Source organism: Plectrocnemia conspersa, unplaced genomic scaffold (genome assembly GCF_051122295.1).
Source record: "Plectrocnemia conspersa isolate PC_06_02 unplaced genomic scaffold, ASM5112229v1 ptg000010l, whole genome shotgun sequence".
NCBI lineage: Eukaryota > Metazoa > Arthropoda > Insecta > Trichoptera > Polycentropodidae > Plectrocnemia > Plectrocnemia conspersa.
This window is the reverse complement of record NW_028277174.1, coordinates 6,729,173-6,873,351: the sequence shown is the minus strand read 5'-3', so window position 1 is coordinate 6,873,351 and position 144,179 is coordinate 6,729,173. Positions and strand designations below refer to the sequence as shown.

Sequence of the window (144,179 nt, the reverse complement as noted above, 5' to 3'; positions counted from 1 at the left end):
AAATGTTCGATTTGCTTATTCAATTATATCATCACTATTTAACAAAAAAAATGAGAAACTGGTTCAGTTAAAGAACAAAAAAAAGAAGAGTTTGTAAAAAAATATTACGATATAGCTAAGTATTTAAGAGTTCCTAAACTTAATAATTAGAAATAGATTCGGTCTATACGATCGACTGTAAATACGAAGACACCGAATTAAAATGAGGTTAAAAGGTTGTGTGTAAAAGGAACAGTTGAAAGCTTAAACGCGTTTTATATCGTTCTACTATTTGCAAGGAAGAATTATAAAAAGATTTAGCACTGATATTAAAACGCGATTTGGAAACACGCTGGAGCATAAGAATAGAAGCTGTCACAGTTTATTCATCGAGGACACGTTATTCGAACTTTTAGAAAATTTGTCAAAATATCCAGATAATACGTTTGAAACTAGAAGCGATGAAACACAATTGCTATTTAATATTTTGAACTATACTTTAATTTTTTACATTTTTAAAAATATTTTTGGGTATTTTGTCCCAGCGCCTTTTTTTAGGAGTGTTATGAGAGTTCTCACTTAAGTAATATGACGCTAAGTATTTGTTCAATCTGGTAAAGGGCGTTGTTAACAATCAAACTATTCTCAAGAAAGATCAGATTTGTGTATCGAAACGTTTAAGAGAATCTTTGATGCCCATTAGGACCTCACGGACCACTAAACTCAAAATGTTGAATCCCACGGACCGCAATAATGATTTTTTTATCATTTAAGTGATCATCTAAATTCATATTTAGAATGGTACTTGTTTTTTGTGAGGGAGACTTAGTGCTCGCCCACTTATTTATCACTTAGTTACGACGATGCACTAGATTTTTAGAACAAGTTGCAACCTGTCATCTGAACAGGTTTGAGATGGCCGTTAAAAATAATAAATAAACAAGATGTTGGTCTGAATCTTCAACCTTTTCACTGAAGCTAAATTTTTTTAATATGTGAGGAGGTACCTATTCATGCCATATTTAACAAAATATTATGGTGCAATAAATTTTAGTGATTTACAGCCTTAAATTATACTAAAAAAACATATTATTGCACCTTTAGGTCCCCAATGAGTACTGGCGATTTTATTGACGACTTCTATAGAAGTCATCAGTGATTAAAGGATTAATTGACGCGCAATCCAATGAAGCGAAAATTCAAAATTAAAAGAAGCAAATTTCAAGTATATTCAAATTACTCCGCGGATCACCACAATTTTTTCAAGGACCATCAGTAGTCCGCGGACAACTGGTTGGTGACCATTGTAGTAGAGCCATGACGTCCACACTACCCGACTAGCCTATGACTATTAGGAAAATCTGTTAATTTACGGTGCTTTTAATTTAATTTAGCTAAATAAATGTCTATATTTATATTGGTATTGTTTAAGAAACAATATTTATCATTCATGTTTGTTAAAAATAAAATATTAGTGACTTACTTTGTATACCATTGTTATAAATACCATATATAAAGCTTTGATATATTATATTTATATTTTTATATTATTATTATAAGTGATTAAGTACCATGGTAACTTTTTATTAACTTCTGTGTCTAATTTGGGTATTAGAATGAATATTTTCGTACAAATTCTCTTACATTTCTTTAGCAAACGCACAAAGCAACAATTGAAACATCGAAAATCGCGTAAAGACGGCATAAAAAAGGCAAGCTTCTACACACATACACCCACGTAAACCTCCCCTTTTAGCGTACAATAAAAAAATGCGAAAAACGTTTATAGGAAAGAAAGTGTTGTACAAAGAGAGAGAGATATGCGCCGTGATATAAAATATGAATTTGATTCAACTTTCTTATAATACGCGTTTACTATAACAGTATCATACGGTGGAGAAATCGTGCTAAACTCGCCTCTCCGTCTCTTTCTTTCTCTATATCCTTATTCAGTGCTTCTCTTAGTTTACCCCACCACCCGCCTCCCACGGACAGTGGGTGGTTATTATTTTTTTATGGCAACCCCCGGAGCTGCGGCACGACGCCGAATGAATCTGATGGTTTCACAAAATCCACGCTTCCATCTACGCCTTTGAACGTGCCGTTTGAACTACGGCTTTAATCTGTTTCTATTTATTGCTGACTTAACAATAAAAAAATGTATCAATTCAATTAAAATTCTGGTGCCAAATCCAATGCGGTTTAAAGGTGTCAAGATTATCTCATAATTTAAAAATGAATCGTTTGTAATCAAGATATATTCAGATTAGATGGATTAAACTTAACTTGTAGGATGAGAAGTGAATATGCGAGTTTTTTGGGTTTAAGAGTTTCGATTGATGATCGTATGTAACTCGATCGTTTTGCGAGGTATTAGTTAAGTCCTGATCAGGACTTAAAAACAAGACGACGACAAATACGAGACTTGTTAATGACACGCATTAGCACGCGAAAACGTGTCAAGGGTGGTTGCGGTGAGCTTTCTAATGTTTCAACGGCGATAATCTCTCGCTACCGGACAATAAATTGATATGGCTTCGCTAACATGTGCGTACTATATAATTGCGTTTTCGACACCTGAAATGGCAGTAGTTAAATTTTTGACGGTCACGCGATCTAGTAACTTTAGAATGACAGTTGTACGCGTTCGAACTTAGATATATCATTACCGGTAAAGGATTCTAGAAATTAAAGTGCTTTACAATGTAGCTTTATTCATAGATACTCTGCTTAATTTTTATAAAAATAAATATAAACCTTCTTAGATCATCCAAGTGTAGGTATGATTTATTATGTAATTGTAAATGTTTATATGATTGACTAGTACCTGTATATTTGAATTGCATAATGACAGCCATAACGCAGACTTCTAACAGGCGTCAAAAGACATTCTGGATCTCAAAACTTGAATTCCTCAAAAATATATTGTTGATTCAGTAATTTTAGTGTATTTTCTTTTTAATTTATTTGCCTATATTTATATTGTTATTTACAAACTATCTACAATTGCTAAAATTACCGAGTTAAATCATCTGAGCAACCGTTGTGTGATATTTTTTTAATAATAATCCATGACAAATGGAATTGAACAACGTTTGCAATTCAATTTAACTTCACTAGAATGGCAAATACCTTTTGAACTCTGAGTATATTACATTCCGGTGTGTATATGTGGAACTAAATCATTCTACGTTTTTCCCATTATATTTTCCATTGTCGTAAATAAAAAGACGGAAAAATTCTCCATTCGTTTTCCGTTGTGCATTGCATTCGGCTCTATTAAACCTTAACTTATTTAAAAATCTAGAACACGTACCATAATACTCATAGGTATTATTATTAAGCTTACATCATTAACCTTATATATTGTCATTTTGGTTGACCTTTGCGTCGATTCACTTCCCCGCTGTATATAATATAATGTAACCATTGACAAATATTATGTCTATATAGGAAGATAAATTAATTTAGCATGACTTTGGGCAAAATTGTCTGATATGCACCTCCTCATTATTGCTTAATATCGCACAATCACTTGCAATAATATTGAAAAATGCTATAAGGGGGACTAGAGAGCTTATAATGTGGCTTTCAAAATCACACACAAAGAGGGTAACGTTTAAAGATACATATATAAAAATACGCAGTGTCATCATATGATATGTGCTTACTTCAAATGTTAAGGGTTTGAATGCAGCTTTCTGCAAATTTATATAATGTATTATGCATCTCTTTAGATATATGTGGACAAGCATATTTGGCTTAAAAATATTAAGAAAAATTTATTGTATTAAAAAAATGCCTTAAAATATTTGAGGATATTTCAGACGAAGCCTCCATCGCTCAGCAGAACTTTAATGATATGGAATTAAATAGCTTAAGACCGCAATATTTTTAAGTGAATATAGTCACGAAAATATGTCGATAAAAAAGTCATAATATTTCGTTGAAGGCATCAATATAATACATCAAATGCATTTTTTGTATCAAAGAAATAGTAGAGTGGTTGTAGGGAGACATTAGAGTACTCGTACATTAAATAAAATCGTGGCACGTGTACATTTCTAAAGAGGAATAAAAAATGTAGATCAAAAAATGAAACTACGCTCAAGCGATCAAAGCGCTGGACTACCGACAGCTCCCCTTTCAGTACGCATAAGTACTCGAGTAAATTTCAATTTGTGTGATGCTACATAAACTTATTTATATTTTGTATATATATAATAGTATGTAGATATATATATTATATTAAAACATTCTTTCAATCACGAACTTATCTTTTAATTAAACATTAGCGCATCGCGGCGAACGAGAGCAAAAAAGCGGCTCTCTCAGGACTCCCAAAGCTAATGTAAAATATGTTAACGAGGAGGTGAGAGATCGGCAGATAACCGAGACCGTTCTGTCGGCGAGGTCCAAGGTCCCGGTGAGGTCAAAAATGGACCAAAACGACTGTAATTAAAACTGTCACGGGACAAAGGCTCGGCTATGCGGGGCATTCAATTAATTCCGACAGGATTATATTCGGAGAACGGATTTCGTATGGGAAACGACACTGTTTCTACGAATTAAAAACTTGACACAGGACCGAGAAAATAAAAAAAGGCTTCCACGCCCGAGCCAGGTCGTAAATCATAAAGCTGTGTAAATGATTGTATCTGAATGGAAAAAATATTGAAATTATTATACTTGAACGTAAGCGTAACGCGCTGTAATGACACATGCCCTATGAGTATAACTACCAGTGATTTCCAAACGTATGATTTTAATCAATGTCAGCGGCTATAAAGCTGTCTCTATAAAATTTATTTATATAAAACTCGAGAGTCCTTCGAGAGGAGGACGTCGATAAACGCGTTTTATTCTTAAGCGATTGCAAATCTGTGGCATTTTTATTTCTATTATTTTTAGGGTCGTCAAACAGTAGTACGATCAGTACAAACTCTTAAATCTGAAATGTGTCTATGTATGCTAAAGTTCACAATTTACACAGTTAAGCAAAAAATATTAACGTTTTGTAGGAAAATATTTGCGAATTATGAACTGACTAAATTTTAGAGACTAAAATCTAAATGTTATGTATTTATTTAATATTGCTAAGATTTGTAGTATACTTTTTTCTTAGCAATATTCTAGTAAATATAATATTAACTAAAGATGTTTAAATTCTACAACAAGTAAAACATTACAGATTTTAACTGATTATGTAATATTCTGAGAAAATGAAAATAGTTATATTTATTCATATTTTAATGATTGTCTGATATTTTTAGTTTATTTCGATTATGATCTATCTTAAATAAGTCTGCATTTTTATTAGAATAATAATTAATAAATAATAAATTTTCTAATAATTAAGAATGTTAGTTTATGTTAGTTGTACGTATTATATATTTTCTAAATTAAAAGTGTTAAATAAAATTTTAAATCTAATAAAAATATAATTTATGTTGAAGAATTAAATTACTGCAGCAATCATTTTAACTCATTTTAAAAAACAATTTACAAAATGAGCCAAACAAATAAAATATTTTTTTAATAAATTGTGTATCTGGGCTACTTTAAAATGCTACTTTAAAATCATCGATTCCTAATTCAACATAAACAAAGTAAATAAAAAATGTGTCTTTACTCCAATTTTAAAACTGTGCTTTAAGAGTATTTTTTAAGATTTTCCACATGAAATTCATGGTTTAAATAGAATATTGAATATTTAATTAGAATATACCTCTTAAATACAATATTTGAACTTTTATTACTATTTTTTATAATATATATAATTTTATATAAATATTTTTTATTATATAAATACTAGGCTACGTCCAACAAATCTTTTCATTAAAATGAATTGTATTCATCCTGTTATTACAAATTTATTACAATACTTGTCTATGTACAATATTTTTTGTATATAGACAAGTATTGTAAATAATACTTTGCCATATAAAATTCATAAATAAAGCAAATAATAATTATGCACTAGTATTTTTATGTGCTTTTTAGCATAAAATTGAAATATTTCTCTAGAATTTGTGAATATAATTAAATCCCAATTTTTTGAATATTAAAACTATACCATACTTAAATATTTTAATACCATAACAATAAGGTTTGCATTTTTAGCCTAACTGTGAAAAATAAATATATAAAATAGCAACAAAGATATCTAAAACAGACTCTTTGGAAGTAGCCTGAATATTTCTCAAGAAAATAAAACATCTTGACTTGTATTTTAGTAGTACTATTTCTCAAGAACTTTAAAAATGTAATATACCTATTTTTTAAAATATTGAAATTATACTGTCTAAGTATTTTAATATTATCAATCAATTTTGATTGGAATTATTTAGTTAATTGCAGAAAATTTATATTTATAATACAAAAATGAATCTGAACGACTTTTTAGAATTAGCCAGAATAATTATCATTTCATGTAAGATAAATATTGTTTTGAACAAATTACATCTTGTGTAAAAAAACATTTCTTTTGCAGGTTTATTTATTCATCTATAACAGAAAGCTAAAAATATTGAAAATTCAGAGATGTACTAATAAATTACACGCTTTACTAAAAAATTTGATGTATTCTAACGAAAAAAAATAGGGATTCCTTATCTATAATTTAATACACATTTTTTTAAAAACTTGCAAAATTTATTATTTATGAAAAAAAATATAATTAAAAAAACGTATTTAAAACAGTAGTTTTTGTAGTATATTTTATTTTTAAAAACATTTTTTTATTGTTTTTAAAATATTTACGATAAATAAAATAGGCATTAAATTATAAAGAAATGATAAACACTAATCTGGACCATTTTTAAAAGCCCTTATCTTTATTTTCTAACACGATAGTGCAGTGGTGATCAACTAAAAAGCCTGGGTTCAAATCCCATATTAATCCGAGCGTTTCTTAATTTATATCGTATCTAGGAGATCGAAATTAGTGCTTATTATATATTTATTATTCAGGTTGGGTTTTCCTAGATTTACGTGATATCGTGGACGAATGCCGTAATAAATATTTATAATAAAATTATGCAAAATGATTGATTCTAATAAGAGTTGAAATTAAAAAATATATATGTCACTGATTAACAGACTGATTTCAATCTGATGTCACACTACTTAATTAATAATTGATTGTGTTTACACCATTGTAATACATTGGGCTAATGCCTGTCATGTTACAACCGTAGATTTTCAAAAAATAAATTTCATTTAATGGAAAATGTGAGCAAATTTTAATTTGTAGATAGTAGCTTTAAGTTTAAGTTATGTATTAAAAAAATATTTTAAGAATACTATAAAAATATACGAAAGAGCTGTAATAAAATATTACTATTTATGATTAAAAAGTTAGCAGCAATACGGCTTTTATAGCTTTCGCTGGTGCTTTGAGCTTGTCCTGTCGTCTATATACATACTTTGTTATAATGGTCGGAGGCATGACGAAAAAACGTGATTGAAAAACCTTCTCGGATGATTTACGGCGACAACAATGCATTTCCAGAGTCCCTTTTATTCCACCCTGCGGAGTCAAAGGGCTGACCAGCCAACTTCGAAGGGAACAAAGGCCAACCGAAGACGCGACACCATTAAATTATAAATGGAAAACGACAATAAAAAGAAATCTGCAAACACGCGAGTGTATGAGTAGATACCCATGACCGCCTGAGAGGAAATCGATCAAAAAATTACAGGATTATTCAATAAGCAAAAGCAATAATCTCAAAAAAATTATATATATTTTTTAGATTTTAATTTTATATGCATAGCTTCGATTCAGATTATAATCATACCATAGAAGCTTCCGATAGATGCTTATCTAAATTTAATAATTGTAAATCCAACAACTTTAAGATCATACATCGACGTTTATGAAAAGATACGCGAGTACGAAATAAAACAATGTCATCGTCGGTAAACACAACGACCGGCAAGGGCGGCACGTAATCTCCGCACAATAAAATAAAATATAAACGCAATAAAAGTGCAACGAATGATAATCATGTATATAAGATGTATAATAACTATGATAGTCACGGTCGTACGAGAGCGAGATGGATTTATTCCTGTTTGTGAATTGTGAGAGATGCACCAGTTGCATATGGATGGATAATGGTTATATATGCTTTTTTTAATTTCTTGTATTCGTTTTTCTCTTCAATCAAAGATTTCAGATTGCACGAAGTTGCCGATGTAACTATAATATCTGAGGTATTTAAAGTGAGGATCGAGGTCAGATAATTATTATTTTCATCGAAAGCTCTATTAAAAAACATATTAGATACTACCAAAAATTCTCGCCATTCTTGTATTGATTAAACCAATTAAGCTTTGGATTGATTTTTAACGCAAATCATTATTTTTCCAATTAAGTATTATTCAACTCAAGAGTTTTTGCTGTTAAATTTTATACTGATCATTGGTTTTAATTTATTGTAAAAACTGAATTTAAATATATATTTATATACATAATAAAACGAAGCAAAAAGACTAGCTTTCTTTCATAACCATATATTATAATTATAAAATAAATAAAACAAGTCAATAGGAAGCAATAAACTGTTTTGTATGAGTCTTGAATGACACATATTACAGTAGCATCGAGCATTCATAACTAACTACAGATAAAAGTATAGATCACTGAAGACTTTCAGTGTACTCAAAATGGCCAGATGCAAGAAAATTAATCATAATGTCTTTATTAAAGTTAATTTTCTTGAATATATTCACATCTAAAATAAAATCATAATCTATACCTTTTATAAATATTTATATTATAATACAAGCAGCATTATTTTCGATTCAATAACATTATCTACTCAGAATTCGTAATCGGACAATCTATTTTCGTCTTCTGGGCTAATGCTATGTTAACAAGATGCAGTCGCGTTTATACCAGAGCGACAGAATTTCGTCAAGACAATAGCCCGCGATGATATTTTTCACAGGTGACGGCGAATCAACACAAATCAACAGTTTTTTTTCGTCCAAGGTTCTGCAGTTGGAGGCCCCTGGTGGCGGTGGTGGTGGCGGCGTTTTTACGCGACTCTCGAGGACATTATGTAAAATATGAAGGCGACAGATGAGGCTGCTGCTCCTCTCTGTCCCTCTTCGTCGGCGAGAGGGACAGAGCAGGGCCAGTGATTAATGTGACATCTCGTCCGGCCGCCATTATTGCCGCGCTCAGACAATGCACACCGCTACCACCACAAAACGAAAATTGCATACGATCAAAAGGGACCCGCAAAATCTGCGAGCCCTGGACCAATGATGCCCCCCAACGGGACCAGACGATTATTAATTAAGTCCCGATGACGATTTCTAACTCAGCTTAAGGCTGAGACAAAAGCCTCTAGTGCAGATTGCAGGACCGAATTTTCCATTTAAGGACATCATTCAAGATTTTTTTAAAGTATAAAGACAGAATCAATTCGTTAAATATATAGTTGACAGCAGTATATCTAAGCTATCTGCAATTTTAAAGACGATCAGTATATATAGTAATAAAATGTAACCTTAACCCTACAAAATTTGCATCTTAACATTTAAATAGCAGCAAATAAAATATGAATTATTTTCGCGTGAAAGTTCTTATGATGTTTATAAAATAAATAATGTTAAATTAATCTATATTACATATTAATCAAAATAAATTAAAATTTTGCCACAAGAAGATAGTCACTCTGCGTTTCGGTGTTGTTTTAGAAAAATAATATTTTGCCAAAATATTAAGTAAATACTTAGAAAAAATAATATTTTAGAGTAATAATCGACTTTTGTATAAGCAGAAGGACACAATTTTTTTTACAAATACATATGCACCATAAAATTAAATATTACTGTTTTTAGATATAAATGAAAATAGTAATTTAAAAAATATACGTTAATGTTCTTAAAAATATTTATTTTTATTTTTTATGTAAATAATAATACATTGTATCGTAAAATCGTGATTTTTAATTATACAATTGATGGGAAATCAGAATATGTAATAGATGCTTACTAATTGCTTATCTAACATTTATTTTTATTTTTTATATACATATAAGATATAAATATAATATACTTTTATACCTAAGATGTACGACCTAGTTCGATTTTAATTAATAATCATATATATTTTTTTATACAAATAAGATATTCTCTACGAGCGCAAAAAGTTCATTAATCGGAGCCCAAAAAGTTCATTATATGTTTGACCTAGCTCGATTTTAAATATTCTTCAGCGAGATTAGAAAAATCTAAGTAAACCAAATATGTGATGATTGGTCAAAATCATAATTATATAATAATCATTAACTCAGATCTTCTAGACACGATAGAAAATGAAAAACATTAAGGTCCATATGGGACTCGAACTCGGGTCTTTCAGCGACTTATACCACTTTATCGTGCTGGTTATTGTAAGGTGGTATTTTTAATATGTAGTATAAAAAAAACAGTAAAAAGTATTATATCTAATTTATTTATCATACATAAATATATGTATTAATAAGAAAAAGCAAACAATGATTAAAATATTCTAGCACTATTTAAGGATATTTATAACACTATTGAACGAAAATATAAATTAATCATCTACACTTTGTCTTAAAATAATTTTATATTGTTAATTTGCTCTTATGATTGTGATACATACGCTATGAAAATTTTCCAATTAGAGCAACAATTTTGCTATTAAAAAATACACAGGATAAATTAATTTTATTGAACCACACAGTTTTTACTAGTATTTTTAACCTAATATTAAAAACATTATCTGGAAATGTCAATCAAACATCGTTTCTTTGTTACATCTACGGATTTATCAATTCGTTTACTATCTTTAAAATGTGATGGCTTATTAAAATAAACAATTTCATAGGATATTGATTTAACTATATTTTTTATAGTTAGGTTGAGAGTATACTATATACATATAATATATCGATATTTATGAGAGACGCATGTTTGCATTAGTTTCCACCTTTTAAACAAATGTTTATGTAAACAACGCCTGTAGAGCAAACAACGGCGATAAGATTTTTGGGTTAATACGAATTTTGCTTAAAAAAATATACCCATTCGTATCTATTATACCTATACGTGGCCGAGTTGATATTAGATACGGTCAGGTATAATTGTGACCGACCTATGTAAATAGCAACGGGAATTTCGAACCTTTTATGCAATATTTAGATGGATGTTAAATTATTTCGTGTTTGCTTGCGTAGGATGAAAATTTGCAACAAAAAATATATTATATTTACAAAACAAATTTATACCTTGAATATACATTTGTGTGAGTGTGAATTAATATAAAAATTGTTTTGTAATTAGAAAACTTTTGTCATATCATGTGTGGAGCGTATAATAGAGAAAATGGAGTTTCTCCGTCGCAATGAAAATTGTAAAAGTTTGATCGTTAGCGCAAATACTTTCTTGTGTGTTTCGTTCGCGTTTATTGCTGATCAAACTTAGGGATAGTTCTTCTTCGACGCCATATCGATGGAAGTAGTCCATTGATTGATAAAAAATTGATTCGAGCCGAGTCTAACGTTTCGGATGCAATAACAACGAGATACATGAAAAGTTAAACTCTCAAAGGCACACCCGAATTAGCCGCTCTAGTTGGCTCCCAAAGCGCAACACTTTCGTCAGGATTTTTTTCCGATCTTCGTGCAAAATACAAACAGTCGGTTAGTTAAACCCAATCATGGGAGTAGTAGAGCAAAAAGGGGATCCTGATTACTCGATCCACCTCTCTCACCTCTCTAACAAGTGTGCCTAGTCCAAGGGCAAGATAGCTAGCTGCCGAGATAGAGAGAAAGAGAGCGACTCTTTGATCAATAAATAGGCTGATGGCACAAAGAAACGGCTGTGCGCTAAATTTGAATTTCCTCGCAGAGAGAAAAGAGAGGGTCCCCAGCAATCGGTACAGAATTTGTTAGGCAAATATTTCTCAGATTGGTGCGCGATCGAGTGGGTGCCTCTTTCATCTCTCGCAAATTGGAAACCGAAATGTATTTTTTACTCTGTCGTCGCGAAATTATCCTTATTCGATGCGCGAGGTGCGCGAAATGATTGAAAGAAGAGATGGGGGGTGAAAAAAGAAGGAATTTTCGCCTTTGCTGCGAGGCGACAAATCGCCGACGATTTGCGCTACAAAAAGGAAATCTCGCACATAAATCCGAAACGGCGACGAAGACATAACACGACATATTGTGCGAAAATGTGAATATGAATTTTGACACATGAGCGAGAGCGGCTTGAGCATTTGTTATGCCACCTCAATATAAGACGACTGTAAGAATTTTTTTATTAATAATATGTTCCTACTCCTAGTTTTTACCTAAATATTAAAAACAAAATTACAGTTGGTACAGTATTAAATACTATATGAATATTGGAATTACAATAAATACTGAAAGCCACAAACCCATGTTATATTGTATATGCCATTAAATTTATCTATTTCATTTAATATTACTTATTTATTTGTAATATATAAAGATGAGATTGCCATTTTTGATTTATAAAATACAGTTACCAATAATCATAAAATTAATAATTTACTTTCAAATTATCGATATTTCTGCATTTACTTAGTGAATATAGATTTTTTATAACGTACTGTATTGATAATTTTTCATAATTTTAAAATATGTATTATACATGTATTGATATTATTAATTAACCATAGTTTTTCTAAAGTTTAATGAATAGATACCAATAGCTTATCTATGAACCTCTGTAATATTATTTTATTTTTAAACTAAACATCCATAGTTTTACTGAGCGATCAATTGAACTTCAAAATTTTATATATATATCAAATATAAATTTAAGAGTAATATTACTTTAAAAATGGCACCTCTTTGTTCATTTAAAAATATAAAAAATTCATGCTGTGTGACTAATATATTATATATCTAAGCATTTTCTCTGCTTTTCTGTGGAAAATGTTAGTTTAATTACAATTGCAGCTCTTTATGAAAAATAGTATGTGAGAATATATTCAAAATAATCACGTTTATTGTTCAAAATATGCAAAATAATTACGTCATTATTGTCGCAGTGCCACGTCCGCGTTAATGTAATATGGAGCAAATCTTCGCGAGATGAGTTCGAGAGATATTAGGATTCTGAGCGTCGCCTTAATGCCCCAATATAATTTGGATTCCTCGGGCAGTTACAAGCCGTAACCCGGGGCGTATGTGTTACTGAGTGGCTTATAACTCTCTCGCTGCAATGTTAACTGCCCAATAAAATCGTCGGTTATGAGTCGTTTAACCGCCGCCAAATGACATTCCTCGGAAGCCTCCGAGAGAGGAGATCTGCTCACGGCCGCGGAGTGATTCCGGCCATCACATCAACAATTGACACCAGATGCAGAAAAACTCGACGACGACAAGAACTTCATCTTGGGGGATATTATTGGCGGGCGAAAATATGCGATGCCCTGACGGATTCTTGATAAATTGCTTTTTGAAATCGTCAGAATTTTATTACCGGTTTTTACGCACTTGCGTGGTACGTATGACGCGTGCAAAAAATATTTAACAGGGAGTGTGTAATGGAAAAATACAATAAAACCCATAAACAGGTATTGAGGCAATTTTAAAGAATTTTGCAGTAAAGCAAAACATATACAATTCAGTATTTGAATCAATGATATCTCAGTTCATTTAAGTTCATATCGCGATTCGTTTCTTATTTTTCTGTATGATTATGATTCTTGAATCTACATTAAACAGCATAAAAAATAGTTACTAATAGCAAGAAAATGACTCTTCAAAATGTTTTTATAACGTTATTATCTCACGATAAAATAACTAACTGCAAAAAATTTTCGTGACCACATATAAAGTAGCAAAGAAAAATCAATTCGGAAAATATGTTAAAATGGGTCGTATTCTTCATTCTAAAAATGCTTCTATGTACATTGCTTTTCCTACAAGTAAAGAAATAGAGAAAACTGTGGTTAAAGCAATTGTTCAATTGATAATTGATGAATCAACCACAATAAGCAAAAAAACTGTTCTCGTGTTGGAATGAATTCACCTATAATTTTTTTCTTTGATTTAGTACAAGTAGCAGAAGAATGAGGATTACAGAAGATTATTTAAGAAAATATTTGGTTCCTCTGACGTGTAATGACGCTGCTGTGATGTTAGGTTGTAAAAGTGGAGTGAATAAATTGCTTTTAGAACGTTTTTTTTTATTATTAAAGTTTGGTATTGTGCTAATCACAGACTAGAATTATCAGTAGGTGATGCTGTCAAGATAATATAGACTTTGCATCATACATATATCATGCTTCAGCAAAAAATAGTAGAGATTTGAATTTATGTGCAGAATTACTTGGGGCTGAGTTACTGAAAATTGAAAGAATTTTAAGTACCCGATTGGTGTCATCTAATTTTCGTACAGTTTTGGATGTGTGATTTTAAAGAAGCAGAGATATTTATTGTATTTAAGATGGTTTAATAAGAAAAATCAAATTCACAGATTTTTTGCACCTAGGATTAATGTCTGACGCTTTCTAAGAATCAACTGAATTAATTTTGGACCTACAGGACCGCAAAATGGACATGTACAAAGAAAATAATAAAATATGAAGTCGGACGAGAATTTAATAAAATATATAGTATAACTATTCCAAATAGATGTGGTCAGTTTTCGCAGAAGAGACAGCATATGAAGAATACTAATACTGTTTCTGTACAAAAGGCATCTCAAAGAGCTTCAGATATATTTATTGAAATTGAAATCAACAAATTCGATTCTTTTAACAATTTTCAATTCCTGCACGCTTCAATCGTCCCCAAGGTAACACACGTCTGAAACTTTACTGCAGAAAATGCGACTTAAAAATACCTGCATACAGCCGATGTTTCGACGCCAAACGCGGGCGCCTTTTTCGCGTTTTGCATATACGGGTTTTCCATTTTGTGTACAAATCTCATTGCTGCCGTGAGATGGTCCGCCTTATCACTCCTCGTCCAAACGTTGTTATGTAACTATGCGCTTTCAAGAGCATCCCCGAGACGGGCTTTGAATTGAAATTGCACAGGCTTATGGAAAATTCTATCCCCACTGGCCGGAGACGAAGGTAGATGGGGATGCTGGAGGAGGGAATTACGTTAAGAAGTAAAAGATATTGTGCAGAATGCGCCCGGGGCTATGTGCAAACATGCCTTAATGTATATGCGCCTTTTTGGTAAATTTATACATTCTTTGTTCAGTCTGACGTGTATTCGCTCATACGTGATCTGTGTACAGATGGAAATGTATACTTCCATCCATATGAAATAATTAAATTAATAGCATTATAGTTACTTCCATAAAGTAAAATACTGTTATAACTTCAATTTTTATCGTGTTTTCTGAATTTTAATAATAGTTTATAATTAGATGCTAAAACTATTTGTAGAGCATGTATGTATATAAAAATTTTAGATCTGATACCTTTGAAGAAAACAAATTGAAAGATATGTATGCATATAATATATATATGAGTTAAAAATATATTTTAATTTCCTTAGATGGTTGAAGATGCTTTACTTGGACCGGTTGAATGCAAATAAGCTGCATGCAAAAATCTTGTTAGCATATGTATGAAATTTCGTTTGACTCTTCACGTGAAATTCATTTCAGAAATGCTAACAAGCACCAGAGACGTATTGTTGAATTTTCTTCGAACGCAGACTTAAGAGTGGAATTCGTTATTTTTATTTTATTGCAAATATAAATATTTATATGACGTGCTTGGATCGTCTCAAGGATTTCTGCGATCATTGCATTTTCTTTAAAAGTAAGATTTTCATAACATCTAGTTTCGTTATAATACATAAGCGCCATGTATAAAGGAATTTTCCGAGATTTTCCGAGAGGTGTTTAACTTGCTCCCCTCTCGCTTCGTGGGCGTTTCCCGGGCGTTAATGCTTTTAATTGGCGTATAATTTGCGTCAAGTGTTAATTGGCGCCTCACTCTGGCCAATCCAAACGGGAAATCTTTTATCCCTGGACGTGGGCGTGTCCGGAGGCTGTGGCGCATGCGCGCCACCGCGACGCTCTAATCACGCTAACGAGCCGACGCCTTTAAACGGACCTAATGCCGACACCCTCGCACGGGGGTGCTGCACAAATACATACACACATATACACAACTTATACGTAAACGTATACGTGAAAGAAATTTATACGTAATAAGGAAATCTTATAAGAAACCAGATCATATAAAATTATTTGTATGTTTTATATATATATTTTAAAATAAATATTTTAACTGCTAATGTTTTATTTATATTATTTTAACTGATAATTTAGAATATATGTATATATAAAACAATTTGATGTTGGACATTTTTGTCAAATTATTAATTATTGAATTTTATAGTTAGCAGTTAAACTAATAAATTGCTGCGTTGCAATATGATAGAAAAGTAGTATAAGTCACTGACTATTGACCTAAAAGACCTGGCTTCAAATTACTTATGTGTCTATTTATTGTGTCTGCAAGATCGGAATAGTAATTATTATATACATTAAATTATGTTTACCTAGATTTTCCTAATTTCATAAATGAATATCGAGAACATTAAATAAAATCAAGCTAAGATATACATGTTAGGTATTGAAAATTTTATAATAGTGAGCTACTTTAATTCATATAGTATCATATATATTATATGCAATAAAATACAATAATAACAAAAATTTTGTAGAGCAGTAGAGCTTTTATATATTCTAATATCAAACGTCTTTTTTCACTTTTCAACCGAAATTGCTAGTAAATTATATTGCTCAAAATAGTGATTTTGATTTGTATGACTATAGAGTAATCTAATCATAAACAAAAAGAGCTTTTGAAAATTTTTCCTATATAATGAAAACATTGCAGAGACAGAAAAAAAGTTTTCATCATTTTTAATAAAAATGATTTCTGCTAAAAAAATATTTATATAGTTTGAAAGATTGCATGATTTTTAATCAGTGACTTTTAGCGATTAATCATTAGTTATATTTGTAATTAAACGCTAGTATGTAATAAGGAAAAATATGCTAAACTATTAAAATAATATTGGCTTCATTAGAGTGGACAAAATAAAATATTTTGTAGTATATCGTAAATTATTATAACAATAATTAAAATTTTAATCCTTAAAATAAAGAGTTGTTAATCAGATAATATTGATATAATTATTAAGAGATCTGATTTTAATATCAAATGTAGTGTTTGTAAATTATTTGCTTAGTTATATTTTAACGGAATATGATAATATTTAATACATAAAAAAAAACAATAAAATAAATACGTTTCCAATGATGATCATCTAATAACCACAACTAGTGCTTAATTGGTCTTTTAAAAATATGCTAACTAATAAATAATTTAACCCTTAAAGTGCTGAATTATTTCTCATAAAAAGTCACGTATCTAGTCTATTTTACAGTAAAAAATAAATATAAAGATTTAATTATGTATATTAATTTTATGCTTTATTTTATTTTATACTGTATAATTTATTAAATACGTGTTTTTTATGGAATTATTAGTTCAACACTCATTCATTATTTTTTATTGAACGTGGGATAAATCCGAATTTCACACTTAAGAGCCATGCACTTTGATATATTGATTTTTCTCATTTTGATTAAAGTGTGTAATTTTGGATATATATTTTTATACTAAAAATAAATAGTAGGTATAACGTTTTCTCATACAGCTGATATTTGCTAACAAATTAAATAGATTGAATATTGTAAATAATATGATTCTGCATCTATTGATAATAGAATACCAAAATTAATATTCATGAATCTATTCCTCGCAACATTGATTAAGTCCTATCCGAGCCCAAATTGGCCGTATTTAATATAATATCTGGCAATATTTTTAGACACCTCTCGAAGATACGCTGGTAAATTGGCAGCGGGTGGGTGGAGGCGCAAAAGGGAAAAAATAAATAAGACATATCCGAGGTCCGTGTTCCCCCTGCCACCCGTGACTAAACGCGGCCCGTGCTATATCGCGGTAATTTTTCTTCAGCTCCTTAGTATTCAAGACACAAAGTTATCCGCGAAGGGGTTCCAGCTATTTCCACCCCCCTCATCCGTCGGCCATATTGCCGCCGCCTCATCTCAAAAAAGGCTCGCCTCGGGGGTGGGTGGGTCATATGGGGCGGGGGTGGAAAACCAACCCGATGTCAATGATTGAACGTCAAGTCACCCGGGAATAAATTTTACTGCCTTATTTTCTGTATTCCGCCAAGGTAGAGTCGCATACGTGACGCTTGGGAATCGAATGGAAAATGTACGGGCGTCGTATATGCATGTGACGTCTGGTGACGCCGTGTGATTATGTATTAAGCTTTATTTCCACACGCCACCAGAGTGGACGGAATTTTTTCTGCACATCTGGAATCGGTGATGCGAATGATTAGAAATGATAATCGAAAGCGAATCGATCATTTAGAATAATTTACAAGGACACCTGAATTTAGAAACAGGTAAATTTGTAATCCGTGTAATAAATAAAATATGTTATAAATTGCTCCTAAATATTTTAATTCATATTTTCAATGCTCCAAATTAAAGTTTGAAATAATATGTTTTTTAGTACAATTAGTTATTTTTTTATAAATAAAAATGTAAGTATATAACTATTGTACTTTTCCTTTTTAAAAACTAATAAAAAATACTAAATAAAAGCTCATTTTAATCCTAATGTAAGACACATTTTTCTATAGTCAATCATATTTTAATTTTTTATCTACTATTTTAGAATAGTACAGATATAAAACATGTTATGTATAGTATATTGAAATAATTTATTAAAGTTTTACATTATTCTTAACCTTTTAAAATATAATTCGCATAATAAAACACTAAACGCATCTCAAAACAGTAAATTTGATCCGATTTCGAGGGTTGACTAAATCGCGTCGGGGCTGAAGCGACGCCCGCGTCGTTTTGTAAATAATTTCCTATACCGAGAATCAAATGACCCTGAATGCGGAGATAAGAAAAGCCTAAAAAGACAGACGACGCCAGATAAAAAGCGGGGGTGAAAAAAAATAACAGCCGCGGGCTAGGGGGTTGCGCCGAATCAAACGGTTCGAGATATAATCCTTAATGGCGGATGCGAACACCCATTATGGCAACGCCGCCGAACAATAAACACAATGAGAGACGCCAGACGCGATAAAACTTTGCACAAATTGTTGTTTATAATTTCTACGTTTCACAATATGTGCTTATTTCATATATAAAATATATTTTAGTATTAAATGATCAACAATCATTTTTAAAGGGAATATAATACACCTAGTTATAGATTTACTTTAACAAAATCTAACAGACTTTTTTATAAATATTATTTGTAATTATCGTATTACAACTTATTAAGATTTATAAACAATGATTTTTATTATATATTTGCCCAAATAATCATGCCAAAACCAGTTTGATGCAGTCGTTCATTAGCCTCAGAAGATTTAAAAATTCAATACATACACTTGTGTAAGGCTATAAGCCAATTTAGTATGTAGTTCAAGCACAAATATGGTTTTAATGAATCTTTTTTACACTGTAAAAGGTAATATTTTGTCATCGATTTTTGCCAAGTAAGGAAAAATTATAATAGGAAATATTCTGACTGATTCAATATTATACACGTGCATTAGATACATCGATGGTCTTAAACGTAAAGTGGATACTTTTGAGTGAGAATGATTTAATAATGCCAAGTTACTCTCACCATTTTGAGTCATATGTTATAAAACCATCATATACAGAATATAAAATAACACATAAGATAGATTTTTTTTGTCTAAAAATGTGTAAAACTAATTTAATTTATTTTTTTAGTAATGTTATATACCTATTTTTTCGCGTTTAAAAACAATATAGCTAAGAAATTTAATCGAGTTTTGTATATCTTACTGTATTCAGTTTCAGTGAAATTAAATCCGAATACATCTTCACTAGTAGATTTCTATTAGCGAAAATTAACATATTGGCGCTAATGAAATTATATGCTTCTCTAAAATAGTTGCAAAATGTTTAAACCTAACTTGATATAATACAAGTTTTTAAAAATATTCTTAAAAATAGCTAGTGAAAATATAGCTCCCTGTAACATATAGTATGTAAGGTTAGGTTTTCAGAAAAGCTTGATGTAATCGTACTAGCAAATGTTTATGTTTATGTAGTTTTTTTATACTTAGCGTAATTTTAGAGTCGGTTTCAACTTTTTTACGTATTAAAAAATAGCTAAAAATATTTTAATAGTTTCTTAATTATAAAAACAGTATAAAAAAATATTTTTAATAATCGAAGTAACTATTGTATATATTTTTTAAAAAGGCAACGCAACGAATGTTTTATATTTAATTTTTTTACTACTATTAAAAATACCCTATTATTTTTGGAAAATATCTAAATAGCTAAAATATTTTTTTTATTATTTTGATGACAGTTTTTTTGGTTTTCAAAAATAATTTAACTGTGTTTTGAATTTATTAATAAATTATTGGTAAAAGCAAGAGTTCTTTTATACTAGAATCATAATCCTAATAAGAATTATAAAATTTATTCTTATAAAATAGACATATGAACTTTGTCATGTATACCATAATATTTTAGCTTCGTAAAATTTAACCATAATTTAAAAATTACTATGAATACTATAGGAATAGTTACATAAATATTAAAATGTCAAATAGTATAATAAAATAAGGCCTAATATATGTTAATTAATTTTCTGCCATATTTGAAGAAACTGCAAATTAAAATAAATAAAATATGGACTTTTTCGTTATATGAAAATGTTTAAATATGCATTTCTTATACTTTTCGTGGACCTGATAAAAGACAAAATGTACGATGATGAACTGATTAAAAGAAAATGAGATGAAAAATAATAGATCTTACTACTACTTATTTTTAATGAAATAAACCACAGAGATTTTTAATGCATAAAAGTAATAATAATTAATCAACTATTATTTTATTATTTATCGTAAGCATAAATAAATAAAAATTTACTATAAAAATCATCAAATTTACACTAATTGCTTTTTAATATTTCATGTCTATTTTTTTATAAAATACAACAATATTGAATATGCATTAAATTCATATTTTTTATCAGCAATAAATTGATTACTTTTGTTTAATCAACAATGCGTACGATACAAAAAAGTATTTTATCTTTTAAAAATAAAATCATTTTTTTAACACTAGTCTGTCCTTCGTTTTTAATTCATATGAATAAGCCTCTCATAATCAGCTCATTTATCCATCGCACTACTTCAGTCCAGTGTACCTCAAATGAGGTTGATTTATTACCTACGACAGTTTTAAAATCGCCACCGGGTGTGTTTCCTTATTCATAATTCGCGAAGGACATGTCCCAGAGCGGACGTCCTGGGACATCCCGGCGTCACGTGGTGGGTCGCCGTAGCTTCGACGGTGTTGTTATTTGCGTCACGTAGAGGCCAGGTCTACGCCGTAGAACCGACCGACCGCCCGCCCCTAATTCCGTCAGGTAGCGGCGGTGGGCGGACACGAAATTATGCGACGAATACGTAAAGGGCGGCCCTGCGCCCGCCGTAATTTATACTGACTGATGTCTCCTTTGACCGACTGCCTGTGGGCAACATCTTGCGGATCAAAAGATCGTTTGCCTACGAAAAAACAAAACGCTCCCCGGGGAGGTACTACGGTGTGGTTTGTGCTACGGTGTGCGTTTGCTTCGTATGGAAATTTATAGTGGACATTGGGAGAAGAGACGAGGAATAAGTTAAACATTAATTGGGGGGTCACGTTTAACGTATTGCGTCACTGAAAGACTTTAATAATTCATTTTTGATGAATTTGCTTTGTGATAAACTAAACAGTTTATTTAATTTTTTTACTGCAGAGCTTATATGCAACTGAATAAAAAATGTAATGCATATAAAATTCGAAAAAAAAATTATATAACACACAAGTAGTTGCAGTAGCCCCCGTAAAGTGAAAAAACAGGCTCTCAATATTCTACAAAATTTAAATAGATTATACTTGTGTTGAATTATGTATTGTTTATAAATATTTGACGCAATAATAAAAGTATTCTAACCGTTTTAATATATTATACTATATTGTGTTTTGGGTTTTACATGAGGAAATATTTACAGAAATGTATGTTACCATATTGTAATTTAAAATTAAGATTTTAATCCAATTGTTCTAGTAAATGATAATAACGAAAAAATTGTATGATACGTATAAATAATTTTTAAAAACTTATATATGAAGATCCAATAAATTTTATAGAAAAAATATTAGTACTGAAGTGAAATTAAATTTTAAAATCATTTTATAAGCTGTTAATTCTATGTTATATAAAATTAAATACAATTTTAAACAGAACAATTAGCTTAAATATTTTTTATATAAATTTTAATAGTTAGACATCATAAAATGAGACATTAACTATGCATATGACAGATCAAAAGGCTATATTAAACATATTTTTAATGGATTGAGTCACTTTGCATACTGCTAGATATACTATGTATGCTTTTTAACGAATATATAATTTAAAGAACTTTATTTTAATTTATTATTTTGAGATAACTATTTAAATATCGATTTATTACATAATTACAAATTATAAAAAAACCTTTGCATATAAACAAACAAATTGGATGATATATTTGTAAAAGACAATATTTTGGATTTCATTAATCAATTGGTTAAGCAGCGGTCTACAATTAGTTTTACGTCAAATTATAAAAATAACACGAGCCTATACACTATATTTTGAAATTAATTTAAAACTTACGCAAACGTACCTTTTTTATTATTTATCGTAATTTTACTAACAAAAACCGAAATATAATCCCATATTAACGCTTAAAAATCTACTAAAAATATTTTAAACTTAAAATAAGTTAAAGCGGTTATTTCATTTTAGTTATTTATTGTAAATTTTCCTGCGTTACATTTTAAGCGTTTCAACTGTATAAGCAAAAGCAACGACTACTAAGTAAGTGGTGTGACACCAAACTGTAATCAAATTCTGTAAATTAATGGCATATTTTATTTTTATGGACTATTATTATAGTTTACAAGCGATAAATGTCACTATTTATGATCTATTTATCCGTGGGATTAGGAAAATCTGTGATGATCGATTAAAATTATGATAATATACAACACTAATTCAGATATTTTATATATATAAGAAACTGAAAAACACTACTGTTTATATGGATTTAGAATCCGGGTTTTTCAGTTATTACTTGTGAATCATTACTACTGTTTTTTTTAATATTTAATATTAGTCAGTCTCAAGAAATAATAATATTAAATCAATCATTCTTTATCGTTACGTTTATAATTACACTAAAATTATATTTAGGTTAGAGTATTAGAATATATGTTTTTTCTAAACGTAAAGCCTCCATCTTTAATGTTGTATGATATTAACGTACAAGGGTGGCTGCGAAGGGGATGAAGGATATCTGAGAGACTGTCACGGACCGTCGATCGTATGAATTTTTAAACGTGACTTTTCCGAGGGTGGCGATGTACGAACAAGAATAGAAGAAACGTCATTACGATACAATCTACGTGGAATTTTATCTAATATTAAAATAATAAAAATAAGCCCCTTTTCCGATAACATTTAAATAATATCCGTCGCGTCAATGAATTATCATAGCATTTGCGTCGCGACACTCTGGAAATGTATGAAAAATTATTCGAATTTGACATTTGAAATTCCGATTCGGACAATCGGAAATCCTTGGGGAGGATGAGGAAATGGCGGCGCATTACTGCGAATCCGCCCCTGCGCTGTGTGCCCAATATGGCCGCATTAGGAGCCATGAAGGATCATTTCGAAGAACGGCCGCCATCCGTCACGTATCGATCTTCTCTTTCTATTCGTTGGTTTTCAAGCAAGCGTCATTTTGTGACGAATTGGTAACGTGGAACAGTTTAACTTGAAAAATAATATTATATCTATTGTAAGATAAAGAAAAATACATAAATGTTTGATATGTATGAGCAAAAAATGTATGGTTACTTATATTTTGAGATTTGAGTATATATGTATTTTATGTCAACTGAAATAGTTTTAATGGATGCCTTGCTTTAGCCTTTTATTTATGTCATTGTTGATGATTATTAGTAATAGTTTTTAAGATGATTTCATGGTCATGTATGTATGCATACCGAAATATACCATGCTTATTTTAAATAAGAACGGTATTTCAACACAATGGCTGTCCAGTGTCAGCTTATTTGGGCGCAAGGAAAATTTCTGAATATTTTTAGACTGCATTACCGCGGATGTGCAATTCAGATTTTCATTTGCTTTGCTGATTGACAGATGATGAGAGTCCATCCGACTCGCTTGTTTCTGTTTTGCATTGTCAATGGTCCGAGGATGCAGCAGCAGCGGCTCTGATATCGACAGATGTGCATCTGCATTATTTAAATTCGGTTACTCTCCGGTCCATATGTAAAAAAGGAGATTTCATTCCTTTTGCAACCGAGTCACCTCTTGCGTCGAGGTTATAAAGGTACAAAGACAACACTGATTAAGTATACTTTAAATAAAGTTTGAACTGCACTCTATGATCCTTGAGAATTTAGTTACTAAGTTTGTATTTGAACTGAAGCCTAATAATAATTTATTAGGTTGAACTTCTATATTTAAATAAAGGGACGAAGATAGCAATTCTTCGCAAAATTTATTCCTCACTCAAACGAAGATTGTAATTATCTAATTTTCGGGCTGGAAATTGACCATGGTGAGAAGGCAGGGCCGGATTGCGAAATTGGGCCCGCGGGTTTCGAAACTTTGACCCAAATCAGCGGCGCCCCTATTCCAGATACATAATTCATCATGGCGTCGGTGTAGAAGAGGAACGTTTGACTTTTCTCCGCCGTCTGGCCCCGTCTCGGTTTTGAAATTATTTTTCGCTATTTACATATTCGGGATGAGCGTCATTTGAATAACTCAATGTCACTCTGGGAAGGCGTCACATTTTAAAGTTTGATTGCGCTATTAAAGCGCAGAATGTCTGCCGGGTTTTGGTAGAAAACAAATAAAAATATTATCATTTTTAATATGTAACTTATGGCAGAAAAGGGGTTGAAACAATTAATTTGCTATCTATATTTAGATTCATCATTGAACACCAGTAGGTTTTTGCCTATGCAAATGATATAAGTATACTGTTTTCGATCTGGTTTGATTCTAAAAATCAGATCGACTTATTTTATTGTTAGTGATATAAACGCAATATAATATATAATTCTGCGCCATTTTCCCATCATAGTAATACACAGCCTCATAAATTATCATAATTTGCTCTTATATTATTATTCGTTATCGAGAAATGGAGGTCCGCTTAGAATAAGTTGGAGGACAACTTCGTATCGATTTCAATTAGCGTAACTGCCGTTGCGTAACGATTCGTTGTCGCCATTGCCAGCATACATCCAGAAAATGCTAATCGGCTTCCTTCCAGAACAATCGGTGGATGTTTTGATTTATTCGTTTTGCGGCCAACAAGCGGTATCCGTTTGGTATGCAGAAATTAGACGGGGTTTCGGCGTAGTTTGCCGTCAAATGACAGCCGAAAGACAGAACTCGGTCACTGCGTGGCAATGCTTCGTTAGCATATCGTTTATGTGTATATGTATGAAAAACAGGAGAGTCGGATGGGTACGTTTGATGTTCTTTTGTGTGTTTTCAACAGGTAGATGAAGACAATGAGTTTGACGGAATAATCGATTCGGATGCTTTTAGGATGTGGTCGGATTACAAGCGATTGCAAACTGAACAATACATGCTATATTACTTTTATATATTAATAAGAACAATCAATACTTAAAATCGTCAATAGTCGTTAGCCCAATGCGTTACAACGCATACACACAATCAACATCTACAAGTAGTGAGACACGAGAGACAGATCAGACATTTATTTTAATAATTATTAACTATCTCATGATATTCTTTCGTGAGATTAAGAAAATTTAATCTATGATGATAGATCGGAATTATAATAATTTAATAATCAATTATTATGTTCTCCGAGACATATGGGATACGAAACAAGTCATCGACTACATTTTATTATTTATATTTCTAATACGGCAGCAACAATGCTATGGTTTGTGATGTAAAATATTTATATGATAATTTTTCTATCTATGTTATATAAATTAAAATATTTCTTACATTAGAAAAGACGCAAATCATATCATAAGATATATAGCTATATTTAAGTTTTTATGTGTCGAGACAATCCGGAAAATCCCGGCTTTTATGCCGTCTTGTGTTTTGGGACTTATAAAAAAAAATTAACCATTCACTTTCTGATTTTTTACTGAAAAAGTTTTCTGAAATTCACACAACTGTATCGCTAGACATATTTAAGAACTTAATAAAAAATAAATAAGCAGCTCATTGGTTAAATACATTTTTTACAAAAGACCTATTGAAAAAAATGCTACGGAATCGGATACTGAAATTATTAATGAAGAGAATACTAATTACAATTTTATTATTATGTTGTTGACAATCGAAGAATAATTAAATAAATAATTAAAACGCTACCTTAATATTTCTACGGTAAAAAACAATAAATATAGTCCAAGAAATAAATTTAAGATTCTTAGACCAGCCAAAGAAGCAGCTTAAAATTTTATATTTTATATAAATCATTGCTCACGACTATGCCAACATCAACGGAAATCAAGCGAATATCATCAACGACAATAAAATTCACTATAAAATTGAAAAAAAATCACTATGAAAAATTCAAGTTTTCATTCATTTTTCAAAAAATAAAAAATGAGATTTTACTATGAAAAAAAATCAGATTCATCCCAAAATACTTTTGACTCACTAATAGTTAAAAAAAAAGTTAGCAAAAATTGGGTATTCTATTTTTTATGTATGTATTTTATATAACTGAAATTATGTTTTTTGTAGTTGTTATAAATTAAATAAATATTTTTAGCGCTAAGCAAACAAAACTATCGATTACCGAAAATTCCCGGTACTTAATTTTTTTGTAACTTTAGAATCACTACTAAATAGCAAAATTAAATATTTATCTTAGGAGCACTTTGATTCGATTCACTGAGCTTATAAAGAAATGTAAATGTCATCAGACATTGCTATAGGACTTTTTCTTTATTTTATTTAATTATCGAGCGATTAAAATACTTAAAAAAAATAGCTAGTCACTTCAAATAATAAGGGCGTCACATTTTTAAATTCTTACAAAATATTTTTCGAGAATTAGCAAATCTTTTTATTTAACATTTATAATACATTAATTAAATTATGACATAATGAAATATTTTAGTCTTTGATAAAAAAAATATAAATTTCGAGACCATTTGGCAAACCTTATTCTTCCATATATTTCGATACTAAAATACGCAATAAATATATATAAAAATAAATCAATAGATTAATAGATCTCATGGTATTTATCTGCGAGATTTGAAAAATCTAGGAAAACCCAATTTACGATAATCGATCAGAAATATAATATAATTATATAATAATCACTAATTTTGTTCTCTAGGACACGATACAAATTAAAAAACACTAATGTCGATGTATTATATGTTTTCTAAATCATATTTTTTCTAGATCCAGTTTTTAGTATAATATATATCTAAAATTTAAATAAGTTTTATTTTAATATTTTTATATCATATATAATTATATTACTTACGTTGTATTTATATCTATAACATATATAAACATACATACACATAATTCTATTTTTAATTTGTCAATTTTAATTGTTTTAGTAATATATTTCTTAAAAATTCTGGAGAAATACAGTGTTAAATTTATTTTTTAAAAGAAGCAAGGATTAGAAGAATTTCAAAGAAATCCTACCAACAATATAAATAATACACTATATCTAAAAATAAATAATTTCTTAGTCGTAAAATATAAGATCTGCACTTTTGTATTTTTTTGCGTTTTAGGAACATTGAAAAATATCCTTAATATTTTTATAGAATACTTCGAGTAATTAAATAAAACAAATAACTCTCACTGAAAGCTTTACGTAGCATCAGTTAATAGCTTTAGCACTATTGTATATTGTGATTAAATAACAAGCTTTTATATAAAGTTCCATGGGTTGTCACAAAATTCCATTTTTTTAAACTTCAGAATTTTATCCTGCTACTCTGTTTATAAATACAAAAAAAATGTATTTTTAATATGTTTAACTGTAACGACTTATAGAAACTATAGAATTTTATTAGGGGAGGATCTTGCCGCAAACCGCGATAAAAGTCTGCTCTAGCACAACATGCAGTCCAAGTTAATATATGCGTAGACATTGTATAATTTTACAATCTTGACATGCGTCGTCTAATAAACATTCGCCGTCGGAGCCATTGTCGTCGTCAGCGGCGATGATCAGAGGCGATTAACAGAATTCGCCATAAACACCATAAGACGCCGAACGGCGGCGGACGGCGCGAATACTAAAAGCCTCATTTGCTGCCAACCGTGGGATAATCGCGCGTGTGCGTTTGCTACCGGAGCTAATTATCCAAAATTCGGGCCTGAAATTGGCCGAGCTGCTAAAAAGACAGCGCCGGATCGGAAATTTGACGAAAGGTTCTCGAGAACTTGACCTAAAACGAGGGGCGAGTGTAAAAACCTTCTATATAATCCAACAAAAGTGAAACATGACTATATTCTAAATATCATAGTTGTAATTTATCGAATCATCATCGCAATTAAGCACCAATCGAAAACAAACAGTCCAATTGTGCCATGTTCCGTTATCGTCTCTCTCCTCAAGAGCTCAAATTATCCCGTCGCTGAGGCCAGAGGTGGCAAAATCCGTTTCCAGGTGAGGGATGGGGTCTCGTGGGAACTCAAACGAGACTTAATGAGTGGCCAGTTGCCTGTGTTCAATCCAAATTAAGCCCGCATTCTCCACACAAGGAAAATTACACGCGGTTTGCGGTAATTATCTTTCAATTTTAATACGCTCGCACGCTCGCTGCGTATATACGTAAAAGCTCTCGCACGCTCGGAGAAGAAAGCTCAATCCTCTTAATCCCTTTAATGATGCGAGATTATATTATAATTTGATTTTATGGGGATGTAAGAACATATTAGTTTTTAAATAATTAATAAAAGTCAAAATAAAACTATTATTGCCAAAAAGCTTTCCTTTTAAAATCCATGATTATTTGTATCAATTTCGTGATCGATTAACAAAGTCATATTGCTTTTTATAATTTTAATCTTTACCTAAGATATTATTTAAACATTGCCCGTTCCGTTGCAAAAACGAATTTATTTTTAATATTTTTTTATTAAAATTGCATTCAAAATGAATCTATAAAAGCAGAATGATTTTAAAGATATTTTTAATAAATAAATAAAATTATTTTAGTAATGCTGCTATATTTTTAATACAATCTTCCGTTGCAACTGGAAGCTGAAGTAGCTCATTATTATAACAAATTCATACCCTATATAATAAAATATGTACTAGCTCGATTAAATGTATTAATCATAACAATCATCAGTGAGATTAGAAAAATCTAGGAAAACATAATCTGCTATAATCGATTGAAATTATAAATATAAAATAATCACTAATTCCGATCTTCTAAGCATAATAAAAATTAAAAAGCTCTAAAACTCACATGGGATTTAAACCCAAGTGTTTTGGGTTTTAGTCATTGATTATACATACAATTGGTATATCGTGTTGATCAATAACTCAATGTATTACAAGGACCGAAACACGAAAGTGAAGGCAAAATCTGTTCAAATGGGATTCGAACCCAGGTCTTTCGGGTTTTAGTTATCAATATTAATCTCAGTTTTAGTCGTGCGTTACAATGGGGCAAACACAATCAGCATCTCCTTGTAAATTGTGAGATAGAGCGAAAGTCAGTTTTATTTATTTTATCAAATAAAAACTAATATTAAATATTACAATCAATCAATTTTACTGTACATTACCTATTTTAAGCTCTATTATATATAAATTTCTCATCCATTAAACTGGAAAAACCGAATCGGAGATAATCGATCGGAATTATATTTATATACAAATCACTAATTCTAACTTACCAGATTCCATAGTTCATATAAGATTTACCGAGTTATACCACGAATCTATGGTTTTGAAACCTAAATACCATTTTTTTTATGTACGTTTCTTGTTTTTTTTACAGTGTAGTCTCTTAAGCTTATTGAAAACAAAAGAGCAGGAACAGGTCCTTATTGTATTATTAAGATAAAAGGGATGAAGAGAAAGTCTCACAAAATACTGAGAATGTTATTCAAAAAAATAGTTGTCTTAACACTGTAGAAGCATTAATATTGTCAACGTAAATATTTAGACTTTTTTATCGGCACTTTTTGTATGATTTTTTTGTATTATATTATCTTTCAATTTTTTAATTCATTAACTGCAATAAAATATATAGAATAGGACTCTAAATACATAAATAGTTACAAATCTGTTCTGTTGGCAAATTTAAAATCAAGCTATAGTATCTATATTTCAATAGAATAGTGGTACATATTATTAAGTAATAAAACAACTGTAAAATTGTTTTATTTTAAGGCTGTAACATTAAGATTTCACTGAAATACTATATAATTATTGAAGAAATTATTTTTATATGTATTCTAAAACAATTCGCATTCAGTAACGAAACAGATTGATGTACCTGGTACTCTCGATTATCCGCCCTTAAGTAAATTTTGAATTTTTCGAATGAGAATGTGTCTTTTATGTCATGCTAGGAAAAGAATAAAACTAGACCATTAAAAGAAGACTGAAATAAAAATTATCCCTATTGATTATTATAACCAAAAATAAGCATGAATTGACAAAGAGATTTTTGAAGAGTTTAAAACTAAATGGGTTCTAACAGTAAAGATTATTTTAAAAAGTAAAAGCTTACGATAGAAAACCGTTGTTAATAAATATCGCTTCATTTTATTCAAATTAAAATTGCATATTTTACCGCATAATGTTACAAATTTAATTAAACCCATGTTATATTATCAATGAACCGGCTTAACTGAGTTAGTATTTTTTAAACTCTTGCTAAAGAATAAAATGGCAAAAAAAACTATTTCTAGCAAAAATGACGATATTGGATGCCATGCATGGAATAACACAATCTTGGTCCAAAGTAAATCCAGTAACACTTGTTTGATCGTGAAGAAAGATTCTTCTTAACGTGGAAATATATTGATTGGATTCCAAAGAGACGGAGGCAAGTGATTAATCTGAAATACGTAGATTAATAACAGAAAAAAGGCGATCGAAAAAACATTGAAAAGTATTTGATCGCGATTCAAATGATCTGGGTTTTTAATCCTTGAATGATGCGGATATCGATAATATTGTTACTCAAACAAGTAAAGAAGATAATAACAATTACATTGGTCACAAGATGAAACTGACTTGTTGATGTTGAAATTTTACTGAACTACATATATAGCCCTTAAAAATTGACATAAAATATTTAAAAATTATTGAGAGATTTTCAAAAGCAATCCATATTTTTTTAATAAATAAAAAATTAAAATCTGTATTGTAAATATATTATATATATTTTAAAATAAAATAAAAAATATTAGTTTCTCACTACGACATAGATTATGATATTTTGAAACGAATCATCTATACAGTATGATCGAGAAAAACAGAGAATCTCTGCAGTTTTATTGTAGCATACGAAACGAACGTTAATTTTAGGACATACCGAGAAAATCTGAAATATTAATTATTCTCAGAGCGTTTATCCGTAATTATACGACTCGCGTCGATCCGCCATAATTATTGAAGGCGAGCCGCGACTCGCGAATCGTGTGAACATAAATCATTCCTACAATTACGAGGCATCGATCACACAGAAAACACAAGAAAGGTCGTGGATTTCGCAACGGTTTTAATTGATACGCAACTCCTGAGGTCTGATGGCTAAATTACCCCCCGAAGTTCGTCAGTTGAAGAGGTCAAAAAAAATCCGGCTCATAAAGTATTTTTGCAGGTAACAAAGTAGAACATGACTCGTCGTCTACCTGAGAAATAATTAAACCCCCGTTTCTTTATCTAGGCTCACTGTCATTCGATCTCTTTACAAACTGTTGCACTTTCGAAGAGCTAACGAACGAAAAAAACATCCCTCTAAATTGTGAAAGTTATTGGATCGCGTACGTGGGAAAAGAAACAATACCTGTAATATTTTTGTACACTGTTGCCACGTTGACTTGAACTAATTTTGAAGGACGTTTGCCTGTGTTATATTTGAAAAGGAAATAAATGTATATACATATATATTTATTGTACAACTTAATCCATTCTAATCCCTTATATAAATTTCAGTTTTAAATGTCATAGTATTTCTAAAAGATATTTATATATTATGTTAGCAAAAAAGCTCAACCAAGAAGAAATAATTTATAGTTTTTGGTTTAATATTTATATAAAATACCATATTTATAACTAAAATATACTATATGATTAAATGGATTTTTAATATTAATTTTTTGAGATCAAATAATATAAAATAAATTGATCTGAATCATGGATTTTTTTTAGAGAAGAGCTTTTGGTATAATTTAATGTTTTTATACAATAAAAAACCGTCTATTGTATGAGTTTTTTCTTAGACGTGTCCGTGTGTTACAAATTTAATTTCTCTACAATTCTACATCAATAGAGCTTCCCTACATAAATTAAAATCTCCTCCAGCGCGGATCAATTGTTCAGTATTCTAGGCTCATCAAAGCGTGCTTCGTCCACATTTCATTTTATATATCTGCTTCTCGATCCGAAAGCGGTGCGTTACCGAAAAAAAAGCAACAATTACAAAAGAGGGTGTAGCAAGAGGAAGCTCACATTCCAGGTGTCTTTGGGATTGAAAGAATCATATCAATTCTTATTAACGAGGGTCCCCGAAATGAAAGGACCCAATAACTTCAGACGTGACAAAAAAATATATTACAACATGCGCTCTTTTCATAGAATAAACAATAAAATCCGGCATCCGTGGGACGATATAATCGATTACCTGAGATTGTGAATTACGACCGTGAAAAATAGTATATAAATAGTGAGCGCCGAATGGGTTACCATGCAATTAAAACGTTTTGTTTTAATCGTCGATTCGAATGCGGATAACACGTTGACAACCGGCAATTTGCATTCGAAAATTAAACACGCCACGCGTATTAGACAATTAAATGTTTACAGAGCGATTATTCTACGGTAATTATCGCGTTGATGCGTCACGACATGTTATTATATTTATATTTGTATAAAATATTGTAAATTATTAAAAACAATATGAAGACAAAGTCGCTCTGTGAGATTATAAAGATTAATAATTAATATAAAATACGAATACCTAGTGAGTCAGGCACTTAAATGTAGCCTGACATTAATGTTTGATATATTAGCTATTTGTATTTTTGTTAAATTTTATTAAGCGATTTTCCATATTATACTTTTAGACACTAAAGCAGCTGTTTTCTTATTATATAAATATATGTTTATATATAAGGATTTATATTTATAAAAATGCTGTTTATTTATTTAAATGAAGGTCTTAACTTTTAAAATATATAACTTAATAGTGAGTGGTACAATTAAAAACAGTCCAAAGTATTAGTTAGATATACTAATTAGCTGTTAACGGAAATTAAAAAACGAAGAAATTTATATAGTACTATTAAATATTTTTTATAAAATTTGTATCAATGTTGTATTGATTTTATAGATTTTTTTTAACAATACGAATATTTAATTATTAAATTTAAAATTAAATTAAATATAAAAAAGTAAAATAAAATTTATGGTTACTAAATATCTATATATATAGTTTAATAATTATAAACTAAGGTTAGGTACCTTATATTATACAATTAGTATAGAAACTGGGTTATAGAAACTGGGTAAAATTTAAAAAATTATGTTGTTTTTATTTTTATTTCGATATAAAAAAACAGCATTTATTATGAATTCGCAATTTGAGAATTGTCAGATTTTCTTTTTTTTTTTTAAATATGAGAATTTTATTTCAAGAATTTTTTAAACTAATTTTTGTTTAAGAATTAAAACTATTTATAAAAATAATTTTTCGAAAATATGATTATCTAAAATATGTATCATATACTCACAATTTGAAAAAAATTTTCTTTAAAAGAAAATATTATTTCAAAGTATTATATATTTAAATTGTTCTACTAATAAAAATTGAAATTATTTGATAAAATAATTTGCCAAAAAAATAAGTATCAAAAATATGTAAAATTAAAATAAAATGGCAAATTCCTTACTTGAGAATATAATAAAGATTATATTAATTTTATAGTTTTTTGCGGAACATTTCGTATGGCGTACTTAAAAGTAGCCTACTTAAAATGGCTAGAAATAGTAGTTAGAGATTTTTATCAACTTTTCTAGTCTATCTATTGTCATAATTGTAACTTAAGGTTAGGTACTTAATAATATAAAATTAGTATATCACTTGTAAAAACTATAAATGAAATAATAATATTTTTATTTAGATATAAACATTTTTTTTTTTATTAATTATCATAAATTCAATAATTTAAAAAAATATTACTATTCACGGTAAATTTAAATTATTTTTTTAGTAAAAATTAAAAAAAAAAAAAATAAGAAAATAAATAAAAAAAATATTACATAAAACATATCAAATTAATATAAAAGGTGAGAAAATAATTAGAGAAAATTTGCTATTATATATTTATAACTAAGCAATACGATTACTTATTAAATGGCGCACTCAAAAGTAGCCTTAAATGATAGTTTGATACATGTATTTTGAATTATGCATAAAGTTATGTAACGGTTTTTATCGAATTCTCTATAAATACAGTAAGAAATATTTATTTAAATACATATATTTTAGTTTCATAATATTTTTAAATTGGATTATCGGTTGTAAAAACTATATATAAAATTATTAAAATATATTTTTTAATTTTATATATAAAAAATATCATTTATTATAATTAATCATAAATTCATAATTTCAAAATTTTCAGACTTTCCTTTTTTAAAAAAAATATAAGAATTGTATTTTACGGTATATTTAAACTAATTTTTATTTAGGAATTAAAATTATTTAATAAAATAATTTGTTGAAAAATATGATTATATATAATATGTAAAATTAAAAAAGTAATGAGGCGAACCCCTTTATTGAAAATATAATCGAATTTATATTGATTTTATGCGATTACTTAATAAATGGTGCACTTAAAAATAGCTTGAAATATTAGTTAGATGTATCCATACATTATGTTATAAGAAGAGGATACGGTTTTTTAATTCGCAAAGAGGTTTTTATCAACTTTTCTATAAATACAAGTCATAATTTGTTAACTAAATAAATATTGGTTGTAAAAACTATATCTAAAATAAAAAGGTTAGGTACTTAATATATGTTAAAAAAAATTATATATGAAATAATGCGATTGTAAAATTTAAAAAAAATACAGATTTTGTTTTCATTTCGATATAAAACAAATATTTTTTTTTAATTAATGATAAATTCACAATTTGAGAATTTTACATTTTCTCTCTTTAAGAAAATATTACTATTTCATATTACCTAATTTTTAGTATTTTTTTAATAAAATAATTTGTTGATTCTATAATAATTTGATTTTGAAAAAAATATATAGATTTTTTATAATAAATTAATTTTTTTATTTAATGTCTTAATATACCTGAACTTAAGTGAATGAATACGAGTCGTGACATAGCATAATTATTGGGTATATAAATGCATATGATCCTTGAACTTATTTTTCTTAATGAAATAACTATCTTATACATATATATTATAGGTATATATTATTTAATTAGAGTCAAAGTTTTTTTGATAATTGGAAACAATAAATCAGGTTATTTTTCGTAATTGTTAAGAAATGATAACCTTCTAATCCATTAATTGATAAATAGTTTCCATGGAAGCAAAATAGTCAAACGGAAATGAAATTCCGTCGGATTATTTTATACCAAGAAGTTCGTGAGAATAAAATTTATTTCGATTAAATAATAGGAATTTTTAACTTTTGTGTTCATTGAATTAAATATCATTATTAAATAAAATTAATAATTTAATGTTGCGAACAAAATGATGACAACTTAATGTTTGTTCTCGTGAGAAGATCTTGCGGAGTCATCTCGAGACTTGTCTCGAATCATGAAAAACCATCAAGCTCGCTTATGTATACGTGTACTGGGTACTTCATGATTTAACAAACGCAAAGTAAACATCGTAGTTAATTCATCTATGGTTAAAATTTAATAGTCGCGGCGAAATTAGATAAATCTCGCGTCACGGCCGCGCGCATGCGCAATTGCACAACAAACAGTCAGACAATAATACAATTTCAAGTGCAACGAACTTAACCTTCCGTCGTCATCATCGGGTCGCTAATCTGAATGCTGTTAACTTGGTAATGATAAGTCGACCGCAGACTGTTGGCTGGCTTATTGCTTATTTATAAGCCTTCCGCCATCTTTGACCATTCACATCGTAATGAGCTGTAGTGGCTTGTTATTATTTATTATGCAACACATTATTTCGTCGCTTTGACTGGGTAAGACGTGTGTTAACACGCGAAATCCGCGTGCCTAGATAGAGCGTTCTACTTGACGCCAATCGATCAGTGTTTACCGCTAAAAAGTGTGTTTACTACCAGATGCACTTTGTGATTGATGGATTCAATTGGACAGTACAGGAGTCTTGGTCGATTTAATCTATCGTTTGAATACAAATTTGACTTATTTATACTGAAAATTGTCTGGTTAAAATCGACAATATTTCATTCTTTTTGTTTCCGAAGAATCTATTACTGTCAACAAACTTACTGTCATGTGTTAAAATGCCTTATAAATAGAACATTCAATATCACTATTCAATCCATATCTTTGATAAAATCTAATGCTTCTCAAAATAAAACGATACGCAGTAACCATGAATGATAACGGTTTATATGATCGTCACGTGCGTGATAATCTGGGACATCGAAATTTCCAGAACGTCAGATTGTTTTCCTATTCCAAACATAGCATCTAATTATGTGTATATTTCTGGTGTAATCAAATTCCGATATAACAACACGGATCGGATTATATCTAATGTGGTTTGACTATCTAAGTGTGCTAAGAAAAAAGTACTCGTATTCGACTTTTGTTGAGCGTCTTCAGTGAAAATCGTAGCCACTTTTCTACAAAAAACGACAACAAAACCTCTCTGAGGTCAAATGGGTTCAATAGCACATCGTGCGTCATAGGGAGTTGTTTTTTATGCAAAAAATATTAAATTTGCTTGCGTGAGTTAGAATAATAGGTTGCATTATAATACATTTACGTTATATCTTTATAATTATAAGGGGCGAAAGTAAGCCAGAACTGTCCAAATCGCTGTTTCGATAAAATATTTAGAAATGGAATGCCGTACCGGCTTGAAAATATTGAAATTACGTATATATTATCAATTATAACTATTTTTCTACTCTTCGTGATATGCTGCGAATGTTGAGAATGGAACGAATCAATACTGACTGAATTTTACAACTTCGAAATATTTTTAAAACGGTGTTTTTGCGTAAAAGCGGTATTTATTTAAAATGCTCTTTCCACTCATATAAGACATTTTTTTCACTCTCAACCCCGATCATATATGAACATATGTACAAGAGAGAATAGACCATTGCATACATGGTAACAGATCACAGGAAGATTGGTCACGCGGATTATTGCTCGCACGAATATTGGTCACAAATCTATTGCTCACACTGTTAGTTATTGAATTTTATTAATAACAGATATAAATAAATTATTAGTTTCTTATTTCAATTAATTATTTTTTTCACTTTTGTGTCCTGTTAATTTTAAAATTAAATTATTTGTGTTATTAACTTAATTACAATTGTATCAATTCGTGTGATTTGGTTCTTTTAATTCCTCTAGATAGATCTTTTACATTGAGGAGACTAATTAATTTAGACGAGACATCAATATTTTTAAAACATTTAAAAAGTCTCGTGAAAAAATAAATTTTTGAATACTGACATACATGGATATTGTTCTTTAACTGTCTGATTTTTGTCGTCCTAGTTTTGTATATAAGATATTTCTTTAAAGTAAAATTTAACATTTTGGGATAACAAAAAAATGAAAGAAAGGTAATGTGCGAGACGTTGCAGTAAGTTTGTTGAAATCACGTATTAAATTATTCGACTAAAGTTGGTGTAAAGGTCAATATTTATAAATATGTTATTAGTAGTAAGAACTAAAAATGAGTTTTACAGTTTTTATTTGAAAGAAATACAATAAAAAAAGCAGTTTTGGATATATATTTTTAGCGTATGTGCAAAATGCTGCGAACAGATCTGACTAAATGGACCATTTCTGCCTGAATTTTCCGTGAATTAATAAATAAAACTTTTCGATTGGTCTACCATTAAATATTGTTTAGCGCTTATCTAAATTTTATAATAAATTTTCATACTTTCGTATTAACGTTCGATTGTCAGTTCTTAATTTTTTCATCAAAGCTTATTTTATTTTCAGGAACGTCATTTGGGGGGTGAGGCAGATGGGGGGCATTCCCCCCTTGAATTTGGCCAGAAAAATGAATGCCATATTATTAAATAATGAAATCGAAATATTCTGAACCAAAAATTCCCTGATTCTAAACCAAAAATTTTCGGGGTCTCCCTCAAAGATCTAAAAAAACAGCCTTGAATCTATCTCGAAAATATTTTTAGTGAAATCAAATTGGAATTGTGTTTTCTGCGCTCTCCTATTGGTCAAAATTCGGTTTAGATATGCTTCATTTGATTTTCACTTATTGAAAGTCTTAATATGAACACTAGATAGCTGAACGTTTCCACTGCGACGGCGACGGCAAGATTTTATTGCTTTTGCTGTGGATTCGTGGCTTTCTAAGCAAGGACTCCTTTGATTTCGGCCAGAAAAATGCATATTAAAAAAATAACCACTGAATGTCTAACTTTTGCTCTCTTCACTTATAGAAAAATCTGAATTAACCTGTTTATTTTATTTAAGTAAACTTTATTTTATAATTGCACATGTACTCGGACTGTTAACTTAAAAGTATGTTATCCCAATAAGGGCAAAATAAAAGAATGACTTTATATTCCTTATAAAATGAATTGCTTTGGTTTTGGGATTTGAATAAATTTGATAAGATGTGTTAAATTTGAGGGAACGTACTTTGTACAAATAAAGGGTTAGATTTATTACTAACCGATTGATATATAAATAAAGTTTACTTACATTGAGTTTTATACACATTTATTAAATAATAAATTCGCACTTTTATGAACAGTTAGTCCTTTTAACGGCCCAGTATTATTAAATCAAAGGTAGGTTAAGTTCGCCGGTGTACATTAATCATTTTTTATTACACTTTATACGAAACGGTTAATATCAAAATAATTTTTCGGGAAAACTCCGCGCATGCGCCCTCCGGGGCAACCCGTTCTGGTTATAAATCACACAAACTCCTAGGACGATTAAACATTTTTTTCCTTGATAAATTATTAATATATCCTTTTTTGATTGACGTTGAGAATTTTTTTAAATAATTTTCGGCTTAGGGTCTATTGAGGTTTTCTCGAACGGCACGAACGACCGGTGCGAATGAGCCCTAATGCGCGGACCCTTTGACCCCGCGCATAGCTTAACCACTAATTGCATCAGATGGTCTTGTTGAACCAACCCGCAATCCTTCGTGCCGCAAATAACGATCCTCACGTCTGGGCAGATGATGTTGCCATAAACAATAAAAAAGTGCACGCCATGCTAGTCTCTACTACGTGCGTAACGAAATTTTGGGGAAAACATTAAAAATAAAGTAATCAGGATTTTATTAATTTGCATATTAATATGTCTATATATAAATATATAAATAATTTAAATAAACATATACTTTAAATTATGCAGAATAACCCTTAAATAGGCTAAGAATATATTTATAATTTATAAAATACTAATTACTGAAATATCTGGGTTTGAATTCCATATGTACTCTAATATTTTTTTAATTTATATGGTGTCAGGAAAATTAAAATTAGTGTTTATTATATTATTATACTTCCAATCGATTATTACAGATTAGGTTTTCTTAGTTTTTCTATTGTTTTTAATTATTTTTCAGAAGCAATAATGGAACAATTTAATGACCTATATGGCTACAACGTAGAATTGGTATATTTAAACAAACAGTGAATCTTCTCATGTTGAAGTTACTGTCAGCAAGTATTATCTTTTTTATAAAGAACATACTAATATAATGTATTTGGCTATTCTGAAAGAGGAATGATGGCACAGAACAAAATAAGCCACTCTTAGATATTTTGTCTATCGATTATGGATAAAATCTATCGATAAAATGTCGTCTATTAGATAACATCTAAGAAACTAATATGTATATTGCGAGTCATCACTCGAAACGGAACGATCTATGTGATTTTTTTTGCTGCAATATTAATTTTAAATTATTTTGCTGCAACCAAACTTCCTAACCGACTGCATCACAATTGTCACGCGATCGTCGTGAAAGATAGTATCCCCAAATATCAATAGATAAAAAAATAGGTTTTATTAGCATTTATATGGTTTGATCGATATTAACCTCAATCTTCATATGTACTAAGTATATATTACATGTTCACGTTTAAAACGTTCATTCAAATCTAACGCATATGTGCATTAAATCGGAAGCAATGATAATGTTTATGTATTATAAAAGAAAAAACTCACTTTTCGGCCTCGGAGCCTGTCGACGGGAATTCAAAATTTGACGATCTCATTACGAAGATTGTTTATCTAGTTTATTCTTGTAATCCTCAACACAGGTATATATTTAATTTTCACAGTTATAACACACCGAGTTAATTTGCAATCCGATTATTTATATTCAATCAAATCGAACAACGCACATGACGAATAAATGAAAATTACTGTCGCGTAACAAAATTTTACTAATAAATAATAATTATTTAAAACTGTTGTCACGTTACTGTCGGCCATCTTGTTTTATATTTGAATGCTTATTTTTCATTGGTCGACAACAAAAGAATACATTAGCGGAGACTCGAAAATCATCGCGTTCGACTCTATTTTTATTTTTATTAATTTTAATTAAATATATTTCCTTTGTTTACGTGTATTATTATACACCGTTCATACAAAGTGATACGATTTACAAAGTAGAAAGTTAACATAAAATGCTTCATTTTAAAGCGGAAGCGAACAATTATATATAAGGTATGTCAATATTAATTTATTGCTTTAAATATAAAGAATATAAATATCAGTTTATTTAAAAAAAAACAAACACTAATATAGTAAGCCCTGATTTTAATTGTTATAAATTATATTTGATTTAAAACACAAAGTTTCTCACACGAAAAAATTGTAGCAGCTTCTTTGAATATTAATGTAGCTTTCATTCTAAAATATTGTTGAATTTTGTCATCTTATTAAAGTGATATTTACAAGAGCAATTATTTACCAAAATAGGCTTCTGCCTACACATAGCATCTTAATATGAATTAAGAAATCTTTAATTAAAATAAATCTAGCTATAGAGTTGTTCTGGATGATATTAAGATAGAGAGTAGGAATTTTTATGTTTTTTTTTAATTTGTAAAATATAAACATACACTTATCTCTCGATTTATGCGTTTTTTTATTACTCCAAATCAAACATATTTGGTTCCAAACGCATGGTTTAATGGCTTACTCCAATTTTTTGAGCTTGCCCTTCATCTGAAACCTCTTCCACTGCCCATGCAGTATGTCCTGAGTTGGTTTTTTGAGTACAAGCGTGTCGCTGAAGATTTTTTTCGTTTATTTTTATATGTTGAATACTGTTTAATCGTTTTATTACAAATTTCTTTCTAGGCTTTGATTTACGCAATATTTCCTAGAATGTGACTACCGCGTAAATCGAATCATGAGTGTATATATTTTACATTAAAAAAATTATTAGCCTTATTTTTTAATTTTTTTAATTAGTTACAAATCAATATCTGTAATTGATCCATAAATCAATACGCTTTAATATTTTTTTTTTAAATTTGATATAAATTAGTTTATATTAAATGATTTTAACGATGATATTGTAAATATATAAAAATATTATTGAAGCAAAACAGATTTGTATTAAGCGTGTAATTTTAGACTACTGCAGAATTATCTTATCTTTGTGGCAACAAATATTCTTTGGTATTTCCACAAATTAATGATCCATCAAAATTGCAATAAATTAAAAATAGCATTCGCATCTAAATCACAAAAATAATACTGAAACCCCAAATATTGAATAACTGATTATATTCTGAATATTTTGTCCTACTTTTTTATAACAAAATAAATAAAAGAAAAATGAAAAGATAAAAAATCGCTAAACCAAGTACATGATTTTATGCTAAGGAACTTGTACATACAATATTAGTCACTGTATCTTAAAGTTGTATTATATGTTTAAATAACAATATTAATAATTAAAAAAAAATAATTTGTATAAAATAAAGTAATTTTTAATTTATAAATAAATTTGTGAATAATTGATATTATTAAAATTTGTTAAATATTTAAAAAAATATAATTAAATTTAGCATTTATTCATTAAATAAACCATAAGTTTTTTTGTGCTTATTGTAATATATTTTATTTTTTTCTTTGTTAATTTATGTAAGTTCAAGGTTGTGTTTGTGTATTGGAAAGCGGCTGGTATTTATGGAGAAATTTCACTTGGTTGCGTTACAGTTTTATTGTTATAATAATAATACATTTTAATGGTAAACGATTGGTGAGAAAAAACGACAACGTAAAAACTGTACAGTAGTTGTCTGAGTCAAATTGCAAATTCGTGCAATCCGCATACAAAAAAAAACTTACGGTGAGGTTTGCTATAATGTTATTAATACAAGAGTACACAAAAGCGTTGGCAACTTTAACCTGATAGTGACTAAGATCATTAAAATTAAATAATAAATAAATTTACCAATTTATAATAATAATTATGAATGGATTGCTTTCATGCTATTATTAAATTTTATTTAAAATATGATTACTGCATTTTTGTGTTATTTTTTAATGTGAAAATAATATAATTATGTCCCTTTTAGGGTTATGCTATAATGGCCGCGTATAACTAAGCACTCTGGCTAAATAACAATAACGGGCGAAATAACTTCGTGCGGGCGCATTATTCCGGTAAAAATAATTACAAATCAAGTCATTTGGAAACGAAATCTCATTACGCAGCTCGATTGTTGTATTCTTTGTGTTCATAGACAAAATCTCGTTTTAACAATGTATCTAATGTACTACTGACATAACGGACAATTAACGCAATAGTTTACAGTATCCGTTGCGAAAACTAAGTTTGTATTGAAGCAAAAAAAAATGATTTATCGACACGGATTGTTAATTTATTTTTTTGCAATTATTGCTATATTTATATTATTTTTAGTTATTATAAATATAATTGCGATAATGTTTGAAACAAATATGGAAAGGCCATTTATTATAGTCATAAAAAAACTCTATCACAGCGTTAATTGTCCAAAGCACGTATATACACATTGGGTCTATTATAAAATACTAATGTCACTTTAATTTGTCTTAATTTGTCCGGATTATACCTTATTACACGTCGCATTCGGGAAAAAATACAGTTAAATGAATGAACGACTTTTCCGCCTAATAGCGTCTCTCTCTATAGGAAGACCAGGAGGTAATTATTTTTCTTGTTCTCTAATCGACATAAAATTACATGGTATTTTTACGGTTTCTCACAATTATCGTAATCTAATTACATGAGGCACACCAAAATTTTCGTCTCTTAAAAAAATATCATAATACACACATACAAAACTTCCTTGTCGCATCTCAATTACGCGACAAATTCGTGATACAGTTATGGCAATTTTCTACGTGTACGTGTATCTTATAAATTATGCCGTTTAAACGCGTTGACTGTACAAATGATGTTATTCATACGATTCATGTGAAAATCTAAACGCTCAAAATCCCAGATGATCAATCTTACAAACGTGTATTTTTATATAAAACTGTAATTATTGCGAAATGTATATGATTTTTCGAGCACAGTTATGTTTAGAATGCTTAGAATATAGAACGTATTGTGTTAATATAAAGGAATGTAAAAATATGTATTTATTTATAGTCATTGCGTTCAACCGTTTTATTCCCCCTTTTTCATATATAAATATATCGTTACAGTTAATCAATTCAAGCACGAGCTAACGTACGATATAATACGTCAATATAGAATAAACTATGTATTATGTTACGTGTATATACACATATGATTTTGCATCTGAATCTGAAGAAAATATTCAAATTAGAAGAAAAAATTAGAATAATAATTGAAGCTAGGCGAACGCGTGCCGTTTAGGGTACAAAAACCTCAATCCTTTTCACTCCTTTTGGACCGAGGAGAGTCTATGGGTAAATATTTGCATATTGCACCGTCGCGACGCATGCGTGAGATGAATAAATGCATACAAACACTATAAAAATTAAATACGGACAAAGATCTAGAAAATATCCAAAACGCGCACCGTCAAAAGGTAACTCGATATAAACGATTGTGTACAAACATTTAACCCTTTTGCTCGACGTGACACGCGGGGTGGTCAGATTTACAGATTTAATGATCAGGAAATTTCAAATAAAAAAGTAATAAATTATTTCACTTACCAGATTATCTAAATCACGTGATAAAAATCCTACCCTAAATATTTTTTTACGGTCACAAATTAATTCCTAATATTATTAAAACATTAAAAAATGCTTATTGTATAAATTGACAAGCTCATTCATATTAATTTTTAGTTGAAAACGTGAGATTATCATAAAAATTCAGATAATTAATAAATATATATATAAAAACAGAGAAAATAATGATATTTTTTGTGCTGCACAATTTAATTAACTATTAAGGAAAATGCTATCAATAAATAGTCAAATTAATTGTATGACGCAATATTACATAAATATTAAAATAATAATTACGTCAATATGCAAATAGATCTTTTAGATTATTATATTAATTACATTATATATATATATATATATAAAAATATTGCTAATATCACAAAGAATTTAAGTTGATCAAAATTTTTTTATTATGAATCACATACCTTATTGTCTTAGTATATTATGTAGTAAATATCGAATAATATGAAAGCTATCGCCAGAATAGAAACGATTCGGTTACTACGTTGAATCTTAAAATTCGATTAGCATATTCCAGGCGCCATTTTTACGAAAACTTCCAAGAACGGTTTGATACGTACCATCAGATATGAATTCTTCATCTTCGCACGCGTGTTTTTTTTAAATATAATATGTGTGTTTGTATAATGTATGTGTATAAGATCTGATAATTTGTATGTGCGGCGCGCTATTGGCAATGCCGCAGTGAAAATAAATAACTGCTTCCTTTCCAAGGACCCAAAGAGACCAGGGGTCATCTGAATGCACGGCAACACAGTATCGCCATTATATTGTAAGTTTTGAAAAGTGTGTGAAGTAAAAAATCACGTCAGCTGCTGTCCGCTTCGTAGACAATGAGGATTTCATTTGAATAATTGCTCATTTATTCCCCCCCGGGTGTCCTTGAGGCTTCCTCCCTTTGGTCAATTCAAAGGGACGCCCTTCAAAATGAAAACATGTTCGGCGATTCATTTTGATATGAACAATTAGTTAAAACCGTAGCGTGTGTGTGTAAAAGTTGGCACAGTATATGTTTAGATATAAACCAATATCTATATTGAAATAGTCGAACGCATAATCCGTTTTATAATTCAATTAACTTTTTTTAGTTAATAAAATAGCGTTACAGTGATTTTCAATCGATTGTTATTACTCAGCGACAATAATATAATACGATAGCTACGCAATGTAAAAATTATGTCGTACAGATGCAGTTTTTATTATTTTATTTATATTATTTAAAAGTCGTAGCGAAACTAATGCCCTAAAGAATAAATTATGAAATTTCAATTTACTTATTTTCTACTGTTAAATGTGTGCAATTGCGATATTGCAAAATTGTTGTTTTCATTAGAGAAATTTGTCACGCTCTAGAAAAATAATGAACGATTCAGATAATGGTCTCGCAAAGGCAAAAACTGTTTATGTTTTATGCAAAAAGTGTAGTTGCCCGACGCCAATTAAACTCGCGAAAAACGTCAAATGTGTGATTAATCACTTAATACAGATAAGAACGAGAATTTTATTCCGCGAACGTTCCACTATAACTATAATACACTTTTTTCATTCAAACCGACGTTTATTATTACGACTATTGTTTGGCATAATGTTCGTTAACAGACGTTGTCACGTACAGGACGGGTTTTATTTTTTGTCAAACTCACCGTTCGTTTATGATACTTAAAACTAGTTTAATGCGTTTGCAGTATGAAAATATGGTCAAAGCGAATTCCGACGAGGGTTCGGTAATTATCTTTTTAAGAAGAGCGAGGTGTCTGTAATAAGGGGTAGACCACTTTATATCAAACGGGTTGCGTCGAGTGTGAGAAAATTTCATTCCGATGCTAACTAGACGTGAATAAATTATTTTTAAGCATGTGTGTGTTGGTATTTGTGTATGTGTAAATGTCAAATCATAAGCAAACATAAAAATATATATATATATAATAAATAATGAAAATAAAATAAAAACATAAAAAATAATTTTGATAAACGTCTATATATTTCAGATATATAATATAATTAATAATATTATTATGTACAAACTTAAAAAAATAATAGTTTTTTTCTAGTCTTAATACAAAAACAAAAAAAATGCAAATAAAACGTCACATACAAATAAATACAATATTCAATTTACACAATCATCACTATGAATCGTCGAAATTAGGAAAAATAATATTAAAATATAATATAATAATAATAATTAATTGCAGTCCTATATAAAAACAAAAAAAAACTTGTCCAAAAATTAATGAATTTTGGGTGGATTTGTGGATCGGGTATTTTTTGTAGTGTCCTTTTATCGAACGTAGCACAAAGTCGATTATTTATATAACTTTATAAGAAAGCGAGGTTTACGAAAACATTAAAACAAAGATCACAGTTATGACGAGACACTAGGCAGGTCTAAGTCGGACACTCACCGTTGGGCGGGTAGGATGGCAGCAGCGGTCTTGAAGGAGCAGCGGGAGAAGCTGAGGCGCACAGCCTCCTCAGGAGCTCGTCTTCGCGACCTTCCAGTCTGGCGGCCATCAGGAGGGCCAGAGGGCCGTTGTCTTCTCTAGGAACCGAACTGCCCTCTAAAGCGGCGCGAACTGCCGCAATGTGACCCTTGGTGAACACGTGGTCTTGCACCGAATACTTGTGACTGTATTTGAACTGACAGTACTTGCAGTCTTCCGGACCTCTGGGTTCAGATTCGGACCCTCCAGATTTCTGCATCGCCAGCTTGTGCTTCTTCTCTTTGGCGCGAGCGTTCTGAAACCACACTTGCACTACGCGCTTCGGCAGGCCGATCTCCCTTCCCAGCATCTCGCATTCGGCCATCGTCGGCGTCTTGTAATCTCCAAACAGCGACTTCATGATTTTTACTTGCAGTGATGACATTTGAGTTCTGAATCTCTTGCTGTTGCCTCCTGATGAATTCTGTCTCTGGTTGCTTTGGGTAGAACTCGGCGACGTAGGATTGCTCTCGTCGTCGTAAAACTCCGTCGTCTCCGACATGCTATCCGATCTTTCGTCGCACAGAGATCTTTCGCTCAGATCTGTCGGCGGTCCGGGCTCGCACGCGTTGCGCTCGTGGTCCATGTTTACCTTCATCGGCCTAGACAAGTCTACCGGTTTACTGAGATCTAAAGGGATTTCCCCTTCCGGTCGACTCGACTGCTCTTTAGGTTCGTCCCCGTTCTGCTGGGCTGCGGCGTGAGCCTGGAGCTCGGTGATGTATCTCTTCATCGATTCTTCGTTATATTGCTTAATAAATTTCTCCATATCTGGATGAAAGGGCGGAAATAAGGGGGGCATCATATTTGCCCCCCCTTGCGAAAAATTTCCTGGCTTATCTCCTTGTTGTGATCCGAAGCTGGGCGACGACTCCATGCTGAGTTCTTCGTCCGGCAGCGCGTCGATGTTTATTTCTCCCCGCGAACATTGATCGGCGTGCTTAGTAGTCAGATGGCTTTCTAAAGCGCTCTTCACTTTGAAAAGCGCAGGGCAAAAGGGACATCTCTTGTTGATCACCTGAGCGTGCGCTCTGAACTGGCCCTTTCTCTCTCTCGCTCTCGTGTTTTGGAACCAGACTTGAACGACTCTCTTCTTCAGTCCGACCTCTCTCGCGATGTTTTCTAACATCTTCCTGGATGGATTCGATTCGACCTGGTACTTTTGGTACAAATAATCTAATTGCTCCGGCAATATGGTGGTGCGCAGTCTTTTATCTTTGGGTTGATCGCCCGAATCGACTTCCACTTCAAACTCGTCGAATTTCCTCTTGTTCGCCTGATTGTTCAACATCGACATCAACGGGTGAGGAACTCCCATCTGGTCGCTGTTCCCCAGCGACGCGTTTAACTGTTGCAATTGAGCATGTTGTTGAAGAATGCCGAAAGGTGAATCTGGTGGATAAGTTGGAAACAAATTAGGATTCATTATATGGACTAATTGATGCTCGCGCCACAGCTCGAAACGAGGAAAGACTAGATTACATTTATCACATTGAAATGTTCCTTCTTTCTGCTCTCTGTCGTTCGGCGTTCTTTCGTTGGGCGTCGGCGTCGTTACCGGCGACAATTGATAATTGGAAGCTGAAGGCGTTGGCGTAATAGGCGGTTGCGGAATATTCATTACCGGGCTTGCTGGCACGCTGTGATGCTGCGGAGGCGCGCTATCTCTGTGCTGTATCTGCGGCACCAGATGATGAGGTTCTACAGTGGTGGTGCTCGAGTTCGAATCTTCGCTGCTGAGGGTCGCGGCCACTTGAGCCGCCGCCGCTTGAGCCTGAGCGGACCTCTTGGCGTCTTCTTCCTTGAAGCAATGCGTCTTTTGATGGCGAATCAATTCGTAATAACGCTGGAATACTAATTGGCATTTCTTGCATTGATAATTCAGACCGGGAGTCCTCTGAAAGCGATTGGCTCCCGCCTCGTCTGGAATACCGGGAAGCGGCTGTTCGACAGCCGGTTGATTCTCGTATACTTTCCTCGCTTTTTGCCTCGCATTTTGAAACCAAACTACTATAACGCGTGGACTCAATCCCAGCAATTTCGACAGGTATTCTAAGTCGTCGTCTTTGGGATACGCGTTGTTCTCGAAAAACTCCTGCAGTACTTTAATTTGATAGTCCGTAAATCGGGTGCGGTTCGCGCGCTTTCCGGACGATCCTCCGGAACTGTTAGACCCATTTGAATTGCCCCCGGAAAGTCCGAATTCATTTAAGCCTCGACCAGGGCTTAAGCTTCTGTTTGGGGTCATAGGTAAGACATTCGGGGGCAAGTTGTTTGGGGAAGCGAAGTTTTGCGGCGTGAGTTTCGGCGGCAACATCGACGGATGGTTTTGACCGGCCATTTGTTGGACTTGAGGAATTGCAGACGCCGGTATAGATTCTATTTGAGATTGTATGATAGAGCTCAGTGATAGATGATTAGGCGTTTGCGGCCGCGATGACATATTTTGCGCATGATGATCGGATCCGGCCTGACTCGACACAGGGCTCTGTGGCGGCAGTCCGATCGGAAAGTTGAACATTTTATCTTCTTGATGTTTATTATCGTACGAGTTGTATTTAGTATGTTCGTCAGAGATCGGCTCGTCGCTCGGTTCGGTTTTGACTAAATTTTCCGGTTGATTGAACATGTTGTTGGGCGTCGGCGTCGGCGTCGGAGTCGGCGATGATTTTGCCTTTTTTTCAGGCGGCGGTTTTCCCTCGTCCGAACTGGCCGACGAATTCAAAGGGGTCACTTTGGTCTCTCCGGTCTTTTCGTATTCTTCCAAATTGAGGGTCGTCGACGGAGGGTTGTTGAAGTTGTACGGCGAGTCTTTGTTTCTCTGTCTTTCTTTGAACAACGTGTTTCTGAACCAATGCTTGATGACCTTGGGCGGGAGTCCAGACTGGCTGGCCATCTCGTGAATAGCATCTTCGCTCGGCGAATTGTTGATATCGAAATGCGCTCTTAAAATCTTCAACTGCTCGTCGGTGATTCGAGTGCGAGCCCGCTTTTGGTTGGCGGCCGCTGCATTTGCCTGCAACAATAAAAAAATATTGATTTATAATAGCTATTTAAACATTCGAAAAACTGTTTACGTTCAATGGTATTGTACAATTCGTTCTAATACATCTTCCTAGTAGTGAAACATAAAACAATAAACCCTTAAAGACAATATGCGTACAGGTAAAAGAAATAGTTATGGGTAAAACAATAGAGACCACCGTTAAGAAACGTCTGAGAAGTCTATTCATATAAATGCATTGTCTTAAATGTGCTTAAGATAAATTGCAACTCAACAGGTGGGTGCTTTTGTCAAATTTAGTGAACATGGAAGGTCGTAGAAATAAAATAATATGCAACGTTAATTTGAAGCTATCAACTGAATACGTTACACAAGTAACAAAAAAGGCTCACATATGCAGGCGACTGCAGCTAACAAAACATCGCTCAGGTAAATATCATCGCGGAGTCGTATAAGGACGAAAAAAAGTTCAATAATAAAATAGTATATCCTTTTCTAGTCTAAATTTTAGCCCTTTGGAACAATGCTCGGTAATGCCGTCCCCTTCTGTCGCCCTTTGTGGCCCATCATTACAATGCTCGCACCAGGAGAATGGCCCTATACAAACATGGGACAATACAATGCACAGAATACCCGAAATTCTCTTCTGCCAAGAGATGATATCGTGCCATTATTTAACCGGCAGAAAAACACGTTGCGAGCGAAAATTGTAATGATTCGGCCAGGTAAGAGTTTCGTTCGTTCTAATCCTGAACGGAAAGATTTAGGGCTATTTAATTTGCGGATACTTCGAAAATCACACACGTGCACTTCGTAGATTGCCGCGCATTTGCAACAATGTGAATTCCTTTCATACGTGTGTAGCTTTTCTAAGAAGCGCATAGGTGAGTTGGGGTTTGACATAATGTGGAACAATATATCACATACGAAAAAAGAACGACATAAATAAAGATTAATGCTTACAAACATTTAATAAATGCCTTACAAAATTCGGCATTTTTTAATGACAGGTGTAAAAAAATAGATCGCACGCAGATAATGCTTTAAAAACAATATTTTTAGAAATGTATTAGATTTTAATATGGTAACAGCAATATTTAATGTTAAATATTTGTCATAAGGATTATTAATGATCACCCATGTTCAATAATAATATATTCCAGAATATATTTTTTTAATATGTATTACCATATATTATAATATATTAAAATTAATATTTAATCTTCTTAATTAGTTGTTTATTTTTTTATTGTTTGCCCAACTATATTGTGAGATTTATTCTTTAATTATAAAATGAATAAAAATAGCACATTTCAAAGAAATTTTGACCACTTTTATATATATAGCCTCTATGTTAAAATAACATAAAATTAATATTTTATGTTCTTAATAAATTATGAATTTTGCCATAGTTAGGTGTGAGATTTACTGAATAATTATAAATTAAATAAAAATAACATATTCAAAAGACATTTTTGACAACTTTCCTTGAAAACGTTTGCCTTCATATTATAAAAATTTAGTGTTCTTAATTAGCTATGTATTTTTTTATTGTTTTTCCAAGATTGGTAACAATACAATAAAAAAACCTATTCCAAAGATATCTTAGAAAATTTTCATTAAAAATATTAGAATATATTATGTCTCTATAGTATAATATGCCCTTAATTAGCTTATAATATTCATTAAATTTTGCTGTGAGATTGACGAAATTATTAAGATTAACGTATTCTAGAAATATTCCTGACGAATTTACTTTAAAATATTACAATATATTATGTTTCTATGTTCATTATTAATTGTGTATTTTTCTAATGTTTGCCCAAGTAACGTGTGAATTATTATAATAAAATTAATAAAAAAAATCTTTAAAAAATTACTACCTATAGTCTTTATATTAAAATACAATTAGATCAATATTTTATGTTTTAAATAAATTAAAGACATTTTTTAATTTTGGCATTGTGTGGTGTGAGATTTATTAAATACTTATAAAATAAATAATAAATACCATATTAAAAAAGTATTATATAATATATGCATCTATATATTTTAATATTCATTAAAGTTTGTTGTGATATTTATGAAATTAATTAAAATAACATAATCTAAAGATATTTTGGACAAATTTCCTTTAAATATTAAATTTTCATATGTCTCTATATTAAAATGTATTAAAATCAATATTAAATGAATTAATTAGTTGTGTGAGATGTATTAAATAACAATAAAATAATTTATAATTACACATTCCATGTATATATTAGAATATTATCCTTATTATAATATAATAAAATAAAAATATTTAATGTCAATAATTACTTATGGGATGTTTTAATGATCACACAAGTTATGTGTGAAATTTATAAACTAATTATAAAATTAATAAAAATATCATATTCCAAAGATATTTTAACTATTTAAAACATTATAATATATTGTATTATGTCATTTTTTAATTATCATTAAAGTATGGTGTGAGACTTATTAAATAATTATAAAATTAATAAATATTTTGGCAACTTTTTCCAAAAACATAAGCATATATTATAATATTTAAATATTAATATTTATTTGTTAAAAATAAATAATCGGTCAAGTTTGATATGAAAAAAAATAAAAACATCACTTAAGAGATTTATGTTAAATATCCTTTATAAGCAGAATTCTTTACTTTATAAGCTATAAATTAATGTATTTTTTCAGTTACGTTCCTTAATATTTCATAAATTATACTAATGGTCTTAAAATTATAACTTATGTTTTATAAAAAAATAATTATATGATTCTATAAAACAAATTTATATTACATATTGTTTTTGACACAGAACCAAAAATAAGCTTTTACGTCAATTTATTACATAAGTACGAATGTGTTGTTTTTCTTGATTTATTAATATTTACTGACTTTATAAGGTTAACGATCATTTTTTTACACTAAGCTTGAGTGAATTATTAAAAAAACTAACGACATTTATTGATAAACAAATGTAAATAAAAAAACTATAATAATATATATTCTATCTACATAGATGAATCGTATGCTTTAAAATTTAATTAAAAATAATAATGACTTAATATATAGTAATTAAAATATGTACTAATTTATCAAAATAAAAACTCACCAAGTAACATACGATCGTATGTGTTTTAGATAGTTCCAAATGAACCATTTTATATATTAATTAAATTTAAATATGGAACAGTATAGCTTGAACGACGACTAGAACGAAATGAAAGCTAAAACCCAGATTTTTGTATTATTTATACACCCTTGATAAGCTCGAGTAGATAAACCATTCTAAGAAAGAAAGTTGGTATTTTTGTAATTTACTATTATACTTTATCAAATTCTTTTTAAAGCGATAAGAAAACGTCGTAAATACGTTTTTTGATATGCAAATTTTTTTAATAGACTCACCACTTGTTGATGTTGCATCATGGCGTGCTGCTGTTTCAGGAGGGCCGCTTGTCCATCTTGGGGTGAATAGTTTCCCCCCATCGAAAGCTGGTCGAAGGGCGGAGGCGGCAGCATCATTGGCACTAACGGCGGCTGCAGGTTCATGGCCGCCAAAGCTCCGACGTTCAATCCGAGAGGTAGTCCCATTGATAACATTTGCGCCACGACCGGATGCAATTGACCCAACTGTTGCTGCAGTTGCATAACTCCGAGGGCGGCTTGAACTTCGCTCATGTGCTGAGCCAGCTGAAGGGCGGGCGTGTTGCGAGACGAGGGCCTCTCGTCGTGATTTCCGTTTCCGTTCTCTCGCTCGTCGGCGTTTTCAGCTTCCGACGACGCTGGGGGCGCCGAATTTGAAGGCGGTCGCGCATCGGTATTCGGAGACGTCACTCTCGGACTCGAAGAAACGGTCGACGAAGTAGCCGCGGTGACGACAACAGTCTTCTTTTCGTATTCGTTTTTGAATTGTTCGGCGAACTGTTCTAAAAACTCCAGTGGCACTTTATCCTTGTGAACTTCTTCACAGTGCGTTTTCAGCACCCACACACTCGAAAATTCTTTATTGCAGTGTTGACACGTGGATTTGGCGACTTCTGGTAGTTCGACTTCCGGCTGTTCTTCTTCTAGTTTGATCGCTTCCGGTTCCGGCTCGACGGGGGGCGCCGGAGGCGTCGGTATCCGCTGATTTTCTTTCTCTTCGTTTTCGCGCTGAATTTTCAGCTGTCGTCGCTGGTGGTTCTCGTTGTATTGCATGACTAAATCGAAGCCGAACGACTCGAGCAAGTGTTTGTATATTTGAGAGTTGTTCCTCTTGGGGAGGTTTGTCTTGGCCACCATGTCTGCGTCGGAATGCTGGTCCAGGTGGGCCAAACCGGCGGCCGCTAGCGCGGCGCTCCCGGCGCCGAAGATACAATAGAGCGCTCGATGCGCACTGAGCTGCTCTTGCGAAGAGAATAATGCATGGCATTTCTCGCAGGCTAGCGGCTGGTTCGTCGCGGTTAAAGGAGAGGGGGGCGCCCCGGGGGATGCACCCCTATTCCCACCGCTCGAAGAAGACGAAGGGGATGTGTTTTTAGGCGACAGCATGTCTTGGAATATTTTCGCGGGATCCTGTTTATTATCCGGCTGTTCTATGAGCGGTTTAGATAAATCGATCTGACCCGATATGGCTAAATCTTGCAATTTACTCGCTCTAGTCTGATGCAAAACAGATCGCATATGAATATCTAACGTGCTTCCTTGTGTATACGCCACTTTGCATATATTGCATTTGTACCGCTTTTTATCATCTTCCTCGCTGGACGTGCTCTTGGGCGTCAGCGCCAAATTGGACGAATTGAGAGTACCGCCGACGCCCGGAGAACTAGGCGTCACGTTGTTATTGTTTTGTTGCTCTTGCATGGCCCTCTTCAATTTATGCAGATGACTCACGCTATTATAATGCACTAAGAGTATGTTCTTTTGCGTGAACGACTCTTTGCACACGTCGCATTTGAACGGCCTGTTCGGATCAAGATACTTTTCCATGGGATAGGTCAGCTTTTCGCCCTTTCTGTGCAATAGCGTCTTGTTATGTGACGTCAAATAAGATTGTCTGGTGAAGGCCACTTTGCAGCGGTGGCATTTGTATTTTCTATTCGGATCGTTGTACGAATCTTCGGCCATCGCTTGCGAATTTAAATAATCTTCTAAAAATAATTGATCTTTATATACGATAGAATCGTCGGAGCCTTCGCCGTCGACTTGATTGCCGTCTTCGTTACTCATATTGTTCATATCTTTACTCTCTTCCAGCTCCATCATTTCCTCTTCGGTCAATTTGAGAGATTCTTTCTTCAGTAATTCGGTAGTCGAACTGTCAAGTACTTGACCTTGAAGTCCAGCCAGCAACAGAGGATTGTTGAGCAGGCTCTGTTTAAAAGCCGCGACTTCTTCGTCCGTAAGTTCCGAATGCGAAGTTTCGACGTGTTTTTGCAGCGCCAAAATAGACCGGAAGCTGCGACCGCATAAAACGCACTTCGTCGCGTCTCTGATCATATGATATTGCGAATGCAATTGCAACTTTTCCATAGTTTTAAAAGCTAAACTGCATTGATTACATCTATATTTATATACGTGTTTTTCCGACACTGACATGTTTGATATGGAGTTTTTCGCGTGGATCTCTTTGAAATGCATCTGCAGCGCCTGAGCGTTGTTGAAGTATTGATTGCAGCCTTTCTTCCAACAGAGATAACCCGGGCCTTGAGGGGTTTGTTTCAGTTCTAGATGACCCGTATCGTTTTGGTGTATGCACAACTCGTCGATATTTCTAAAATTTTTCATGCACGTCGTGCATCTCTCCATTTCGAATTCGGTGTTTTCTTCGCTGTGCGGTGAAGATATTTCTCTCTCCTCTTCGAGATTGGCGGAGTCGTTTTTCTGCGCAGAATCTTTACTGCTCGCCACTGAATCGGGGCTCACGAGTCTCGTGCTGTTCAGCCAATGGCTTTGGTCCACTAACATAAGAAGTCGTTGCAATCCTTCAGAGTTAACCGAATGAATTTGCATCACGTGTCGCTCTAATGCGGGCCTGTCTCTGAAACCGTCTTGACAGAGCGGACAGAGGAAAGCTGGCGGAGTAGGAGTTGGCGCCCCATGTTGAGCTACGACGTGAGCTTGGAGACGAAGTTCAGAATCGCATGTGAAATTACAGAAAGGACAAGAGTGTTGATCTGTATTATTTTCTTCTTGCGACTGCTGCTGCTGTTGCGATTGCTGCTGTTGCTGCTGCTGCGATAGGTGTTGTTGCTGCTGCTGATGTTGCTGCTGCATCTGCTGTTGCATCTGTTGATGTAAATGCTGCTGTTGTTCCAAAAATTTCAGCATTTGTTGTTCATGATTCAGTTCTGGTTTTTGATCGATTGGCTCTTTATTATCTGTAAAAATAAAACAGAAAAAAACACATGAGTATTTATATAAATTTTTCTAAAAGTATTCTTATTTCTATACACATATGCATTGGGTATTGTGCGGAAACGCATTGTTGTAAAAATGTAGAGAAACTGAGATATTGAATAGAAGAAACAATGATACGTATTACTATTTGACCAATGGCCGTGTGAACCGCTTTCTTGCTAAACAATTACTTTCAGGTAAAAACTATTGTACGTTTAGCGAAGAATACACGTGTGACATTAAAAGCACGGCCGAAATCTTCTTTGTCTGTCGGTGCACGTATGAAAAAATCTCAGGTGCATGAGGACAATATGTCGATAAATTAGTTTTGGGACGTTACAATAAAATAAATGCAAAAATAACAGGAAAATAAATTGAAAGCTTTTGACGATACATACAAATGTAAAATATTTTATTAAAGTAGGTGGTATCTACATATATTTTATTCCATATTTTTAGGTGGAAGTTGTACTATGAATATTTTTCAAATCCGTTACGACATTGTTGATAAGAAATTATTGAGTTATTACAATTTTTATAAATAGATTATACAAATATCGAGAGCTTCAAATTAGTATTTATCATATATTATTAAAAAAAGGCGTTTTAAATCTATTGTTGTGTATTTAAAAATGAGATGCTTGACACACAAAAATGCGTATTGTAAGCTTCATGTGACTGATTAAACTGTTTATAAAAAAATAACTTATTTTTTTACAATCGAGAATAACAAATGTAATATTTTTTAAAATTCACATAAAAAATGTAACTTGATATATTAGGGTTGCCACAAAATAATTATAGAAAATTGATTAAAAATATGACATTTCATATGCAACACAATGGCAATTATAATTATTACTAATTTAAGTAGTTCCAAATTTGGAATGTCGTTAGTGGTCTGAATCAAGCGCAAACGATTATCGACTTTATAGCATTTGAAATAAGTTCTATAGTCACTTATTACGTGGGCGGCAATTAAATTAGCGGCGGGTGTTTTAATTGGTTTAATTGTCGAGCGCTGATTGCGGCGTGTCATCGTCTACGCCTCCCACCACCTGCAGGCGTGGTCTCAACCGGCCAATAGCGCGCGTCGCCGTACAAGGCGCGCGCGTCAAAAACCAGTTTTCTAAATGCTCAAGTTTAAATTTAATTTCGAGTGTGTGTGATTATGCCATTACCGCGACGCCGAGGATGCTGCTGCGCGAACTCGGACGCTTTTTTGCACGCGCCCGCGCATCTTCGTATGATCGAAATATTCCATTCATTCGCACACCCGCGTGTCGGCATTAGCAATACAAATAAAATTAGGTTATTAATTCATATAAATAAAGTAATGTTTTTTTTTGTTTACAGAAAATTTGATTTCATTATTTTGCTCATTAAAAAAATAATAAAAAATGGTGATTTTATTTGTATGACTTTTTCAGCACGTGCCCACATGAGTGGGCACGTGGAATATTTTCTTATCAAAAGTTGTGGTAGAAGTGAACGATGAATCGGCGCATTATTTGCATTCTATATTTTTTACGAATTTCTGGAAATTTAATGATTAAATAATCATATTATTCAGCCTCTTTTATTTTAATTTACTTTATAAAATTGCTTGAAAGATACTTTTCAAAAATTGTAATTTCTTTCTGAAAAAAATATAATGTGAGTTGTAAATAAATTGAATAAGATATGAATTAATAATAAAAAATCCGTTGAATAAAATAGATTTTTGTTTATAAAAATGTCTGTTTTTTTTTTAATTTCAAAAGTTTTTTTTTTATTTCAGTTAAATGAAATTTTTAATTTTTGTACTTTTTTCTCTAATATTATTTTTAGCAAAGCTACGATTTTTTAAATTTCTGTTGCTTGACGAATTTATCTAAAATATTTTCAAACCTAATTTTTCAGATTTTTTTTATTGAAATCTGATTAAAACTACGGCTCTTAACGTCACCACAAAAATTGTTATATCCTCCATACACACATGACTCAGAAATAAAATGTACTCAATAAGTTTATAATATAAAAAAATTTAGAACTTTTAATTTTTTATTGCAACATGAACCCGATGTGTTACAATGGGGTAAATCAGTACCACCGGGGTGAGTTAATCAGTACAAACATAAAACCTACATTCAAGTATTAAAATACCAGGCTGAAAGTCTTATAATTTGATATCTATATAATTAATACTATTGTTATAAATTACAATCAATAGATTTTACTTTACAGTTGGTGCATTTTGTATAAATTTTAAATTCGATTTTGTTGCGGGGTTCGAACTCGTAGCTTTTGTTAGAACCTTACGGACTACACTATGCTGACTTTAATATATGTAAATAAATCTACGAATAACACAAAAAAATAAAGATCGTAGGGTTATAACGAAGTTGATTTTACTGTGTAGTTAATGATCAGTTCAAGAAAAATAAATAAATTTACACAATAAATTAAATAAATTAAATAAAATAATAATTATTTTTGTAAACTATGTGAAATAAACTATTCGGAAGATATATTTTATACTTAAATAGTATTTTATCTATTACATTAGTAACAATTTAAAAAATGTTAAGTTTTTAAAATCTAATCCAGGAGTATTTTAAGGCTATAAATTCTAAAATTGGATCCAAAAGAAATTAATTTCTCAGAAAAGCTTTATGGAAGTTTGATTAAAACTACGGCAGTTATTGTAGTTACAAAAGTCATTAAATACTACATATGACGTAAAAAATACACAAATAGTAATATTTACTCTTTTTAAATTCATATTATAGAATTAGAAAAATATGTTAAAAATAAAATAAATACAATTAAATATATTTTTGAGTTTCATTGAGTTTCAGTGCTGTAATTATGTTAAATGCTAAGAATTGCAAAGAATTATGAAATTAAACTGAAAGATTTGATAAAAACGCTGCTGTCATCTGCAACTATCTATTTTTGCGAATAATATTTTTATTCTATTATTAACTTAAAAACAAATCGATTAAAAACAGTATCTAAATTTATTAAAAAAAAAATTTTTCCAAAAAATAAAATAAAAATATTTTCAATGCAATTCTTCAATTCTGAAAAATATTTTTATTATTTTTCCTTAATTTTTTTTATGAAATTGCTGCTAAAAAATGGTTAGTAAAAAGTATTTATCTAATTTGGTAAATATACAATTAGTTAAATTTATGTATAATATATAGTATGTATACCATCTGTATTTAGGTGAAGGAAAAGTTGACAAAAACCTCCTATTGAAATTGAAATTATCATTATTCGAAATTTGAAACTCATTTTGTAATTAAAATTTGTTTTTAAGTAACGGTTAATTAACAAAAAACTAAAAAACTTATTTTTTAGGTATTTTAGTAAAATATCACCCATATATAATAGTAAAGTTTTACCCATATATAATAGTAAATTGTATATTGATCACAACAGAATGTATTAAAAGTTATTTAGTTTTTCAATGAGATAATTATTATTTTATCGTTTACTATTTTCTTATTTTATGCATTTTTTGTTTTTAAAATGTAATTTTCTAAATAAATAGCAATTCAAGAGTAAGATTAAATATCTATTTTTAGTATTTCTATTAAATATGACATCGTATATTAATCATTTCCAAATGTAAAAAACCTTAAACTTTTTTTTACGCTATAAGCTGCGTTTCGAAACAATATTTGCAGCTTATAAACTAATACAATTTTGTGTTTAATAATGATTTTATAAGTAATCAGCACGATAAATGAGTACCGAATTATTAAATTAAAAGATATAGGTTCGAATTCGATATAATGTATAATATAGTGTCTGGGAGATCATAATTAGTGATTATCATATAATTATAAATTAGATCATCACAAATTCAGTTGATCAAGATTTTTTTAATGGACGAATATCGTGATGTTTAATTAAAATCGAGATAGTTTTCACATATACATAAGATATTGAAAATACTACTTTTAGAATATTTGATATGTATTCAACAAAAAAAATTGAATAGAGTTTTTCTTATAAGATTTTCATTATTAATTTATATATGTATATATATTTAAAAAATATACAATTGAAAAAATATATAGAAGGACATCTGATAAATCATGTATTTATAAATATTGATTGAGAATAAACTTAGTTTCACGTTTACACGTTCTCAAGCGTCTTATCAGAATCTAGTACCTAATAAATACTTTCAAGTAGGAATGTACTTATTCCAATTGGATTTTTAACTTTTACCATTCTATAAATTTTACAATTTGACCTGTGAATGAACTCGTCGCGAGACGTCGATTTTTTTCTAGCAGTCGTTGTTAACTAAAATTCGTTTGTTACGATTCGTTACGTCGTTATGTGTCCGCGCACATTAAGATCCGCTCGGAAGAGGAGAGACTACCAACAACGGTGTGCTGTAAAGAGTCGATTACGAGAAAAGCGAATCACGGAACTCCTCGATTCATTATGTTTATTCTTATAATACATTTTTTTTATTAGCAGGCATCTACTAGCTCTGGTTTTGAATTATGGAATGGCACGCCGCGCGGGTAACGAATCGGATTAAATTGAAATGAATCGGACGTTTTGAAAGAAGAATGCCACAACACAACGCCGTGGCTCTCTTCTCATGTGATACGATTTCTTTTGTCAGCGCTTGTGATTCGTATTGGCCTTTTGGCATCTTCGACGGGCGTAATTGGAAATGCCGACTCGGTCGCGGCTGACGACCAATTTGAGAAACATTTGATTTTTTTCCAACGTTCACGAACCATCGTCTGCGATCGTTTGGGAAACAATCCGAAAACTGAATTAAAATTTGGTATACCTATTAAAAAAAACGCCACAAAAATAACGACGCATTTCACAAAAATAAACCAAGGTGTGGCGTAGTGTTTACAAGAAGGGTAGATAAAGCTTTAAAAAAATACACATGTATGTCATACATACACAAATGAATGCACACATCAATAACATTATAATTAATGAATAAATATAGTAAAATATTACATATTTTATTATAAATGAGTATAAGGCAAAATTATATTTTAATTTGCAAATTTGTTGATAATTAGTATTATGATAATTTTGCAATATTTTACCTGTATAGCAATTTTTCAGTTATTGAAGAACGCACCAAACACGAGTTACCTTTTCGACGTCAAAAACTAAACTGATTGTATGCGACGAAGGATTCACACGATATCCTTTTGTGTAGTTGTGCGGTTATCGGAAACCGTTTTTTTTTTATTGACACAACCATGAAAGAAAGCATTCTATAAAATTATACTTTATGTATCTAAATATATACTTCCTTATCACTTATTGAATGTGCATTTAACATCGATAATGTTACAATTTCAAGGGCTGGCTATAAATTTTATTTATTAATTTTATGCAACCTAACTGAGTTTCGACAGCAGATGGTTCATTAAATTGCGTGTATGCGCTTCGTATGTGTGTATTTTTTAATGCTTGTTCTTTCATCGTCAATTTCATAATTACGATGCGTCGATAAGTGCATAAACTTAAGTTCGAATAGAATAATGAAGAAGTCCCGGTAATTATTCGTCGGTTAAACGAATCAACATATGGCGCTCGGGCCGAAAATATATAATAATATAAGAAAAAAACACATAAAGAGAAAGCTGTGGTCCTGCATGATTATCGAAAAATATATAATTATTAGAAAAAACGAATATCCGTTTGCGTAAAAAATATTCGGTAAGGAAGAACAATGTATTGTATGCATATGTGTTTTTGATGGTGATGTTAATATAAATGAATTATGCCGTACCTGATTCGTTTTCGCCAAAGGATTGGTCCGGCTGCGACATGACTTGGAAGACTTCCCCGATGTCGGCGGGCATGTCTTTTCCTTCCGATCGTCGCTGGAGCTGGTGGATCTGCTCCATCTGAAGGTGGTGCAGCGATCTCGCGTGCTGAAGTAACTGAAGACGGGCGCGTGCGACGAAGCCGCACAGCGCGCATCTGGATTTAGCTCCAACGGGAGCCGAACGCAACAGCCTCAAAAGTAGGGCTCCGGCTTCGTGTCTAGCTCCTGCTGCGTGCAGCTGAAGTTTATGCGCGGAGTTCGTGTAGTAATCGCAGGCGTTACACCTCACTTGCACTCCTCCCGCGGCCGAAGCGTATTTCAGCTTCCACTCGTTCCTCGGGCCTCCTTCTTTCACGTGATTCACGTGTTGCAGTCGCTGAAGGTGCTTATCTGTCTTGCAGTGCAGTTGGAAGTTTGCTTTCAGGTTCGTCTTGTACGTGCATAGCTTGCATACGTAGTGGCCGGCGACCAGGGCTAGAATCTCTTGCTCTCTCACTTTGGTTCGGTCTTGTGCCAGATGCTGCGCCAACGCTTCGAGGGAGTCGGTGCAGAAACAGTTGCACACGCAACAGGTGTAAGTTCGATCGGGGTCGGGGTCCGCCGGTTCCGGGGGCGGCTCCATTGTATCGGGGTTCAAGCCAAGATCGAGATGCGGCGCTAGGTCTGGAGGGCCGTGTCCCGGAAGAGGTCCTCCAGTCATGAGCTGGATCATTAGCGCCTGGTTGTAGGCCATGTCTGCGAGCGCCGCTTCGGCGTTAGGGAGCGGCTTATCCGACGGTAGGAGGCCGGGATGGAAGTGCAGCAGACCTTCGAGCTGCTGCTGTCCGTGCTGGTGTTGATGCTGCAGCGCCGAGAGCGTCTGCATGTGCTTGACGTTCTGTTGCAAGACGAGCATGTTGTGCGTGTGTTTTTCGGAAGTCATGTGTATTCGGAGGTTTCTCGCTACGTTGGTTTCATAGTTGCAGACGTCGCATCTGAAGGTGGGCTTGGGCTTGTGCGACGCTACGGGCGAGTGGTGAGGTGCAGGGGGAGGTTTGTGAGGACCCGGCGGTGTATGGGGCGGGGGTTGAGGCGCCAGCGGTTCTCCGCCGGTGACCGCGCCACCGCCTCCGTTCTGCAGCTCTTGCATGTTGTTGAGATGCTTGTCCGACTGCATGTGTATGCTGAGGTTGCCCTTGGTGGTCGTCGAGTAGTTGCATACCTCGCATCTGTACGGCTTGTACCCGCACGTGTAGGTCTCGCCGCGCGCCAGCCGCGGATGTGGCTGTCCGGCTATGCAGTAGATGCAGCTCGTCTCCGCTTCGGGGTGCTTCTCCTTCATGTGGATCTCGAGCGTCTCTTGATATTTGTAATGCCAGTTACACTTCGGACATTTGAGAGTCTTGCACGAGTTGCGACTGTGCATGCCGGCGAGCGAGCCGCCCATCCGACTCGAGGCGAGTATCAGCTCGCACTTGGGGCAGTCGGCGGCGGAGGGGCGACCCTGGAGGTGGTCCGGGCACACGCCGATGGTGGTGCCGGAGAGGAAGGCCGGCGGGGCGGGCAGCGACGAGAGAGACGCCAGCCCCGGAGGCAGCGGCGTCGCCGGCGAACCGGGACTGCGCCCTCGGATGGACGCGTTGATGGCTTGGGGGTTCTGCACGGTGATGAGCGGCTGGTCGCTCCATCCGCCGGAGCCTCGGTCGCCGCTCCCGTTGCCTCCGCCGCTCTCGTTGTCGACGCCGTCGCGCCTATCGCAGGAACCGTTATCGAGTAAACTATCGTTATTACTATCACTAGCGTTAGAGTCTGTCTGTTTATTCATTAGAGAATTAGGAACTTCCGTTGCGTCCGCGGGCGCGGGAGGAGGCGCCGGCGCACCGAGCCCTCCCGCCGTCCCCGCGGGCTCCAAGAACGACACCAGCGGCTCTTTGTCTTTCCCCACGCACTGGATAATCGCCGAGGAGTTTTTGCGTCCGAGGACGTCTTTCTCGCTGTCGAGCAGCGACAGCCCGTGGTCGGTCTGCGCGTGGGCGATGAACGACTTGGCGTAGCCGAAGCTGAGCTTGCACACGAAGCACATGAGGATGGGCTTGACGGGGACGCTGAGACAGTCGCGGCTCTGAAACCGGTCCTGGGGCGGCACCGGTCGCGACTTGTCCCTGAAGCTGAAGACGCGGTACGTGTGCACGGCGGGCGGGTCGGGGGCCCTGGGCGGCGCCCCGAGGGCGCACAGGGCCCCGTACAGCTGGTGGCGGGACACGTAGACGGCGCTGGCGATGGGAGGGAACTCGCGCGGCGACTCTCCCTGCACTCCTCGGCCGTCCACGATGCAGCCGTCGCCGAGCAGGCGAGGGAGGGCTCCGAGGCTGGCCTCCTCGTCGGACAGCTCCGACTCCTCGATGATGTACGCGGAGCCGTCCGGGTTGTACACGATCTTGCCGTCGAAGCGCTCTACGTCCGAGGAGAGGCTGCGCTCGTCGGCGTCGCGTCGAGAGGGGGCGCGAGGAGCCGCGAGCGCCGCTCTGGGGGGCGAAGCCGCGGCCTCTTCCTCGGGACTCATCTCTTCGACCTCGTCGTAGGCGACGGACGTCTGAGGATCGTCCCTTTTGCGCTTGCGCCGCCGGGCGCCGCTACTGGCGTCCTGGCCGCCCGCGGGCAGCAGCGGACTGGGCATGGCGCCTGCTCCCGGCCGGCATCACATCCCACCCTGAAAAAATAAAAACAAAATTCAATTAAATCTGGGAATTAATAAATAAATCATTATAGAGCCCTAACATTCGTTTCTTATCATTCAGACAGGTGAAAACCTTGAGCCTTATTTGCATAAAAATATATGTACAGTATTAACCCTCCGTTATTCGCAACAGATCTAATAGATACACGTGTCAAGGATTAATCAACTTTTCGCTAAATTTTTAACATTTTAAATTATATAATTATTTAATTAAAAACATTTTGACTTGAAATCTAAAATTAAGAGCTTTGAGCCTCGGTGGTTTAGTAGTATATATAATCTGAGATGCAGAATGAAGGCGTATTTAAATTTTTATTAAAGAAATTAAAAAAAAAATAAACGTGAGATCAGTTCCAAATTATTTAATGCTGTTCAAAAACGAATTCAAGAAAGTTGTGTTAGCGATTTTATAGTTATACTTTTATTTCTATTTCTACAAATAGAAATATAACACTTCTCTGATAAATTAAGGGTGCGAATCAACAGATAATTATTTTAAGATAAACGTGCATTTAACTAAATACTTAGTTCCATAAAACGAATTGTTTGTACATTACAATAATAAAAAATTTAAATATGATCATTTAAAAATATTAGATTAAGCAACATTTTATATGTAGTGTGCACTAAAACATATTAAAATAATGAGCTTTAAATTATCCTATTGATAATATAAATTCACTGTAAGAGTTGCGAAACATTATTCAAACCAAACCTAACAGAATATATACTAATTATAGTGTATATTAATATTTATTACATTTACAATTAAATTAGTTGATTAGATAAAAAAAATACTGATATTATAAATGAAGTTTTTTAATTGAAAATAGTTTTTATAGTACTTATTTTTTTATATTTTAATGCACAAATCATTCGTTTTAGTGCACACTACAAATAAAATGTTGCTCAAAATAGTATATGTGTTAAGTTATCTGGAAATATATTATTTAGAATATATCTAAACTCTTTCTTAGACACAGATTCCGACGATTTATTTGTCAAAGAAATAATTATTTCATAAAACTAATTGTCTGCATTAGTGTTGGACAGATTAATGAAAACATCAATCAGTGGAAGTGTGTGTTTTTTCAATACATATTTCCTAAAGAAAAAATACGAATTTTAGGGATTACAGTTTTTTCAGTTTTAAATGATTTTGTATGGATTTACTTAATTAAAGAATATTGTATTTTGCTATTTTTTGTATTACTAATAATATTAAATAATACTTTTCCCTATTCGAAAAGAATTTTCCTTCTTTTATAAAAAGTATGAATAAATCTATGCTGGTAATCCGACTAATTGCATAATGTGAACACACGTGTAAAAATATATTTGTGAATTTAGTTTTTTTAATTATTTACACAAAAATGTTACGATAGTTAAAGGTAATAGCAGCTCTGATAAAAATGTTCATATATTTATCGTTTAGTACAGTGGTTCTTTAAGCACACTAAATAATATTTTATAAGCGATTAATGAAAAGTGTATCTCTGTCATCTGATTGACTTTTCGGCCATTATAATTTCGCACGATTTGAGATTTATGTCCCCCGAGGAAATCCCTCACCGTGACTAATTCGCGCGCGTGAGGGGAAGGAAAGCTAAAGATTGATTGTAATTCATTTCCGATAACCGGATTAAAAAGGGTTAAATTTATGCAAGAGCGCCGATCATCGCTCATCGTAAGACTACTCGAGTAGCGACGTTCCAGAATCTCGAAACACCGACATCCATCAACCCAAACCCTTATCGTAATTAACGCCGAAATGACGATCAAAACACTTCCAATTCCAATTTTTAACACGCGGTTGACGCTCGCGAGAACCGGTCGTCGAACTCTCGTTTTATTTCGATTGATAAAAAAACAGAAACAACACACGTTGACACAAATCATAAGCGATATACCCAGCGCGGCGTCGCGCATTGCATTTATATAAAAATAATAAAAGTTCGTATCGGAAATTTGCCTTTTTAATGCACATGCGCGTGTGTATATGCAGCATATTTTATTGAATCAATGCCATTGTTGCGTCGACCGGTCGTTGGAGTTTTTTCTTCGACGGTCGACCGGGACGTTTTATAGCTCGAGGCGTTTCGTTACATTATATTAACACATCTCAGACGTTTGGCATAATCGAAACGATTGGTGAAAAAACAAATTTTTGTACGCGCTTACTATGAAAAAATACAATTTGGCTGGGGATCCAGTGCGTCGATCCGACCGACCGATCCGTCACAGTCAAACGGTCGTAATTACGCATAGTCACAGCGATAAGAGCAGTACGTTCGAATGTAAAAAATGCCATTTTATGTGTAAATACACATAAACAAAAAATATGTTTTTTTTTTTAACTTGTATACATGTACATACAATAATATCAAAAGACTTGGCATGTTTCAATATTATTCGTGCAATGATCGGAACAAAGGAAATCGGCTATGGGCAGCAAACCGGCGAAAACGTGACCGATTATATAGGAAACATGCTGATCGGCTCGCCAGGGTCGGATTTGGACCGGGAAGCTGAATATGTGAATATATGCAATCGATCGGTCATCGACCGTGTCAAATGCGAATCGATCGAATTATTTCTACGACATTAATTTAACAGTTAATTGATCGCATTCTCGAGATTCTTCTCTGAAGAAATCTATTGTTAAACGAATTCTTATGCGTATTGAGCGCTTTTAATCACGTATCGATTGACAATGGGAGATTTACAAAAAAGCACGAACGTTCTGCTCGAGTAGACAATTATAATTCAACCATATTCTATTTGCAAGAAAGTTAACGTTATTTCTTTACAAATGTATAACTGTATACATAAAATATCTCGTTTTATATATTTAGACATATTTGCATATCGGGCATTATATAGTAGCAATAAAGAAGGTAAAAATGTGCGAAAAGATTGAATATCACTGCGGGGTGTGTGTATGTTGATAATAAAAGTCTCAGAGGCGGCCGCACCCTTCTAAATATTTACGTTCGGAAATACGATTCTTGAAAAAATCTCGAGAGATAAGTCTTTGATTATTTTCATTTTTACTCAATACAAAGATCGTCTGGTCCATTGAAAAAAGGCGTCCTCTCGCTGCTTCGATTCGGCGGGCTTCTATTGATTTTTCACGTAGGGGGGTTATTAAGGTTCAGGGTTGGCAACCTTTGTCGTCCAACCGAGCGGATCAGATTGGGGGTTTTGGTTTTTGGAACTAAAAAGATGCCCCGCCGATCGCTGCTTATGCTTAGGTACCACGGACGCGAAAATTTCTCATTTCATGCTCTACTTGACGCTTTGAGAAACACATAATAACAATATAGCCGAGCGAAAACAAATTATATTTATTATTATTTTATATTACAACTTTTTTGCGCCCTTTTTGCATTAAGCTTTCGACGGCGAAAGCATTAAAACGGAATGAAAGAACATTTCACAACGAGTAATAATAATGCATTATGAATAACACATAAACGCATTGTTGTGCGACATGCAGTTAAATTATTTTCAATAAAAATTCGTATTAAAATACATATACACCAATCTAATCCGTTTATTTTTTATAAACTCACAAATAGTAATCTAATCTACATTAACTAGTCTAATTTCAATAAACTTTTACTGAAAGCAAGCGTATGCCTACATTTACGGTAGCCAATTAACTATAAATATTCTAATGCGATCATTAATCACTTTGAGTATCAATGCTTAGAAGAAATTGTGACTTTAATTAAAATGTTATATCAACCGGTTACTCATATACTATAATTGATTCCAATTATTTTGACTTGTAATAAATAATACGCACAACCAATATTTACGTTTAATTAAAAGTAATAATTTAATTACAATGATTATTATTTATTTTTTATAATATGTATATCAAACTTCTGTCATATATATTGATAAAAAATTCCGCGAAAACCATAAAATAATCCAGTGTGCAATTTTTATCAATAGCCTCTTTATTGAATTTCACAAACGTAATTTGTTTGAGTTAAAAATAACCGATTACATTTCGTTTTAGGTTTTGTATGCATAGCACGTATTTACGATAATGTTAACGTTATTTTCGACATTGTCTGTTGGGGCAGATGTTCTAAAGTCACTTTAATGTTAATAAATAAGCTTTCGATAACGACAGACAATCAAGTCTATTTATCGCTTATTAAAAAACGGGCTCCTTGTTCCGACATTTCAGGAATGCGATTGATCAACCTCGTTTTTTTATTGTGTGTATATACAGATAATAAGATAATCACGTTTCATGTTATTAAAGTGGCACGATAAATTACTAAAACGCGTCAATTGATCCCGTCAATATATTTTAGGCAAAAGTATTCATTATCGTCGAAAAGAATTGTGTGTATGTTTGTTAGCGTAACTGATTGCACAATGCCGGTGAAGTGATAATTTTTCGAATGAACAGGGTCAAAATGGGTAAAAATATATTTATAAAAAAGTAAATATTCAGATATTTCTTTAATTATAATAATATAGTATAGATTTAGTTTAAGATAGACTTAATGAATATATCTAATTAAGAGAGGATGTAAGTTGCAGTACTTTAATTTTATTTAATTGATAAAATATTCAGTTATATTATTAAAAAATCCTAGCTTTATTATAAAAAAATCGATATACTTAGACTGTGCTATGTTATTCATGAAAAGATTAATATCGATTTGCTATTGCATTAATTTATCTTGCCCTTGCCTTGATAATAAATACATCACAAGGACTTGATGTGACAATAATTTATTCAAGAGAAGAGTACTCCTCTCATGGGCAATTTTATGTCGCAATGATACGAGTGTAGCATTTAAAATAATTATATATTATTGGCATATTACATTTTTTTATATTATAAAGTTTTGAAGGATGTATCACAGCTATATATTATATGTTTATCTATTGCCTTATGCTGTTAAAAAACAACAGGATTAATGAGGATTAAAAAAATTGGTTTTTAAATGACCTATTAATATATGTCTTTTTAATAAGATAATATTTTAATAAAATAGCAAAAATTATATAACATATTAATAAAAAAATTAAATATAACAGTGTTTATTAATTTCTTATGCATTAAAACATTAAACTTTTTTTAAAGAAAAAAATCTTATGATTAAAATTGAACTGAATATTTACTGTTTACGTTTTAAAATAAATATATGCGGATGGAAAAGTTTGTGGAAAATAGATGAGATCTATGGAATTATATATTCTTTGGTTCAAGTAAATTAACCATGTATTAGTTAACGTGATGATGTTATGTTAAACATCGATTATTATATAAGCTATTTATTATTGTTTTATTGATATTTTAAATTAGGCGTGTCACGGATCGGGTGCGGCAAAAAACTTAAGAACTGATTTTACTCTAAATATATATTATGTTAGTAGTTCAAAAATAGAAATTTAACATGAACAATATTAAGAAGATTAGCAATTTGACTAGAATTTGAATGTTCTCTCAATATTTAAAATCATTATGATAATTCCTAACATCAGCTACATTCATAGAGCTTTGTAAACTGAACTTAAAATTCAGAAAAAATAAGAATAGCTTAGCATCTAATCATGCTAATGGTGAGTGAATTCAAATTTAACTTAACAGCTCATTGGAAGAATCTGCGCACAATCATACCTCGCATTTACAGCACCCCGGCGTTAAAACATACCGCCACAACACAAAAATGTTAATTCCGATCGACGACAATGTCGGCCAGCAATCAATAGCCGTCGGTTACCCATCGGTTACCATTGTTTGGCGCCGATTTAATTCGTCAGCATCATCGGCGATGGCCTCAGCATTGTTCTGAGGCACATCGGCAGCCTTTTCATCCAGCACGAATTCGGATGTAACCAATCAGTCGAAACAAATAACCGGATCTTGACGCGAATTTCCCACAGTTGACACAATGAGACTCGGCCCGCGGCTATCTTCGGCACAAAACCCTTCGCCGCATAGTCATTAACGATCTATAAAACTCGATCTATGACCGTTTGTATGATGTACTAACACACGCTCGGCTCAAATTGCCAACCTGCGAACCAGACGATAAACTCAGGGCGTGGGCTCGTTAAAACAATAATTCATAATCGTTCGTTGTTTTAACGCTATCAAATTGGCCATTAACCTATTGTTCTGGTTAATAAACTAATATGATTACGAATCGATTTTTTTTAATTAACATTCAATTCCCACACTGCTGAGGACCGATCGATGCTGTCATTTGTCACGCCCTATAAATTGTTATACATAAGGTGACTATTTATTTTTAATTTTAAAAACGGATGCTTAACATTTGAAATATTTGTTTTTATTGAGAGTGTTTCAACACCAGGGTATAAATGTTCGAGATCGTCACAAGAATTTGTGATGCGCGATCAGAAGCTTTTGGTACGCGACCAGAATCTTAGCAGAAGCGCCGCTATAAAATCAGCTCTGAGAATAAATACACAATCTATCAATCGATGAGTCATAAATACTTTTAAAAGCTACGTACATAAAATAAATTTTATAATAATGTAATATATATAAACGTTAGAATAAAGTACACATCAAGTGACAAATTTTTAATAATTCAGGTTTTATATTATTATACAGTGGAACTTCGGAATGCGTGTAACTTGATTTACGAGTGTTTCGCATCAGTTCCCCAACTGGGCCATTGATTCTTCTTGCAGTGAAGATATACCTTTTGGAAAATAATCTGCCACTCAAAGTCTTATTGCTTATAAATAATGCTTCCACTCATCCTCCAGACTATGATGACTGAAGGAAGTCAACACCACTTCATTATTTCAACCCATGGATCAACATGTCATTTTGAACTTCAAAAAGCCACCTTGTCCCCCATGCAAATGACGTTCCTAGAGCCGTTCACCGAAAAATCAATAAATCTGCATCGAAATACATCATAAGACTACAGAGGAGATATTGACTGAGATGGAGGAAAAAGAGGCTGAGAAAGCTCTCACTTCACATGTGATTAGAAAAATCTGGAAAATGTAAAAACAGTGAGAAAAATCGTGAAAAAAGTAATTCGAGACATGAATTTATTCAATGACAATGTAATGCAAAATTTTCGCGAAATTATTAAAACGAAGCATTGTATAACTTCCTAGTTCAAGTTCCATGAAAAATATTTTATTGAGCTATCAGTAATTGACAGCATTGATTCCGATATGAAAAGTTATAAATTAAATTATTTTTTAATGAATTTATATAATAAAAAATAATTAATCATATTATTTTGCATTGATACATGAGTTTTCTGGAACGAAAAAAATATAACAACACACTGCCTGATTTCATAAAATACATCGATATTATTTTCACGCATTATTAATAAATAAATAAATAATAAAACTTTAATTTATTTAAATAAAATATATTTAGTGCCTATTTTCATATGTGTATTATCACATAGTACCACCCAATTCATCTCTGTTAAAAATGTCATTTTCAGGCATCAAGGTAGAGATTCAAGAATATTCAGACTCTATAACCGGTTTATAAGTACCCACTCGAAATTGAATGATAATAATAATAATTCCACAAAATAATTAGCATATTTACATGATGATTTAAATTGTTATTGTAAGCATTTAACTTATTTATTATTATTTTTTTAAATTCAACTCATTTCACTCACATACGGAAACGCATTCTTTACACATACATACAAGTCAAGAAATTTGTCGTCGGTCCTTATCTTGTACCGAACATTCCCTTTTACAAAGGGCACCGATGCGTTCTGTTCCGAGACCGTCCGACGCTAGATAACGTCACCGCGATTCGGACATTTCGCAGACAAAAAATACAGTAAATATCGTTATAGTACCTTATGCTAATTATATTTCGCGCATCGAGAAAGTGTAAGCGAAACTCTAAAGACCGGTTCGATGCGCAAAGAGTTCCGAATGTCACGGTCAGCCAATCACAGCGCTCAGATCTAAGCCGTAAATTTTCAATGCTTTAAAAAGGCGATTTACGAGTAGGAACTTGACTGTTTCACACCACCAAAGGTGAAATGCTAACCTTTAATTAACACGAGCGGATTAAAAAGCAGAAGAAAAAACAAGATCTTCAAACTCAAACATGATTGAGTGAGATTTATCTATATACATATTTATTCTACAGTATTTACAGATTCCAAAACATAATCCATAATTTGCAGTTATGTTTATCCGACTGTCTATTTTTATAAGGATTAGATTTTGAAACGGGGTCACAGGCGACCCTCCTAAAATTTCCCACTGAGCGTTTTACGAGCAATGAAAAACGAATGGGTAAAGACCCGAAAAAAGTATACGGCATTATTAACTTCCTTTTCGACCCGTGAGCACTATTTTTTTATCACTTAATATAAGCGCAATAAAAAATATTCACTTCTATGCAAAATCTCTGCTTCATTTCTGGTTACACTATAATACGTTTGGAATATCACGCGTAAGCAGGAGAAGTCAAATCATATAAATCAGTGATGTTTAGCGACTATACTTGTGTCATATAAGGAAGAATGAGATAAGTAAAAATATTTTTTAATAATATTATTTTTAATAGCATTATAACTATAATATATAAAAAAAATACTGTAATAATACAGTATTTAATTTAAAAGGTAAGCTTAATAAGTACTATACAATTTTATGAGAAAACAAATTTTATATTAAAAAAATATTTATTCTCATAAGCAATTGTGATATATTTATGTATACATTTACTTGCAAAGTATACTTCATTTTTTGTGAGACCAATAATGAAAGTGAATGCACTGTACCCATTTTTCTGCAAATAATCAAATATTTATATAACCTCGTACAGTTCTAAATGTTATGTCGATAAAGAAAAGTGATTTATGAGAGAGATATACGTCCAACCTATATTAATCTCGGTGAGTAGGGGGAAGGCAGAGATGATTTTTTTGTATATCACAAATACATTTTGTATTTGTTTTAATTGCCACCGATCTCACTTAATTAAAAAAATATATTACTAATTTATATTATTATTAGTCGTGCTAATTTGAAGACACCGCTAGTATTTGATAAAGTAATAACATCTTATATACATTAAAAGTTGTCGGGGGTGTTGATAGTCGGCAAGGTCGCCGTATCGGCGTACGTAGTGGGGGCGCGCACATGGGCGTGCGTTGTGTAAACACACGGGCGGCTCGTGAGCGTGAGAAAATGCCCGCTGAAATAATTGGCGGAGTATCACCACTCCCGGCGCGTGTTCGTGCGGTCGCAATAATGCGCAAACCGACGCAATTCGCGCAATACGATGCAACTCACATGATAACGATGCGGTTTCGGCGCGAACGGCCTACTGAAAAAGTCCAACGAAAAACATCCATTTGCGCAGCTCAATGTATAGATATAAACCGCGCAGCGAAATGTTTTTTCATGATGCTTTATAAACTCAATATGTTTCAATATGTTGGAAATTAAAATTGGAGACTGCAATATACATACACTAACTAACTTCATTTAGTATATTTAAATCCACAATTAGGTCTCCAATCGCCTTATAAGGCAATGTTATCCCGAGGTGTTAATCACCAACACTCGACACTAAACCCGATTGTTGATTCAGAATAGGTGTAAAATATTTGGAAAGTCGTTTTATTTAATAATAAATTTGCAATCATTGTAAGTTTGCATTTTATATTTGCGATGTTTTTGATTAATATTTTTGTGACATTATTGGTTTAATTTTAATTGATTTATTAATTATGTTTTCAATTCTGACTTATATATGCGTCATTTGTGAAACTGATGCTATTTTGCGTCAAAGTTAATATTAATAATTTTATATACATATATCCTGATGTCATCTGCGAATTTTAAATATTAATTAAACAAACAGAAAAATTGGCTTGTTAATAAAAAAAATATTTGCTTGTTTTACTGCAAAAGTTATTTATAAGCAGACAATCGTGCATCGATAAAACTTGAATTTCTGACGGCTTATATATGTAGTTCTAAGAATACAAGTCAGCTGTAGTAAATTACCATTATAACATTGCAAATGCCTGCAAATTTAACAATGGGCTAGTATTTGAAGAAAATGATCGAAAAATGATAGCGTTTTGCTTTATGTATTAAAATAAAAAATATTAAAACGCAAATAATATATATTAGTGCGCATCATTTAAAAAATTGTAGACTAATACCTAATGCAATAAATTTATAAAATATATACAATATTATTCTTAAACATAATAATAAGAATCTTATTCTTAATAATAAGGAGCTTATATAAATTAATGATATAAGCTTGTAAACCCTTATTGCTTGTTCCTCATCATTGCACCTCAATATAATATAGTATAAATAAAAAAGCTTTTTACTTCGCAAATTAAATTAAATTAAAAATCACATACCGTAAATCGACACGCCCTTATGGCTTTACCTTAAACGGTTAAATTTATGCCTGACGCAAAAGTTCCCTCATACATACGAACTTGCCTTAATTAAAACGACCGGTCGGCTTTAATTCGCGAAAAGTTAAATTTATCGCCGCTGCGCCCGGCGATCGCGAGCGCATTTTAATAATGCAACAACGCGCTATTAAGCTCCGCCACCAATCGCATGGCGTTTTAATTTCATTATTTATTTTTTCAAGTTTGTTTGTTTTCGTTTTTTTATTAGTGCATCTTGCGGCTTTGCTGACACGCCGCGTAATTCACCTACGTGTAAAGACACCGCAAAGAAGCGATATTTGCATTCCCGGTGAAACGCCGACGGCGGCCAAAGAATTCGCAATTTGGATTGTTACATATAATTTATGCTACTAGCGCGTTGTTTAGCTTTAGAACGACACGGAAATTGCATCTGACAATTTGATATTGCTAATAGGGGGCGATTATCGCGATCATACCGCATTTTTGGTATAAAACGTGGGTTTTACAGCGAATACCGTATTACAGATTGTTAAAAATATTTGAGTAATTGATATAAATACTGATTTTAAGCAGCTCCACCATGTTTACCACGCAAACGTTACTCGAACGACTGATCGAATTTGTCACTTTTGTCTAATCACGCACAATGTTTTAGAATTGGATACAATCGAACTACCGACATCAATAGTTTACGCTTCGGCAATCGCCAATGCATATATCCGCGTCTATGAGGGGTCAAACAAATTACCGTATAGATTAACTGGTAATGAGCCATTTCCATTTACTTTTGCATTGGTTTAGCTCGTTGTGTGTATGCGTACATTTTCTCACGCTGGCCGCAAATTGACTTAATTCATGCTAAACGTCGATAATCACGAATGATCAACAGCGACGAGGAAGAGCTATAAATTAAAAATCGGTAACCTATAAATTGCAGTAGATACTTTGTATGTTGTAGAGAAAATGCTTACTATGTTCAACGCGAAGTGGTCAGATAATTTAATCAACATCTTCTTTATTATATGAAAATAAATTTATATTTAAGTTGTATTGATATTAAATCAAATAGCTCAAGAAGACGACCGCCTTGTCTAACGGCGTATTTTAACGTTCTTTTTTTCATCTACGTCACAGGCCATAATTATTGCGCTGGCTGCAATCGGCGAATAAATGATTATGACGTAATTACACAGCCGGTTCCGTTCTCGATATAATTACTCGCACGAATAGGCTGGTCGAGCAAATTGGTACACGGCGGACAAATACGTCCGAAAAGGGTTAACCCGATAATAATCCGAGTGGAGAGAGAGAAAGAGAATAAATAAATACGAAGGTACGTGGGAATCGGAACGCGAGATCAAAAATTAATCACAAAGTAAGGGACGGAGCGTAGCGGTCCAGTGCTGGCAAGAAGCGTGACGCGGAGGCTGTGTGAGGCGTCGTTAGGTCGAATTAAACGTAATTATCACATGCGGTGTAGGTGAAGGGGTTAAGACACGACGACCCGGCCGTGCGCTTGTTACGCTACACATGTGTGGATTTGACGGATTGGCTGGAATTACATGAAGTATACTTTGAGAATCGCTGATATCAATGTTGGGCGAACAAGCAAGTCCCTATCACGTGCAACAGCTGACGGAACCACTGTATGGAAACATATTTATTACTAAAGAGTAGCAATCCTGGAATGATACATAAAAACTATATAAATATATATATATTTTATTATTCCTGTATAGTTTCATTTAATAAGTTATGTTGAGCTGAAGAATGTTTTAGAAGTCTAGTCACCATAAAATAAATAAACTGAAAAAATGTTTGTAAACGTATTTGATGGATATTTTGAAAATAATATGGAAAGATTAAAATCAAATAAATGAAAAATATAAAAAAAAAATAGACTAATGCATTTAAACCGAGTCAACACAATCAACAACTAGTGACTAAATAGTGAGATATAAGATTGAAATTTTATCTATTTTATTTTTTATATTACACAAATCTCTATCACGTGCAACAGGTGACGGAAGCATATTATTAAGGATATCTATTTTGAAAAACATAAAAGATGGACAATATCAAACACGAAATACTCACTATATGATACATAAACTCGATAAATCTAGATTTTATTATTCCTGTAAGGTTTAAATTGTGGAAATATGTTGAGCTGGATTATGTTTTGGAAGGCAAGTAATCATAATAAAGCACATGCAACAGGTGACGGAAGCATAATATTAAAGACATGTCTTTTATGAAAAACATAAAAAATGGATAATATCAAATCTGGAATATGATAAACAAAAACTATAGTTTTCTTTCATCTTATTAAAATTTAATTATGAAGTTATGTTGAGCTGAAGTGTGTTTTAAAAGTAATGTGATTAAAAAAAATACTATTTTCACTGAAAGAAATTATTCTAAAAAATGTGTTCGTAAAAATAATTGATGTACATTTAGAAAAAAAAACAATTGAATTAATGTGCTTAGTATTTCTTAATTTAAAATTATTAATTTATTCATTAAAACATTCCAAGCGTTAGCCCAGTGCATTACAACCGGGATAACACAATCAATAACTACTATGTAAGTATTGAGACACCGGATTTAAATCAATGACATGTATTTTATTTTTTATGAAAGTTTATACAATTAACATACATCATTATGCACAATGAAGCACGATTTTTATTATTTATTACAATATTCATCTGTAAGATCAAGAAAATCTAAGAAAACTTAATCTCTGATAATCGATCATAATTATAATTATTTAATAATCGAGGGTCCATATGGGATTCAAACCCAGATCTTTCGTAAAAGATTATAATTATTAATATAATAAATGTATTATAGGATACTATCAATACAATAAATATAGAAAATGCTAATGCCTATCTATTGTGTTGCGATGAGAAAATGTAACGATGTAATTAAGCAGCCTTTTCAATATTTGTATTAGTATTATTAATAACTATGAAGGAATGACTAATATTTTGATGTTATTTAGAATTCACATGTCGTATTGTACGTGCTCATTACATCCGTATTGTTTGTATTCATTACTAGGTAAATCGTTTTTTGTTTGTTACAACTACAACTTCCTCCAGGTAATTATTTTATATATAAATATTATATAATGGCTGTAGAAAAACAATAACAGCAATAAAAATAAGTTGATTTTTTTGGCAAAATTGATGAAATAACTATAAAATTGTATATGTAATATAAAATATTTTCTAGTTATTCATAATCCGAATTTTCTTTATTAAAAATAATAACTATAAAGCAGTAGTAAAATAACAAAAAATTAAAGCACAACATAAAAGTCTAACTTAAAGATTGTTCGATAAAAATATTTTGTGGTTATTAAATTCAGATTCTTAAAACTTTGAAAACTAGGGAAATATATATATTTAAATCATTTTAAAATCTAAAAGTGCGATAGCCACTAGTTGAAATTTTTATATTAGAAGCTTTTTATAAAATTTATTTTTTTCAGCAAATCTATTACTTCCTCTTGATTGTGTGTATGTCAGAGGTATATTACGTTAATTTTAACATATGTATTTTATTTATTTTTTAATGATTCAAGAACATTTCGGAATATTTAAAGACAGTTTAATATATAGTTATTAAGTTTAAATATATTAATAAATATAATAACTCCTTACAATGTTTTGTATGCCATAATTTAACACATGCATACAATATGTATTTACTTTTATTTTTGATGATTTGATAAAATCATACTTATTTATAGTTATTAATTTTTTTACATATACATTTTAATTTATAATCAGTTTTTTAGATTCTATTTATTCTAATTTTCTTATTTATTAAATTTACTACTGAAGGTAGGTAAGTTTTGATTATTTTTCTTTTTACTTTTGTGAACTAAAAATAATTAATAATTGTAATTTAAATATGATGTCAAGCTAATGGCAAACTTAACTCAGTCATCACATGACATAAATATAATTTTGATTTTCGCTGAGATATCACTTTACTCGAACCAGAACGATTCGAATCGATGAAAAGTTAAAAACAAATTATTGCAACAATACAATCGGTTCAATTAGGAGCGTTTTACGACCGACGCAATAACTTTCAATATTGATAACATCGGCTGTCCGTCGACGACATCTTACAAATTAACGCGTCCGATAAACGTTGTAAAATACGACATCGCATTAACATACACATCAATAAATTTGAATAAACGCCAACGAAATGCATGTATCGGTGCATTGATCGATGCAATTAATTTGCATTTTTCTCATATAAATATACTCGCGTGCCTTATTGCGGTTAGCGCATGGACAACACGATAGTCGAATCCCTCTCTCACGAAAAATATAATAACAATATAATATATGTATGTAACAGAACAGACAACTATGTCTCTGGGGAATAATCACTGTGATACAAAAAATGCAGTTAATATTTTTTGTATATAAAAAAATTGATTAAAAAAAAACGAGGCGTCACTATCACCGTTCAGATCGTGCGAATTAAACTATAAAAGCGTGTTTGATAATTATTATGCGCGTCGATCTTTCAACATTAAAACATGATTAATAAAGGTCATACTCGATATTAGACACGTTTTTTTTAACACAAGATCAAAATTTTATGTCTTACTTTTAATAGGCGATGCAATAAAAATCATCAGATAATCGCGTACCGTTCGTTTAATGGCGCTAAAGCGCTAACGATCCAGATTAATTTATAGTTAGTAATATATGAATTTTTATTTTTGTAATTTTTAATTGATGCTTGAGAGAGAACTAGAAATGATTAAAAAAATATGAATGGAAGATGATGAGCCGTTACGGAGAAAATTGATTGAAGTGAGAGAAAAAACTTAACCACTATGGAAGGAATTGTTCTTAATTGGAGGGACAATGACTATTGAATTTTTAGGGTCAGCGTTGGCGCCGTAGATTGGGGTGCAAAAAAATTCACTCCGAAAAAGGTGTAGTTGTATATATATAAAAAAATAGCGATGGTTAGTAATTAAGCATACGCCGTTAGTGGAAGATAATTGTGAAGCAACGATGTTAAGGAAAAGTGTTTGATGGTTTCATTGATCTTTGATTTCGAAGGTTCGTTTGAAAGCTTAATTAAAAATTGAATTATTGAAGTCTCGCCGATCGTTAAGGGTCATTTGGCAGAGTTGTCGGGTCACGCCAGTTGTAGTACAACTACGAACAATTTGTATCTCGTTACAAACAGGTCATCAGGTATCGGTATTTAATTGTGAATGCGTGAATCGGTTTGTCACGAACAAGGATGGCCGGTGCCTGGGATGCCTGAGCCGTAAAGATATATAATTAAAAAAAAATGTACAAGATTAAAAGGTTGTGATATAAAACTTCGCGTGTCCAAAAAGACACGATATTCACACCGATTCGTGGAACGAAAATTAATATTGAGTGAATAAAAAAGCCCTGATAATTACGATCCTGACTTAATTATTTAATAGTACATAATAATCAGACGATCGAGGAGATATAAAAAATGACTTATAAACACAAAGTGGTACAAATGATTTGAGATTAAGGGATCAAACCTTTCGGCTGGAAAAATATATATAAATAAAAATTCCATCACCACAAAAGACCTAATTATGTTTCTAAAAAGCGTAATTTGTACTATTAAAATAATTTTGTACGAGATAATGGAAGGTCGGCGTTAATCGTTCACATTCCGAGCGCAGAGGTTAAACGTCGACGCGGTCAACGAGCGATGCGATTGTTACCCTTTGACGAGTCAGGTATATGTAGGTAACCCACGCGGTCATCTTTCGGATTCGCGTGGGACGCGAATGAAAATATTGTAAATTGTGTATTTTCGTTACATAAAGAGTGTCTCGTAAGTTTCACCCCAAATACGTGCGTGATGAGGGTGTACTTTTTTGATCGAACGCATGTCGTTTACAGATTATAAATATGGTAATTTATGTAATCCATTCTATAGGTAAATCTTGTTTTATTGTTGTACGTAAACGATCAATATAAACATTTAAAAATAAATCAAACGTTCGCGTGTTGGATACGAGCGTTTCCACAAATGTAATAATTCATCCAATTAGTAGAAAACTTTGGGAGAACAGGTCGCAAATGAATCGTTAAGGTAATTAATTTGGTTGCACCCGCGCTTCTCGGGCTGGTGGGCGTGTGCCTAGACAAATTGGTGGAGTCAGACCCTCCCGCACATTTCGAAGAAAAAATAGCTTGAAAAACTTGTTGTGTGGCGGCTTTTCGGACTTGGAATAATAATAATAATGAGGGAGAGCGTGGATGTTGTAATTTCGAATCGAAAATGACGTTAAATAAAAATAGTAATGAGCACGTTGTTATCCGTCCCCGATATAGCAACGAGAGGAAACAAAATTAAAACAGCCCCGGGCCCGTAATTAAAATGTGGCACACACACATACAAACGAGCGCTTCTCACACTTTGGGGCGCGTCCGCAATTACGATAATTCACGATACCGCACGTTAAACTTCTTACGAGTATCTAAGATTTATGAAAAAAATATATTAAATACACACTGGACTACTTTTAAGTGCGTCACCTAATGTAAAATATTCAACATCATTTTTTGTGTCAATATATTTTTTTTAAATATTTAAGAAACGTTTTAGAAAAGACACTCAGCAAATACATACAAATTATTGCTTACGATTCCGCACAATTAAAATTATACTGAGGTTCGTAAATGTATAAAGAAATATGAATTACACCTGGGGCTACTTTTGAATGCGCCACCTGAATTGGATTATTTAATATGTTTTTTTAATAATATATAATAGTATTTTAAAATAAAATGAAATTATCATATATTTTCAGGATTTTTTTTATGTGTATATTATATTTGCTACATTTTTATATATTATTTAAATTTTAAAAAATATTTAAAAATATCTCGATACTTGGTACATTATATGTACATATTTAATTATGTTGGCTATAAAAATAATCGCATAATTTATTTTTCATTTTGACTGTTCATGCGTACGAAAAAATACACATTGGGCTACGTTTAACTACGCCACCTGAATGAAATTAGTAAATATTGTTTTTTTTAAAATTATATTTAAAATTAAATATTTATAATTTTGACCCTACATTCAAATTATATTTGATTGTACTTTTGCGGAAAAGTATACTCTCTGTGTGAACTGGGGACCGTTTGGACCCCATCTGTTGCCACTTTCCTTATTAATATTAGTTTTCGGTCTAAAAATATTAAGCATTTTAAATAGCCATATTTTTACCTTAACATCCTAAATAGCCAATTTGTATATAAAACCACTTTCAGCCGTCTTTTCTTACATTACAATCGTGAAATTCTGTTGAAATTTTAAATTTTTTGAGAAATAAAACTACAATTTCCAGCACGACAAACCAGTGGTATGGTTGGTTACAAATAAAAGTCGGAATAGCGTAGTCCGAAAGGTCTAGACTGGTAACCAAGAGGCTACGGGTTCAAGCCACGGGAGTAGACTTGAATTTTTAATTAATAAAAATTCGCAATAAAGTGACATTAAATGATTACAAATTATTTTATATTAATATCACTGATTTTCAGACTGAAAAGTCTGGTGATCAATACATACTTGTAAGTATTCATTATATCTTATTGACTTAACTGCTGTAACGCATTGGGCTTATATGTATCAGGTTACAACGAAAGTTTAAAAATAAAATAAAATGCCCAAAAGACCAATCAATTCAAAATATTATGTAGTAAATATGTTTATAATTTTAATGAATTTATTTTTCTAAATATAATTAATTACTATCGGTATCTTATAAAGCTAGCGTGATTTAGGTCTGTTGACAAGTTTAATCACTTAAAAGTTTCTCGTTTCATTATATTTCTTATTAAAATTAATCGTTGACAATTTGAGCACTTTGTCAGTTAGCTAGTGTGTCAGTTTGAGAACCGTGCGTTAATTTAATAACCGTTCAGGGTCTCAGATTGATGGGCCGCGTGCAGCCCGTGGCCGATCAATATGGACTCGACGAATATTCGACTTGATTTATGTAATTATATTGATTGGTCCGTCGAAATCTTTGGCCCCAAACCATATACACACATACACACATTTTTCGTAGAATATTGAGAAAAATAAAATAAAACGATTCCCACAATATAACGCAGACTAGACACGTTAATTAGGCATGTAAACGCTCGCCAATAATTTAACGTTAGCCTCATCGGCAAAATGGAGAATATTTATTTTCATATGGGAAATCCATAACGATGCAAATGATTAGTGGCATAGTTAGTTAGTGCGTTTTTGTGACATTTCGCTAATTGCAAAGGCAAAAATTCGCGACGTGCCAATTGAAAATTGGCGTCACGAGCATATGGGAAAAATCGACGACAATTAATCGAGCAAATACTACGTGAGTGTATTCGTTTGTGGGTATACGTGGACCGAATGTCGAATGTTGGTGGGAATAATTAAATTTGGCGAAAACGTGTGCCCGATATCGTAATTGTATATAGAATGTTTAACGTAAGAAAAAAATCAGTTTCGAAATTGAAATCACATGTCTCGGCCAAGAGCGGAAAAAACAAATCAATTAGCGGGTGTTAGTCGAAATATCTTATTGAATAAAAATTAAACTAACGAACTAGAAACGATAAAATAAATAGTACAATCACGCCGTACACGATTTTTATTTTCCACGTGACCCCCCGTTTACGCCATGTTTGCGTATAGCGAAAAAATCTCGCAATAGACACGTTAATTCAACGATTCGTCCAATATTTTTTTCGCTGTAATTTTACGTGATTTTCGCGTGTCTAAGGGCGGTTCAACCCTTAGGCGCTAACATTCGTCGCAAATTGTTTTTTGATTGAACCTTTGCTTTCGGCGTTTAGATTTGATATGCAAATTTGCACGAGACTTGAAACTTTCGTCCCATTTGCCACTCCAGCGATTTTCTTAAAAAAATAAAGATAGAGACACAAAAAATTAACTATGTGTTATATTTATAACACAAAATATTTTTTTATTTAAAAACAAGGGCATTAAAAATTTTATTTTATATTGAAAGGTTTTCTAAAATTAAATATAAACTAATAAAAAAAAATATAAAAATACCTTAAAATTATATTTTCTATTGACACTAAATATAATAAAATGTGTGAATATTTTTTTTGTTTAAACAAAGTGAGGTTTCGTTAATTTTATCCCTTCGCGCGTTCAACTCTACCCGTACACTTGCATTATCCTACACATTTATTCACATTATTCACACATCCTGAGTCGAAGGTTTAAATGATTTATTACTATAAAATTTACATGGCATTGGAATACAAATCATCATCATAGGCCACGCATTAAAACTACGAGCGCTTCTCAATTCAACCACGCGCCGCCTGTTGATTTATTTAGCATTCTCTACGCTTTCGATAGGTGTCAGAAGCATGAAAAGTTTTAGCATCTCTGTCTTTGGCCGGCCGTTTTCCCAGTCGTTGCTGGAAGCGTGTTCGTGAAGCTTCACGTCGATAATACACCGATCGCCGCTATGAAATATGTCTATTTAATTTACGGCCGGAGCTTGCTTGCTTAATGGACCTCGATTCGTGCAGATGCGGACTTTATCATCTTCTGCGGTAACGAGAGTCTACAGCTTTTGCTCTCTACTTGTGCACAGCATCCAGGCCGGTGCTGCAAAAATGCACGGTTGTACACTCAAACGGGCGTTGGTTGTTCGAGAGCGAGACAAATATTTAGAATGATGGCAGTGGTCGCGCATCGTTTGGTGGCATTGTATGTTTAGGACCTTAGGGCAATTTTAACAAAAAAATAATACAAGTAGAAACCTGTAATCGAATATCAATTTAACATAAATGGTAATATTAGTTAATTTATTCCATGTATATAAAATTTAATAAAAATATTTAGAAATATAAGAAAATTAAGCAGAAACAGTAAAAAGTTACCAAATTATTAAGCAATATAATAAATATTTAAATTATTGCTATATTTTCAATTCCAATACAGTTTGTGTATTGGTTTATTAGTGGAAAAAGCTTACTATTGTCACTTTGTACTCAATAAATTATTAAAAATATGTTTTTTGATTTTACAAATATGTAGAGTACGCTCGGGATAAGGATTCCGGTTTGTTATTGTGTGCGTGAACTGTGTGATTCAAAACAATTTCGCTCAGAATATTAAATTTTTTTATTTTAAAAGAAAATATATGTTTATTTAACATACATACATTTGAGCTAAGGTGGAAATTTCAACGGATAATTTAAAATATTTTATATAATCGAAGAAACCAGACATTGATGTCATTAATTAAATATTTGCAAAATTCAAAATCTTTCACTAGTCAAAAAAATAATGAAGTCTTTAGCTATTCTTCAAAAGCAAAAATATATAAAATGGGGAAAGAAATTATTCGCAGATTGTTTAATGGCTCGACTACTCTATTAAATCATTAGAATCCATTGAATAAATTAAAAAAATATCATTAATAATAACTTTTTAAGCTTTACAGAGAATAGTGTAAAAAAACCAACAACGTACGGATTAATGGAAAAATAATTAAAATATTTTAATCCACGGGTAAGAAAACGAATTACTTACAGTGTATATTTGAAGCCTTGATATCAATTAACCCAGATATGCTCAAGAAATTTAGTTTTCTTAAAATTTCATTTATAAATAAAAAACAGTGGCACGAGTTTAGTGACCTACCCATGGGACAGTGGGCATATCTGGGTTAAACCAATATCGATACAAAATTATTTAAAATAAATCACTAGAGAAGATCGAACTTCTGTGCCACACTGCACTTTAATGACGAATACCAGCGTTGACGAATCAGCGACTGTCCTTAAAAGAGAAAGCGAAACAACGAAGTACACGCTACATCGCTTCTCCCTCTCATATACATGTACACGCACACAATAACAAACCGGCATCCTTATCCCGAGCGTACTCTACATCATTTAAAAAAATCGTTGATAGATAAATCTATATTTTAATTTAACCAATGTACAAATTCATTGTAAAAAAGTTGGTGCAAGTATGTGAAATAATAATACCGAATAAATATTGATTGATTAAAAAATGTCTATTTCGTTAAATTATTAAATTTTGCTAATTTTATTGTCATATATATTACTATAAATCCAAATATTGTGTCACTTATGTATTTTATTCCTTTAGTTAAAATCTTTGGCATTCATATATTATAACGTTGAATTGCTGTAGCAATTCAGTCGCAATAGTTATAATGCCAAGCGTTCTTTTACATAACAACAAGCTTTAAAATATCACCATTTAGCGAGTAAATATTTTCTCTAAAAAATACACAATAGTAAACGATAGTCAATACTGAGGTATACTACATCAAAACACTATTTGCATATGATGTGGTGTCAACTGTTTTAATGAGCGCATAATGAAACAGCCATTGACACATTGATGGATGATGTGCGAAATTATGGATTGCATCCATTATGCGCATTAATTTGTTTTAAACATCGCGAATTTGCAATTGTAAACGCCTCTATAATATGGTTATGTCACGGGAGTATTCCAAAGACGAACGTTGATATATTTGTCTTTAAAGAAAAAAACGTGTTTTACGTCAGCCGTGCGACAATACAACTGTCAATTCTAATTATTCAGCATTAATATATTAATACGGAGAACTATGGCTACAACAATCACAGACACATTTAATGACCTATCAATTACTCGCCAATGTTACGACAAATGTATCGAACGGTGATTGGCTATTGGCATGATGACGCCTAGACGATTGACCTCTTCGAAATATACGTAATAGGTTTTAGTCACATGTTTTTGTGATTTATTTAAGGAGCGGTGTAAAAATACTTTACTGAGAAAAGGGATAGACATGTATCGCCTACGCACCCTTTAGCTATCTTAAATATTTATTTATGAACAATGGAAATCAAAAATGTGCCTCGAACTTACTGGTATTAATATTCCAGCATCTCCAAGGTTTACATTGTCGGTTAGAGGCCCGTTATAAAAGTGTCACATTATTATTGTGAGCAGAATGAGCTTTTTTTCAATTTCCTCTCTCTCGTATAAAATTTCTAGGTGTCATATTGCGGGGGAGTAGCTTTATATATGGCATCCGGTTAGGTGCCAAAGGATTTTACATTGAATAACGATCTTTCTCGTACACAAATTATATACAAATCGCTTAAAAAATCATAACGTAACCGTAACAAGCGCGATTCGCCATAAATGGACCGTGAATATGTTTTTATGCCGTTTATCCTTGTGTAAGTACGTGATCATGTTTTTTTGCGAAAAAAATAGGTGTAGATATGTTATAAATTTAATTTGTAATGAATGTGAAATAAATATGTACATATATAGGTGCGATGTTTTATTATCGAGTTGGAAAGTCGATAAATCAACGCCCACGTGAGTAAAGAACGACGGTTCGTGTTTAATACGTGCAAAACTCATTATTGCATGTTTGTTACTGTCGATTACATTATTCATTATTGTTACGATACAAAATGCATAACTAAAAGTAGAGGTTATTGTCAAATACTATAATTAAGTATTAAAAAAATAGAATTATTATAGGTCAAGCTTTAAAAGATGTAGAATTACATCATCAAATAAGATAATTAAATGTTTACTGATGTTTTTATATGCAGCTTTTTGTATAATTAGACGAAATTATGGAATAAATATAATATAAAATGTAGTATATGATTTTTACTGTAAATTCAGGAACAAATATCTTGTATTAATATTATATAAAAATCTTAGATGAGTGGTTAAAGAAATACTAATCATTTTATGCAACTCAAACTTTTGTTATTGGTAATCAGAGATTAAAAAGTAAAAAATAGCCCAATTATATCAGTCTTGCTATAGCCTTAAATACAATTAGCATCCACGTTGAATATTAAATTATTCATTTCGAGATGACCATATTCATCAAGTCTCCCCTTATCTCGGACACATGATACGTTCGTGTTTGTGAAGCTGTGCGACACAATGTAAAGGAATCTGGGAAATATTTTACCTGGCCGGGTGCTACTCTACCACAGAACGACCGCTCACCTTATAATTCATTCACTGACGTCACACACATATGCATAATTTCGAATTAACCACACACAAGAACCTTCACACACACATATGCACAACGACGAGTCGGTCGAATGTTTGACGTGTGACTCGTGTAAAAAAATCTTGAATTTATTGACGCTTCGTTCCCCGGAGAGAATGAGTTTACATAAGCCACTGTAGATTTACCTGTAACAAATAGAGAAAAAACACTCGTTAATATATGTGAGAAAATTAATGTTTTCAATCGATAGTATAAATAGAATAACGTTTAATTTAGAATGGTGCTCGATGTGGAGGAGACAAATGTAAACATTTGTTTTTGCCTCATGTTGTTTACATACATTATTTTTTATAGCATCACATTATCTAAATATAATTGTACATGTAATGTTTACAAAGTTCTTGATAAGAAGATCGAATAGTGAAATTCCTGACTATTTGAAAAAAAATCATAAACGTCATCATTCATATTTTTAAGAACTATTCATGTAGATGTAGAGATATATTTATTAATTTTTAGACTTTCACTTATTGACACAAATACCTAGTACTATATACATTTTTCGTATATTCAGGCAAATCAACAACACTGTGTATTTATTTCTGAATATTTTCATTGTCTCAAATATATTTTTTAAGACAATCTAATTTAATTACTTTTTTTATGAATGCCATATTTATGAAAATATACATAAGTTTAAAATCAACGTGTGAAAAAAAATTAGATTGATAAGGTACATTTAAGAGTATTCAATAATTTTTTAGACTTTTAAATTTATATAATTTACTTATATTTGTGCTTAAAATCTGTATTATTTATAAATACAATACTTTAATTCAGTCCCTAGTAAATTCATGATTACCTATAAGTCGTCAAGCGAATGATAGTAACGTAACACATTATTTTTTTAATATAAAAAACATTTTTATAAGTTTTTCAAGTCATTGCTTTTATCAACATTCAACTTTTATTAGCCTTGTTCGACTTTGATAGAGTTGAACGATTTTAACGACGCTCGTTTTTATTATTTTTTCACGTTGTGCACAACGCTAGCGTAAAAACGTAAAGGTCCAACCGGTAGTATGTACATACATATATACGTGTATATATAAATGCCCTTCGGTCAAGCTCGATTTTATGAATGGAGAGAAAATTTTACTCGAAACGGAGTAAATTCTATAAAGATCAAAGGTTGTATAAAATTCGGGGCAATTGGTCAGATCCCATTTCCGGGCCATGAATGGACACGCCGGGATTTAGTTACTGAAGGGCGGGGGCGGCCCTTGGGGGCGTCGGGGTGGGTCCAGACGGGGTAGTAGTAGGCCCTACTACGCACATGAATACCGAGGTTGACCGTATAAATATTGGACTTTGCGGACGGACAAGCATCAAAACAAACTCGTGGAGAACGTAAGAAAAAAAGCGTAGAGAACGTAAGTAGCTACGCGAGCCAAGAAATCGATATCGACTGCCCGTTGGATATTCAAGAACATTGTTGTGTATGTATTCACCATTCTGCTCATGAATAGCTTTAGTTTAAGTCTAGCTTAAATCAATCTGTTTTGATCCAATATAATGGGAGCTATTTTTCACATGTAAAGAGATCGATATCTATTATTTTTTTTCAGTGGCGATTTCTCAAGTATCTTGGAAAGACAAACGCGGAATTGCATATTGATGCGTTTCCGAGAACGGCGGTAGGTCCCTAATGACCCTGAATAATTAATGCAAAAGACGAAAGGGAAAAAATTCACGGGACCATGAGCAGAAAAAAATGGTGCGGACACAAAAGAACACCTGCGTTCCTTTTTTATTGTCTATTTACCTATTTTTCGATGTTAGATGTATATGAAGATTTCGGATAGACGCTACCTTAAAAAAATAATCTTAATATATACTATTAATCAAATATTTATTTTTTATGGTTTTACAAAAAGCGGTAGTTTGGAATATTCCATAAGTTTTTTTTATGTCATTAAGTAGTAAAAATATTTAAAATTATATGAATTAGTATCATTTTTATTTGTTCGAAGATGCTTTAAAAAAATTACTTTTATATATAAATATAACAGGTATATATTAAAACTGCAATGATTTATGAGAGGTGGGGCTTTTAAAGTATTTTAATAAAATCTGAAAATGGAATGAAAATTATTCTCAATGTGCTTTGTGCATATAAATGATTGAACATACATATTTGTCGACTCCTAATATATTGTTTTAATGACATACATATATGTATGTATTTTATACATTTGTAAAAATATATTAAAAAATATATTTTTTTAAGCATTCATCTGTAATCTTATAATAACGATAAATAAATGTAAATGAATAAGTTTCATTTATAGGATATGTTTGATATAAATAACATAAAATATTCCACGCATTAACATCACATCTCAGAGATAGGATACAACCAATTACCATCAATTCTACACAAAAAAATCGGACTAAAAAAATGTTTTACAACATTCAGAAATTAGCCCGATATCGCTCCGTTTCGGCGACAATAAATGGCCGTCCCGCACAGGTATAAAGATAGGAAAAAATAATTTAAGCACACACGCACACACACGTCACGATTCCGAAAATGAAAAACGAGACCTTACACAAGAGACCTTAAATATAAAAAAAATCGAAACGGTAACGCCACTTAGCGGATACGTGAAAGTGGAATATGAATGGTGTATTTTTTTTCGCCCAGGTGCCTCTCATTGTAGAGGGTGGTCTTCGATATATAAATACAAAGAAATATTTTTTTATTATTTTCACAGATTCATCTCCCGCGGCGGGGGTGGTTGTCACCCCCTCCCTTGTACATTCATCAAAACACAACGAAATGCAGCGATTTTGACAGCAAATAAATGATCAATAAAACGGCCGTGCTGTGTTTGACGCACAGACGATATTGATCGTCTCGACGCTCGATGGCTATTCATTATGCCAGGGGCGCTCAGAGGCGGCACGCGAACGAAGATGTTATAATAAAAAATATTTAAAAACACAAACAACGACAATATATCGAAAATCGATAAATAACGACTCGTTGAAATCAAACTGATTTATAGATCCGACGTCGAGTGGGCGATGTAATCTAATTTATAACTATCGAGATTAGATCGATAAATTACATTGGCGAAATAATTAATTTATTAATGCGAACGAGGCTTTGACACCCACGTGTCAATCTGTTGGCGAGATTGTTTAGTTTAGAGAGATCATTCTTATAGTTATTAACGCGTAATATTGACGATATAAAAGTAGCCTGATAGCATTGAGTTGCTGGAAGCATTGTGGAGTTAGGTCAAGCTTGGTCAGAATCACGAGAGTCAGATACATAGTTAGTTATTAAAAAATCTTAACAAACCTTTACGCATCGCCGTTTAATTACGCAAATGCATTGCGCATACACATTCACAAAACGATCGGGTCATTAGTGTAATTGAATAAGTAAGCATTAACTAGGCTAATTACAGATATGCATCGCTGCAAACTGTTGTATAAATGCGCAGGGCAAACAGTGTCGGAAACGGCAGATGGCAGTTGAATGGAAGATTAAATTGTACGTGCATTGGATAAATGTATGCATGTACATATATCTATAGTAAGCACATAGTATAAAATCGTACTTATTCGCAATCGATCTGAAAGCTGTAACAAATCTGTATCTTTAATATAATAGTATGCAAATTTTTAGACTTTTTTTGTATTTTACAAAATCGACCTTTTGATGGATGCGGTGCGTGCAAGTTTGACAACCCCTGCAATTATTAGAGGCCGCTATCTGCGGGGCTGATCGTGATGCGATCGGGACCACGGATTAATTGTTCCCGCGAGCCACTCGCTCACAATGCACCCACTACAAAGTGGTATTCAAACTATGCCACAATTACGCTACAGCTTCTCAACATGAGTATCTTCACATATAAATATAATTTTTAATTAAAAAACACGTGTGACGCACTTAAAAGTAGCCCTAAAATGTATTTAGACATGTGCTTGAATGAATACACTTGTTCTAGTTAGCAAGAATTTTCATTTATTTATTTATTTTCATTTTGGAACAAATTTGTCACGAAGTTGATGGTATTTTTAAGAAAAAAATGCTTAGCTCTATAGGTTAATAAAAATTAATAATAGTTATATTAAATTAAAATCAATTACCGTTAGTCATTAAAGTGAAGTTGCTCATAGTTATTGGTATAAGCATATAAGTACGTGATAAAATTATAAATACATTAGTGGCGTAAAAATACAATTACATATTTTCTATTTTATAATTATATATCCTATAAATTTAATTAAAAATAAAAATAAAATATTGGTTAATTGGTATACACTTTATCCCTAGATTTACGCCGTTAGAAATCTTTTTAAACACCCTAAGTTTCACTGTGTGAGCTGCTTGTAGTTTTATATTAGGGAATTTATAATATCAAATCAAATCAGGGTTTCTTACACTTTTTTATTCGATTGTCGCTTAAATTAAAGCAACACTTTTTTCACTCCATCTATGTCAAACACTTATTTTTGTTTAAAAACACTGAACTTGGACTAGCTGACATATTTTAGATGGTCCGTGTAAATACATGACATATCACGATATTCATCAATGAGATTAGGGAAAGCTTGGAAAACATAACCTGTGATGATCAATCGGAATTATAATTATTATCTCCTAAACACGATATAAATTATGGTTCTATTTGAAAGTTAATTTATCGTGCAATTAAATAGTGGTTTAAGTCGATATTAAATTATAAAAGTCTATTAAATTCGCTCAGTTGTACTCTAAGATTATCATTACTTTCTTCGCATAAACATTTCTATTAATCATTTGAACAAATATTTTTTTCTGAAGGTCCATTTTTCATGTATGAAATTATAATAAAAAGCTGTCGAATTAATCATAGCTTTATTAAGATTTGAATAGAATCATAAACGTTACGCTAATATTAAAATACTAGTCAGAGCTGTCTGAAGCTTCTTTTTATTATGCATGTATGTATGATGTACATTTGTATGCTTACAATATTATTAAATAAATTGAAGTTCAATCTCAGATCGAACATTTGGGAAGCCGTTTCTCGGCTTATGCAGACGCGGATCAGCCGATTGTTAGAGCGGACCGCGCCCGGGGCGTTGAAAAACGACGACCGGCGCATTAATTCGATTTTGATAATGCACTATCGCTAATGCCCCGATGGCCGGGAATGGGACCGGGACCATGATTGGGCCCCGATTGGGCCCGATACGTCTTATTATTAGCCATCGAGAGCCCACTTGCTGTCTCGGTGATTTACTCGAATTCCGACAAAACGTCATTATTGAACGCATCGACTAGCGCAAATTGCAGACAATCGACGCAAGGGCAGATGGTAACTTATTCACACACAAACATACACGATGCATAATGCATTCAATACATATATGTATATGCTATTATACAGTAGGTATAGATATATTCAAATTTAAAACGAAGAAACTTAAAAACAAAGGTAGTATACTATTTTTTTGTCTTATATATACAATACTACAACATTTTTACCGTGTTACGATTTAATAAAAAGGTAATTTAATAATTATATTTAATAAATATAGTGTAATGTTTGTCTTACATTGACTTTGTCACGATCGATCTTTAGTTGATTAAGACATAATTTTGAAAACCCCAAAGCGAATATATATTTTTTTACTTATTGTAAATAACACTAACAAGTAAATAATAAGACAACAGACATGATGCAACAATTAATTTACAGCTTATAAACATAAACATCTCTATATATTTGACTATAAAAAATATTTTTATTTAAAAAACTACGAATGGCGCATTTAAAAGTAGCCCCTAAAAATCATTTATACCTAAGCTTAAATAAATACACTTGTTCTTGTTGAACAGATTTTTTATTTAATAAGTAAATAGTGAGAAACCAGATTTAAATTAAAGTCTGTAAATCAGTGACATCTAATTTATTAACTATAAATTATTATTACAATTAATATATGTCACTATGCTCAATCTGGATTGATTATATTTTTAATTGTCCATCATCCATGGGATTAAGAAATTTTAGGACAATGACGATCGATCGAAATTATACTTACATAATAATCAATAATTTTAATTTCCCAGACAAGATAAAAAAGTCTGTGTGGGATTCAAATCCAGGTCTTCCAGGTTTTAATCACTGACTTTATTACACGATATTTATTAATTTTTTTATTTCACACTTTATTATATTTACTAATGTATATATCTATATTGACCCTTTTGAAGCTATGGAGCTATTTTATTAATTGTTTCTTATATATACAAATATTTATAAAACTGTTAATTTGTTGTGAGCTATGCATACATATGTAAAAATACACTAAACTCTCATCTATAAATATCGTTAAATAAAATATAAGATTCAAAAAAGCATGATCAATGAGATCAGTTGGATTCGCGTGAATAAAATCAGGTAGAAAACGCACCAAGTATAACTTTTGTTGATGATATACTTATATCCATATATCTTTATATTTATTGTACAGATTACAAACTTCTTACTTTGTTTTAAAATAAATTTAAAAAATAATGGAAACATTTTTGGCAAGCTAGAAGTTTTTGTATTTTTTAATACATATATATTTATTTGAATCAACGCGTTTTTTAGTATTCCTAATTGTTAAAAAATGGTTTGATTTCGTTTTAATAATACACGGTAGCTCACAATAAAAAATATTTTTTTTAGTGTATTCGGTTAAAAAACACCGTTCCCAAAAAAAAATATAAAATTTCTTGATGCACAGCTTTAATAAATTTAAAGACAATTTAAAAAAATCGGTATGGTGTGCAGCTTATATTTAATTCTAATAAAATATTGATCCGTTGATATTATTTTTTCTGCGTATTGTGTGAGTCATTGCTTTTTAATATCAAACTTATGTTTGTTAAATTAATTTATAATTAGTAAATTGCTTTTTTTGAAATACGTGTGTTTTCGCTAAAAATATAGGTATTACACAATCGCCAGATATTTTGTTAAGTAGCCGAAAAAGGCGCCGTTGCGCAATCCATCTCAGTTTGAGAACGCCTGTCGCGATGGTCATAACTCGCATCGCCATTTTATAGACTATTACGTACCATTTTGATTGGATAATCGCAAATTTGATACGATCGCTCCATTCTTGAGAATGATACGTTTTGTCCGTGCTGCATGACGGCTTTATGAGATGAATGAATTATCATCACGCAACGCGAACGACACGCGTTTCTCAACATGTGGTCAGCGGATAAAAAATAGTTAAAAATCAAACAAACAAATCACTGCTAAGGTCAATGGCGATATTTTTTTCCAATTTAAATATAAATATAAATTAATGTCGCCATTCAAACGTCCGAGGTCCGCGACAATTAAGGCCAGGCGAAACAAATATATTCATTAGAATCAATTGAGCCGATCTAAATCAAGTCATAAAGACTCGGCGGCTCAGCGATCGCATAATACACCTTTCTAGAGACCCAAAAATGGGCACTGAAGAAAACCAGTAAAGCGGCTCTATAGTGCAATAATAAGCAATTAATTACGTTCGTTTGCAATTCAGATGAGTAATTAGAAATGTGCGTTGACAGGGACGCCTTATAGGCGGCCCGAGACAATGATACTGTTACTCTTATAAGGCGTCGGGGTATTTGTCAGGAAGCTTTTTTTTATATATATATATATAAATGTACATAGTATATAATGTGCTTTGGTGTGATGCGTTGACGCTTTCAGAATATTTGATCGGTTGTTTAAGGCTAAATATATCACCGCAGGCGAGATTATTATGTAATTTTGATGGGAAGGATGCGCAACATCACCTGTTAAGCGTCGCTTTTTTGAGATCAAAATTGCAGAGATGCATGCTATTAAAAATTAAGAAATTTCACGGCGAATTTTGCGTTTAACGTTAATTTTATATAATCTTGTATCAGACGAGTTGAATGACTCGATGTATATATTTATCAATTAATGTATTGTATATTTTAAATTCAATTAAAATAATAATAATCGTAGCAAAGACTAGCATGAATTTTTAATTGACACTCTAATACTATGATACCAAAACCACATTTCTAGTATGTAATATAAAATCAGATAAAGCTTAAAATGAGCTTTGTGTTGACTGATTTTTAATTTTATAACAATTATGTCATTAAAAAATCTGTTTAGTATTTTTTGCTACATAGCTCATGAGCTATAAAGTAGATGGTTCTACAAAATCATTTATTTATTGAAGATGTAGTTAAATTAGAGAGTTGCAAGACGATTTACAGTATTGTTAAATTATATCCTAATTTTCCTTTTAATTTATTTTACAATATATTGTTTACAAGCTATTCCCCAAATTTTTTTTTCATTACTATATAAAACAAGCTTTCGGATTTTTTTCTTTGTGATTTATTTGAATAGGTAATACATATTTTTTAGTTCTTTGCAATATGCGTTAAATATAACTTTTTCGGAGCTTTCATTAAAATCTGAATTTAAAAATTTGCATCAAAACTTTCATAAAAGTTTTGTGCTTCTTTTGAATAGGCAATAGATATTTTTTTAATATTTAAGCGCTTAGCTTATTTGTAATAAGTGCTAAATATAAGTTTAATTAATCAAACACGAATTCACGTGTATCTGAGCTTTCCTCAAAAGCCGAAGTTGGACATTTGCATCAACACTACCTGGTTAGATTAAAATTAATGGCCATGTCAAGTCGATCGTATGGAATAAGGACACTTGATTTGCGTAATACTAAACCTATAGTTTCATATCGTTGTGTATATATTTTGTAATTAGCCACAGCGGCTAGCAGGAACCGGGTGTGTGTATGGTTAGATTATAAGTTTTAATTGCGAACATACTATAAATTCTAATAGCGGCGGCCATTATAATTTATCGTTGCGCAAGATGGCCGACTACTACGACGGTCCATTCGTTCGCCGATTGAAATTCAAAATACGGAAAATGGAAAGAAAAAACAACAATGATTCGATTCGTTGGTGTAATTAGAAAATTATACCGATCCGAGCGTGGAGGTGGAACCGGTAGGCGGGTTCGTCCGAACCGATTTCAATTAAAAGCGAATTGAAACGTTGTCGCACAATGGCCGGTGTGCGTTGTGCCAATACCGGTTCTGCGACACAAGAGCCCGTCTCGAAGGGTCTTTTGCCGATATTAGGGTGACCAAAAGTTGGGCCAAGGACCGTACATTCAAATCTGTGTCGATATCAAAAGAACCATACTGCTATTTAAATTCTATAAGAATCGTACATTACAAAAGATTAGCTATATATATTTAATAAAATACTACGATGGCTCATTTAAAAGTAGCCCGCAACTTAATAATTTTGTTAATTGAAAACGTTCAAGGCAATCGTAATTAGATGCAATTTCTATTGAAAAATCAACGAAAATATTTTTTACCATAATTTAAAAATCACAGTAGCTATACATATTTAGTCTCAATTTACACAATGTATTTTAGAATACATTAATGAATAAACAAAAAAAATATATCAATAATGTTATACTTAGATTGATGGCTTGTGTTGAATTCACATTCATGGTATAGTCTGAGCAATTGTGGTTGATATTTACCTGAAAATAAATAAAAAAAGAAACGGTTAATTCACAAGAATGCACATATGTTTTAATTGTAGTTTTTTTCATTAATTTTCATTAATAAATATTTTAAAATAGAAAATTAAATCAACATTTTTATTATAATGTGATTTTTTTATATCGATAATACAAAGTCACATGAGAGTATATATAAAATATATTACCATAGATTTTTTGTATTTTTTGCTGTTAAAGCAATAATATACAATTTAATAGAAGAGTATATACTACATAAAATAATAGATATACATAATAAATATAGTTTTTATTATTTAATATTTTATAATCCATTAGATTGTATAAAAAAATTACCGCTGAACATATTAAAATTGTAATGTAATTATGATTAAATAGTATATAAAAATTAGCAAAAAAGTATATAAATTGAAAAAACTAATTATTTCGAAATGTATTAAACACGCTTAGTAATAAAAGTGTACATAGATTTTTTCACTGTTTAAACGACGAAAATCAATTTAATCAAGTTGTAAAAAATAATAACACAATTAAAAGTTATTATTATACTCGATCACTAAATAACTCGACAAATCGTTATATTAGTTTTTATTGCGGCTATAACAAGCGAGCGGAATTCTAGATGTGTGTGCAGTCTCTATATGTATTTATTATATTGTTATTATTTATTTATAACCCGTCGTAAATTAATTTTAGTAGTACGCGATAATTGCCACTGTTTATCGATATTTAAAGCTATAATATATAAGCAATTTGGATATTTTCATTCTGAGTCCATCATTATGCATCGATGCACTCGATCTTGATTTGATGTTATAACCGCAGTAATAATGCACGGTGAAACAATAAGGAGTACATAATGAGATGTATGGATGATCAGCAATAAAAATGCAAAGCATCTTTGTTCGATAATAAGGGTCTAGTTTTATTTGAATCGTAATAGAAATAATAAACGTTGAACAATGTTACTTGCATCCGAGTGAAAGATCGTAGGGGAGAAGTTCGTTTGGTCAAGCGTTTTGTTTGTTTGCGGAAGTTTTCTGGTGTGAAAAGTTGTCTGTTGCTTTTAACAACGCCCTAGCAACTAATCTACCCTTGTCCCTTAGATTCCCACACCCTTAGATGACCGTGAGAGCGATCATCCCCTGTGACCACAATTAAGCTGTCATTGTACGCCGATTGTTTGCGGGTTAGCGCACGAAGGGCAACACTATGAGGTTAATCCGATCTGATTGGACACTATACTTGAATTTTAAATGTATGCCTATGTAAGATTAGATATTTATCTGCCGGACTTGACTGGAAAATCTTGTAGTAAAGTGACGAATCGGGATTAAGCGGGGCCGATCGATCAACTTTGACATTAAATCCCATTAAGTCGAGCTACCAATCAGAAGCAGTAAATTAACGAGACACCTTTCGTTGTATTATAATTAATTATTACGTTCATATATTGTAATAATTTATTAACATATTTGTGGCAGAGCAATAATTAATTTTAATTATTTATAACCATAAATGTATAATTTATTGAGAGCTTTGTGATAAGAACAAAACACTATGCGCATTTTCACAATGGTCATTGTTTCACATAATACGACCTGAGGCTATATGGGGGGATTCGAACCACAGACCTCACATAATCGAATATATGCACTTCAAAAGCATGTATAATAATTTCACGACAATATTTAAATATACGAGAATTATTTATATTATTAATATATGCTTGACACCCATATGTATGTATATAAATTAATAAAATCTTCGAACTCGTTCTTCTACACAACTCAGTGCAACTTTCAACACACAATAGGGACCAAAGGTGCATTCCACAAGTGATAAAATGCATCTGTGGAATGTGCGACAAGAATAACCGAGAACAGAGACATCTCCAGGTGTGTGTGTATCTTTTAGATATACAATGTGTTCGTCGATTTTTAATTGTGTATATAAACCGACGATCATTAATTTTGTATTATACATCAGTTTTTTTTGGGTCGTTGAAAAGGCACGTCCCGATGCCAAATAAAGTATATCCATTAATTAACTTTGGAAATGTTAACTATGCACGTAACACTTCGTGGACGTTTTAAACTAAACGATTTGTCGTGACTCGTCGGTATAATTTGAACGACAAACTGCCTGTGAAGCCCTCTTATAACCAACACCGAGAAGTTGAAGCAACTCGGAATATAAAAAAATCATACATATACAAGTCTCAATTATCGTATTTCACGGATGAATTTATAGGGTGTCGGATAACCATAACACTAATGACTTTGATTAAGACGTTTACTTGCAACATTGCGTGGGTTAGTATGTAATATATGTATGTATACTATATGATAACAATTCCTAAGAAAAAATACATATACAAAGTAAACCTACAGAAACACGCCGCGTTAATACGCCGGACACGAGTCTCAATCTTAATTAGAGTACACGAAACTCTTAACGTCGTATGTTCTGTTTGAAAAATCTATTAACTTGAGCTTTCGAAGTTTGTATAACAATTTTCACGATCTCATTAAACGTCCATTCACGTCGGCTTTTATTTGAATAATAATTTCGAATAAGCGCTTTGTCGGTGAAATTGCTCTATGTTGTTTTTTTCCCTGACAAGATTGCCGAATTGTAATCGGCAAACCGTTGTTAATAATGCTGGAATTAAGATTGTTAGTTTTATAATACATATTTTTTAAATTGAATCTGAGCAGCTAATGACCTTTGATTGACATGAACGTGGACGAATCATGTAATGGTATGTACCATTTTTTCCATAACGCCTCTGCGATTAGTAGATGTTAAAATATTATGGATGTAAAAAATAATATGTATATATAATTTAATTGCCTTTAATAGTGGCATTAGAAAATAAGATAATAGTAAAAGTAAGTAAATAGTATCTATCTACAAAACATAGCTACACAATTATTTTACCTAAAGTAATAAGGATAGGGAATCGATAAGTGATTTTTCATTGCTTCTTACTTCAATATTAAATTATTTTTTTATTGCATATTATTAAATGATCTATTTTTTTATCAGTAAAAATTATTAAAAAAATTAAATCACGGATAATTTGCAATCAAATAATTAAAAGAACACTGTATTACAAAAATAAGTTTTCTCGGTTATAATTTAGGTTGTGGTGTTCGATTGTCTTCTACGCCTTATTTTATTGATATAATATACTATATGAATAAGCGTCTGAGGCTACTTTTATATGAGCCACGTGCTATTATTTTATCAAAATCGTGAATATAGTATGTGTAGTCAATTCACACGCTCCATTAACAACATAGATTGATACTTTCGAGTGTTTTTATAATCGCGAAATCTTTATTGCGATTATCGCGGCTTCATCCACTTATCGTTGACATGTGTACGTTAAATAATATCATACTATTTGATAACGAAATAAAGCATGTTACAAAAATGCAAAGAGCGCTATTGCACGGTACGCTGCAAAGGTATTTGTTAATTATTGCGTTCCAGGGCCGAAAGTCGTCAGAGTGTCAGTTCAAGCGTGAAAATTGAACGATCCAAACTTGCAAACCGTAAGATGAAGATTCATCAAGTCAAACGTGAGAAAGGCTAAGTCAAATTTGACCTCAGAATTGATTTCCTCCCGGGAAAATGGAGGTGAATAAAGTTCAATTCGAAAAAAATGTTTGGAAGAAAGCCCTTTGGATTCGGCTTTGCGCCCACGAACAAAAAGCTTTTCTTGTCGCGTCGTCACACAATGGCCGCGGCGGTTAGTCGGATCCGTCACCGGTTTTTAATTATTAATGACCGGGTAATTAAATAGTCAAACATCACGCTCGAGTGCTTCGCTCTGCCACGCTCTCAGGTCGGATGATGTCCTTTTAATTGCTCGTCTCGCATTGTTTGTACGTGTCTAATGGCGTGTACTTTGTAAAACGGAAATATTTTGAATGGAAGATGTCGCCGGTTGGCATTAATCAAATGTACAACATTCTAAGTGAATGTAGTTAACAGACTGCTGGCGAATTAAAGCGTAAATATATTTAGATTCAAGTTTAAAATGCTTGATAAAGAATTTTTTTGATAATAAAACATACAGTAGTCCCGTTGTAATATATAAACCTAAGAGCTTAGCATTTTTTTAGAGTAAAATGATAACCTTTTATTTTTCGCCACTACTAACTTATTAATTAATACATAGTTAGGAAAATAACAAATTTAGTTTAGAGTGTACCTCATTTTGAATTTAAAACTTTTTTACTGCAGGTTATAAAGCATAACATTAATTACATATCAATAACATTAAATGTAAGTCAGTTGTAAGTTATAAAGGAATAATAAGTAGCTGATATATACTTTAATTTGTGTTCTATCGTTCTTTTCACAAACGAAAGACCATGCATTGCGTCTTTAAAATTATATTGAAAGTACATATAAATATTATTATAATCATAAATTATATTTTTTTATGTGCTGTTTTTTGTATAAATGAAACCTTAATGTGGTAATAAATATTCTTATTATGCATTGATTTTATGATATAAACTTATTTTCCATATATTCTTTCATCTAAAGATTATAATTCATTACATATAAAAAAACATATAGTTAAATTTTTTAATATTAAATTAAATCAGTTTTAATGATTTTATAATTTTTTTTATAAATCAAAATATTTAGGTTTTAAATTTGAGATAAATAATGTTTATGTATTTCTCTTGAATATATTACATATCCTAAATAATTATTATTTATAAGAATACCACTAGAATTATTTTAATATACAGACGTAGATTAAATTAATTTATTTAATAATTTATTAATAATTGATATTGATGTATTTAAAAGTAGGCTACTACAATTTCGAAACAGTTTATAAAATCACAATATCTAATTTGTGGCACTAAAATATATACAATTATATAATAAAAAATATATAAATTGCTGATTGGGATACAATAAAAAGTCGCACATTGAACGACTGGAATTATTATTATTAGAAACTGTTTTTTAATGGTTTTAATTATTTTTTACTGTCAAAAAATGCGTCACGAGGCCGCGTAATTAAAAACCTATTTTTCACTTGTACAAAGCTGCGATTTTAAGAAACAATTAAGTCCCTTTCGGAAAATCTTCCGTGTGAATCATTCCTCAACAAACGCGATTAAAAATAATTGCCGATAACAATATGAAAAAAGCAAACAATGTCAAACTAACCGACGAAGGAAAAAAACCGACATTCATCACCGCGAGGTCATCGTCAATTTTCATACATTATTAATATTAATAATATATGCGCACACAAAGAAAAAATATTATCAAGATCACACATATAGATTTTCAGTAATTTGCACGTAATATTTCCATTTTCATTTCCCCCACGTTGATATAATTTTTAATATAAATTTAATAGTTATTATTGTTATTACGTTATGGCGCGTTATAAAACCCGAAAAATCGTGACTCTTGTACACAATTATTTCGGTCAGTTTTTGTTGTTGCTACAATAAACGTAACGGAATAGAACACATTTTTTTTCTAAAAGCGCTATACCACGCTTATTATTGTCATTAATATCATTATACGCCACGGATTTAATGACACACTAACGCAATTATCAATTTCGCAAACGCCGACATATAAAATGTAATACAGTACATAGATCTAATATAATATAATATAAGACACGATCAGGAGTGTCTTATAATAACTTATTTTTTATAGCTGCTTAAGAGTAAATCTTAATAGGCGTTTCGGCTACTGTATAGTCAATACAGTCGACGTATTTTAATAGGCTTCCCGAAAAATATTGGATCGCGAGATCGATCTATAGATGAATCATCAGGTATGTGAGTCATGCTTTTTTAGCGTTGTAAAAAAATTGAGGCGAGTATCTCCTTGGTCAAGTTTTGCTGGTCTTCTAAGCTGGTTAAAGCCGAAGTTATGAACATAATAGACAGGCGTAATGTGTTTCGGCCGAGAGATGAGCGTGTAAAACCGGTAGTGGTCTCACAGTGCGCAAACGACCCATGCCTGGCCAGTTGTTCGACAGCGTGGCACGCGGGTTGATGTTTTGAAGGAAAGATCAATGGGTCTTTAAGAGGTTTGATATTGAAAAAGAAAAAATTAACGACTAGAAAAATTGTAAATAATCAATGAACAGCGACAAATATTTGCTGATGAAATAGTTATTAACACTTGTTTGTCGCTCGTATTTGATTTAAAACATGTTAATAGTAGTCTGGAAATGTATTAAAACTTAGATATGTGTATATAAAGTAAGTAAAGAATATTACTAAAATTGCCAAAAAATACACGCATACAGATATGAAGTAGCCATGAAACCTGTTCTGTTGACACAGTCCAGGTAAAGTCGTGTCTTTCACAATGGGATGCTGCTTACGTAATTTTTTTACTCATCTCCGAGACGAGGAGCTCCTTTTCTCGCGTTGCTGAGCTTCGTCATAATTCAGGCGAGAGTTTTAAATATTAATCTATGCAAATGCGAGCTATAAAAACCAATGTTAATAAACACGCGATGCAATAGAATGTGTTCCATAATTGCAATAAAATCTTATACGATGTGTTTTTCATTGATAATTATCATACTTTATAACCGTGTAAGAGCAGCGAGATAAGATCATTTTTATTTCATATGTGTACAAATAATTATAATGTAATTTATTATAGTTGTAACCGCGTTTTGGTGAGCTCTATAGTGGACGGCAATTATTACTACCTGTGTAACTGTACGGCAAACACTTTTTTATTTGTGTTGTTAAGTGCTTATACGCCGGTGACACCATTATCATTTTTTCGGTAATTATGACCATATATAAAAATCATTTCGTGCATGTACAGGATGTTCCGTATTCTACGATAATTATAATTCGAGTTCATTTCACGCATCGTGATCAAATGAAAAATAACATAGTTTTGCAATCCTCAAATATACCCATTTTTATAATATGCATAAAAAAGTGTGACGAATTGTGTACTTTGACACACACACGATTTGCATATAGAACGATTAGTTTTTTTTCATATAAAACGACTAGTGTTAATTCGGTCCTGCCGTCGTATTTAATTTGCAATTTTTTCCATACGTGACTAGCAATTTAGGAAATATGCAAATTTGCGCAATGAATTATTCACTCAGGCGCTCTTCGATAAGTGAATTCTATCGCTTATTTCATATAAATTAAAAAAGTAAATAGCATCGTTCTTAATGCGCGAATCTAACGACTATTTAATTCGACTCCATCAATGACTTAAAATATATAAATACATATTTATATAAAAATGATTTTTCAATATACATTTAGAAAACTTTTTAGTATAATTGATTTAATCACAAAATTTGCGATGATTGATACAAAGGCAGGTGAAAATGGCGAATAATGATTCATTCATTGCCAGAAGCTCATGAATGAGATTCTTCTCGTGAGTCATTTTACGCGTCCTCGAGAATTATTATTATTATTTATAACAATAATGGCGTCTTATTCTATACAAAAATTTCTTCGTTAATTACGATGACCGCCGGCTAATGGGTCGTATTCCGTCATTTTCCACATCCGGATGCGGTTAGGTTTTAGAAACTGCGAATTAACTGCGGCCGATAATTATAAGCGGCTCACAAAGGCTGCTAACGACCAATTTTTTACCACAAAAAAATAATACCTATATATATCATCAAATTTGGACTTTGCAATCTAATTAATCGAAAAATAATTATAGTTAAAATCAAAAACATTTGACATGTGTGTTATCTTGACAACAATGAACTGTTGTTTTATTTTTGATAATAACATTTTTAATACATAAAAATCAACATTTTTGTTATAATTATAAACACATGGATGTTGTATGATTCATTCTATTCCTTACAAACATCCAACTTACGCGATAATCAAGGTTGATTTTATAATATTGTTTGTGTTATGTTATAACAATATAACGATGTTTTGATGCGATTGTCTCACTAATTTATTAATTTTTAATTAAAAATCAATAATCCTAAGCTTACATTTATATACATAAGTTGATGCAAAAATTATTTTAATAATTAAATAGACAACACAAAAAATATTTATTATTATTTCCAATTTCATAAAAATATTTAGTACAAAAATTAGTTAGATTCAAAATCGACATCTTCTCCAGATTTTTTTTAAGATATTGCATTTATTGCAAAAACATATTTTTCTTTAAAAACATTTGACGACCACTTCAAATTAGCACAATAGAACTGTGAAAGCTTTTAAAATAGCTATAAATTATAACTGAAGTATTTGTAAAAATATCATCATATTTCCTCTTTACAATTTCCTTAAAGTAAAAACAATTAGTAAGATTGCTTTTAATTGAAAATATTTAAAATAGTTTTACTATCTATGTATTATATAAAAAGGTAAATATTAATTTTTTTGAAAAAGCTTGTTTCTCAAATTTCCTTTAAAAGGATATATGATATGTTTATATAAATGTATTTACAATACAAGATTTTCAAACCCCAATATTTTTAAATTAAATTTTAAAAATCCTAAGTTATGACAGATTAGAGAAGCTTTAATGCGGAGATATACAACATTTTGAACTTCAGCATATTGCTAGTCAATAGGCCATGCGTATATATCTTAATTAAATAAAAAAAATACAGTATTTATTTTGTGAGCCTAATGAGAAAAAGCCTAAATTTTTAGACTACTACGCCTTGATTAGTTTTCCCAACGCGCCATGATATTAATTATACAATCAATAATAAACATGTTTAAAAATTATGAAAAAAACAATTATTATGCACACCAAAAATAGATAAGCACCATATCAAATATTTTTACCAGCGCCTCATAGCTATCGCTTAAAACATCGTTGTGTTTGGCAAACTCGTTGGGAAGCTAGCTCGTAGTTAAAAGTTGTTGACACAGCAACTTTAAAATTGCTACACTGAGTAGACACTACACCAAAAATGCAATGAATTGTATTTGATCGCTTCTAAAAAAAGGCATTAGGGTTCCTACTTTTTTTACAGAGACATCGCAGAAATTTTCTTTAAATTATTTTCAACAACAATGAGTAATTTGCTTTACTCGTATTCCAGACAATGGAGCCATATTCGAGGATGCTCCGAACTAGCCTATCGTACAGAACGCAAATCGCCAATAAATTATTAAATTATCCTTGAAGCCTTATCGTAAACTTTAGCGAAGTGTAAAGAAAATCTCGATCCTTGCTCGAACGTCACTCTTAAATCATCGACGAAAGTATTTATACTTAAAACACCTCCGCCTAAACTGTAAGAGAATTTAGCTGGACAAGAGGACCTGTAAAATGTGACAAAGAAACACTTGGATTGACCACCTCCTTTCTGTAAATAAAGTGAGCAAAGCAAATACTCTGAAACTCTAGAATGAACGAAATACTCATCGGAGTGACGATTGCAATAGCTAAATAATGTCACATGAATAACTTAATTTGTTATTTAAAAGCAATGAATTTATAAACACGTGATAATGGTCATTCAAAGTTTTAAGGAACGGACCAAAATAATTGCATAAAACATTTTATATGTACTGATGTTTTATACTTCGAAGATAAAAATATTATATTGTTGTGTAAGGAAATTTACAATAAAAAGTATACATCTTTTATAAAAAGAACCCTAAAGCCCATATAAATGTATAAGAACTGGAACTTCACAGGGCCATAACCGGCTCGCGAGCCTGCGGCTGTATATATGTGTTTTAATGTAAATTATTGATTTTGAACACTAAATATAATTATGGCAATATTGCTTATTTATAATTGAGGTATATTTAGAGATTCAGCGATATTTTAAAAATATTTTATCTTAGTAAAAAAATTCATTTGGTGGCGATTTTTTTTATATAATTTAATAGGCTGCGTAGCGAGAAACTACAATATTTTTTTAATAAACTAATAAAATTTTACTTTTAATGAGTGCAAAAATCAAATTTGTCACGCGGAAAAATGTGCGCAGGTAGAAGTTAGTTTGTTTACATTCTTGGTTTCCCGTTGCTTTTTAAGCGTTCGAGAGTTTACATATGAAGAGAGACTCAATGTGTAAGATTGAATAGGCAGATGCGCCAATAGGAAACGGTCTTATTTATTTATTTCTTATCCACCGCAGGAAACGGTCGGGCACGTATCCTGCCGAACAATTCGGCATCATCATCATCATTATCATCATCTCGGCCGGTTGCGGTTTCGATACACACCGGCTCGGATCAATTCGCATTTACACCTGTAATTACATACAATATCGCATTACGCCGTAAAGTAATCACGGGCCGAAATAATTACGGCCAATTTGGTGGCCGACGATTGTTTTTTGTCGCCGCGGCCAGGTACGGACTGGTGTCGATGACCCTCGCGCCGGCCCTGCGGGGGTTATTATACACACATATTCCTTCTCGTCGATCAAATCTCTCGAATCGACGTTTCCTAATTTTTGATCGTTGATTGATTCGACATTCGACGGACGTCGTCTGTAGGTCAAATTTTTACGTTTGACCCGCGACTGACGCGCGCGCATGCGCAATCGGACGACAAACCTAAACGGTCGCTTTATAATAACCAAAACAATGTATTTATGTAATGTTATATTGATTACATAATGTATTTATTAAGCATTACAAAAAGTAATGACATCATAAAACAATTTGGTCAACGAGATTCTTAAAAACACTTAGCTATACCCTCGGGGGTTAAGAATATTTTTAAATAAGATGCACAGAAGCTTTCGCAATTATTTATAATAAAACATGTTTTTATATAGTAAAACTAAATAAAATAATATTGTGTCATAACATATGAGTATAAAACAATCTCGAAATTAAATAAATATACAATAAATAACGTATAATAATATATAAAAAACTGATTTTCACTTTAACATATGGAAATGTTTTACTAAACCAAGGTTATGTCGAAATTTCGTTAGCATGACTTTTTCTTAATGATTACATATTAAATATATGATATTTAAATACTTTTTGCAAATAAAAAAATAAAGTATTGACATGGAAAATATAATGGAATGGTCTTAATGTAACGGATTATCAATATTAGTAACGTGATCAATTTATGTTATGATTCACATAATTATGCCTTATTGTTCATTTTTTTTATATATAATTACTATATTTTTTTATCAATAATTTAGTCAGAAACTATGAGTCAAAAATTTTACATACACCGATGATCTAACGCTCGGCGCCAATTATTGCTATAATAATAATGTAATATAATAGACGCAGACACGAGAGTAAATATTAATTTTCTTTATGCTTCGCATATACGCGGTTATGAAAATTGAAAATTATTGACCGTCCATTTGTGAATAAACGCACAATAATCGAACGAGGAAACGACACACGATGAGGCGTTTAAGTACCCTCGACACCTACAGCAACCTTCGAGATGGTAATCGGCGATGGTTATCACGCACGCGACGCTCACTCTCGAAAGGTTTAACCCTTCAGGTTCAACATTCACGGCTTGGTTTTGCCCAACTAACGAAGCTTACGATTGATCGAGTTTGGACCCTGATAAGGTATTGACGTATAAAACAATAAATACATGTCGTATATGCGGGGTAATCCAGTCTAGACACGTTTTAACATGGGGTAGCATTTATAGATTCCATCAAAATTAATCAGTTATTAATATCAATTAAGAGGCACTAGGAAACTGTGTATTTTGTATTATTACTTGCATAGTAATCTCAAATAAATCTTACTAGGAAATACAAATATATACTACTTTCATTTACCATGAAAAATTGTAAGATAAGCTGAGATACGAATCTATAGAATCGCGTCGACGCGAAAATTCGTGTTTAAATGACGGATTTATTACATAAATAAAACTATTCAGTGACACAGCTATTCGAATTAATGTTTTTTTAAATCTGTTTTAATTTAGATACTCGCAGTTTTAAGAATACATTGTTATTATTGCGTTTTATAATTCAGGGACGCCAGTTCAGCTTTTTCCAAGAGGAAAAGTTGGCCATTTTGGCGAATTTGATATACATAAAGATCCGATCCTTATGTATATCAAATTCGTTCCAAACAATATTGGTAATTGTATTTATATATACAATAAATTCGATAAAATGATGTATTTAAAATGTTTCATCATTTCTTCTGAATTAATTTAATCGCAGCTGATCTTAATTCTGATGATTTAAAAAAACTGAAATGTCATTCCTGATCAAAAAGTATGCAAAATAATAAATTAAACATTTTTCTTTTGACGTCCTCGCTGATCAGTAATTCGCACAGCATTGTGGTATGCATATTAAAAATAATTAATAAAAAATTAAAATAATTATTAAATATTTATAATCAATTAATTGATTTTCTGCACTAATTGGTTAAATAAATTAGCTTCATTAAAAACCGAGAAAAAAACTACAAATATATATTCGACTATTGCATACATTTTTTTAATGTTCGAATAGTTCAAAACTACAAGTTTTTAAGAGCCCTAATTTGAGTCTGCATTTTTACATTTTCTTTGAGGGATAGCCATTTAATTCCTGGTTTAGAATAAAGGACATCATCTTAGCTATATTTCATTTAGATTCTTAGTATTTAATTAAATGATATATTTAATTAAATACTATGAAAACAAATTCAAGAAGGGGTAAATGCCCGCCCTGCTTAACCACCCAAATGACATCCCTATTTTAATTTAGTTTTATGCATTACTTGTTACTTGATTGCACTTTATTTTATTATATTTATTTTTTTTATATTCAAGACACATTGGCGTTAAGATGTTAAGCATATACATATATTTACAAAATATATAAATAAATGTGTAGAAATAAAATTAGAGTCCGTTCTAGATGTTAATAGCTTGTCATGAGATTTCTATGGTTTTTCTATATATTGTGAATAGATATTTTTTAGTGTTTATAATAAAAGCTAAGTTACACTTTTAAGCTTGTCATATATCATTATCAAATATCAACGATAGCTATTTAGACTTTAGTTCTACCTTAAATATGCACTTATTTTGTTAAAAAAAATACGGTTTTTATGTTATATTTTAATCGATATCAATAAAAATATATAGATTTTAAACAGATATGAAAATGTTTCCCTGCTAGTGGTAAGTTTATTAGGTATGAGAGTATTATTTTTATTGAACATAAAAATCGTAATTAAATTTGAAATTATCATACGCTTAATTTCCTGTATCTTATCTCGATCTTAAGTAAATAAATTTATTACAGACGTGTTCCCAATCAAAATAAATACTTTCTCGACACACTGCACGCCTAGGCGCCACTCGTACGTTTAATTAGCGAAAAGTTACGCTCCGCCTCGATCGTTAAACTGGAAAAACTGTCACCCAAAGGCGACTTTTGTCGTTAATTAACGCCGTTATTCATATACAGCGGGTAGTGTGTCGCTGTTTAATCGCGTTGCAATTTTAACGCGAATTCTTCGCCGGGACGGCCGTAATGAGCCTTGGCAGTCGAATAAACTTCACGATCAGGTGTTAAAGCAGTTATCATTGTGAATTTATGCCGGCAGTGCAGCTTGACACGTATAACGACTCTGCGGACGATACCGGATACTGGATTGAATGACCATGTGGCACTTATGACGATCGGGGTTGGTGGTTCGAACCCAGACACCAGTAGAATTTGAATTCCATTGAAACAAAGTACAATTCGGACCACCATTCAACTGAATGACGTCAATTTTAAAATCAGTGATAATTTTTTTGAGCATGACAAAAATTAAATTCTAACCGCTTTTGTAACGTTTTGTACGTCAGGCGGGAAAATGGAAAAAATTATGCGTGTACCATTTTAGTAGGCCACGAACAATGAAAGTCTAGATCTGCGTGTAACGCATGAATTTAGCTGCGAGTGAAATAATAAATATTTTAATAATAGTCTTAAATTTGGACATATGCGAAAAGATTAGCACACTGTCTGATTTTATAAAATACAACAATTTAATTCTCACTCGTCATATTTTTTTCGCATTATACAACACAATTTTGATCAGATAATTGTGTTTAATGAATACATTAATTTTTCTAGGGGTGATGAATATAAAGGACTTTTAGTTTATCTTGTAATGATTTAATTGATTTTTCAATTGGTATAATAAAATAATATTTTAAAGTATTTGTATATGATACTGAATATATTAAATATATTTATAAATGATACTGAATATATTAAATTTTATATTTAAACTATATGTTGTTCAAATATTTGTCCAACTATTCGTTTATATTAGTACTATTTTATAAGAACACCAAAAAGCAACCAACTCTAAAAACACAGTTTTGTATTATTTCTCTAGTCTAATTATTTCTTAAATGTACTTTAAAACTGCAGTTTTTTCCTATCATCTCCTATATACTGTTATCTACAGTCCAATCGTGACATTTTATGCAAAATTTATCATATGTTATTTATAACAGCCATAGCCATAACAATGAATGATCAACAAACAATATAACGATAAAAAACACTTTGTAATTGCCAAAATTTTAGATATAACTCATACTTCTGAGTTAAAAATTATGCAGCTGTGGACTTTTTGTATTTATTTTTAAGCAATACGAATAATGCTTAATTTTATTTTTGTCAACTAGTAATTTATTAGTCGAAGTTTTTTTTTTGCAGCAATATAATTAAAATTAAACTAAGTACTACTTATTTATAGTCCTGATAAAAATAGTCCTGATACTTTTTATTGTTTTTATTATTAAAAAAAATGTGTATGAACCTTTACTATATATTCAAATTGAATTTTTGATTTTTCATTATTCGAATATTATATTTATTTTAATTAAAACGACTAATTGGGTAAATATGTAGAAATAAAACCGAGTAACTCAGTCAGACATATTAAATACCTACAAGTAAATATAAGCATCAATCAGTGACATATATACAATTAATTATAAATTAATATTTATATAAAATGGATAACACTGAAGATAAAGTCAATTTTTTAATAATAGTGCATTAATTCAAATTCGAACTCGTGGTCTCTCGGTGACCAGTCTAGACCTTACGGACATCGCTATTTTGTTACACTATTCGATAATGGAATAGTCCTTATGAAGTAATTTTATATGATAATATTTTTGGTTTAACATATTGAGTTGTAAGCTTTTCGTTAGCAGAAATATTTAAAACAATACTTAATACGCAATTATTTAAAATTAAAATAAATAATTTTGATACTTTTTTTATCAGAATCGAATATTTTATCGTAAACGATTGTAAGTATCGTATTCGATGTAAGAAAAAAATAAAAATAACATATATTTGAAAGCTCTAATCATAACTGATTTATTTTACTAATAAATTAAATAAATAAAAATAATGCAAATAAGTTTGATAGAATATAGATTAAAATTGCTTGATTTTCTTTACTACACTAATATTTCTTTTAAGGAATTTTTTGATGAAAATTTAAAAACAATGCATTTTTTAAAGAAATAGGTAATTTTTTTAATTTTATTTTTAAAACTTTTTTCTGCAATATATTTTTAAGAAAACGTGACGTAACAACAAAATTTTATATAGACAAATTATTTAGAAGTAATCAAAATATATTTGTTACTATCGAAGACTACATAGAATAAATTATATCTTATACGAAAGCTCTTATATTATAGATAAATGGACGCATAAAATCGTAATGATAAATATTAAGCTCTAATTAAAGATTAAAAGAAAAGCAAATTTGCAACTGAGAGATGCCTACGTGTATATACTCAAAATTATGCTATAACCAAAATACGTTTTCTAAAGCAATACTTTGAAGAATATAACATGTATAGATGTTTTATTTAAATATTATACAATACAGACTTGAGTTGTAAGATTTTTGTGTATATTATACAAGACATACGATATTACACATATCATTTTTCTGAGATTAGAACTCAATAGAATTCTAATGAAATTAAGCTACATTTATTTTTTATTAAGAAACGGAAAATATAGAGAAATAAAAACAAAACTTGGTAAGTTAATACATGGTTGAAAAGCTTCGGGGCGAATTTCGTCACGTGTCACTTTCAGACTTAAGAGACTTGATAATATATACATATTTTCGGTGTGATTTGAAAGCTTTTGTAAGCTTTTTTATTATAAAGCTCAACGATAACACTGCGTACAAATCTTGGACGATCCTTCAGCTCCTTTCACACGTTTGTTTCGTGCTTTTTTTAATATTCCGTGTAACGATTCGTAATAATTTATAACGACCGGTCGCATTGTCACGTAAGCCGCCATAACGCATGTAAGTGGACGTGCGTGCTACGTCACGTGGCCGTGCCGTGTAATCGGTCGTTTCCTCAGTTCCAGAAATAAAATTTTGTATATACTACTCTACTACTTCGCGGACGTGTGAGCGCTGCTATATGCATATGTACCGACGCATATGATGCGCTTTGAGAAGCGCTGGAATGCTGAAAATATGCAGTTTACAGATTTGAACTATGCCTTGTCCTATATAATTTAGAAAACCACATTAAAAATACAGTTTTTTATAACATAATAATACAATTGATTTTTAAAAAGCTCACCTTATGCTTAAAAGCTCTAGAGAAAATAGCTTAAATATGAATATTTATATGTATTATTACTTTATAACAGATAATGGAATGTTGCTGTCATTTTGTATTAAAATATTTATGTGAGATGGTCGGTCTTTGCAAGGTGCGGGTGCGGTATAAAACGCAAGAAGCGTCTATATAAAAAATTTATTCGTGTGCGAATTTATTACTAACTATTTTATCAGATAATCCATGAACTTTTCGATCACACGCACATTAACAAATGATATATGCTCGACTCTATTAACGTCGATCGATCGATCGATCGATTGGACACGAGCGAAAAAAATTACATACATATTATACCACGCATACCTGTTTTCTGACTTTCCTCAGATATGATATTCCGAGTTTTATATAGATATCATACTGTTTGTTTTTTTTTCTTCATCCACATGCACGAACGTGATTTGTATGTATATATCGGGTTTTGCGCAAGTAGCTCTCGTTCGGCATCCATCTTGAAAATCATTTCCAGCTTATATAGATCTCGGCCGATTGCGGCAGCGGCTGTGTGCATTATATACTATAAGATTTTATAGTGTCAGTGTATGGTGTATAATACCTAGAACGGATTGAGCAACAAGCCGTGATTTATGCACGAGCGCCGTTAATTGACAAAATCAGTCTAGGCTGTCTAGCGTTTCTCACGGTGTGGTCCGCGAAGAGTCATACTCGAAGACCCATAACTCGTTCTGCGGTTGTGTCCAAAGCTGACCAACCCCGTCTTTGGCCGCGGGTCTTTGGGCATTCGGACAAAAGCAGCTGACGCCGTGGCAGAATGGCGTGACCGAAACAATAATGCCTAGTGTGAAATACAAATAAGTGCGTCCGGACTTGTATTGTTGACGTTTGTGAAACGAGATGCGTTCCCCACACGCCTGGCGCTCAAAATAATAATTATAATTTACGATAAAAACGTGTAAGCACAGTAATACATTACACGAGCGGCGCAATGGTGTAAATGTGATGTTTAATACAAATACAGCTTCGAAGAAGCTACGGGGCGTGGTGAGGAGGGCAGCTGCCCGGTGTGTGCAAATTGAAAGGGGCTACCAAAACCGCAGACGTAAATTATGCTATTATCGATATTTTTTAATGAGTATAATAATTTGAGAGCGTTGCGTACATATTTTTTCGTTTGACTTTTATTGAAATGACGAGCACAATAATTTATTTAAATGTAAGACTAAAGATCAACTTTAATTTAAAATATGTTGAACCATCAATGGAATCTATTGAATAAATGTATATTATTTTTAATAAGCCAAATTAAATTTATAACTTACGTTATTTTTTATTTTATTTAATCTTCCGTTGTAACCTGACATACGTAAGCCCAATGCGTTACAACGGGATAAATCTGTACCAATTGAGTAAGTCAATCAAATGTAATAAATACCTATAAGCAGGGCTTGTTATCATGTAACGGTGGAACGGCGTTCCGGCACCTTTTTACGGTACCTTTGATTTTTGTATTTCTTTATTTTTACGTAAATATGACGTCATAAGATAAGAAGCTACATTTTCAATGAGTGAGAATCGAATGAAGCACATCTAAACCAAATTTTGACCAATAAGAGAGCGCAAAAGACAATTATCTCTTCTCAGAAGTCAAAAATCCACGTCAAAAGCAATAAAATCGTGTTGTCGCCGTTGCAGTGGGAACGCTCGTTACCGAGCGTTTTTATTGCTTTTGACGTGAATTTTTGACTTCTGAGAAGTGATAATTGTTTTTGCGCTCTCTTATTGACCAAAATTCGGTTTCAATATACTTTGATCAACCATATTATATTAAAAGTTCACAGTAATATCGGCAAAAGTAGCTATCATATTTTTAAAACATAATGAAATATTGCAATGTAGACAAACTATGGAGCAATATGTGAGATAAGATGTCTGTCTATACTTATTCTTTCGCCTTTTCCCCCTGAGAGATGAGTTGGTTTAGTTTGTATTTTGGACTTAACCAAAAACTTAATTAATTTTTATGCGCTTTGTGGCATAAGAAAAGCTGCTTTAAATGATTATTTTTTTTAGTAAAATGCTTGACACAAATTGAGTTCCGGCACTTTTTTATTTAAAAAGAGTAACCACCAGATTGAAAGTCTGGTAATCAGTGACATCTATATTAATAATTATAAATATGTATGTGTACTATAATTTATAACCAATAGATATCACTGCAATTGGGGCCGGTTTTTTTTATAAATAAAAATTCGAGTCTCGATGCCGGGTTTCGATCCCGCAACCTCATAGTTACTAGTCTGAGACGTTACGGACTATGCTATTCTGTCCTTAAATTATATATTACTAACGTAATATTAAGGAAAAATTATTTAAGTGCGAGGTGATGTTTTTGTTTGTTATATATAAAGATACATTATTACATAAATTATTTGCATCCAAATAACTAAAATAAATTCAGTAACATATCTGAAAGTAAATATATATATTTCAATACTATTAAACCATTCAAAATATATATGTCTATTTATCAGTAACTATGTAAATAATCATAGCAAACGATTTTATCAATCAGTAAAAGATGATGGATCATTCATTGAATTGCCCTCCCAGTCAGATTTACGTTAAAAAGTTTTACGAGGTCAGTTCTTGAACTCAGACCGTCAATCTAACACTCAAGACGCTGAGGTCAATCCCTCGTCATGTTATTGTGATAAATTATAATAAATGAGCAACTTTTTTCAGTAACACTGCATCTTGAACTTGAAATCTCACATATCAGATTGTGATCCGTGAGAGATCGGAAGAATGATAGTGACTCGTCAGTCGTCATTTCGATAATGGGCCGAGATTAATGATGACGCATGCGCAGTGCTCAATTGCCGACGTTTTTATTAATTTCGACGTATTGTGCGGCAATTTTCGGACCAAGTCGGTGCCAAGAGATCGTGAGAGCACTCTGATTCGAGATTCGTATGGCGTATAGTAGGAAATGCGGGTGGGCCGCAAGAAGATGGATATCTAGTTGAGAATGAGCGATGGCCGATAGCGGGTCCGTGGACACACTGAAAGGAACGTTAACAATAAAAAATCGGTGCAATTAATTGTGTTTGCAATGTGGAATGTGGTAGAACGGAATGTAAATCGGTGACTGATGACGGCGACAGCCGTGAAGCCATAAATTTGTCAATTCTTATAAAAATTTGCTCGCGTGTTTCCCACACGGTGAGATGAAGATGCTAAAAAATCTCAATAAAGAGATTTTGTTCAGAGCTTATCTAAAAAAATTTTAAGCAATATTTTGATCAATATTATGTCAAAAATAATATAAAAAATACTATTGAGAAGAATCAAAGTAGTAACAGAGGAACTTAATCTTTGGCTTTAGAAATAAACACTCTACAATAAAGCAAGTGCAAAATTGGGCAAAATATATCAATGAAGACTTTGAAAATAAAAAATATTGCTCATACATATTCTCAGATATAACCTAGGCTTTTGCTAAAGTGTGGCACTCTGGACTAATCTATAAAATTAAGAGACTACTTCCACTACTTTACATTACATTAATAAGTAAACGATGAATAGAGATACTGTTATTTTTATAACAAACTCATTCTCTTATTTTTTAAGATTTATCTTTACACGATTTCAGACGAACTCAACGAAGATTGCTACATTTGACGACGACACTACAATAATGGCGTCAGATACTGACCCAAAAATAGCATCGAAGAGACTGCAAGATCATGTCTAAAAAATCTAAGCTTGGCTCTCTAAATGGCGAATCAAAGCTAATGAAATTAAATCAATCCATGTTACATTTACGGCGAATGAAGATACTTGTTTTCCAATACCCGGCAACTTTGCCAAGCATCTTGGAATTCAACTCAACAGAAGACTGAGCTGGAAAACTCATATTTGGAACAAACGGAAACATCTGGGATTTTAACTTAGCAGGCTGTACTGACTTACTAATACAAAATAATGATATATAAACCAGCATGATCCCATGGTTCATATCTAATATCAATATTCTTGAGAGATATCAGAATAAATTGTTAAGGTTTGCGCCAAAAAATTATATATTAATTGGCTGTGTAAAACAACAATTAAAAATATGAGGGAACCATATTTGGACAAATTAAGAACTCACCTAAAAATACTGGCAATTAAGCTTCTAAAACACAATATTATAACTAAATGTAAACGTAGAAGTGCAAATATGTTAAAACTAATAAATATATTTAATTAACATAAGCAATTTTATGACCATTAACAAAAGTACTAGCATCTAACCAACACTTAGATAATTTAATAATATAAAGATAAGACTATAATTCAATTTAATTACACGTACTATAAATTTATGTTAATTATTTAAAGAAAGCCTCCAGTGAAAGATTTCCTACATTTTATTTTTATATTTCTTTTCCCAAGTGCCTAGTTTCTAGGAGAAAGGAGTTAAAAGGTGAAAAAGGTGATTATAATTTATGGGAAGGCATATGGATTTTTATGGTAAATTAGGTATATTAGTTTCTCATTAATCAATTGACGCAATCAAAATTTTTAATTAAGAATTTTCTAATTAATTAATAAATGTTGTTTATGTGTTTTTTCCTTCAAATCTTAAATGTATGGATTTAACTGTATAAGCAATAAAACTTATTTTAAGAAATATATAAGGTTTATTAATACTTAATCTAGAGTACATTGAATTGATTTTTTTAGTTGATATTTTATGTCTTCAAATGTTAAATAAACTAAATTAAAACCATATTCTAATATTCTAATAAAAAATAAGTACGCTTTTTAAAAACATTATTTTAATTACATGTACTCTTAAAATAATATAAATTTTATTTTATTCAAGAATGATTATTACACAGTTGTAAATAGAAAATTAAAATTAAAGCAGAATTTTATATGGCATTCAAATATGGATCAAAAGGGTTTTTGTGGCAATTAAATGAGCAAATGATTTTTTTAAGTTGCCTAATTACTATATGTTGAATGTGAATATGATCCATAGTAACAGAACTGATAAGCTTGAATCATTAAAAAAATATATTTAGTACATTTAAAAGAATTTAGTTTATTAATTATTCGCGTTAAAACAATTAAATTAAAAATGACGAAAGGGATATTACCTGATTTTATCATTAGCTATTTATCGTTTTCCTTAACAAATTGCGTGTTTTAATAGTATGTAACTGTTATAATATAAAAAATCAGATATCACGATCATTATCAACAAGTGTCACTTAGAAGTGTCTTGAACGATTATCGATATTTCCCAAATGGCCTGGGTAAATAAGCTGTATCTTTATGTTCCATCTAAATTATCGATTAAATAGAATGGCTTTCCTAATTAACGTGCGTGAGATTCGAACTGAAATCGTCAAAAAACCAGCCTCGTCAAACGACACGATGTTAGTGACAAGTTTTATGTGGAAAAGATATGTATACGCGCGCGTTATCCACACAATTTATTCGTATTTTATCTATTCATAAATACTGGTTAATGTTTTGAATTGAGGTATAAAAAAAATTAAACAACGAGATGCGCTACGGTCGTTACGAAGAAACCCGAGAAGATCGTAAACATGTGACATTTTCATATTAAAACGGCCCAAAGATAGAAATAACAATTAATAGTCATCAATACTAGGGGATAATTCACGACCGAAAAATTATACACACGGCCACACACGTCATTTTTATTTTATTTTAGTGTCCCATTCAATGTTTGACCGGTTTTTCCAACGTGTCGCCCATTATGGCTAAAATAAATTAATTAAATTAATTTTTATTACTACAGTACGCTCGTTCATAAATCAAACGGATAAATTATTCAATAGCATATTACGAAATACCTCATCGTCCATAAGTCAATTGTTAGGTAGGATTAGTTAAACGATAAAAATAACACAATCACTATAAAAATATATGTAATACTTCAGAGTTGAATTCAAGTCAAATTACATCCAATTGTCGCCGGAGAAAAATGCATTTCGTGAAAAACCCCCCAAGTGTCGTGTCACGAGCTCACAACAAAAACGCGGGCCCACGACACGTTTCGACAAAGTTCAAAAAAAGGCTCAGGTTTCCTCACGGGAGCTTTTGTCTTCTAGCAGAGGAGAAAGAGGCTTACAAAGGAGGCGCGTGCAAGGGCACGATTCCATTATCCTCCTCGGTGAATCTTACGGATCATAAACAATGGTCGATAAATATATACATACGTATATTATGTAAAATTATTCAGCGCGTTTCCCACTAAATTTGGTGGAGGGATAGCCGCGATTATGTCGGGACGTGCCCATTGAGCCTGGGGGCCCAAATGCACAATGGCCCACAGACCGAAAGCTCCACATAATATTTGTCTTTTGAGCTTTGGAAGGCTCCTTTGCATACGAATCGGGCACCGGCTGATAAGTGTCGAAGCGTGCGGGCCCCCAACATTTTGAGAATTAGCTAGCACAGAGGCGAATCGAAATAAAAACGACCGTTGGTGATAGAGGAGACCGAGAGGACACTTCCTTATTTCGTAGCGTTTAATCGACGTATCCTGTAGTTGAATTAAGACGTCTAGTGACTATTATACATTGGACAATTGCTCGACTGATTACTTTTAATTAACATTCCGAGCTCCTTGATTTCAGTTGTCCTAAACTATAATTATTTCTAAATCAAAATAATATTTTAATAACATCTAAAGCTCTAATATATCATATTTTTTATACAGATTTCTTTAAATATCAATGTACTCAATTTTATTTAAAGTACAATCAAACAATTTGTAACAAAAATTTGCATTTTTTAATTGATTACAAAATAGTATACAACATAAAAAATAAATGTTAAACGGGCCATTTGAAAGCAGGTAGAATATTTTTGACACTGTATATAAAATATAGAAGAAAAAGACATTTGTCTTTTAAAGCAAATAAATTATTCTATAAAATAAGCTAATAATAACAATGTTTTTTTATACAATTAAACCAACACCTACTTTAAATAAGGCTGTCTACTCAAAATAAAAAATTATAGATCATATCATATTCAATGTTAAATTAGATATTTTTTTATATTAATATATAAATAAGTTCTTTTTTAATATATTACACCTATACCTAAGTTGTATATTTATGTACAATTTTAAGTTAAATAAAATATATACATTTATAAATTTTATTGTTTTGAGAATAAATAAGATTTGCAATGACTCTCCAGAACTCTTAATAAATATAGTGTAAAATCTATATTATTGAGAAACTAAAAATGTAGAAAAACCAGAAACATTGCCTCTATCTCAAATTGTATTATTATTTTATTATAGTTTTCTAATTTGTATTGACACTAAAACACTTCAAAAGAGGCTATTTCTTAATTTTTAGCAATCACACATGTTGATTGTTTTTAAATCATCCTCAAAATTTTTCTTGCAGTTTTTGTATATTATATAACTTCAGTATAACTAAACTGAGTAACTTAGTAATTATCTAATTTAAAAATGTTTGTGTACATAAGTGTCTAAATATGTGTAATCTAAAATTAAAAGCGATAACGTCATTTAACACAGATTAATATGTCATTTTTAAACTGTAATAATTGATAAATTAAACAATTTTAATTGACATATTAATATCATGATTCAAGTTCAAATAAATATATAAATATAAATCTATTTCTATTCAACAATACATTCGTTCACAATGGTAAAGGTCCCTTTTTCAGACATGCAAATCCGCGGCTGCATATTGAATTTTGGATTTACACTCGACGATGATTGAAATTTGCATCTCGGGGTTTGCCTCTATGCACACGAATAATAAATGTATAAAAATATACACACACGCGCGTATATAATACCTGTCTAGAATAGTACCAAGAAGAAAGGTGGCAAAAGGGAGTCGTGTGTCAAAATATGCAACGGAAAATGCAGCAGCATATTTGAATGTCAATAGATCTTATGAGCGACTTCTGGAAATAGACAACAAGCGATGAATATGTAAAGTCGTGTGCCTGGCATGTGCCAAAGTCAAGAACCGACCCGCAACCCTAAGGTGACAACTCTTGACTGATTATCTGGTAATCGTATTGTATTGTTGTGTATTGACTAGAATGAGGAAATGGTCTTTTCATGTGACAATGCCTTTAGATTGAAGATTTGCAAATATTAAAAAAATGTTTTGGTTAACCCATGTATTTTTATCACTTTGACAGTTATTTTTGTACAATCTCAGATACAAAAGCTCAAGAATTTATAGACATTAACAATAAATTCAATACAAAAAGTATAAACAAAACAAACAAACGGTCAGCTGTCACACGTTTGTCATAAAAAACTTTTACGAGCTTCGCGCTGTGGCTGTAACTATTTTTTAAACTGCGATTAAAATTTTGTTTTTATAATTAATTAACGATTCTCAAAATGTCGAGAGTAACACCTCGGGGTCTCGCAGTAAAATTCCACGTTAAGTGGACGCTCTCGGATTGAGTAAAATAAAAAAGAGACGAACGGAAGAGAGTGGGATTTGGAGGTAAAATTACTGATTAAAAGATATCTTTCAAAGGGTCCAACTTAATGGTAACGTGGGACACTTGAACATGAAGATGTAAAAACTTATGGGAGGCTTTGGATGTCTCCAATTTGTTTCGGTGAAACAAGGTGAATTATCAATCGGGTACTAATTTAAATTCGAATCGGAGTCGAGCCGAACATTACTTACGAGACCTTTAATTCTAAAATAAAAATCCGGTTATCGTCGGTTAATTAGTTAAGCCGCGCAATTTACGACTCTCCTAATTCAATTTTACCATATTTGATTGCATTGTTAATGATGAATTATGAATTTAGACGAAGCCATGCGGCCGTTTAGTTAAATGAAAACATAAATTAATTAAAAGAATTTTTTTTTTTACATCTCAGCCAGATGACGCAGCAACAACGCCGAATGCCTAAATTAATAATGATAAATGATTTACACGAGATGATGGAGTGGATTTTTTTAATGCGTAGTAGAAAAAAAACTAAACCTAAGAGTATTGTTTAATTAATTATAAGGATTTTTATCTGCTAGTAACTTAACTTGTGTTTGAAGATTCAAGGAAACTGTGGAGTTATATAATAAACATATTTGATTATTATTTAAAAAAAATTAAATCCGCAATAAATAAATCGCACTATTCTACTAAAAGTTAAACAATATGTAGTTATGAATTTGGTACAAAGCACAAAACAAAAAATTATCAAACAGTCACGAAATTTCATTTGAATCTCAGTTCATGATAAATGTCGTTTATTATGATCTTAATATGATATAGTCAAATAAATAGAAATTGTTTTATATCTTTAAAATGTTTGCAGATTTACTGCATTGAAATATGTATCCAACAATACAACACAATTTAACTGATTTTGAATACAAGTTTCTTGACACCATTAAAAAAAATGACCCCACGACAGAGCACTGATATCATTGCGTTCAATATGAATCTTGAACCTTGAAATTGGTTTACCATCTAACGGTACTATTTTTTCTATTCACTTTTGCATTGACGCAAGATTCGTTTTAGACTTTTATTTCGCACAATTAGCGAATGATCGTGACCGTTTACGTGATCTTTTTTTGAATCTTTAGAGAACAATTTACAATAAAAAATCGGCCCGTTAACAAGAAGACACATGCTTCGTTAAGAATTGTCCTTTTTATGGAGGTTCAGAGTAAAAAAAGCGTGATTAAAAGGATATCGTTTTATGCGGCAACGTTGAGTTCGAAAACTGTCCGACGACCGACGAGACAAATTAATTTGGCGCTAAGTAAGGACCCTGTTAATTGCTAAATTCTTTTGGATTGTATATATATATATATATATATATATATATATACAATATATACACTTTAATGGTACGTACGTATTATTCGTATTTTTATACAGCCTCTTTTTTGTCGTGAATAAATTTATCAATAGGCGCGATTGTTGTGCGCAGATAAACGCTGCAGCTGTCACATTGTTACGGCTCGAGAATTAAACGCGTACAAATAAAACTTTTCTTTACTTTAATCACCGGCTTTCATTATCTAAATGTAAAATCTAAACAGTCGGGAAAATATTGGTAATAATGACTGGCGAGAATCGTTTCGATGCGGAGACATTGTGATGATCGCGAACATCTGCCAGCATCCACGTCTTATATGGCAGCGAGATTAAGGAGACAAGGGTCCATTTCTCACTCTTTTGAGTTTGACTGCGATTTTTGCAATTGATAAAATTTTATTGTTCCTTTGGCAAATAACGACTGCCTTATCCACGCGATCTGCTATTGACAAAAAAATTCTATACGCAAAATAAAATTAATGTTTATACATACTACAATATATATGAGCATTGTATTATACATAAAAATTTAACTAGTGTCTAAAAAATATGTATTTAATAATATGAAGAAAATATAGTGTATTTTTATTTTACATTAAAACGATTTGTTGTAAATGTTTTAATAAAACAAAGCTAACTTTTTTTATAAATAAAGAATTATATTCAGATAATAAATACGTAAAGCTATTTTATTAAAAACAATGTTGACAAATAAATTATTGTATGTTTTACATAGAATAACTATTTTGATGAGAAGTAAATCGCTTTACTGCAAGTTAATAATACTTGAAATATAATTAAAAATTCTTAATGAGCGTAAAAAATTGAAAATTTAAAAAAACGTATAATTTCTTGATGCTTGGTTTATTAAATGCTTTTAGGGTTAAAAATGAAATATTTTTGTATATACTAGTATATATATACAGATACTTAATAAAAATTAAATAAAAGGATATGTATTAATTAAAATAAAGCATTTAAATCTATTACGAATTAATTAATTATATTTTATATGATTCTATTTTTTTCTAATAAAGAAACGTTATTGTGTTTATAATAAATATTGCGCACATAAGCTAAATTTTTGGTTAAATTAAAATTTTCATGAAAATTCTTTGATTTTGTATTTTATGAAGTTTATTTCTATGAGAGAAAATTTTAAAATAGTAACAATTATTAAATTAAAGTAAAAAGTTTAATTGGTTTAATACAATTTATTAAATCATATATTTTCTATAGCTCTTTTTTTCTCTTATTAAAAAGTATTATTTGTTTTTTTAATAAATATTAATATAACAGAATAAATGTAAATTTGTATGTAGTATTTTTTTCAATTTAGTATGTGTGTAAATTATATTTTAAAATCATTATAATAATTCTAAATAACAATATATCCTCAAAACGATTAAACTTGCTAGTTTAATTGATTTGAGGATTAGAAATGCTTGTAAATAAATAATAGGAAAACACATACCTATTTTCTAAACTTAATTAAATTAATCTTTTGATAATTTACATATACCAGAAGAAATGTAACTTTTCATAGATTAGTTAATCGATTTTTATTAGCTTTATTTTAATTATAAAATAAATACAATAAAGAATATTTATTAAACCAAGTTAGCAAATTCAATTAATTTGAACCATTATAATAAATCACAAAAAAGCTTGTTTTTTAGTTTTCAGTAATTTTTAATTTTTCCTAATAAGAAGCATATTTATTGAATCAGAAAACGTAATTTTTATGCTTTGTAAAAAATATTTTCGTGATTTCGATATGAAAGAAAAAATATTATTTTCATAAATCGATTTGATTTTGTATTAAAATAAATATATTTTAAATGAAACCTAGCTATATATGTTTATATACTACGTAATTTAATAATTTAATTATAAAATTTATTATATTTGCTTTATATTAATTTTTTTTTTTAAATTTAAAAGACAAAACATCAGTTAGACACGTGCCTTCAGATCTTTAGTACTTAATTGATTTGTATGAAGTAACAGATTTGTTTGTTGTACCCACATAAAAAACAGTGATACGTTGCTACATTTATAAACAGGTTTAGATGTTATAAAACAAAAGTCGTATTACGATATTAGAAATTGCCGGTACATCCGTGCATACGTACGTATCATACATATCTCTATACACCAGAACGAATGTTTACACGTACAGGATGATCCGAAAGTGTGAGCGCGTTTTAATAATTGCCATAATATTTTTCGAGTTACACTCGCGCGTCTGCAAGTTCAATAACAAATATAAAAAGGCAATCCGGTTATCCGAACACTATCAGTGGGGTGTAGTTTATGTGTTAATAAAATCTGGCACTAAACCTTGTTGGGATCCTTGTTGTACGCCTTTGAAACGGAGAGGGGACCACGGCGAGGGTCGCGGGGCGGCGGGGAGGAACTTCGGAGGCTTTAACCACTCGCCCACCGAGCAGAGTTATGGACATTCGATATTGGTAACCGGCTGCCGATGGATGCTGAAGAGTGAAATTGATTTGTGATGATGACGCCGATGAATCACGTCGAAAGATTTTTTTTTGAGGAAAATTGCCAAAAATTTTAGAGCACTTTTAGGGCGTCACAGATATATAAAAATCGCATACGTGAGTGTAAAAAATGTTAGCGCTTAATAGCGGTCAACAGCCTGTCTGGGTCCTAAAAACTGGCCGCGGAGGTTAAAGGTCCACTAGGGACATAAAACTTGTCTCGGTTATTGTTTCGACGAAGTGTTTATATTTTTTGAGATATCGATTTCGAAAGCAGCTTAGATGTTTGTCTATCCTACTATATTTTATAAATAGATTTTCTGGAAACTTGCCTTTCATATGCATAACACGCGTATATTATTTGAGTACCTAATAACATTTAAATATAGAATTGAAATGGCAACTAAGTAAACACAATCAACGACTACTAAGTAGTGAGACAACATATTTTAAATATTAAATACATAACTAATTTATTCGCTTCAATTTTTATACTATGTTTTGTCAGATAAATGTTTCAAAGGTCTATAACTTCATTCTGAGATGAAAATACATATTTCAGACATGTATTTATTAATTATAAAACTACTTGTATTACTACGGGATAAACACAATGAACAACTACATCAGACTGCAATCAATTTTTTTAAGTCAGTGCAATTTTATTGCCACATGAACGACCTAGCTCGATTTTATTTTAATTATTTATTACGAAATTCATCAGCAATATTAGGAAAATTTATAAAAATCTAATTTATTATGATCGATAGGAATTATAAATATATAATAATCACTAATTTCGATCTATATAAATATACATATAGAAATTAAAAAAACACTAAAGTCCATGTATAGGATTCGAGTCCAACTGTATCAGACATTCGTCACTGAATATGGTGCTGTAAAATTTATTTAGAAACGCATTAAAAACTAATTTGAACTATACAATAAATACATAAAAGTATTATGATTTAATATATTGCTAGTAATGTTTTAGTCAAATAAATATTAAAAGGCGTAGCATTATAATATGTATAAAATAGTATTATTTGATTAAAAAAATGATTGAAAATTACAAATTCGGTTTTAACGAAATTTACTACATGTATTTAAGCCGTAATTCTATTTAACACTAATTATAAACGGTTTATCATACTTCGTTTTGCTATAAAATATTGTTCAGACAATAAATTCTGTTTAATTTTAAAATAATTGTAACCAAAAAATATAGTCCACAAAAATTATATTTACAGATGCTTTAGTTTCAGTATAAAATAAAATAAGCATACAGTTTAATTTATTATTATCGGTCATAGCACAGCAATATATATGCATATAAAATAAAGATTTTATGACACTTCAGGCAAACATTTAAGTATTAATAAGAAATAAATATAAAAATATCATAATGTATCTTATTACAGCGAGTAATCTATCTGCACAAATTAATGATCATAAACATTGGCATTATGAATTCTATCTAAAAATATATTTAGATTAAACTTTCAGTACGAAATACACATACATTTTCATGTGCTATATTGAAACATTCATTATTTATAATAAAAAATAAATCCATTTAGCTAAATAATTATTAATTATACAAACATCCCAAATCAGAAATCAGATAGGTTTATATATTAATATAATTAAAGGAAAATTTTAGTAATGCTTATAACATATTGATTGCAAAATCTATATCGTTTTGGATGCCATGGATATCAGATTAATAGACACGTAAAGTTTAACGAGGAAACAGCGACCAGAACGGCCACGGCAGCGTTCACGTGTCAAAAGGTATTTACGATTGAAAATTTCAGAAGTGACCATAAAAAATCTCATATGGCAGAGGTCCAACGAGCGGCTCCCCGTCGCGACCCAGGGAAGGCTGCCAGCCCACGGACCTCCGGTGTTTTAAAACCAAAATCTGATATTTTACACCGAGAGACCTTCGTAGGCGCTCAAAGGTGTTAAGTGCTGCATTAAGGTAAACTGGGAGGTAACGCGATGACCACCGGTCCCTACCGCTTGTCACATAAATAATACAAACGTTCGCATGCGAGAGGATGACATTTACGTATGTGTGTTGTTGGAGAATAAACTTTTGGTAGCTCAACTCAGACTAGGACATTTATGGAAATTTACAAGTCTGACTCAATACGATTCTGATTCGCAAAAACGTTTTTTATTTTATTTTAATAATGCATTATTTTTTATTTATCATTTAGCAAAACATGTATTATTTTCATATTTTTCCTCATATGATTTTTTACTGATTATAATTAAAATTTTAATGTTCACAATTGCACATCCTATTACATAAGCAAAATGATAATCAGAGTCTGATAGACAAAATAGATTTTTCCATAGGAAATGGAAAATTATCAAATCAAACAAAATTATTAATATTTTAAAAACATATAGTGTTTTTGCTATCGTTAAAGCACAAAAAAACATAATACATGAAAATATAATATCCATAAGAAAAAATAAAAAATAATTTACGTTTGAAACGCATTTTTAGCTATAAAATGTAAGTTCAATTAACTCGACTTTAAAACGTATTTTTATCACAATAATTGTTCGTAAAGTATTTAGAACAGATTTTAAATTTTGACACTAAATATTTGTATTGTGAACAAATTTTACACTAAATGTATCATGAAAGCTAGAGCTAAACAAATGAATTTTTCGAGATATTCAAATAATAATAACTATTGTTTGAATCGACATTTAAAAAAAATTTGAAGATACGTTCCTAAGTGTTGGTTTAAATATACATATATTTTTACTGCGTTCTTACCGCATTTTGAAAGTAAGAGATATTTTGATTTCAACAATAAATCTTACTGGAATGATTTTTTTCTCAAAACAATCGATTTGCTTGTTAGTTAACGGTTATCAATTTATCTCACATTTTTACTTCGAATCAAACTAATCCGGTTCTAGAATCACATCTTTATGATTTTTGATAATGAACATGATATTATTTTTAAGTTTTCACAAATCTGATTGAATTTATTTTTCTTGTTGGAATCATTTTTCGATGTTTATATATATCTATTTGTATTTATAAATACACACACACTCACACGTGCTCATAGCAATAGCAACAAATATCTACCCCCACTCTTTTTTCGTATTGTCCGTTAAACGATGCACTTTTTTCGGGTCGGACTTAGAATATTTGGATTAAAATAATTTTGTAACTTATGCTAACCTGTTAGCATTGACTGCGACGTGATGGCCGAGCGAAACGTGTCATTCCGCGTCGGTACAATATTTCCCGAGCACACTCACAGGATCAAGAAAATAATAATAAAATAAAAGTAACAAACAACAAAATCACTTTCGTTCACACCGTGTCATGATGTTGTACACAAAAATATTAATATTATCGTTCGTCCGGGTTGCGGCGGTGTCCCTTCGCGTAAGTCGAAAACGTTGATATTTACGTACGATGCACTTCACTCGGTTTGCGCGCGCTCTCGCTCGAGTTACGTGGTAAATATTGCGCAAGGTACGCGAGACACGTGCTGGCGGCTCGCCGGCCGGCCCGGAACTGCGGGCTAGGGGGTCGGAGGGGGTTGGCGAGTGGGGGGCGCCCCCACCACAAACGAGGCGGGGCGCGTGGTGCGAGCGAGACGGAGGAGCAGGGCGCGGGGGCGTCGGTTATTAGCGCCGGTGCCGGAGAGTGGGAGAGTGAGACAAAAAAATCATCTCGTACGTCGTTTTGTATAAATAATAAGTGGGGGGACGCGCGCGTGAAAAAAGCGCTCCCGAGTAAAAATGTCGTATTGTAATGAGCGGCGGCGGTGGTAGGCGGGCGGAGGGGGATGGGGGTGGCGGGAGGGGGTGCAGAAGGACACCTACGCCAGATGCGCGCAACGACATCCGATGCGAGAGAGACGGGGAACGACACCTATGATGCGTATTCTCGACTTCTATGAGATCGTCCCACCTCTTTATGGGTCGACTAATAAGTAAATTTATTTTTATTAAGATATTAGCGTATGCATTATGTATCTTAGTAGGAAAGGGACAATTGCTATAAAAAAACCTGTCACCTACACCGTAGATTATACGGTGTATTTGTGTACTAAAAATAAAGCTTAACTAAACTACAAAACTATTTTTTATACTAAATCAATATAAATAAATGAATAACAATGACTATAAAATAGCAAATAAACATAAATAAATTAAAATATAATTTTCGAGATTATTATACTATCGCCCCTTTTACTATTGTTATGACTTTATTAATTTTATTTATTATTATCATTGCATTGCTCTATATGCTTTTTTTTTAATATTTCTTAAAATAATATATTTTTATTTGTTCCAATTTAGTCCTGTTTTCAGTGATCAGTGAATTTTGAGTGTATCTGTTTTTATAAACTGACTGCTAAAAAAATGCCTAAAATTTAAAAAATGTTATATACTATACTTATAAATTACCACTTTGCTTTCACCGATTTAATATGAAAATGTATATGGCATAAAATATTACATCTATAAATTATCTAATGTATTGTCAAGAGAAATATTTAAAAAAAATATAAAACGCAGGACTGTAATATGTGAGTGAACTGAAATATAACGAATACCTACAGTTCTAATAGTTATACAATCTAACATCTCTAAAATAGCAAATATTCATAAAATATGCTAATAGTCAGTGAAAATAACGATTGGCTAATTTTGATCACAACATTGTTTTACATATGCTTTATAAATATCACATTCCAAAAATACCATTCAATCATAATAAAGCTTCCTAGCAATTTTTTGTCAATGAATGAAACACCGCTACAATTTATAAAATATTTTTTATTTATCTGCGGAATTTCCCACCATATACTGAGAAAATTTCAGCAATCATAAAAAAATATTTTAAGAAAATTTGACTTAAAGTAATGGAAAATAGTAATTTCAACTAAAAATGCCACTTTATCCCCGAAATTGTGATAAACAATATGCTATTAAAATATCAAGTAGTAATAATCAAGATTCACGGGTATTATATTGTCGATTTAAGGAACGCTGCTAATATATATATAAAATAAACTCTACCATTTTGTTCGCAGATCTATCATAAAAAAATGTGCATGAATTTATAATTTCACATTTCCATAACAACAAATGATCATAAAAACATATTTAAAAAAAATGGAATGAAAGTTCCTAAAAACAATATTAGAAAATATCGATTGGTAATTTTTTTAATGTTGTCACTTTGTTATTGTCACATTGGGATACATATAATATCAAGATTCATAACAATTATATTGTCGTTGTAAGCTACAAAATATAAGATAAACCTCTTCATTTTGTTTGCGGATGTACGTGAATGAACTGATTTATAACTATAACCTAAAGTGTAACTTTTCTGACAATTTTGATGCATATAATCATAAAAAAGTTTTTCGAGAAAATTTAATAAAAGTCACTGAAAACAATAGTAAATAAAAAATATCAGTAGTATACTTTTATCTAATAATGCCACCTTATTTTATATACACTTGGAAAACATTTCATCTCCAAAATAGTTTAAATAGTAATGAAATTATACTGAAAGCACCACTTAAAAAATATAAATAAAGTCTTACATTTTGCTCGCGGACTTGTCACAAAAGAAAGTTTATGGATTAAATAATATATAACGATACCCTTAAATGTAACTTCTTCTGTTATTTTAATATACAAATATAAGAATCTCAGATCTTTAAAAAATTAAATATTCATTAAAGAGCTTTTCAACTTTTTATGCTAAAAATCACCATAAGAAAATCAATTATTAAACTTTACTTAACTTTAAAGTGAAAAATATTTAATTTATCTCCTACATGTTATAAAAAACTAAATTCAATATAGAATAATTTCTAAAATAATGACATTGACTAACTCTACTCAAATGGCACTTTTCAATAAAAAATAATTTTTAGATTCAATTATATTAAAATAAATTATTCCTAACAATTATTAATTCAATATATTAATTATTAATTCAATATATTAAGGTCCTTATACATTTGCTAGGAAAATATCAGATCTCTAAATACTAAATAAAACGTTATACTTTTTAGTATTACAACATATATTGTAAAGGTCAATACATAATTCTACAAAGTAATATTATTAAGTAAATAATTTTGATTTAAATTAAAAAATCTATCTAGAACCACTTTTTTAAGTACATTATAAAATTCGTTGATACATACGGTTAATGTTAATTAAATATTGTATTTAAGATAATTAGTATATATGTATTTTTTTAACTTTATTAACTATCTAAATCAGTTTCATCAATATAAATAATATAAAATAATTATATTCAAGTATTAACTACAGAGCTTTCCGATTCATTGAAATTGAAATTGAAGATTATCTCTTATATATTTGACTTTTATATAATTTAAATGACGCATTTCGTAACGAAATAGGTGCTTTAAATTATATAAAAGACTACGTCTAAATACCTTACTTTTTCACAATTTAGTAAAATAAATCTTGGTTATTTTTTTAGATTTATCTGATTATTTATTTGTATTATTTTTGTAAATATTGGATTGCCGAGACGACGTTCAAAAAAAATGTGGGAGCGCGTCAGGTGTGCGAGTTGACAACCCCTGGCGGCCGAGAGGCGGGGGTCGTCTGAGGCGGCAGAGCGTCTGGCCGGCGGATCCTGCCTGAGCTCCAAAAAATATTTGGAATTTTTAAAGCTCCCGGCCCTAAAAAGCCAACAGCAGCGCCTCGCGGTGATTTTTTCCGAACTACCGGGATCCCGTAGTGACGTCACCGTCGAGAGAGAAAAAACGCTTTCATTCAGAGAACGACGAACGAGAGAAATGTGTTTTTTTTCCACCTCCTGCTTTTCGTTGTCGTAATATATATTTTTTATTCGTAAATACGCGCGCATCTAGCACACAGACGTATGATGTTTTGTTTGACAAATTTAGCATCTCTAAGGTCACAGTACGATTATTGCATTTTTTATGTTTATATTGTCATGTTGTGTTTGAGTCGCGTTTTTTATACGTCGACGAATAACGGCCTATACGTACAGGTATTTATAAAAAAACATTAGGGACATGATTTTAATACTCATAGGTACATTAACTTTTATATTTTTTTTTTATAAAACATATTTTCAAGTAAAGTAATAATTTTAAAATATTATAAATTATCCGAAAGTATTCAAATTATTTTTATAAATACATACATGTTCACTACCGCTGTATTTTTGTATATAATAAAAACAAACAATTTTAAATCCTCCCAATCAACGCAAAATAATAATAATGTTGCATTTTATACAGGTTGTTATCGTATCTATGTCGTATATAAATTTACTAATAATTTAAAATTCATCATAAACGGTTTTAATATTGAGCAAAAAAATTTAGTTAATATTGAAACTATACTCAAAAAAATATTACATTCGATCACAAACGATCACTTTTTTTTATAAACTTTTATTACAAAATTAGGAATACAGGAAAATCCATACAACAATAAAGTCAGGTATAAATTGTTCGTTTATAACCATTTTTTTGTTTACAAGAGGAAGTCTAAAAAAACATAAAATAAGTACATAACCACTAATAAATAATTAGCAATAATATGCTAAAGAAATATTTTATATGAATTAAAATTGTGCTAACAATACTCGACTAATTCAAAGAGAGTCTAACATAGCTCAAGTATTATGTATTTACTATTGTAAATATTTAGCGTTTTATTGAAGTCTTAATAATTAAAAACTAATTAAAAATACAATAATACAATGATTTTAATTTATACAAATATTGATTTAATTTCACGTAAATTAATTTCAAATTAAAGTTTTCTGGGGTTAAAATAAGCTTTTAAAAGCATTCCAAATGGTTCTAAAGTATTAAAAACTCTGTATTGTATAATTGTAATTTTGAATATTTATACTTTTATACTATTAACCTTTTGCGCTTTTTTTCAAAACTAATCAGCTACTCTAATTAAAAATTTTACCATAATATTAATAAAAAAAATTATATATTGATAAAGCTAGTGAGAATCGGCAATAGACTAACACTTAATACCTGATTTAAGAAAAGTTTTTAAATTTAAAAATAAAAATTCTGGTCTGTTGTATCTGAAAATTAGTATGTCCATATTCACGAAATGAATTTTTGGTACACTTCACTACAAATATTTTGTTTATTGCACTTAAATAAACTAAAAGTAACATGTATGCTTTCAATGTGTTTTATATTTATCATTTTCATTTTTTCCATAATATTCCATTATTGCGATTTTTGCTTTTTTACTATAAAAAATATAAAAAGTAGTATTTTTACATACATACACACGTACAAAGTGACTATAAAATAATATTGTAGTTTAACCCTAAATGTATCAAAAAATTAATTTAGAATTTTATTGCTCATTAACAATAAAACTGCATTTGATCACAAACGAATGATCTGATACGCGTGATTGCAAATGCTCAACGATTCAAAAAAAATGTGACGTCACATCGTTTAAAAAAATACTACAATATTTAAAATAAATTAAAACTAAACCCAAACCGTATTAACGAAAGCAAGACTATACACAGTTAGATTTAGAACTTTCATGAGGTCAAGATGGGTCATAGATAGATTACATAATTCAAAGAGTTAATCACATCTTAAACATAGCCAGGAAACAGCCCCGACCTGACCCCAATTGAAAATTTATTAGCAATCATAAAACAACAATTAAGAAAAAATTGATCAGAGCTAAAAAAACATACCATAGAGGGGTAGAAAGAAAAGATCGATCTTAAAATAATTGAAAAACTCTATTTATTGATGCCAGGCAGAATACAAGTATTTATTAAAAGTAAAGGCAAAATTACGTCAAAATAATTTTGTTAAGATGTTATAAAAGTGTTTTATTTACAAGCCTCTAATTTTTAAATGTCCTTGATATAGCTTTCTATGAATAGAACCAAGAAAAGGGTCGCACGCACGTGTTGAGTTGGAGGCTCGCCACTATGCACTTGTTGGGAAGACGAAAAAAATACACTTTTCCCAGAATTGACGCAATTCTCGGGATTCATCGCGATTTACACTTACATATCTATATATCGGTGTATAAGTATTCATACCTCACTCAAATAGATATTTTTTATATGTAGTATAGTTTATAAATGTATACCTACTACATATCACATTCGCGCGAAGATGTGATAGGTTATCCTTTCTCAATCGTTTAATAAATCATCAATCGCATTGTTTGAGTTAATAAAAACAAACGTTCGGTTATAAATAAATATATATTTTAGTCCAAAATCTAAAAAAAGTCGTCGAGCGCCCGAATTTTATTTATAAACACGCTTTTACACAAAAAATAAAAAAAGTCAAACCAAAAAAACGGATGCTGCCGCGAAGAGACGGGACCGCGCATGAATATGTAAAGCGCCGCGCCGGCCCTGCCTTATCCCCCCATGAGTGGCCATGTTGACCAAAGTTAGTTTAAATCAATCGATCGTCGAGTGTCCGGGCCGGCCGGCCGTCCGCATCGAATTGTGAATAATTTATGTTGTTTCTATTTCGAAGAGCGAATTAGCATAAGCGGTAGCGGCGCGGACCGGTGCATAATGCAAATGCAACTCAAGAGAGCCCCGGTTCGTCTCCGAGACGTCTGATTGAAGACGCGGGCTGCGATTTATGACGGCGGGTTGCCATGGACCGCCCCTGGACGAATGTCGCCTTAACGAGGAGGCGATTTGTGGTCGCTTTCCTAATCTTAGGTCCAAAGGATTTCTACGATTTTGAAGCAAATCGTATGAAATGAAAACAAAAACCAGCAAAGATTATCATAAAAATCTTATGTGCAAAAATATATTTTTTGTTCAAGCAAAATCTCTGGCATATACAGTCCTTAATACAGCGGTAACCAAACAGTCGATCGTGATCAACTGGCAGATCGCAAACTAGCATCTGGTCGACTGAGATTTTACTTTTCCTAATCAATCAATGAATCGACCGAAACGTTACGTATATACGAACAATAGATCGCGAATATTTTTTATATGTAATGTAAGTAGTGGTATTAGAAAATATGTACATGCTTCAAAAATTTGACGACTTTATTTGAGATAATATGTATTATTCATTTTTGAGTGAAAAACAGACGTAATAAAATATTATTTGAAACCCCAATCGCAACTATTGTATAATGTAGCAAAAACTCTCGTACGGTTTTCTGGCGTCCCATAAACCCGTTTCTGAAATATGATTTTTAAAGGTATTTTAAATGTACATTTAATATTTATTGCTTAGAAAATAAAATTAAAGATTAAAATAATACTTCACAACAAAATGCACCTAGCATTTATATTTTACAAATACAACTTATATATTAAAAAAAATTGTAATAAATTAAAGTATTATAACCTGTTTAACATTTTTTTAATTCGTGGTAAATATAATGTAGTAGAGTAAATTAAAATAAAATCCAGTCAGTAATTCTCAAATATTATTTCAATTAAATAAAATTATTGATCATACAGATTATTATGCCATGTCTTTAAATGTTAAATAAACATAATTTCAATATTGTAAATCAGAATACTTTTTTATATTTATTATGTAGTATAAATTAATTTTCAGTGCGTTTCTTAATAAATATAAAAGCACGATATACTAATCGTATATAAGTCGGTGACTAATACCTAACTTCCTAGCTGGAAAATATTGGACGCCATATTGCGTATAAATAATAATAAATAACTACATAGTTCTGTACATATAAAATATGAAAATAAACAAAAAATTATATAAATATTTGTTCATTAAATTATACTCCTAATACATATGCTTTTACCACAAGTAGTCATAAAAAGCGACTATTCTATAATATTATATATTTAGTTTTTTGTCAGTAAAAATAAAAAGACACCTAAAATAACTAGATAAGTTAAAAGATTTATTATTACTTTATTTTAATGAATACAAATAAATCACACAGTTTTTTGACAATAATAAAATTAAGTTGGTATAAGTCGCTAAGTATTGACTTAAAAAACCTGAGTTTGAATCCCATATGAACCTTAATGTTTTAAAATTTCTATCGTGTCTATATTATTTTTAATATTTTGTTATAACATGTAAGGCGTAAGCCCAATGCGTTACGCATTGTCAATCAGACATATTAAAAACCTACAAGAAAGAATTAATCACATGATTTTCAGTAAAGATATCTATATAAATAATTATAAATTATTATATGTATTTTAATTTATAATCAATGAATGTCACTTTGCATAGTTAAAATTCTTTATTACATAATAATAATTCCAATAGATCATCACATATTAATAAGTTAACCTAGATTTTCCTAATCTCACGGATTTTTACGATTAAATAAAATAGAGCCATATCGTACATATTTGGTAAGAGAATATGTATTAAAAATAATAAAAAAAATATTAAATAAATTTATGTTTAATTAAGGTATGTATTTATAGGGTCATTAATTAGGTAATTAAATTAAATGCTCAAAAAGTTAGTTTTTAATGTTAAATGCTATATTTTTAAATTTGACTAATAGTTACATTTTCACTGAATGTTGTTAAGTTAACACCACGTTAGTTTATTATTTTTTTAAATATTTAATGTTTATATAATGTTCATTATGACACATTAGGGAAACCTGTTAATTTATGATGGTCAAAATTATTATAAAAATAAATAAATATGTAGAAAAATGGCCTCGTAAAACCAGTAAAAACTCCATACTATTGATGTAATGATACATTAAATCAGTTTTGGTTACAATTAGAACTTGACCGTTTGTTTAAAGCTACTGACAATAACTAGTTATTAATTAAGATAATATATATAAAATTTTTGTTATCAAAAATGAATATTTGATTTGTTGCCTATAATTAAATATCTGTAATATTTCAATAAAAACATTAAAATTTATAGGTATTTTCTCTTTATTAAAAATATTTTTCAATGAACGTAGAAATATTTAAAATTCATTTTCCCTCACTAATCTTTAATTTTAATGTAATTAAAAATATTAGGCTTTGGTTTTAAAACATGTTATATTTGGAACAGAATTAGATGATTTTTTTTCTCTTACAATTTTTATTAAGCTAGTGCTAAAAATAAATATTTTTTTGTGATTTTAGAAATATATTGACATTTTGTATTTATTTGCCAATACATTAGTATATTTTATTCAAGAAAATTAAAAATAAAGTAAACTTTCTTTAATTAAAATATGTTTTCACACAGGTATACAATTTTATAAAAGACCAATTAAAATGTAGCCCTTAAATTAATTTTATTTTTCTTATATATTGTTTGAAATTTACGTTTTAAATACACACTTTTTATAACACGAATATAAACAAATTTTACATTTAGAGAGTAATTACTTTTTAACAGCTCATGATTCAACATTTAATACACACATAAAAAAAAACATTGACATAACATTTTTCGGAATAATTTAACATTTTATCATTTTATTGGAATCTCGTTTGATACTCATCGAAATTTATTAGCGATTTATTCAAAAAGAAGCCATTACAAATGGGTGGTCTAACTTTGGTCGATTATTTATACGCATTATAATATATACACATACATTTGAATAACACAATCAAATCTGTAATACCATTGTGCTTATAAATATATATTTAACCACACATTGTACGGTCATGGTACGCGATGTCGCGTCAAAGGTTCAAACAATAAATTGCCATCGAAAGTTAACGACGACCGGTTTTAGATAAGAAGATTATCAAAACGCCTCAACGACGGCAATGTTCTCGAAAATCGTCCCAAACAGGAAACGTTCACCGCCGATAATGAAGACGTCCGATCGGAACAGTTTTTCCCAAAATGATGAGAAAATTTTTTTTTTACGTGGGATGGCATAATTAAAATTTCTCAGCCGGGCGTGGGGAGCGCTTATTCATGAAATAAGTAAATAAATAATCGTGAACACAAATAAATTCGTGTATATATTTATAATCTAACTCAATTATAATAAATTTCTCGCGTGATTTGATTTCTTTTCGGTGTTCTCGTCGCACGCTGGCGACACCTACGCGCTCGTTTTTCACTCACTAAACAAATAATGCAATGGCGATATATTTTATATTATGTATATCTATGTGCATATATATATGTATATACATATATACGCACTCTTGCGTGTATATTTATTACATAAGTATAATACGAGTGACGCAATTGATGGTGTGACATTGGTGGATAATGGGCGAATCGTATTTATAATGAATTTTAACATGATAGGTTTATTATACTTATTAGAATTCATCAACAATAAACTAGTTACCAATTGTCGATTCAAATTTGTCCTAGAATTTAGATATTGATATTTAATGAAAATTCGCTACATATATTTCGTTTGAGAGTTATCTCAGTAGAATAACACTCAACTTATTATACATTACCGTTAATTAAGGTATGATAAATTAAGGAACAATATAAAAACCTTTTAAAAATTAAAGGACGTATACAATTAATAATAATATAATATATTATAAAATCGGTTCATTCGCGTTAGGATTATTATTATAACTATCAGTTTATTTTGAAAATTTAAAAGCTGTTGCAAAAAGCGAAACTCTTTGTTTTTTTCACCACTGCAATTTCCACTACTCTTTGCGTGACGTGTAATTTAAAATATATATAAATAATTATTACTACTTCAAATATGTTATTTATAAGAATTGCTACAAATTAAGACAACAATTTACGGAAATTGTAAAAATTGTATGCATTTAAAATGGCCTTGCTAATTTTTCTTTATGATATTGCAGTTAATAATAGGCAAAATGTTTTGGAAATATAAGTAAAAATAAAGATAAAATTATTTCAAATAATTAAATATAGATCGATGAACATTATTAACAATGTATATATGTAACTGTTTTTAAAACTTTTTTAAACGAAGTGGGGTACGCTAGTACCCCATGTTTTACGTTTTTAAATTTTTTCCTTAACCTCCTCAGACCCAGTGCAATGTATAGCAGTAACTTTATTGCTTCTTTTTGAAGCAATTTTCGATTTATTTTCACAGGGACTGTTACACATCTGTTTATTTTTCGTAGAAAAATATTTTTGTTTAATTATTTTATTAAGTACATTAAAAGGGCATGTCAATTTTTTATTTTCGTTGAATTTTTTTTTATTTAGTACAATAAAAGGGCATAAAATATTTTTTTTGTATTTTGAAATTTAATAGGGTATTTTTAAGTAATATAATATTTTTAAATAACTATATTATTTAAAAATACACCGTAATAATGTATGCCCTTTTAATATACTAAATAAAATAAATTTTAAGAAAAAAAAAACTAAAAATTTTCATGACCCATTAATTACTTGACAAAAAAAAATTTTTAAGAAAAAAAAGTTTAGGTTTGAGGATGTTAATTAATTTTTTGTTACTATGAATGTCTTTTGTTATATCGATGTTATGGCACATCTAGACTTCTTATTCAGATATTTTAAAATAAAAAGGCATGCACATGGCAACAGAAGTCGAATAGTTCTACAATATGACAATGTCACAAAACTTCTATACAATCAAGAAACATTCTGAAAAAAATAATAATGCAGACGATGTGAAAAGCGGGCTATCCGAGTATTTTGCATCAAAGCCTCTAACATTTGATGCTAATGAAATTAAAAAATGAACCAAGAACTAGGAAAAGGTTATAACTTTATAATAAAATTATATTTTTGAACATTAAAAAAAATGTAGATTTATTTCGGTATTACCTTTTATAAAAAAATAATATTAATCAAATTCATTAAATAATTTCGAATAAAAATGCTTAGGTTATGCTGTATTTAATTAAGTCATTGTAAATTAATATAGATATATTTAATAAAAATAACATGGTTTAAAATTAAATCATATTTTTAAAAACCCAATAAATTGTAAATTATGTAATAATTTATTTTAGAGAATTCTACCTATAGATATATTTTGCTATATATTTTATTTTAAATTATACATTATAGGAAAAAAAATTAATAAAAATAAAACATAACTGCATTAATGCTTATAATTTATAAATACTGATTTTTAATTTTCAGTTTTATTTTATGTGATATATTGTTTCTTTTTATTTAAATGACCAATAGGCATTTTTCATAAAATTGACCATAAAATATTTATTAGACGATTTCTAAAATGTGGGAATATGAAGAAACATATCGTGACAGTATTATTGCGATATGGACGTATTTATTATTAGTATATATTAGTTAGGTTAAGTCGTAATAAGCACTAATTTGCATAATTTAATAAAATTGAATGCTAATTCCACTTGCGTATGTAACGATCAAAGCGCGTTTTTCAGCAAAAGCGTTATAATTATGTTTGTCAAAAATATTTTCTATAATATATTACATAACTACAAATAATAAGTTACATTTTCTAGTAAATAATATTTAAACTAATTTATATTTAATTTGCATATATTTATATGCTAAACCGTACATGGCATATCTATCATGTATGTATGTACACATGCGTATGTAAATTCAACATGTCGTACAAATCAAACGTACGGCAAGGTGTAATCCCGCGTTATTTGGATAAGCGGTAAAAAAGGTACACAAACTCAGCCACTGGCCCACTTTTACGAACAATATACCTTTTTCGGATTTTGTTGACGTCATAAAAGGCGACATTGAATAAAAATACCACCTCTGTAGTTTAGCCCTTGTGAGCTCGGGGTATTCGCTGTACGACGTCGTGTGTTACTATTTATTTTTCCATGAATTGTTTATATTAGAAAATATTAAAAAAATCCATGATGTTATTTTTGTATGTATATCTATTTTTGGAATTATTTTTACTAATAATAATATTAAATATATTAGTTAATTTTAAGAAAAATAGTGTCGCCGTCCGTGAGCGGCGCCCGAAACTATTTTATCCGGGAAACCGACCATTTTTCCGAGAAGAATCCGAGGGGTGGAAAAAATTCACCCCCGTATAGTATCGCCCCGACACATGTGAGCGGACAGTAGAGGCAACCGAGCGAGGTGCTCTATAGACATCTGCCGGGAGAAATTAAAACTATTCAATATTAGATATATTTTTAATCAGACACACGTGCTCTTAAGTTAAAAATACCAATACAAAATATATATAAATGTCTATAAATATTTGACCCTATAATTATAAACCAACACCATTATAAAATATTATTTAAATAAAAAATATAATTGCTTAAATTTTAAATTTACAAAAAAAAAACAGCTACAAAAGCTTTCATATTGTTAATAAACTAAAACTTTATTGCTATAGATATATAGAATATATTTATTCAGACATAAAACTCATTTCTTAGTATCAAAGAAATGTTTAATAATTTAGTTAAGTATTTTCAATTCGCATTTTGAATGAAATAATAGATTTCAGTTTGATGGTTAACATTTTAACGGTCGCGATTGACCAAAAATGGTAACCACGATCGACCTGTTAGCCTGTTAGAAATTTATAATGACATAAAATCAAGATCGTGATGTACTAGAATTTCATAACTCAAAATTTATTATATATAGAACTCTAAAATTATTTATCTATATTTAATAGCATGCAGGGCGTACTTAAAAATAGCTTTATAAAATATGTAAAACATGCGCAGAGATTTATGAAAAATAATAACACTGCTTTTTTAAAAAAAATATCATTTTTATATATTTAAAATTATTTTCTAT

General features: G+C 31.2%; 1 protein-coding gene across 2 annotated transcripts; it reads right to left on the bottom strand.

Annotated features, from left to right (window-relative positions):
* Positions 1-46,826: 46,826 nt before the first annotated feature.
* Positions 46,827-130,989, bottom strand: zfh2 (Zn finger homeodomain 2). Of its 2 annotated transcripts, XM_088195017.1 has the most exons (5): positions 130,646-130,989; positions 62,525-65,252; positions 53,770-56,726; positions 48,969-50,360; positions 48,547-48,736 (listed from the first exon to the last, which is right to left on the bottom strand). In XM_088195017.1, exons 2-5 carry the CDS (start codon positions 65,217-65,219, stop codon positions 48,689-48,691), a joined length of 7,092 nt encoding a protein of 2,363 aa, XP_088051143.1. In that variant the 5' UTR covers positions 65,220-65,252; positions 130,646-130,989; the 3' UTR covers positions 48,547-48,688. The 2 variants fall into 2 exon arrangements, with proteins under 2 accessions (XP_088051142.1, XP_088051143.1); XM_088195016.1 differs by having other exon boundaries at positions 46,827-50,360.
* Positions 130,990-144,179: the final 13,190 nt, after the last annotated feature.

Coding starts and splice junctions, on each gene's coding strand:
- zfh2 (XM_088195016.1), bottom strand. CDS start 65,219: ATGCCCAGTCCGCTGCTGCCCGCGGGCGGCCAGGACGCCAGTAGCGGC. Junction 56,727..62,524: donor CTTTGGCGAAAACGAATCAG/GTACGGCATAAT, acceptor TTATTTTTACAG/ATAATAAAGAGCCAATCGAT. Junction 50,361..53,769: donor TGATGCAACATCAACAAGTG/GTGAGTCTATTA, acceptor TTATTGTTGCAG/GCAAATGCAGCGGCCGCCAA.